This window comes from Archocentrus centrarchus, chromosome 6, assembly GCF_007364275.1.
Source record: "Archocentrus centrarchus isolate MPI-CPG fArcCen1 chromosome 6, fArcCen1, whole genome shotgun sequence".
NCBI lineage: Eukaryota > Metazoa > Chordata > Actinopteri > Cichliformes > Cichlidae > Archocentrus > Archocentrus centrarchus.
In genome coordinates, this window is record NC_044351.1 from 1,259,618 (window position 1) to 1,402,952 (window position 143,335).

Here is a 143,335-nt window from a genome sequence, read left to right on the forward strand (position 1 = left end):
AAAAACCAGCTGAGCCAACTGCAGCTTTGTTAGCAGTGATGTCTGCCAGGCTCAGGTGCTTCAAGGCCTTTATCCTCACATCATCGAGGCACTGCACTTAACTCCAAACTGCAAAATGTGTGTGTGGATGAGAAACGTAATGCTGCTTTGAGTGGTCAGTAAGACTTGAGAAGCACTGTATGAATACCATTATGTTTACCATTTACACCCTTGAGTCCCATCTTCTATCTAATATCTGTGAACTCCAACCACTAGTAAGGCCAACCACTGAACCGAAGTCCCACGAGACTTCTCGGTGGTTCTCTGAGTTTCCAGAAACTCAGACTCTCTGGTGCAAATAGACAGCTGTGCATAGATGAATACGCAGGTGAATAGGTCAGCCAGCACGTATCCCAAATGTGACAAATTCCTGATGAAGTTTGGTCAAAGTTGGAAAAGAATCCTTAAAATTATTCATATAAAAATGCTTCACTTGGAAAGCTGCAGGGAGCTTTTGGAAGTCACTGGAACATCTGTGATTTTGGGCAACTTTTCCTCTTTTCAGGACCAATTTTCTGTCTCCCAGGAGAGTTTCCACGATTTTTTCATTAGGGTGGCAAAGGACAAGATAGGGGGCCCACAGGGTCCCCTATTAGACAAATATCTTAGCATAAATTCAATTCAATTCAATTTCAATTCAATTTTATTTATATAGCGCCAAATCACAACAAACTGTCGCCTCAAGGCGCTTTGTATTGTGGGTAAAGACCCTACAATAATACAGAGAAAACCCAACAGTCAAAACGACCCCCTATGAGCAGCACTTGGCGACAGTGGAAAGGAAAAACTCCCTTTTAACAGGAAGAAACCTCCAGCAGAACCAGGCTCAGGGAGGGGGGGGTCATCTGCCACGACCGGTTGGGCTGAGGGGAGAGAAAGACATGCTGTGGAAGAGAGCCAGAGATTAATATCAATTAATGATTAAATGCAGAGTGGAGTATAAACAAAGTAAATAAGGTGAATGAAATGAAACAGTGCATTATGGGAACCCCCCAGCAGCCTAGGCCTATAGCAGCATAACTAAGGGAGGGTTCAGGGTCACCTGATCCAGCCCTAACTATAAGCTTTATCATAAAGGAAAGTTTTAAGCCTAATCTTAAAAATAGAGAGGGTGTCTGTCTCCCGAATCCAAGCTGGAAGCTGGTTCCACAGAAGAGGGGCCTGAAAGCTGAAGGCTCTGCCTCCCATTCTACTCTTAAGTATCCTAGGAACCACTAGTAAGCCAGCAGTCTGAGAGCAAAGTGCTCTGTTGGGGTGATATGGTACTATGAGGTCTTTGAGATAAGATGGGGCCTGATTATTCAAGTCCTTGTAGGTGAGGAGAAGGATTTTAAATTCTCTTCTAGATTTAACAGGGAGCCAATGAAGAGAAGCCAATATGGGAGAAATCTGCTCTCTCTTTCTAGTCCCTGTCAGTACTCTAGCTGCAGCATTTTGGATCAGCTGAAGGCTTTTCAGGGAGCTTTTAGGACAGCCTGATAATAATGAATTACAATAATCCAGCCTAGAAGTAATAAATGCATGAATGAGCTTTTCAGCATCACTCTGAGAAAGGATGTTTCTAATTTTAGAAATATTGCGCAAATGCAAAAAAAGCGGTCCTACATATTTGTTTAATATGTGCATTGAAGGACATATCCTGGTCAAAAATGACTCCAAGATTTCTCACAGTGTTACTGGAGGCCAAAGTAATGCCATCCAGAGTAAGTATCTGGTTAGACACCATGTTTCTAAGATTTGTGGGGCCGAGAACAAGAATTTCAGTTTGATCTGAATTCAGAAGCAGGAAATTAGAGGTCATCCAGGCCTTAATGTCTTTAAGACATTCCTGCAGTTTAACTAATTGATGTGTGTCATCTGGCTTCATTGATAGGTAAAGCTGAGTATCATCTGCATAACAATGAAAATTGATGCAGTGCTTTCTAATAATACTGCCTAAGGGAAGCATGTATAATGTAAATAAAATTGGTCCTAGCACAGAACCCTGTGGAACTCCATAATTAACCTTAGTGTGTGAAGAAGACTCCCCATTTACATGAACAAATTGGAGTCTATTAGATAAATATGATTCAAACCACTGCAGTGCAGTACCTTTAATACCTATAGTATGCTCTAATCTCTGTAATAAAATGTTATGGTCAACAGTATCAAAAGCTGCACTGAGGTCCAACAGGACAAGAACAGAGATGAGTCCACTGTCAGAGGCTGTAAGAAGATCATTTGTAACCTTCACTAATGCTGTTTCTGTACTGTGATGAATTCTGAAACCTGACTGAAACTCTTCAAATAAACCGTTCCTCTGCAGATGATCAGTTAGCTGTTTTACAACTACTCTTTCAAGAGTCTTTGAGAGAAAAGGAAGGTTGGAGATTGGCCTATAATTAGCTAAGACAGCTGGGTCAGTGATGGCTTTTTAAGTAGAGGTTTAATTACAGCCACCTTGAAGGTCTGTGGTACATAGCCAACTAATAAAGACTGATTGATCATTTTTAAGATTGAAGCATCAATAATTGGAAAGACTTCTTTGAACAGTCTAGTAGGAATGGGATCTAACAAACATGTTGCTGGTTTGGAGGAAGTAACTATTGAAGTTAACTCTGAAAGATCAACTGGAGCAAAAGAGTCTAAACAAATACCAGCAGTGCTGAAAGCAGCCGAACATGAAGATCAATCTTTGAGATGGTTATGAATCATTTTTTCTCTAATGTCTAAAATTTAATTTGTAAAGAAATCCATGAAGTCACTGCTAGTTAAAGTGAAAGGAATACTCGGCTCTACAGAGCTCTGACTCTTTGTCAGCCTGGCTACAGTGCTGAAAACAAACCTGGGGTTGTTCTTATTTTCTTCAATTAATGATGAATAGTAAGATGTCCTAGCTTTACGGAGGGCTTTTTTATAGAGCAACAAACTCTTTTTCCAGTCTAAATGAGCATCTTCTAATTTAGTGAGACGCCATTCCCTCTCCAGCTTTCGGGTTATCTGCTTTAAGCTGTGCGTTTGTGAATTATACCACGGAGTCAGGCACTTCTGATTTGAAGCTTTCCTTTTCAGAGGAGCCACAGTATCCAAAGTTATACGCAGTGAGGATGTAAAACTATTGACGAGATAATCGACCTCACTGGGAGCAGAGTTTAGGTAGCTGCTCTGCACTGTGTTGGCACTGAAGAGCATAACAATGAAGGAATTAGATCCTTAAACTTAGTTACAGCACTTTCAGAAAGACTTCTACTGTAATTAAACTTATTCCCCACTGCTGTGTAATCCATTAAAGTAAATGTAAATGTTACTAAGAAATGATCAGACAGGAGGGGGCTTTCAGGGAATACTGTTAAGTCTTCAGTTTCTATGCCATATGTTAGGACAAGATCCAGAGTATGATTAAAGTGGTGGGTGGGCTCCTTTACATTTTGAGAGAAGCCAATTGAATCTAACAATAGATTAAATGCAGTGTTGAGGCTGTCATTCTCAGCATCTACATGGATGTTAAAATCACCCACTATAATGATTTTATCTGAACTGAGCACTAAATCAGATAAAAAGTCTGAGAAATCAGACAGAAACTCTGAGTAGGGACCAGGTGGACGATAGATAATAACAAATAAAACAGGTTTTTGATTTTCCCAATTAGGATGGACAAGACTAAGAGTCAGGCTTTCAAAAGAATGAAAACTTTGTCTGGGTCTCTGATTAATTAATAAGCTGGAATTGAAGATTGCAGCTAATCCTCCTCCTCGACCTGTGCTTCGAGCATTCTGACAGTTACTGTGACTCGGGGGTGTTGATTCATTTAAACTAACATATTCATCCTGCTGTAACCAGGTTTCTGTAAGGCAGAATAAATCAATACGTTGATCAATTATTAAATCATTTACTAATAGGGACTTGGAAGAGAGAGACCTAATGTTTAACAATCCACATTTAATTGTTTTATTTTTTGGTGCAGTTGATGAAGCTTTATTATTTATTGTTTTTGAATTTTTATGCTTAAATAGCTTTTTGCTGATTTTAGCTTTGGTTTTTGGTGGTCTGGGAGCAGGCACCGACTCTATGGGGATGGGGTTTTGGGGGGATGGCAGGAGGAGAGAAGCTGCAGAGAGGCGTGTAAGACTGCAGCTCTGCTTCCTGGTCTCAACCCTGGGTAGTCAGGTTTTAAAGAAAGCTGGTGTAGAATATTAACACTGGGTCATGTGCAGATGTGTGACATAAAATGTCACACATCACACATTGGTAGATCTCTATTTTAAAATCTGCAAACAAACATAAAATGTGGCTGCTCCACAGTCAATATTAAAACTGTTTTCAAAGTGATAACAACAAAAAAAAAGCATGTAGGCTCCTTAAGTAAAAGTCATAATATTAGACATTATTAGGTATTAGCAACTTTAGCATCAAACAGATTATTGTTGCAGCTGGAGAGGATTTTAATAACTTAAATACTGATTGGCAGGATAAACGTTTGGTAGATCTCTATTTTAAAATCTGCAAACAAACTAACTGAAGCTTTAAAATAAATGTTATGGAGTTGAAAATACAATATTGTAATTTAAAATGTGGCAGAGCAGAAGTATCTCAACATGTAAATACTTCAATAAGGTACCTTAAAACTACACACCAGTAAGTAAATGCAGCTAAGTTACCTTCCACCTCAGGTCCTTTCCATGTTCCCATCCAAAGGTTCAATTCAGCTTTATTTATAAAACACCAAATCACAACAGACAGCTCAGTGTGTTTATACTGACAGGTAAAAACCAGCAATCACAAAGGTGCCGGCATCGCAAGATTGGACTGCAGCATGGATGTGGGATCATATTTAGAGGTGCTGGTGCTGTATTAATGCAGTATTATTGTAGGAGTATATACAATAAACTGCATACATAATAAATAATAACAGCAAATACAAAAAAAAATACCTGTAACATCCATTATTAATTTAAATTGTGATCAATCCTGACATGAAACAGCAATAAAACTGCTGCTAGGAGTTGATCATAATCTGGATCTGAAGCCCGTTCAGTCTCAGGCTTCAGCCCACAAACACAACAAACTCAACAACTGCAGAGCAGTAAATCTGCTGCTCTGACCTAATCCTGCTCAGTGTGTGTGTGTGTGTGTGTGTGTGTGTGTGTGTGTGTGTGTGTGTGTGTGTGTGTGTGTGTGTGTGTGTGTGTGTGTAAAGCAATCTGCCGACAGCGGGGGACAAAGCAGGAGTTGTAGTGTTGGTGGTTTACAGCAGGCAGCAGGTGTGAGTGCTGACACTTCTCCTGTCAGTCTGCAGGTTTGGGCTTTTTTTTACAATCAGACTCTTTTATGATGTTCATACAGTGTCTGACAAACAAAGCAGCTACAGAACAAACACACACTCATCTGCACAGTAAATACAAAAATGCACTACAAGGCATATACGAGGTGTGGTCGTGAGGTCATTTTTTGGTAACAAAAAGTGGTGCAATTGTGTGTGTGTGTGTGTGTGTGTGTGTGTGTGTGTGTGTGTGTGTGTGTGTGTGTGTGTGTGTGTGTGTGTGTGTGTGTGTGTGTGTGTGTGTGTAAGCTTGTGTTTAAGATTTTAAAATGCTGTGACTGTCCTCTCCTGACCCGGCCTCCTGCAGCGTCCCTGTTACAGTGAGGTCCGGCCCAGGTGATAAGTGATGTGCCTGAGGGTCAGGGGCAGCTCTGTCAGTGCTGTGGGTCCTGTTGACCTCAGCCCCAAACTGACAGTCAGCCTTTATTCCCTCCTGGAGACCAACCAGCCCCTCCTGTCACTCATCCTGCTGAGATGAAACCAGAGAGGAGGATGAACAGAGGGTGTCAGCTCTGAAGCAGAGAGAAGATGAAGAAGATGCAGAGCATTCAGCAGTGCGGCTGGAGCACCCACCTTCACTCTTACTTAGATATGCCAAAAATAAAAATACAGCACTGTGTAGAAGTCTTGAGCTGCCCATCGTTTCTTGATGTTTTGCTTCCAAGGACATTGGCTGCTGTTTCACTCATTTTCCATCCAGTGCTTGTAAACCACCTAACACTGACCTATCAGTCACTCAGGCACAAAAAGGCTCCTAACTCCTAACAAGGGATGACCCAGTGCTGCATCTACACACGATGACTCAGCAAAGTATGCTCTCTGATTCCTGCCACAGTCCAAAGACACGAGACACTTTCTGATTTAACAGATCAGCATTTTTCTGTCTGCCCAGGAACGCAAACAAACAGGATATTATCATATTATCAACATGATACAACAGTTATCATCAGTACCCCTGCTGTTACATTATTGCACTGTGTTTTAGGTGAGTGACGTGTTTTATTTCTTTCAGGGTCAGGACAGCTGTTTAATATTAAGTCAGCCTCATCGAGATGCATCGAAATAAACACATCAGTAAAATAATGTAGAAACACTTACAAAGTGTTTTTCTTGTGTCACTTTTTGCCTGCACAGTTAGACACTAGTGGACACTCCAGGCTCTGGTTGTGTAGATATATTTCCACACTGCTGTGTGTCAGTGAGCAGCATCTTCTGCTCCCAGCAGTAGCTTCATTACATTTAACTAACTCACTGTCTTATTTCATGTGTTGTTGCTACAAGCTGCTGAATTTAATGGATCCATGTGCTCTGGTTGCTGCGGCAGCCTCTGTGGATGCCTCTTCATGGCATTCCTTCCTCTGGAAGTTCACAAACACAAATATTTGGAATTTTATGTAGAAGCTTAGAGTCAGACCCGCTGAGCAGGATGGTCCATCTGCATCTATGATTTTACAACAACGCTTCATGCTGTATACCTCAGTTTTAACTTACAGTAGCTGGCAGCTAGCAGCTTCTTATGTTAACAAACACAGAGGTCATCAGGAGGTCAGGGTCAAGAGCATTTGTTGCCCAGAGACACCTCAGCAGGGTCGGGGTGGCGTGATGAGCCTCATGGGTCCCGATGGCCCTTTAAGTTATCCGGTATGAGGAGCTGATTGTGGCTCCATTTTGAAACCAAATTTATGATCTGAACTTTATCTGTGGGACAGAGACGCTTCAGTCTGCAACTGCCTTCTCGTTTTACTCCACCAGCAACTTCACGTTCCTCCAGAAGTGTCCCAGCACCAGGGTTCATCTTTCCGCGCTATCCGTCATTTTGTCACAGCAGGTGTTTCCATCTCCGTGTTTCCGATTTTTTCAAACAGCAGATATCTCATTTTGGAATGAAGCTCTTGCTTCGGGCAGGCCTTAGCGATCAGACAGGCTGAGGAGGTGGAGGAGAGGATGAGGGTCGGCTAAACCCCTGGAGACCTGCCCCTGACTCTGGCCATAAGCCAGTCAGGGTGTACATTTCCCCCCCTGAGTTCCGGAAAATTGGCGAGATTAATGCTGTGGCAGAGGGACGGTGGTGCTGATGGTGTTTCCAGATGGCCAGGGGATTCAGAGGTGGTGGCGTTGGCGCGTCGCAGCGTGGCCTCCGACCGCTGCCCCAGGTTTATGAGTCGTGTAAAATTGTTTCAGGCCGGAGGCCCGGGCAGCAGCCATTTGGGACACCTTGTTATCTGTCTCTCAAGTGCTGCATCCCGCCATCGGGGAGATTGATGTTTCATTTCATTCAGTAATTTTGCTTTAAAATCACATAAATAATATGTGGATACAGCAAATATATTTAAATAAGAGGAACATCACGGAGTTACAAACACTGCAACAAAAGAGGGTCAACTTAGCCGGAGCGTCGAGTGTAAAGAAGGTCTGCCGAACGTTTTCACTGAGACCAGTGAGTGAAAAACAAGGGTGCGAGTGCACCTGCCTCAGTTCTGTCATGCAAGAAGAGTGAAAACTGTAAAGATTATCATGAAGGTGGGTTAACAGGACCAAGGTTCAGCCTCTGGGGGCAGGATGAGCTGTTCCATGGAAATCTGCACATTAGACTCATAAACAGAAGTTAAAATTAGGTGTTGATGGAGGCACCAGAGGCAGTGCTGTGTTCATCCTCTGTTGTTCACCTATGGAGCAGTTTATCTAAAACTGGATGTAGTCACTGATGGCTTCCTTCCTTTTATGACCTGCTTTCTGCAGGGTACTCTCAGAAGCCTCGTGGGTAGGGTGACTGTGAGATCCGTGGGTCTGAGTCCCAGCAGGAGTCATATTTACCATGCACTGCATTTTCAACATCGTCTCCACACTGAATGCAAATAACTGTAAAACTGCAGTTTACGTATGATGACGTCATCAATTAAACCATTCAGCCTCAGAGTTTTATTTTTGTGTGTGTGTTTATCCATCACTGAAAACCTGTTTGATTGGATGAGGATTTGAAGAGTAGTGGAGACTGAACATAGGGTCCTGCGTCACATACAGTACCAGTCTGTGTGGTACTGTATGCTTTTTGTGTATCTGATTGTTAAAGATGGTCTCTTAGGGTGCAGGGCTGACCGCTCTGGAAATGCTGTGACTCCGGCTCAGAGTGAGCTACTTAAGAACCACTTCCTGTGGATACGTTGACCGGCTTTGACTGGTGGTTGACTTTTCCATGAGTGCCTGTGCGGGGGCTTGTACCAGCTACCACGTGGGGGGAGGCTAGGTTAGAGGAATGACTGGAAGCCAACGTTACTCTGACTTCATCTTAAAATGCATCATTTTAAGAAAAGAAAAAGGTCATTTTGAATTTGATGGCAGCAACACGTCTCATAAGTTGTTACAGGTCTGTGTTTCCAGCTGTACAGCATCCCTTCTTCCTTTAACATCAGTCTGTAAACATTTGCAACTGAGGAGAGCAGCTGCTGGACTTTGGGATTTGTGATTCCTGGTTCCTGAGCCCATGCAGTGATCTGCAGGCCTGCTTTTACTAAGGTGCTTCACACAGAGATTTCTGCAGATACTCTGAATCTTTTAATGATGTCAGGTACTACAGGTGATGAGATATTCAGATTTGCAGATACAGTTTTACACAGATTGGTGAACTTCTGCTCATCTTCACTCTGATAATCTCTAAGATGCTCCTTTTATACGATCATGTTGCTGACCTGCTGCCAACAAGCCTCATTATCTGTAAGATGTTTGTCCTGCTGTTTCTGTTTATTGTCACTACCTTAACTCCAGGCTGTATGATAGATAGACTCTGAGCTGTCCCTCTGATGGACTCATTTCTTATCCTGTCCATCCTGCTCACTCCCAGTGACGACCTGAGCATCTCCAGCTCGGCCTCCTGTCTTTGTGTCAGAGCCTCCGTCTCCAAACCATCCATCAGGTCTCACTGCCATCCCGGAAACCTTCCTTTTCACTCTGGCTGCTCTCCTTCTGTCACAGATCACCCCTGACACTCGTCTCCACCCGCTCCACCCTGCTGCACTCTCTTCTTCACCTGTCTTTGGATGGCTGACCCCATCCTCCACTCCTCCACCTTCACTCCGTCTGCTCCTGCATCTTCACTCTTACACCCGTCTCCCGCTCTTAAATGTATTCTTTCTTGCTTCTACTGACTTTCATTCTTCTCTTCAGTGCATACCTCCACCGAGCCTTAAACAAATCTGTGCAGTTTTTAGTTGAAGCTTTTGGGGACATGTGTGATTATGTGATTATTGTTATTAAAAAAAAAAACGCATGTCAGTAAAAGACCTGCACTGTACAATGAAAAGTACCATACTGCTGATTCACTGCTTCTTTTTCCAAACTTTCTCCATGACATATATAATGAAGATTTTGTGTTTTTTTTTTATTATTTAACATATATTTAATATTAATTCATACATGTGCATTTTTCATTGGTCAGACAGATATCTAACAGCACTGAGGTAGAATTATTCTGTAATTTTTGGCCATATAGATCATGTAATAATTAGAATATAGACTTCAAGCATCCTCAGCAAACTGCTTCTAACCATCTGACACCTCTGGATGAATTCACAGCCTGCAGGTTCAAAGAACAGGGCTGATATTCATCCTGCTTCTCCGGCGCCCTCCAGCTGCTGCAGCTGTGCACTGCAGCTGCACAGCTGCCTGCATGTTTTGTGAAAAGGACCATGCGCGTTTTGCAGTTTGTGGACGCAGCGGGTGCAGTGGTGACAGCTGAGAGGAGGTCAGTTCTGAGTGCAGTCACTCGGAGGGGAAACGCTGCATCGATCTAAAAATAAACGCAGTGACATTTAACGTGATTGCTCGGTTCACACTTTAACGCAGGATTCACGCTCCTTAAAAACTCTGCTGTGTTCAGCAAAGCTGCGCGGCTGCGTGGAGAAGTTGTCCGCTGTTTGAACGCAGAAGGGACGCATCACTTCCTTCCGCTCCATCCGATGGAGAAAATAAATCTTGATATGACGGCGACAAATACAGAAGAGGTCGGAGGTCACAACTGTATACAAATATTTCTACTAAACTAGCACAATGATGATGCAGTTTATTTTTAATGCAATAAAGAATAATTGATAAAAAAAAATCAATGTATTATTAATAGTATTATAATATTCTTGATGATTCCATCTATATAAATTATTATTATTATTATTATTATCATTATTATTATTATTATCATCATCATCATCATCATCATCATCATCATTATTATTATTATTACTATTATTATTATTAATAATAATAATAATAAAATGAATAAATAATCGAATAAACAAGATATAAATTATTATTAATAATAATAATAATAAACCAATAGGAAAAATAAATAAAATAATCAATATTTAATATCAATATTTAATATCAATAATAACTTTTTTCTAATATATCAGTTATATTTATCATTTAATTTGTGCCATTTTATCATCAGTTTTAACGTAATGTCACCAATTTTAATTCTTCATTTTAAATTAATTTTCGTATATTTGTCTAATTTGCTTTCTTTGTAATTTTTAAAACTCAGGAACCTGTTCACAGCCCTTCTGAAACATACAATAAATATAAACATTAATATATAATATTTTTACTTTATTTACATCAGCATTGAGAAGGCTTTTATATGTTTTATTATTAATTATTTCAAACAGGTCTTCAATCCATGTTGTAAAACAAATGCATGTAAACGTAAAATAAAAACATTTTATTCATACCTTTATAATACGAGCAAATATATCCATTCAAATAAAATGAATAAATAATCGAATAAACAAGATATAAACAAAATAGTCTTAACAAGTGTAAATAAATGAAGTGTAACAACAATAAAACATGAAATTATGTGATATTGAACAGCTGCATAGTTACTTTATGTTGTGCATTAATGCCCATTTTTAAACGTCTGTATTAAACTGTACATTTCCCACATGCCCCCCCCCCCCCCCCCGCTGTGTGCAGCGGTAACGCCGCTCTTACTGCCCTGTGAGGGGGTAATTGGACACTAATTACCGTGAAGTTGTAAACCCCTCCTGCCGGCAGCTGACTGGTCAAACCTCGGTGGACCCCATCATCCAAGCCCCGCCCTTTGCTGATCTCCCAGGTATAAGAGGATCCAGGTCAGGGCTGAGAGGGCAGATCAGTTTGTGACAGGACCCTACATTCCCCCGAAAACCCAGATCCTGCTTCACATCTCATTTCTCCCCTTCTTAGGTTGGTTTCCTGAAAAAAGAGAAAAAGTTTAGTCTGCGTCACTGGATTTTCTTCTTCTTGGTGTGTGCTGGACTGAACCATGGAGTTGTCGGATATCTCTTTCCCCATCCCCACCGCCGATGATTTCTATGACGACCCCTGCTTCAACACCAGCGACATGCACTTCTTCGAGGACCTTGACCCGCGGCTGGTCCATGTGGGCCTGCTGAAGCCGGACGACTCCTCCTCTTCATCCTCATGCTCCCCTTCCTCCTCTTCCTCCTCCCCGTCCTCCCTCCTGCATCTCAACCACCACGCCGAGGTGGAGGACGACGAGCACGTCCGTGCCCCCAGCGGGCACCACCAGGCGGGCCGCTGTCTTCTCTGGGCCTGCAAGGCCTGCAAGCGTAAGACCACCAACGCGGACCGGCGGAAGGCGGCCACGCTGAGGGAGCGCCGGCGGCTCAGCAAGGTCAACGACGCCTTTGAGACCTTGAAGCGCTGCACGACGGCCAACCCCAACCAGAGGCTGCCCAAAGTGGAGATCCTGCGCAACGCCATCAGCTACATCGAGTCCCTGCAGGCACTGCTGCGCGGCGGGCAGGAGGACGGCTTCTACCCGGTACTGGAGCACTACAGCGGGGACTCGGACGCATCCAGCCCCCGCTCCAACTGTTCCGACGGCATGGTGAGTTTAAGGAGCGACAGGTGTTGAAGCGGACGAGAGGGGTCTGCGCGCTTTGGTTGCAGCTCAGTGCGTTTTTACGCACGGAAATGTTCTCGTTTAGTTTAAGTCGATTTTGGACATTTTACTATTGGCTGTAATTTTTATTTACATTTATTAGATGTTTACTATTATTTTAAAGAGCCTCGATTCTTTTCTCTCTCTTTTTTAGCTCTTAAAATTCGACTTCGCTGATTTCTAAATATGTCTAAAATAAAATCCTCGTATTTTAAACATAAAAGAAAAACACAGAAAAACAATAATTTCCTGTGATTTCATGAATAATCTTCGCGCAAAGCTGCCTGTCTGTGCGGAAACCTCCCACAGTAAATATATCTCTTCATTTTTGGCCGTTTAGTGTCAGAACAGGAAAGAAGGAAAATTCTTTCACACCTTTTTTTTTTTTTGGATAATTAACGACATTTTCCTTCATCTCATCTCTCAGACACACTGTTTACAGGAAACCAGATATAATGGGACATGGATCGAAAAATTATCTGAGTGAATATTTAATTTCACCGTGCTATGACGCAGGCAGCTGTCTCCATGTGACTCAACTATTAAACTTGTTATTGTAAAAGTAATTATAAATTATAAATGCTTCTTCTTCTTATTTTTGCCGTGTTGTGGGCCCGTGTGCAGCGTCAGTATGGAAACATGCTCTTTAACCTTTGCGGGATTTACGGAGACTCGCGTTTCTAATCAGCGCCTCTTTTCTCTCCTCAGACGGACTTTAACGGCCCCACCTGTCAGACAACCAGAAGAGGAAGTTATGAAAGCAGCTCTTATTTCTCCGAGACTCCAAACGGTAAGAAAAGATTTTCATATGATCCGGTGACCGCTTAAAATAATAAACCACTTTATTCACTTAGAGCCGTAAAACAAAGACGCCATTAAAGCAGCAGGCCAATCAAACAGTAAAGTGAAATGTGCATGTATGCTTTCTTTGGCCAGAGTTCTCTCTATAATAAATATGAATTCATTCTAAAGATATTTTCTATTTTTTAATTTATTCGTTTTAATGTTAAGAGTAAAATATAATGATAATTAGGACATGAATTAAAAGCTGAACTCGTGTAAAAATAGAAGGTTTTTGTTTTTAACTTCTTTCGATAAGAAATACATGTAATTGATCCAAATATCAAACAATAAAATACTCAGATATTTTATTTGTATTTTATTTGTACTTCTCATGTTTCATGTTGGGAGACAACGTGTGACAAAACTGTCGTTGTGAAAACACACAAAAAAAAAACAAATTAAATCTTACAAATTGTGATTAATTAATTTTGGTTTGGTGCAGGCGGTCTGAAGAGTGAACGCACTTCGGTGGTCTCCAGTCTGGACTGCCTGTCCAGCATTGTGGAGCGGATCTCCACCGATAACGGCAGCCTGCTGCCGCCTGCTGACGGCCCGGGATCCCCGCCGACGACCACAGTCCCGCTGGGTGAAGCAGCGGCCGCCCCGGCGTCTGTTCAGGTCCCCTCTCCAACAGCCAGCCAGGACCCCAACCTCATCTACCAAGTTCTATAGACCCAAACACACACACACACACACACACACACACACACACACACACACACACACACACACACACACACACACACACACACACACACACACACACACACGCGGATGAACTGAGTCGTCACAGTTTGGATCAGCTGCAAACTTTCTGGTGTAGAAACCTGCTTCCACACCTCTATTTATTCTCTTTGATTAAGTATGGAAGCTCATTCCTGTCAGAAAAAAATAGCGAGCGCTAAAAATCATTTTATGTTGCCGAGCAAACTTCACGTAGTAACACAAGCTGTGAGGTTAAAGGTGCATGAAGATTTAGTTTTCATTGAATATACTTTTAAAAAAGGAATGATAAAAACTAGAATTATTGATTTTTAGCTTACATTTAATCAAAGATCCTAACTTTAAAACACTATAAGGAAATTTTAATGACTAAACATGAATAATGTTTCATGAAGAGTTTGCTGATCCCACACAGGGATGCTAAGAAAACCAAAAACCATAGTCACGAAGGAGCTGAAGTCTTAATTTTGACCTTTTATGTCACACAAATGAAAAGTTGCTTTTATCATTCCAAAGTTGCCTACATTACTTTATTTACTAGGCAGGAATGAGCTTCCATAGAAACCCTGATTCTGTTCCTGTTTCTGAAATGAGACCACCGAATGATGTGGTTCAGCTTTAAATAGAAACCAGTTCACTTCTTGCTGTATTTTAATTTAATTTTAAGTTATGAAAAATATTTTAAGCCTCGGCTGAGTCTTTCAGATGGATTCCCCTCCCCCACGCTCCCCTTCTGTGTGTAGTCTAGCTGATGAAGGACGGAGGCCAAAAACCGCCCATTAACATTCCTCCACTTTCGTCTAACTGGAGTCGGAGCGGCTCCAGCTGTTCGATTCCCTCCGGAGGAAAAAAGAACTTCGTTCAACATTTTAGAAACTTGATGTAAGAGCACAAATTTCTGCAGTGAAAACTTAACAGACTCCGACTCCAGCGGCGCTCTGAACTGCACGGATGGAGGTGTTGTAGTGATGGAGGCTCACACCTCCTTCCTGTCCAAAGCACATTTTTCTTTGCTCTCATTTGTCGTTTCACGCGTGCAGCGGAGGACCATTTTTCTGTAATTATTCTGTAAATAAGAGCTGATTTGTTCCAGTATTAATTATGTATTTAATGTTTCTGTCTCTATGTGCTTTTGTTTGTTGTGAAAAATGTTAAACTTTATATTTATACATCTGAAAATTGAGTGACAGTCTAATGACAAATAAATGCTTATTTATACAAAAACATGTAGATGACTCTGACTCATGATTTCTTGATGTTTTAAAATGATAAGATTGTGCAGAAAACTTAGTTTTAAGGCTTCAGAATGTTTATTTATTTATTTATTTTTTAATAATGTTTGGTAAAATCTTCAGTTGTTTTCCTGTTTTGCCTTTATTAATTTAAAATAAATAAATGAATAAATAAATATATAAAATCTGAAACTGTTTAAACAGTTTGAACATGTTTGTTGTTTTATATAAAAAAACTTTATTAGATTTATTGAATAACTTGTGCTACAGGCAGATTTAATTTTTCATTTTAAATCTAATGTTTTTTTGTTTTTTTTTTAATTCTGCGTTCAAATGTGTCATTAAAATGTTTTTAATATACTATAGTAAATATATTCCTGAGTACTAATTAATATCTGTGGTGGTCATCTCGGTAATTTTAGTAAAAAGAAACGATAAGCTTCAGATGATTTGAACGCTGTTTCTGCTTTCTGGCGCGCAGATCGGCAGCGCCACCGTGTGACTCTCCAAAGGAACTGCAGGAATTTCTGCAAAGCACTTTTTCTCCAACGGTCCTTTTGTTTCATGGCATTTCCTTCATAATTACACCGACAACATACAAACACGTTCATATAAAATTCCACATTGATAGAAATCATCACGTTCTGTTTTTGTTTTCAGTGTCATGTGATCGACATTAATCAGGACAGGAAACGTGTTTCCAGTCTTAGTCCAGCTTTGCTGAGCCTGTGTGAGCTGTGGCCTCAGCTGACTGGAGCGGCAGCGGTGTGCTCTTCTGCTGCTGCAGCAGCCGTCTGCTTCAAGATTCAGAGATGCTCTTCGGCACACCTCGGTTGTAACAAGTGTTTATTTGAGCAACTGCTGGCTTCCTATCAGCTTGAAGCTCATTCTCCTCTGACCTCTGTCGTTTTCTCCCACAGAGCTGCTGCTCACTGCACAGTTTCTGAAACACTCGGACCAACAACCACGCTGCATCCAAAGTCACTTAAACTACCTTTATTCCCCATTCTGATGCTCAGTTTGAACTTCAGCATGTCGTCTTGATCATTTCTACATGCCATATGGCATATAGCTGTACCAAATAAAGTGGCTGTGAGGGTGTGTTGAGATATTTATCTATACATACTTGTGTTATAGAGGATTTCAGCTGCACACTGTGGTTTGGATTATTCCTGCTGAAATAAGCAAAGCCTTTTCTCACCTGTATATCACATCCCCACTGATGCCCCCTCACACCATCACTGATACAGGTCCCTGCCCTCTTTAGCATGGAGAAGGTGGATCCATGATATCCAAACTCACTTCTGTTTGGCACTGGTCCTCAGTCCACCTTTACCTCTGACAGAGCCTTTCTCTCCGCAGTGCTCTTACTCGGTCATGTGACCTGCCTGTTACCAGTGTTTTTCTTGCCCCGCCCTGTTGCTCACATTAAGTTCAAACATTATTTTCCAAGCTTTATCATCTTCAGTCTTCCTGAGTTTCTATCGTAAACAGGTTTTATTCATTTTCAAATTTCAAACTGTATATATTAATTTCCCTCCCTCAAAAATGATGACGTCCATATTAATGAGCTGTAAAACGTAAATATTTTTAAAGGGCTCCTAAAACCTTTTTTTTTTAAATTTTATCCCAGCACCAAGTCATTAATTTATTGAATATCTTTTGCAGGTGAAGTTTGTGGTTCCTGCCGGGTGGTCTAACAGCGCGGAACAAACGACTTTAAAATTACACGTCTAAAAATCCTGAACTTTATTGATTTGTGAAGAACACCAGATCTTGAAGAGTCACACTTTATTTACAAAAATACTGAGAACCAAACAGCGGAGGGCGAGGAAGCATGACGGCGACAAACTTTAATGCTTTTATTGCTACTGCAGAGCAGGTTTCATGGTGTGGTTGGTGAGCCGCAGGGTAAACCTCAGCATTACTGGCTTCTTCTGACCTATGACCTTCGCCGCAGTGCGTGTTGCTTCATCAGGCGTGTGTCCGAGACGGTCGCAGTTTGGTTTCCGAGCAGTGGCGGGGCGGGCGGGTTTACTTTCTGCGGCGGGCGGCTCCCTTCTTGCTGCTGTAATAGGAAACATAAAAATTGGACATATTTCAGAACTCTGTTTAGCAATTTTCACATTTTGTGATGTTGTTGAGGCTGATTTTCAGACTTTAACACAAAGTCACACTTCAGAGAGCAGCAGTGACTCCTGCTGGGAGTCAAGCAGTCAGCGCGGCTGTTTGGCGTCATCATATAAGAAGCTGACAGCATTTCGCGAGCTGCAAGCATGGATGCTTTCTTTGGTCAAGTAAAGACCTTATGCTTCCATGAAAATCATCTTCACAAATACATCAGCATCTGTTTCATTGTACGGTACATTTGAGCAGGATTTTGGAAGAACATAAAACAGCAGCAAAAACAAAGAAATGTCAGAAAATCCAGCTTTCATGCAGAACTCAGTCACAAACTCATGCCGTACTCACCTGCAGCGGTCCAGTTATTCCAGAGGAAGGTTGAGGTTAGCATTAGGGTTAATGTTCAGGGTGGGGGGATGACAGAAAATGCATAGTGATGACACCTGGCTGCACCTTCCTGTTAAACACCTCAGCGCTGCAGCCTGTTAGCCCTGCTTGCTGGTCCTCCACCTGCATGTAGACTCCAGGAGGTTTGGCTTTGGCTCCAAACAGTCTGCGGTGGTATTACTGAGGTTTCGTTGTGTTTATGACATAATTATGAGCCGTTGAGGGATAAAACTTGCACTCTTCCATCTAATGTCATAGGCTCGGGTATAAAATGCATGCTTGGTCTTCTAGTAGCTGTTCACATTTTATGGTGCTGAATGATAAATGATATGTTAGGATAAAGGTTATGATCAAGGCCAGGGTCTAAAATGACACGTGAAAACACACTGTGAGAACTCCGCAATGTTATTCCTGCACTACACAACACCAGGCTGCGGTCTTAGATGCCAGAATCTGTAATCTCGAACTAACAGGCTTATATCTAGTGTTTTATCATACTGTCATCAGCTTGATGTACTTTATGCCTGTTAGCAGCAGTGTTCTGCCATAAGAAACGGTCTCAGTGTTATGACAGTTATGTTTCGCTGAGGGAAGGGTTATCACGTTCACAGCTGCAGTTAAATCAAATGATTCTTGGGGGTATTAATGGGTGTTGGTGGAGGCAGCGATGGATACTCACTGCTTCTGCAACTCATCAATGCGAATCCTGTGCGTGAGAACCTGAAAATGACACAGCAGCAGCTTTAACTTGCAGCAGGACACCTTCACCTCTGAGGAGACCGACTCCGTCCTCTGCACAGGCTCAGAGGGCTGCAGGGTGCTGAAGCATCATGGGAAACCAAGGCAGGGCCGTGCTCATGGTCATAGATTTTGTTACCCAGAGTTTCTTCTGCCCTGCTGTGGTTTCCCGTAAAGAACAGGAACATTTAACCCAGCTTCAGCTTGGCTCTGAAACCTCAAACACCCCGACTTACCTTCATGACGTCACTGAGGCTCTGTGATGTAAAACTGAGCTTTTTGAAACCTTTGCAGTGTGAACAGGCCTCACTTTTTAGAAACAAACTGTTTTTTTTTCTTCATTTTTAAATCTGGTGGTGTCAGCCAGCGGGGGGCGCTCTGCTTCTCTGACTCGCCTTCATGCTGACATGCAGAGAGCCGGCAGCACTGCAGCTCAGCGCTGCTACTTACAATTTACTGAGCTCCTCCACTCTCTTACGCAGGGTAGTAACCTGGAAATCAAGAGTACATCGAGGGTTCAAACCCGGAGGTGACGAGAGGCTCACCTGAGGATGCCAGCAACCAGCAACCAGCAACCAACAACCAGCAACCAGCAACAACAAAGCTGGAATGGCTGAGGAACCTCTTCATTTGGACTCAAGTTACCTTAGACTATTTATGCTCATGTACTCTAAATTATTAAATGATCAAATTAACTTTAATAAAGATCATTTCAGGGACATTAAAAGCCTGTAAATATGCAGTAATCCTTAACAACAATAAAACAGATAAAAGTTCAAGAAAGAAAAAACTGTTTCTTCCTATATTTGAATGTTTGACGTACAAAAATGATTAATTTGTTATATAAAGTAATTAAAAATCATGATACATTTTTGTTCCTTACATACAGATATGAATCTTTGATATCAGATTTCTTCAATCATAAAAAATAGTCAGTGTCCCACAATTCTTTGGGTTTAATGAACTACGAAGAAGCAACTGGATTGTTTTAAAAAAGAGAGGTAAATAAGTAAATAATAAATCAATAATTTTACTTTAAAGGAGATCCAACCCTTTGCCTTTCTTTGGCCTTGTAATAGGATATTTTCAAAGTAAAATGCCTTAAAAACCTAATGATGTTAAAGTAAACAGGACCATTTCATCGACTGCTCACAGCGATAAAAGCACAAACATACATATGATATAATGTCAAGGTCATAAAATATATCAAATATATCAAATCTGAACTCTGTCATAAAAAGCAAAAGAAATAATTTCAAGACGTGACTGAATATTAAAATAATTAAAATGAAAAGACGCACGTCTGTCAAACCTGCCACATTCTCATGTGTGAGGTCTTAATGCTGAGGCTGAGAAGCTCTCACTCGGGGATAACAGGCATCTCACCTCGTACTTCTGCTTCTTCAGTCTCTCCATGTGGTCGAACTTCTCAGACTCCAGCTGGGTCATCCAGTCGTGCAGCTCTTTGATCTTTTCCCTGCAGCACAAAAAAACATGAAAAATGCTTCAAACCTAAGGACAGGTGATTTTGGTCCACCTGGACACTCAGCTTTTTCTCATTTTCTAGAATAAAACATTAAATCTGTTTCATGCTGGAGTAAAAGGGTAATCTCATAGTTTATGGAGTGCACGGCTGAGTCGTACTTCAGCTTCTCCTCGTTCAGATGGTCGATGTTCAGCGCCTTGCGCCTGGCGGCCAGGATCTTCTTCTTTTTCTCCCTCTCAGTCTCTTTCTTTCCTCCTCTCTTCTGGTCAGCCTGTTTGGGACAGATGGAGCTTAACAGCTGATCCCATACAGACTGTGTGTGTGTGTGTGTGTGTGTGTGTGTGTGTGTGTGTGTGTACTGACTCTCTGCAGGTGACTGCTGTACTGCGAGCCCATGCTGGACAGAGCTGACTTCTTCTTGGCGTCCTCATCTGCCTTCTTCTTGGCGTCAGCCTCCTCCTTGATCCGCCTCTCCTCCTGGGTTCACAAAAAACACCTGAGAGTGAGACCTCTGAGTCAGATCCACCATCCAGCCTCTGGTTCCTCTGCTTTTGGCTTAAAAACACACAGTACAACATCAGATCACAGGACCAGCATTAACTGCACCTCTTCTTCATCCTGGACCTGGAACAAAAACCAGGTTTAAATAAGTTGCTCAATACAAAAAGAGGAGGTCTGCACACCAAAGAGCTCCTTGGAAAATTTTAATCCATCAACGTTAAACCGGTGACGTTTCGGGCCGGAGTGCACTTCTTCAGACTAGGGCACTCCGGCCCGAAACGTCACCGGAGCTCTTTGGTGTGCGGACCTCCTCTTTTTGTATTGAGTTTTGCTTGGATCCAGCACCCTGGTTCATGGATGTGCTGTTTCTCTTTATTTAAATACGTTGCTGCCTTCAAACGGAACGAGCTCTTATTTCAGTATGGTGGTTAACACTGCTGTCACAACCAGAGGGTCTTTCTGCGGTGTTTGTATGGTAAATGGTAAATGGTAAATGGACTAGTTCTTAAATAGCGCTTTTCTACTCAGATATGAGCACTCGAAGCGCTTACACAACACGTTCATATTTACCCCATGCACACGCATTCATACAAGCACTTCCATGATTAATTAATTAATTAAGCTAAGTGCTTTAATCGTCTAACATTCACTCACATTCATACTCCGACGGAACGGTCGGAGAGCAACTTGGGGTTAAGTATCTTGCCCAAGGATACATTGGCACGCAGCCTGCATAGGCTGCATAGGCTCGGGTATAAAAGTAGCCAGGAATTGAACCACTGACCTTCCAATCAGTAGGTGACCTACTCTACCTACTGAGCTACAGCCACCCCATGTTTGTTCTCCTCGTGTCTGCGTGGGTTCTCCGGGTACTCCGGTTTCCTCCCACATGCAGTCAGTGGGGTTAGGTTTATGTATCTGCACAGGCGTTTCTTTATGCATCTTAAGAATTTTTGTCTTTGCTCAACAATATTCAAACCTCATAGTTAAAAAAAACAAAAACTAAGGGGATACAACACAATGATTAGAAGAAAAAATGTACCTCACGTCTGGCCTGGCGCTCCTTGTCCTTCTCAGCACGGACCCTCTGCTGCTCGGCCCTCTCAGCACGACGCTTCTCCTGTGGGACAGGAGCAGACACCGGGTTAAACAATAAAGACCCCCCCGTCACTCACCACGCAGTGAGGGGGGGGGGGGGGGGGGGGGTACTGGAGACTTCCCTGTGAGCAGAACAGGCATGCTTTCTTTATTTCCTGTTCAGATTCACACTGCAGACAAATTCTTGAAGCAAAGATAAAACATGAGGAGAAGAAGGAATGATTCTCAGGAGAGAGAGAAGACTGTTTTATGAAGGCGGTGTCTTTTTCTTTTATAATATGCATGTGTAAGCACCAGTATTTTGTTGTTTTCATGCTTTTCCTCCATTATCAGCTCTTCTGTGACCCACTCTGAGTTACTGTAACCTGAACATGAGTAATACACAAATACGGCTGATTGATTGATTTTGATTCAATAAATTAGCCACACTGATGAACTAATCCATTGAGAGTCTAAAATGTCTGACTATTGTTGTTGTGCTGCAGTTTTAGAGGACTTTGTTAGTCTGGGACAGAGCCAGGCTTAAATAACTTTATTTAATAACTCACTGTTGTTGTGTAAGTTTGAAGGATGTGCAAAGATGCCAAAAGAATAATAATAAGCACTAAATAAATCCACTAAAATTATTTGTATTAATCTTGTGCCCCCAGATTCAGCTGAGGAGCCCTAAAAAGTCCTGCAGCCTGAGGTCTTTAAGAAGGTTAAATCCAGTGGATTTACCCTTTAAATACACCTGTAACTGTCTGTGGTCACTTTGATCAAACGTGTGAAAAGCTTAACGAATGAGATGTTCAGCTGATTCAATCCACAAGTCTAATCTAAGGTAATAAAAAAAGGCAGACAGCTCAGAGGAGGAGCAGAACTGATGAACTGATTTCATATTCAGCTGAAAACTTACAATCCTCTCTTTGAGGGCGATCAGCTCCTCCTCCTCCTTCTTCCTGCACTCAAAGTGAGCATCGATCAGGGCCTGCAGCTCCATCAGATCCTTGTTCTGACGTTTCTTCTGGATGTCCTGTGGGGCGGATCAGTGGAACTCAGCCGGGCACAGAAACACCCGCAAATCAACAAAATCTCGTCTTTACTTCAGGCCTACTTACATCAAAGTCCACTTTCTCCCCCTCTGGGATCTTTGGGGCGGTGGGCCTGCAGCAGAGCGTTGGGACACATCACTGATTAAAAGTTTCTTTGTCTTTCTGGCCAAATCACTCAGAGCTAAAGGTCTACAGAACTCATTTGAAGTCAGACTGCATTAGAAGGAACTTACTTGAACTTTGGCTTCTCCTCTGCAGGTTAAGAAATGAAGAGCAGATGAGTACATGTCACCAGGTTAGAAAGAAAACAGATTATTTGAGTCCACTCAGGCACTGAACAGTGTGGGTTTGGCTCTATGTGGCAGATTAGATTTTTTAAAGGGTGGTCTCATCAGTTCTTAGGTTAGGGTTAGAAAAACAACCAAATAAGACCAAACAGTTTATTACAGTTTAAACGGGTGAAGTTTGGGTGCAGTTTAAGTAACTGGTTAACATTTGTCTTCGGTTTCACACTGATACATGAATATGTTTTTCTTTTTTTGGCTTGACCCCAAGCAAAACATTTTCCCATTTCCTCGTTTTCTCTGAACCCAGATTCTGGCGGCTTCATGCCATGCAGATGACGAGTGGCGTAGCGAGAGAGTGGGGTCGCTGTGCAGTGAAGCACGTGTTAGCATTTCAGATTCAGTCACCCTTCCTTCTCCACTAGCGCTTTCAAATCTTTCACCTTCACATTTGGGTGCCGATTAGGGACAGCGCTCCCGGACTCACACAGACAGGTAAAATTTGGACAGACAGCAGGCCTTCCCTGAGTACAGACGTCAGACCTGGACACTGAAGTCCTTCCAAAACCAGAATGACAGATTTAAGAGTTTAAATCTACATACCTTCCTCTTCAGTGGCATCTGCATGCAGCAGGCACCCAAAACAAGAAGCAGAACAGACAACAGCATTAGCAGGAAGCCCGAGAGCTGCAAACTGTACACAGTCTAACTACGGCACACAGCTGATCTGCTCAAGCTCAGCATCTGTCATATCAGCAGCCCAATGCAGTAATCACAAAGAAGACATGGAATTACCTTCACTATCTAAGATGGTAAAATATACAGTAATTCCATCTGTGCAGCATCACAGTCATGTATAATGATATGATTTTTCATATTAGCTTTAAAATATGAAAAAGAGAAAAACAAAGAGGCTGCTTGAGTCAAAGAAGGGGGTCAAATTTATTTATTTATTATTTAAATCCTTAACCATAACCGTAAACAGTCATTTATTTATGATCGGCTCCTAAGTCTTTGTTTGCAGAGGTCCCTGCTCCACCTCATCTGCATCTGCTGCTTCCACTATGGAAGCTGGACGGAGGAGATACGGGAAGGTCTGGGCTGCTTTTAAATAAATTAGCACATTTCTATTTCATCACATTTTAGTTTCAGCATGTTTCATGTAACAGTTTCTGCTTTCTGAACTGAACTGTCTGAATTTGTCTGGAAGTAACAGAAAGGTGGTGTTGGCTTAACATTAGCAGACATGGAGAATGAGCAGCCCCATCTCACAGCAAAATGATGAGCGCTGAAGCACTTGTAGCTGGGTTCTAGGTGCAGCTGGGTTCTAGCTGCAGCTGGGTTCTAGGTGCAGCTAGGTTCTAGGTGCAGCTGGGTTCTAGGTGCAGCTGGGTTCTAGCTGCAGCTGGGTTCTAGGTGCAGCTAGGTTCTAGGTGCAGCTGGGTTCTAGGTGTAGCTGGGTTCTAGCTGCAGCTGGGTTCTAGGTGCAGCTGGGTTCTAGGTGCAGCTGGGTTCTAGGTGCAGCTGGGTTCTAGCTGCAGCTGGGTTCTAGGTGCAGCTGGGTTCTAGGTGTAGATGGGTTCTAGCTGCAGCTGGGTTCTAGCTGCAGCTGGGTTCTAGGTGTAGATGGGTTCTAGCTGCAGCTGGGTTCTAGCTGCAGCTGGGTTCTAGGTGTAGCTGGGTTCTAGCTGCAGCTGGGTTCTAGGTGTAGCTGGGTAAAATTATGGATGCCCATGTTTGGGACCTTTGAAGTGGTTCACATCTGGAAAAACATCTGAATCTGTTGCCTAAAACTAACCAGGTGCTCAAACATAAAGTAGAAATTACAGTGAAGCTAAAAGTACAGCAATAATGGCACAAACCCCAGACTCTTGTCTGCTTCCACTCAATGATATTCTGGGTTTTCCAACAACCATCGATAAGAAAGGATGATGGTGGTCATGTGTCATTGACATGTACATGAACACAATCCCAGTTTGAAACCCTTTATTGTGGCACAAACGTGCTGCTCTGGCACATTTTGCTGTGAGACCGAGATGCGTATCAGGATCAGTTAGGTCGGACTAACGGGCTGTAGCTGCTGGAACGCACGAGATGTCTAGGAAAGGATGATCCAGTACCCCCTTCTCCCCTTCATGCCACATACCTTCAGGCTCAGGTTCAGGTTCTGGTTGTGGTTCTGGTTCTGGTTCTGGTTCTACCACTGGTTCTGGTTCTGGTTCTGGCTCTGGCTGTGGTTCTGGCTCTGGCTCAGGGGCCGCCTCAGGGGCCACCTCAGGGGCCACCTCTACCTCCACTACTACCTCCTCTTCTACAGCTACACAACATGCAGCAAGTCACGAGGGGAGAGGAAGGGCGGTGACAGGGTTAATGGAAGCAGAAGAAATGGAAGAGGGAAGGAGGTCAGTAGATGAAAGGAGGAGATGAGAAATATGAGGAGGTTCGTGGTGAGGCAGTTCAGGCGAACTGCCACCAGATGGTGCTAAAGCAGGTGAGACAGCAAGCAGTTACAGGAAAGAAAAGGTCAGTGACTGATGGACGAAGTGTGGTCAACCTCTGGAAATACCTGCACTGCAACTGGATGCGGTCAAAGACAATAGAGACAGATTCTATTCTGTGCCATCTTAGTTTTTTACAACCTGTGTCTTCATTTAACTCCGATAACATTAGTGTTAACCAGCATGCCACAGAAACCTCTCCAGAAATGACTAACAAATTAGTATCAGTGACGTGAGACTTATCATCCGGAGTCTGGAGGCTGTGTCTTACCATCGTATTCTTCACGTCCGTCCGAGAAAGAAAGGAGCAGAAGAACATTATCAAAAGATCCCATTTGTACCCATTTTGACAGAATACAAAAGCAAAATGTGGGTACACTGGGGATCCATGCTAAGCATACACAAGACAGTGCTCATGAGCTGAGTGGAGCAGGACTTCCAAAGTGTTTTTAAGTGCATTCAGCTCAGGAGGACTGCACATTTGCAGATGGTCATGCAGAGCTGCAGGACTCTCTGCCAACAGGACCGCGCGGCTTTGTGCGATTCGTGTTTTTAAAGGTTTCGATTTTGATCTCACAAAGCATAAAAGACGCAGTCCTGTTGGCAGTGTGGGTGATGTCGTGTGCTTGGAGGAGAGAGAGCATTATTGCACAACTTGAATCTGGAGGAGTCAAGCCAAACCTGCAATTTGTCCAGTGCAAATATCTCTCTACAGGGGATGGAAAGTCAGTTAGATTCAGAAATGATCCTGGGATTTTAGCATGGAACTCCCGACTGTACCTGCACTAATTTGAAGGGGGGTGAAATATTTTTCTAAATCAGGGACGATGGTGCTACTTACCCTCAACCCCACTGCAAAATAGAAGACAAAGGAGTCCTTAGAAACGATGCAAATCATCAGAATGAAACGTGAAAACTTCTGGTCCACGGTGAAAACAGCAGTTTGAATAAACACTCTCAACTCAGGGTCTGATTTATTAAAACTGTCCTGAAATCTAAGATTCAAGCTCGCACGTGGACCTTAAGTCAAATCATTTTTGATCAATTAGTGAATTAGTGAATGTGGGCTGACTTACACTTCCTCTGTGTCAGACATGATGACAGTGGACTTTGCAACCTGAAATCAGACAGAAAACAGAAACTCTGAGTGTGAGAAGCGCCTGTGCAGCCTGCACGTATTTATAGCTCAGGATTAAGTTGCAGATGTCTTAAATATGTCTCGCTGGCCCCACCCGCACCAAACCTCATCCTGCTTGCTTCCACAGTTTCCTCCACAAAACAATCAAGAAATCTTTAAGTAGAATAATTTAGAAATTACTGCCAGTTAAATTTCTCTTACAGGTATGTTGCATTTAAGGCATTTCCAAAGTCTGTCACTTCCAACTCTTCTTCAGTTTATAATTAGACTGTGGGCTGAAACCTGAGCCTCAGCTTTGAATCTGCTTCTCCCCACGATAAGTGAGAAGGGCTCCAAACATAGATTTATGCTAATAGTCTGTTTTCCAGCTGCTCAGCGAGCAGATTAATGCTGCTGTTGGGTGAAAAAGAAACCCTGAGGAAACTTAAATCTTTTCCATCACTGAGCATCAAAGAATGAAAGACACTGCTTCCATCAGATTCTGCCACATCTAAAGTCAAGCTCAGTATCCTGATCCTGCTGGAAAGTTCCAGTCTGGAGGTAGGATATGATCCAAAGCCTGCAATGATAAACACACATGACCTGGATTTATGTGGCATTTAATCTCCCAGCGATTAGATTTTGGATTAGTTGCCTATTAGCCTCATTAGCATGAGACCACCATGAAGGCATCCCGACATCACAGCTATTTCCAAAAGACAGCTGCACAGGTCCCAGAGATCCGGTTTCAGTGCGCCCGACGGTGAAGATTGGGTTCCTTCTCCTGGACCACAACCCATCATTCCACCTTCATTTCCTTATCTGGCCTCCTTCTCTCACATGGTTCCTTCAATCATCCTTCCGAGGCCCCCCCCTGTCAGCTGGGGCCACAAGAATTAAAATAAACCCTGAGAGGCTGCCGGGAAGGTCTAATTCCTGATTCATGAATTCCAAACTCAGTGTAATGAGAAAATGATGATTCCTTTACATCCACTCGAGAGCCCCTTGGCTCCTGTTCAAGATGTTAAAGTGTTTATCCTCAAGCTATGTGAGGTTCAGCGTGCACACATGCCTCACCCTTTCACTGCGCCACCCAAATATAACCGCAAACAACAGAAAGCTGCAATCCAGGAAAGAGCTGAGGTCAAATACCAAAAGAATAACAGGATTAGTCGCCACTGTTCTCCTGGGGTTACACATCAGAGACACCTCCTGTCTCCTGAAGCGGAAAGCTGCTTCAAAGGCTTTAAGCCAGCTGTAAATCCCTCAGGTATGAACCTCCACTGGGTCACTGGACTTGACCCAAACCGCCACAGAAACAACAACAAAGTCCGGCTGCATGTCGGCCGAGAACCCCGAGAACCTTCAAACCTCTGAAACATCAGCTGAGTATTTCAAACAGGTTACAAACTGCCCAGAATAATCCAAAGACTGGGCTCGATTTGGACTGTCAGAGGCACAGAAAGGCGCACTCAGCTGCAGTCATTCACAGGCTCAAACACAGAGAGGGAGGCCTTTTTACTCGGTGATTCTCTATCAACTGTTTCCTTCTCACCTCTGACCTCAGCAGCAGCCTCTGCTGCTCATGGCAGTGATTTTTAGCACATGTGGACTCAACTGTCCTCAGGCTGGGTGATGTTTGGGGGACATTGCTCTCTACCATTCACGCTCTCATTCTCTCCTTTCCTCCTTACCTCAGAAAAGCTGAAAGAAGCGAGCTCCCGCTGGCCAAGACAGGCTGTAAGGTTCTGCAAACTTACCGCGCTGATTATGTCCTTCTGTTATAGTGACACTCGATCCGCTCGGCCTCCCTATTGGCCGAAGAATGGGCTCGGAGGCGAGGCTGTCCACCACGGCGGAGCAGGGTCCACGCCTTTGCTGCCCCCACCTCCCTCCTCTGGCACTCAATAAGGAGATGGAAGGGTTGAGGGCTAAGGAAGGAGGCTCAAGTTTGGAGAAGGGGACAACCAAAATGCCCCCAGGATGCTATTCTGGGGCTGCTGCATTAGGCAAGCAAATTTCATCTGCGAGCGAGAGAAGCTGGACGTCAGGGAGGTGAGGCAGGTGGTGTTTCTGATCCTCCCACATAAACATAATGTACAGCATGCTTGAAGCAGCTTGAAGGATTTGTCAGTTTAAGCTGTAAATCCAGCACTGAACCCCCTCTTGTTTGGGGGCTTTGATTCTCTGGTTTAAAAGAATCAATCAGAAGGACAAATATAGGCCTCCAAAAACAGGGATGACAGTTTTCTGACTGCACAGCCCAGCAATGCAAAGCAAATGTTAGATGATAAACATGTGCCATGACTAGTACAGAGTTAAATTCAAGGTTATAAACATTTAAATAAGTACACAATGTGACTAAACCTGTGCTTTATCTGCCGTGTGTCTCTTTGAGTTATGTGATTTGTTCAGGCTCAGGGGTTTGTGTTTCTGCAGGATCTTTGAGCCGAGCTGCATTAAATCATACACGAGTGAGTGTGACTGTAGAGCTGCATTCCTCAGAAATCCTCTGTAGGATCAGTCTGACCTGTGAGGTTCAGCTGGAAAGCCCTCTCTGTTATTTCTAGAAGGATTTTTCATATTGTCACACACACTGAGAGAGCCTGTCATTTCCTCCAGGGGGTGCTACAATGACAAAATTCACAACACAGAGAAGTGTTGCTTACGCACATGTGGGAGGGTGACGTCATCGGACAGATGAGACTCAGTCTGACGGTCTCCCATCTGATTTTGCTGATGGCGACTTATAGTTTACCTGTTATATTATTAATAACAATGACAGTAACAATACCACAAGGTGGTGCAAGGACTCAAAATAACCTTTAGAAGTACAAAAACAACAGCAGCACACGGCAGGAAATATTTTTGACACACCCATGTGGTAAAACAGCGCCCCTGCTGGTGAAAGGGTTCTAGTTATGTTTTGCAGCAGGTAATTACAATAAATACCTGTAATAAAGTGACGACCTGTTAAAGTGAGTTTAAATGAAAAGCTGACTCATCTGACCTGATTCCACTGCAGCCTCAACAACGTGGTTCCCTCAGGATTTAATCTGAGACCTGATGCTACAATCAGGTCAGCAAAGGCCTGGTCATTGCAGGGCTTTGTTAAAATAGATGTATGGGACATTCTGTAAATACAGCACAGTCAAAATAAACATGAAATAATTTCCTGTAAGTTTTCCAAGGAATCCTGCACAAAGATAACAATCTCTCCCGAGGACTGCTTCAAGTACAGGATCCTCGTTACGCACAGACGAGCCCGCTCTGACACCGTTTAAACCTCATTAAGAACCAATAGCTTAGACTGTTAGACAGCTGGAATTCACTCAGGGCTTCCCCTGAATCACATCAAACTATTCAGATGCTTAAATATGAAATATTTTAGTGTACTGACTACTGATCTTTGTGAGCCCAATAAGTACAAAATCATAATAATAAGAACTAAATGATTCGGTGGCCGTGCTAAAGTGAAAATCAGGATATTTTTTCTTAAGATAAGGTTTACATAAACCCAATGAAAGATTAGCTGGAACTCGAGGGACCTTCTGAAGGGAGAGCTCAGCACCACTGCTGTTTTTGGACTCTGTCTTTTGAAGCACCAACATTAGCGTTTTGGCTGCTGACACAGAAGTGACCGTATTTGCACAAGAGTGCCTCGTTTACACTATCCAGCTGTATCCATAAATGTGAGCATCAGGATGAGGCCCAGCAGTAAGCAGCATAAACACTTCATGAGCTCTTCAAGTGTGAACAAAATCCAAGGTGCTGTAAAAAACCTTACTGCTGTTATGAAGTGAGAAACTATCCACAGAGACCAAAATCATTTCTGTATCAGGCTGTAAACGTGTTTGTTTCTGCAGACCTTCTAACACTGCAGTCTGTGGGGACTGACTCTCTGCTGGAGACAGCCTCAAGCGGACATGAGAGGAACTGCAGCTTTGGTCTCTGCTTGGTTGCGATGAAGTTAAAATGCTGTTGATCCCAGTGAGCAATGAGGTGTCAACAGTAAATATGGAATTTTTGGTTCTGGATGAAACGGCACAAGATCTGAAACACAGGAAGGAACTGCAACAGCCTAAGAAAACAAATGAACACACAAAAAACCCACCAACTTCTTTGAGATGTATTCATAACGTTTATAACCTGAGATCTTATGAGACCTTTCACTTTAGCATTTAGCATCTTTAGCATTACATCATGCCTGACACTCCCTCTGCAACCTGAGAACAATGTTTAATGCTGCCAGTTCATTAAATGATCTCTGAGCAAACTGCACATACTAGTGAGTGCTTAGTTCTGACTGCTGATAAACAGACCATAACCCAGATTATAAAGGTGACCTCTTGTGGTCATGTCAATAGTTGCATGTAAAGTTTCCACAGCAGGTCGTGTCCTGTTTTACTTCACCTGAGAAAACAGGATTTACCTGACAAATTTAACCCAGAGTACAGGAAATAAAAAGAAAAGCGCACAAACCACTCTGTCCTGGGTAAAAGCAACCGAGAAAGAGCAAACACTTCATATACGTGCGATCACAGGCATGAACTCTGTTTAATGAAGCTCACTGAATCAAGAAAAATGCACTCGAGGAACCCACTGGCTTTTGTCTCGAGGGGCGTGCACACAGGAAGAGACAAGCTGCCATGTGGTGAACAGAGACAATAAAATCATGACCTAATTTTACAACGTCATAACTTTGAAATGAACAGTCATGAACAGTTACAGGGATATTCATGAGTGGGTTACTCAGGCCAGCGGGAGTCTGGAATGTTCTCCAATCATCTCTTGATGATCTGTTTGCTGTGTAGGGGAAACTGACCAGTGTTTCTGGGCTTCTGCTGCAGCCACACACAGTGGTGGTCATTGTTTTAAAAAAGAAATAAAGCCAATGGTTTCAAGATCTTTTTTCTACATTGACTGTGCTGGAAATCTTACCTCTTTCTTGTAAATTCTGCTGACTAATGCTTATAGTCATTAAAATGTCACGATGTAGGTGTGAAGAAGAGGTGAAGACTCAAATGCAGGATGTAGAAGGCACAGTATTCCAACAGGAGAACAACACCGGGAACACAAACACAATTCCAAGAGGCAGAAGAAAGCTGGGGATCACACTGCAAATATTAAATATTAGATAGATAGATAGATAGATAGATAGATAGATAGATAGATAGATAGATAGATAGATAGATAGATAGATAGATAGATAGATAGATAGATAGATAGATAGATAGATAGATAGATAGATAGATAGATAGATAATCAATCGTGACTGATGTTTAATAAAACTGCGTCTCCCTGTTTGAAGTCTCCTGCCATCAGGAGACTTTCAGACTCAAAATTAAAATGAGCTCTGATTATTTTTCAGATTCAGTCAAACCCTCCCTGCACCGTCCAAAGAAGTGCCAACATTCATGAATAGGACCTTTGCAGCAACAGGAATGCTAATAGACTGATGTGAAATGAACCCTTTGTTATTCTTAGGAGCACACTTCACAGCCCCCCCGTCCAATCCTTGTTCCATCCCTGTAGTTCCCCTGGGAGGCCCTCAGACCCCACATTTAGAGCCCTGAGGTGGTGAAACCTAAGGTGCTGTGGCCTGTCTGTGCTGCACCTCGCCCCGCTGTCACACCAATGCTGCTGTCACTGAGCAGCTCACAGACCTCAGGATTTATTTTTGGACTGTCATGGCGCCCGTTCCTTCCATTTGTAGAAGGGGGGTCGAGTTGGGCTCAACATGAACCTGCCGCGCCGACACTCCGGGCTGGGACAAGCAGGCAGCAGCCGGCCGGCCGCCCCCCAAGCAGCAGTCGCACAGGTAAACACACCATAATTGCACCTTTTGTTCTCCAGATTGAGCACAGGGACACTGTTAGCAGGGTTAGGGAGGCAGGACCCCCCACCCACCCACCCCACCTCCACAGCAAGGGGTCTGATGTGCTTGGGGAGCTCGGGGAGCTTTTTCTTGTCCTCACTGCAACATTAAAGCACCAGCAGGGCTGAGCTATGTGTTAACCTTGCACTGTTTCAAAAACACTCTGCCCTGTCAGTTATCCGCCCTCTTCTGCAGTCATGTAGCTTTGACTCTTCTTCTGAGTGCTTCTCAAAGCTGTCGTTGCTGACTTTGCTGTTTTACAATGAATGTGAACCCGTGCTCTCTCCTGTTCTGTCAAGGGGAACCCGCCTGGAGTGCTTTGAACATCAGCAACAAGTTTTTACCTGGTAAGTTCCTCCATTTCTCACCCAAACCCACTGTTTGCTGTGTATGTGCACTGGAGCTAAATGGATTCATTTGCTTAAGCAGGCCATTGTGGAGCAGCTTGGCTTTTATTACACAGCTATTATTACTCTTTCCTCTTTTGAACTCGCATCCTGAAGGCACTCCAAATACCAAAACTACCAGAGCCTTAAAAGGAGGAGCGAGCATCTCATGTGTCATGCAGGCAGCAGATTCAGACAGGGAGGGGTGTGTGTGTGTGTGTGTGTGTGTGTGTGTGGCCTACATTTCACTGAGGTGACACACATAGTAAACTGAGGCTATCAAACCCTTGTTTTTGCAGACTTTATGATGTCAGGGTTCCTTTATGTGTAGCTCAAACCTTCTTCTTACTTCTTATCAAAAACGTTTCTGCTTCTTATTTTAAGCTCGGCTACATTAACATTTGCACAGCTTGTGCAAACTCAGTTTTCATAAATTAACAAAGAACTACAGACCAGTCCCATAAAAAAAAAAATCTCCAAGTCTCAATTTCATAATCCACTTCTGTGAAACTGTGCTGTCATGTGATTGGACATTCTCAGTGACAACATATTTCTCAGGCCCTGTCCGCTGGCCGGGAGATGTGATGTCATAAGGTCACATGCTCTGCATTCACTTTAACCCTTCTGCACATGCCTGTGTATGTGGTGCATTTATTTATGTGGGAAGAGACATGAGAGGATGCTGATATGATGGAGCTGCACTCTGATATTCAATACCAGGCAGTATAACCTCCTTTCAAACAAATACCACTGACACGGGTAAATATGTCTCAATCTCACAAAAAGCAGACATCCATAAAATCAACCCCATATATTTAATAATTTGACAGGTTTTGACCTTTAAAGTTTCTGGACAGAGTTTCATGAAATTGCTTTGGACACAAAATTATTTTGACCCTCGAACCTGTTCTCTTGCTAATTGTAGAAACCATACCACCCAGCTGTCTCTATGAAGCCAGATGACACAATCAATTAGTTAAACTAACCGATTCACTCTCAGACTGCAGATCCCGTAATCTTTTTCTCCTATATTCACATAAAACTGAAGTTCTTGTACTCGGCCCCACAAATCTTAGAAACATGGTGTCTAACCAGATACTTACTCTGGATGGCATTACTTTGGCCTCCAGTAACACTGTGAGAAATCTTGGAGTCATTTTTGACCAGGATATGTCCTTCAATGCACATATTAAACAAATATGTAGGACCGCTTTTTTGCATTTGCGCAATATTTCTAAAATTAGAAACATCCTTTCTCAGACTGATGCTGAAAAGCTAATTCATGCATTTATTACTTCTAGGGTGGACTATTGTAATTCATTATTATTAGGCTGTCCTCAAAGCTCCCTGAAAAGCCTTCAGCTGATCCAAAATGCTGCAGCTAGAGTACTGACAGGGACTAGAAAGAGAGAGCAGATTTCTCCCATATTGGCTTCTCTTCATTGGCTCCCTGTTAAATCTAGAATAGAATTTAAAATCCTTCTCCTCACATACAAGGTCTTGAATAATCAGGCACCATCTTATCTCAAAGACCTCATAGTACCATATCACCCCAACAGAGCACTTCACTCTCAGACTGCTGGCTTACTTGTGGTTCCTCGGATACTTAAGAGTAGAATGGGAGGCAGAGCCTTCAGCTTTCAGGCCCCTCTTCTGTGGAACCAGCTCCCAGCTTGGATTCAGGAGACAGACACCCTCTCTATTTTTAAGATTAGGCTTAAAACTTTCCTTTTTGATCGAGCTTATTCAATTCAATTCAATTCAATTTATATAGCACCAAGTGGCAACAAACTGCCACCTCAAGGCGCTTTGTGTTGTGAGTAAAGACCCTACAATAATACAGAGAAAACCCAACAGTCAAAACGACCCCCTATGAGCAGCACTTGGCGACAGTAGGAAGGAAAAACTTCCTTTTAACAGGAAGAAACCTCCAGCAGAACCAGGCTCAGGGAGGGTCTGATTGTTGGGGTTCTCTCCCTTTACTGTAGGGTCTTTATTTTACAGTATAAAACACCTTGACATGGTTGTTGCTGTGAGTTGGTGCTATATAAATAAACCTGAAATGAATTAAATTTGAACTATTAAGACAACTCCTTGAGACATGAAAATACTTCCAGAATTACTGTCCTGCGCAGAAAGGTTAAATTAATAAGAGTACACTTTATGTGGATGTGGTCAATGTTAAAATATAACTGACATTATATTGGCTGTGGCTCAGATCACCTGCAGAGCAGATCATCTACTAATCTGAAGGTTTATGGTTCAATCCCTGGCCGCTCCAGTCTGCATGCCAAAGTATCCTTGTGCAAGATACTGAACTCCAAGTTGTTCATGGCAGTGTGACTGTGTGAATGAGACATGTTGCCCTTTGAGTACTTGTGTAGAAAAGCACTGTATAAGAACCAGTCCATTTACATGTGTATTACACAGTTCTGCTGTTACACAGAGTTTGTTTCTGATGGCTTTGAGGCAGCTGGCCCTGCAGAGCCTCCGTCTGAATGGCATCACAGTGCTCTGATTTATTGTTTTCAGGAAAGTGATGCAGCCTGTAAAAAGCCAGGAGTCTTAAAAAAGGGAAGCAGGTGATTGGCCAGCCTTTGCTTTGCTTTCAGACTAAAATTAGGCTATGAAACGGGCTTCCAGCATCAGCTGTGAAGGGGTAACATCATCCAGCAGTTCAGCTCATTTCTTTGGGTTGGCTATTTCAGCCTGAGTTGCTAGTATCCGTCCTTCATAAGCACTCACTGATGAGGCACCATCAGCGTGTGAGACACAGAACAAAAATCTCAAGAGCAGTTGACTTATTTTAATCCTTCAATTAAAGGACTAATTAAATAATTAAAGGACTTTATAAGCTGTGAACAGCTGGTGGACACGCTTTCCATCAGCCTCCAATGGAATACCTTTGTACCCTTGAAATTAGGGGTGAAATATTTCTGAAACTTAATCTTATACTGTATCTTAATTCAATTTTCCCAGACTATGTATGTATGTATGGGTGCCTGGTTAATGGCAGGTAAACCCACATTTAGTCTGGTGAAAGCTGGAATATCTGAAGATTGCAGATTACTTCTGTGAACAAACATCATCATAATAATGGAGCTCATTTTGTGTTCATGATCTAGTCATGATCAAATGATCAGGCCTGTGGGTACAAAGATTTTTGGGGTTTTTTTTGGTTATACTCTAATGAAAAACTGAGGTAATATAGCCAATATATTTGACAGTATTCTGCTGACAGTCCAATTGGTTCCTCAACCCATGGATTCCAGTTCCACCTGTTACTGCAGACAGAAATACTAGTCCCTGGTCTGCTCTGCAGCCTTGCTGAGCTTGGCATAGTGGGACAAAAACTAGTTCTACCCAAGCAGCAGGTTCTGGTCAGCGTAACCCTCCAGTTCCTGAGCAGAACACGAGCCACCATCACCAGCTGCAGTCCACGAAGACTGAGCTGGAGTCCACGGACCTCTTTTAAAATGGTGTTACTTATTACTGATTATCAGAGGTGGCAAAAGTACTGACATTCTGTACTTAAGTAGAAGTAAAAGTACTTGTGTTAAAAAATACTTTGGTAAAAGTCGAAGTACTGGTTCAACTTCTTTACTTAAGTAAAAGTAAAAAAGTACAGGCTCTGAAATGTACTCAAAGTAAGAGAGTAAAAGTAGTTCTTTGGAGGACGTTTCTACCTGCTATTTTTCTGTAAAGCTAAACAAACCTCATTATATATTATTGTAATAATATAAAATAATATTACATGAGAATACAAATGTTATTCCAATCTAAATTTTAATCCTAATGGATGCTCTCTGCTTGAATCTGTTCTGTAGCACACAAACTTTTAGAGGGAATTTAAACACAGCTCTGTTCTCTGTGTCCTCCATAGTAGAGGGTGACTGTGCCTCCACCTAAACACCAACATGAGGATACTCAGGGGTTACAGTGGGATTCAGAAGGTGGAGGAACCCTAAGATCAGCTGTAGTGGCTCTGCATGGGGAGAAGAATCACAGCTTTCTATTGTAGCTGCAGTAAATGATGTTGGTGTGCAGGCTGTGATCAGCTGACCTGCTGCTGCTGCTCTGAGGTTTACTGCTCTGTGTGGATGAAGTGAACTCACAAAGATGTAACCCAGTATTTCACAGCTATCTGAGCTGATCTCCATCCCCTACACTGACAGCATACAGGCTGTAGAAATGTTGGATTCAGTGAATGAATCTCAGCATCAGCAGCTTTGATTCAAACTCATCTCTGCTGCACTGATGTAACCTGTAACTCTGACCATGAACACAGCCTCTGTGCACCAACACAGATCTTTACTGTAAATACAGTACAACAAGCTGACCTGTTTATTACACACTAAACTGCAGTATTTTCATACAATCTTTGAGTAACACAAAGTCAGCATACTTCAGTTTTTCAGTCCTTACCTTTAATTCTAACCTCTCTTCTTCCTCTCCTGTCCTCTTTCTCCATCTCTGAGTGAACTTCTCTCTCTTTGCTCTCCCTGAAATACAGCAGCTCTTCTTTTAGCTCGCAGACACACTGTGTGACAAACTGCACACACTTTGTGTGTTTGCTATTTGTTGAGCATTCAGAAACGTTGCATTTACCTGCTACACGTTACTGCCTTCATGCTCGCTCCTCTTCAGTAGCGCTAGCTAAGCTGTTTATGTCCCGCGAGCACAGCTTTTGGACTCGGTCCGGCCCGCTGTGACCCCTGATTATAGCGCTATAAATGATACATTAATTATATGGGTTTGCATATTTAATCCCTTTGTACCCGATAAGTCCCAGTGATGGAGGATACGCCAGTACGATTGTCTCTTGTATGTTATTATTCCTCCATTTAGGTTCAGATCGTTTGACGGCGCACTGACCGGAAACGCAAACTTCTCTCTGACGTGTTAAAAAGTAACGAGTCTGTTTGAAAATTGAAAGTACAGATACTTGTGTAAAAATGTAGGGAGTAAAAGTAAGAAGTACTCAGAAAAATAAATACTCAAGTACAGATACCTGAAAAATCTAAAGTACAGTAACGAAGTACTAACCCTAACTAACCCTACGAAGTACTTGTACTTTGTTACTTCCCATCTCTGCTAATTATAGACTTTATAGAGGAAAGATGGAGCAGCTTCCATTGGAAAGGTTAACAGGAGGTGCAAAATAAATCACATTTGTATAGAAGTCCACTTTTCTAATTGCAATGAATAATAAATTAAGATCAAATGAATACACACCTCAAGTTTTTAAAAAAGATTTTAATTTATTCAAGAAAAAGTTATAAACACATACAGGCAAGCATTGCAGTGAATGGACAATAAAGGTGAAAAATGTCACGTGGTTGGATGTTATCAGCCCACTGAATGGTGTTATCAGTGCCACACACATCACTTTACCTTCCAGCAGGTTCAGTCGGCTGTTATAATCGGAATCAGGGATAAACAGTGGAACAGATTATGTGTTTGTGTGAAGAAGTGCATGGAAACCCTCAGGTGGTAAATGTCACTATCAAAAATCACTGTGCAACACGTACTTTCCACCATAAAAATGTGTATTTTAACCCAAACGATGGTTTCTTCCCGACTTTAACCAAGTACTTTTCGTGTTTCCACCTAACCGAGTACCTTTGGTGAGAGAGAAAGAAACATAACCAAGATTAAAGGTGACTGAAGCTAAACTAAAGGCACCAGCTGGTAAAACTAAAACAGGTTCAGGTGTGTGAAACAGATTCCAAATTTCAGGTTGATAGCTGGAAAAATTTGGAAAAATTTGTCCTAAACACGATATGGTTTAGGATACACTCATTACCAGAATATTTACAGTTTTGTGGTCACTTCTCACCCCAGCCTAACTTAAAGATTGTTCTTTAGCAAAAGTCTAAGTGCAGAACAAGTAACATGTGAAAGTGTGATCCAATGTGTCTACATTTCTTAAATGGAGATGATTTCTATTAGAAAAAATGAATCATTTACAAATCATTGTCATACAGGGATCAACTAGACTTGAAGACTGATTTCACAGTCAGATTTATACATAATTCTAGGAATGCGATACAAGAAAACCCAGAAACAAAGAAAACTGGTCAAATACAGTATAAGCATTAAATGATCGAATGTTTTGGACCGGAGCCGTTGCTTTCTTGTATAATTGTACAACCTCCACAATCTTGAGCAACCTTTACAAAGTAATTTCCCTGCAGGGATTCGTGGAGTTTTTCTGGTTCTGGCTACTTGTTTAGGTTCTTTATTGTCAGCACGTTGTTGTGAGATCAAGATGGAAACCATCTGAAGAGCAACATCACCTCAGTAATCACTGTGACATAGACCTGTAAAAGAAACAAAAAGAAAATATTAGATACTGCAAAGCTGTCCATCTTCCATTTGAATAACTTTCAGAGAGTTTTAGGACCAAATTCTTGAAGGAGTTCTCAAAAGTTAGACTAAAATGCTGTGAGACTGATTACATTTTTCAAAGAGGAAAGCTCAATGACCTGCCAAAAACAAAGTTTGAATTATTAACCTACAGTCAAAACTAAAGATGAAGAACCAACCAGACTGTAAACTTATACGAAGCATATTGATTGTTATTCAGACTATTGTACAGCTCCAGCATTGTGATCTTTGTTAGTTTTGACAGCTTGTGTCTTTTTTTTTCTCCTCAGGGTGCTGAAGCACTCATGGCTGTCGCTTATGGTACTGTCACCCAGCCAGGCCTGCTTTCCCAGCAGTACCCCCCACCCCTGCTGCCCAAGCCTGGAAAGGACAACATTCGACTTCAGAAGCTCCTCAAAAGGACCGCCAAGAAAAAAGCCTCCACTCAGGCATCGCAGTCTGCCACACCTTTCCGTTCCAGCCTCTCCCCTGTAAATGAAGCAAGCCCCGACCTCGAGCACAGTGACCACTTCACCCCGCCTCGCACTCCAGATACACCACAGAGCTTCTACGGCAATCAACCGCCGCGGTTCACCGTCAGGCTGCCGTATCAGCATGTGGCATCTCCTTACCCACAACGTGCAGCTTATGGCAGAGGAGCTAGGATGTCACCTCAAACAGTGGTGATGCCTTCATACTCTTACTCTCAGCATGTCACCACAGTTTCCTACCCTTCAGGAGTGTCAACAGCTTTGGGGCAAGTCCCTCAGCCAGGGGTCCCCAAAGTATTGGTGCTGGCTTCCTCTGTGTCAGAGGTGACAGTATCTGCTGCTGAATTGAAAAAGTCAGCTTTTAACACATTAGCTCAAACTCATGCTAGTGTAATAGGTCCAACTCCATATCCAACATCAGGGCGTCAACCTATGATTCAGCCCCTCACCGTGTTGACCACGCTGGTCAAACCCAGAAGTCCACGTCCAACATTTAAAGCAACTGAGCCCTCGAGATCACCCAAACCCATGTTTGATGTCCCTCAAATTAGGATGTACACAGCAAGCACATCATTTTATGAGACATCCAGGATGCCACCAGTGTATGACACAGCTGGATTAACTGCTATTGGAAGCACGGTACCTCACAGCAAGATGCCAGCAGAGACAAATGATCCTCAGAGAACAACACCAACTTCAGATATTAAAAGAACCACCCCAACAGCCGAAGTCAGAGGAGCCACCCCAACAGCCGAAGTCAGGGGAGCCACCCCAACCGCCGAACTCAGGAGAGCCCCCCCAACAGCCGAAGTCAGGAGAGCCCCCCCAACCGCCGAAGTCAGGAGAGCCACCCCAACAGCCGAAGTCAAGAGAGCCACCCCAACAGCCGAAGTCAAGAGAGCCACCCCAACAGCCGAAATCAGGGAAGCCACCCCAACCGCCGAACTCAAGAGAGCCACCCCAACCGCCGAAATCAGGGGAGCCACCCCAACCGCCGAAGTCAAGAGAGCCCCCCCAACAGCCGAAGTCAGGAGAGCCCCCCCAACCGCCGAAGTCAGGAGAGCCCCCCCAACCGCCGAAGTCAAGAGAGCCACCCCAACAGCCGAAATCAGGGTAGCCACCCCAACCGCCGAAGTCAAGAGAGCCACCCCAACAGCCGAAATCAGGGGAGCCACCCCAACCGCCGAAGTCAAGAGAGCCACCCCAACCGCCGAAATCAGGGGAGCCCCCCCAACAGCCGAAGTCAAGAGAGCCCCCCCAACCGCCGAAGTCAAGAGAGCCCCCCCAACCGCCGAAGTCAGGAGAGCCCCCCCAACCGCCGAAATCAGGGGAGCCACCCCAACCACTGAAGTCAAGAGAGCCACCCCAACAGCCGAAATCAGGGGAGCCCCCCCAACCACTGAAGTCAAGAGAGCCACCCCAACAGCTGAAATCAGAGCTAAAACACCAACTTATGAGTTCCAAACATCAAGGACTGCAGCAGGAAGGCCTAAAACACCAGCGTACCATGTGACTCGAGCTGCAACACCTGTCTTTGAGATCTCAAGACCCAATCCTCTCCTGTTTGCAGTGTCGCCAGTTACAGTAGAGCCAGAGAGGTCGAGAATGCCTCAAACAGTTTTGTTAGAAAGCAGTTCATCAGCTTCCCAAAGTGTGAAGACTACAGCGCCTCCTGAACGAACACTAAATGGGGGCATCCAGTCAGACATGATATCTTCAGAAAAACCAGTACAACCAAGTATTACAAAGTCAAAGTCGGAACCAGATCTGTCAAGTAGAAAGAGCTCAGTTGCTCCAGTTGGCTCTGAGGAACCTAAAGCACCAATAACACCAGCTTTTTCTGGCCAGCAGAGGGCTAAGACACCAACATATGAGGCATCCCGGCTTATGACCACATCGCCTGGCTATAAAAGACCAAAGACACCCACATATGGGACATTGGCTTCAGATCTGTCACCTGTAGGCTTTCAGAGACCTACAACCGCAATTCAAGTGTCTCAAAAGTCAAAGTCTTCTTATCGTGGACTCACGCCGGCTGAATACACGGCTTATGGTGGAATCAAAACTTACTCTCCAGCATTTGGCATCTCAGGTTTAATGACGTCAAATAAAGAAGAGGTTAAAGATAAAAAAGAGATCTCAGAAGAATCAAAAGGACCTAACCAGGAACCCTCTGTGAAGAGACAATCTGCATTTGAGACTTCTACAATCAAAAAAACCCCAAAAGATGTTGCTCAGTCCCACCAGAGAGATGAGAAGGTTGCTGCCACCCCTTCAATCCCTTTTATTGTTGTTACACAAGCATCTGACTCCCCAGGAGCAATGTTAACACAAGAGACGAGCATGGGATCTGGTCAGGTTGCAGCAAAACGTGAAACAGTAATTCAAGAAACTCCAAAGGCTAAACTTTCAGCAGCAGAGAAACAGAAAGGGGAAACACCTATTCAAGAAACCAAGCCAAAGACTCCTGAAGCCAAACGTCCTGTGCCTAAAGGTGGAGACCAAGATCCCCTGAAGGCAGTAAAGAAACTTCTAGGCAAAAATAAAGTCCCGACTGCTAAGCAGAAATCAATAACCGAGACAAATGCTGATGTTGCAGAACAAAAGGAACCAGCAAAACCTGTAGATGTCAATAAGATCACATCTGAAAGCTCAAAGCCAAGCACTGCAGCATTTCCTCTGCCTGTCAAGGTTCCTGCTGCTGTAGAAGACAATGAACAAGACAGGAAAACAGAATCACCTTCAGGAGTTCATTCTGTAGCTGAGAAAAAGGAAGGTGACCAGAGCCTCCCAAAAGCAGAACCCATTCTTAAAGCCATATTGAAGCCAAAGGGAGTCAAATCTAAAGCGAGTGGCTGGTCGCGGCTCAAGAAGCACATGGTGGTGGAGCAGGAGGAGCCCAAATTTCCACAGACAGGCTCTGAGAAAGAGGTCACGGGCAAGGACCAGAAGGAGATAAAAACGGTGGATGAGAAGGCTGGAGACAAGCCCAGTGTCCAGAAAGAAAACCAAACCAAAGACACTCCCAAGGCAGCACAAATGTGGGACGCTGTCCTCTTCCAAATGTTCTCCTCCAAGGAGAACATCATGCACCAGATTGAGTTAAACAAAAGTGAGACAGAGAAGAAAGAAGAGGGAAAAGATGAGCTGAAAGAAATCCCTTCATTTGCGTACCGATTGCCTGTGCTGCTTTTCAGTCCAAAGTTTGATGCTAAAAAGCTCAAGGAGGCAGCATCGAGGCCCGTCACGAAAATTTCCACTGTGTTTGAAATGGGTTTGATTGGGCGAAAAGGTAAAGACGAGGAACCAAAAGACTTTAATAGAACAGCACGGGGGTTCACTGCTTCTTAAGATACATCTAATGTGAAGTGCCAAGACAAAAGTGTAAAAAAAAGAAAAAGAGTTAGGATTCTATGTTTAATGTACAGATGCAGAAAAATCTTAGCAACAGAAATAATGTAAAAGTCTGGAGTCTTAGTCTGTGTGTTTGTGCTGAAGAGAGCTTCGGTCTGAACTTTATACTTGACAAATGCTTCGTGTGACTGGCTGTCTGGGTGTTCACGCACATGTTGGTATTTGTGGATTAGCTCCATTTGTCTTAAAGTCATTCAGATTAAAGTGTTGTGATGTCAGAGCTTCTCATTTGCTCTTTTCATCAACATGTTCACGATAAATAGACAATGTTAGATTATGGATTAGCATTGTTCTCTGAGGATTTTAAAGGTGCCCTGTGGAGTTTTGTTGTGCAGAATTTTAGGTGTTTATAGTAATGATACTCAGCATCCTCGTTTCTGCCTTGTTGGTGCATTGCTCCACATTCTGGCTCAGCTGAGGCTGAAACTGAGCTATCATAAATGCATGAAACAGACCTGCTATGTTTAAAAACCACTACATAGTGTTAAAATCTCCACAGGGTATCTTTATTGCAGAAACATTATTAGTAAAATAAATTACATTTTGGTGAATAAAATTATATTTTTATGTATAATAAATAAAAATGTAACTGATTTTAAGACAAATAATTTGTGTAATCATTTAAATATGTCGTTTTTTCAAAATGGTGCTACTTGCCTCAGGGTAAGACCTCTCACTAACACACGTGTACGTAGAGAAATATGATTTTTTGTTTTTAGGCTGTAGATGGCTGTGTTTGTGAATAAACCTCTTAAAGCTGAAACGACATTTTTAAAAGCATTTAAATTACAATGATCTGACAAAAAAGGCACAGAGTTCATTTAAATCCGTGACTATTGTTATAATTTAATATTTACACATTAGACATTGAGTCTTAGTTATTTTTACAATCTCATTTATCAAATAGCTTCACGCTGTAGGATGAAAAATCACAGCTGAGTACTCCATACTCAGTAACCTCAGTAAAGCTGCACAATAACGAATGTTACATAAACTAGAGCTTTACTATAAAAATATATAATTATCACACAATGTTAAAAATAGTGTAAAATTAAATATTTTGCAGCTCAACATGTTAAATTTGACTGTGACTTAAAGACGGTCGATGAGGTAAAAGCTTGTGAAAGTTGTAGAGTGATGATGAGCAGCCTCCACTGTGATGGAGATGAGTAGGATAGTGATCTGTGAGGTCAAAGGTAAAGATGCACAGTAGGGATTTATTTGACTGTAATGCATGGTAGGCAGTCCAACATTAATTTTTCTAGCTCTTTTTTGACCTGCTGGGATTCAGCAGGTATTTTATTGATGGTCTTTCTAACGTGTGTTGGAGCCGCTGATTGTTGCAGGTTCAGCTTCAGAGCTGCTGTCAAAGCAGTCTGAAGCTGAGTGACCTTCACACAAACCGATGCTACACAGCAAGACCACAAATAAAAACTGCTCTGAGCCCCCCCCCCAAAAAAAAAACTTTCTAAACTGAATTCAGTCCTTTTATTGTCACATCTCCATCTGGGTAACTGAGCGTAGCTTACTGTTTCATAATCAAACCAAACTGTGACGTGTGTGTCTATATTACTGTGTTTTTGTTATCACTGATCTTTTATTTAAAGTGCAGCACTTTTAACTGTTTTTTCCTTCTTACATGAAGCTTGCTGTATTGCCACCCTGCAAGGTGCTAAAAAATAAACTTAATCTGAATTAATGTTTCTCAACATGTAATTTTTCCTGGCCCACAGATTTGTTTCAGCCTGGGACATCACTGAGTCTCAGAGGCATTTGTTATCATGGTAAACGGACTAGTTCTTATATAGCACTTTTCTACTCTGAGCACTCAAAGCGCTTATACAACACGTTTGCATTCACCCATTCATACAAGCACTTCCATGTGTGTCTAGGCTAAGTGCTTCCTGTCTGCCATTCATACACATTCACACTCCAACGCTTGCGTCGGAGAGCAACTTGGGGTTCAGTATCTTGCCCAAGGATACTTTGGCATGCAGCCCGGAGCAGCCAGGAATAAAACCACCAACCTTCCGATTAGTAGGTGACGTGCTCTACCTCCTGAGCCACAGCCACCATGCAATGAAGTGAATGAAGAAAGAGACACGCCTGCATACCATAACGGATCAGCGGTGATATTCAGGCTCATAATGACAGAGGAATTTAATACAGAGATGAAATGTATGAACTGATTTAAACTTAAGTCAATCAGACCTCTCTAAAGGACGAGCTCACAATAACAGCTCCATCTTAAATCACGTGGACACAGTTTCTGCCTCCTGCGATTCCTCCCTTTACACACATTAACACACTTACATACTTCAGTTTGTAAGATGGCTCAGTTCCATTTTATTAATATAGCGCCTAATCATAACAAACAGTTGACTCAAGGTGCTTTATATTTTAAGGTAAAGACCCTACAATAATATAGAGAAAACCCAACAGTGAAAACGACCCCCTATGAGCAGCACTTGGTGACAGCGGGAAGGAAAAACTCCCTTTAACAGGAAGAAACCTCCAGCCTGATGCACTGAGTGTTTCTATTCATTCACCTCTTTCACTCTGTTCATACCCCACTCTGCATTTAATTATTAGTTATTATTAATCTCTGGCTCTCTTCCACAGTCTGTCTTTTGTCCTTTCTCCCCCCCCCGAGCCTGGTTCAGCTGGAGGTTTCTTCCTGTTAAAAGGGAGTTTTTCCTTCCCACTGTCACCAAGTGCTGCTCATAGGGGGTCGTTTTGACTGTTGGGTTTTCTCTGTATTATTGGAGGGTCTTTATCCACAATACAAAGCGCCTTGAGGTGACTGTTGTTTTGAACAGGTGCTATATAAATGAAATTGAATTGAGAGACAGCTTGTTCTCAGTGGTCCACTTCCTGTCTCAGGTCTTACCAGACTTTCCGTTGGTGAACTCTTCATTCTCGTCATCCACAGAAATCTTCTCATATTTTCCGTGTCCAGTGACAACAAATTTGTACTTTTTATTAGCTGCTGAGCTCTGAGGAGATAAAACAAGTCATTTTGAAATCTTCTGTGAGTACCTTTCTAATGCCACAGAGTATAATTTATCCCATTAGATAGCAATGAAAATTAAGGGAAAGAATTTCATATGATCACTGATGACATATTTGTGAAGTGATTCCTCCCCCAGGTGAGAGTGGTGGAGGCCTCAAAAGTGCCCTTATCACAAACATTTGATGGCTTGTGCTATTCTCTAAGATTAGAAAACAAAGTTGACTTTTTTGACTGAACCAACATCAGATAACTTTTATATCCTTTTATATTTACTCAGTGAGTAAATGCAAACAAATATTTCTTAATTGTGCTTTGCTTTATATTTAAGACTGTCCTGCATTTGCTTTGTGTGTTTGTACCTTCACTTGTAGCCCTGGCCTCCCTGACGAGTCTCCAATGATCTCCCACATGTTCTTCTTCTGCATCACATCTCCGGGCCTCACGTCCTGACAGATTCATCAATAACCAAAGATGAATGGTTTCTATCTAAGCTCAACAAACAGATTTTGAGAGGTTCTGCACACAGAGGTACCAGGTGCATCGATACACCTTTGTTTTGTTTAAAAAATGCTGAGAAATATGAAATCAGCTGTGTGGATGAACTCAAGCTGCTCTTCAGTATTCCACTCACATAAACAAAGAAATAAAAGCATGCTTTTGCCTCCGTAGTTTTATTTAGTTCCTAAATATTTAATCGTTCATGTGGATTGTTTTCTGATAAAATAGATGAAGAGTAATACTGTTTAAAGCTGTATCCAACTTTGCCACCAGAGGGAAACCTGACAGCACACTGCACCTGAACACATCACTGTGAGGTCAGTTAATACACACACACACACGGTGAGGTGGAGCTGCCCGTCACAGCTCAGAGTTCATAGAAACTTTCTGCTGTGATATTTTGAATAAATGAGGCCACAGTGAGAACATGCTGCAGTGTACATGACTTACAGCCGGTCTGTTGCTCAGCTGTCTGCTGCCGTCTGTCGGGCCTTTCACCCACTGATTGATCAGATTGGCCACGCCCACCTTCAGACCCTCAGTGTCCTGATTGTTGAAAGACAGAGAGGAGGAGATGGTTCAGCATCAGCCTGCCACATTTTCACTGAACTGTGGGGGTCAGTTTTTATGTTTTCTGTTTCATTACTGCAAAATAATTATAACCGTTACATGAAACATTCATTGGTCAGGTGGTGGTTTAGAGAGCTGTATGTCTGCTTCATGTCCTGCTCTGTGAGGGCCTAAATATGCCTCAAAGAAATAAAGATATGAATATGACATTAAACACATTAAATCATATACAGTAATATATTAAACACATTTAATAAGGTGGAGGAGGTAATTAAAAGGGGAAATAAAAACAAACAAAAAAAAATCTACATTTTAGATTAGATTTTAAAAAATCCATCCATCCATCCATCCAAAAAATATCTTGTTTTTAAGTTCCTTATACTGATTAATTAAATAAAAAGATATGGCTCTTTCATTTTTCTCAGCAGGCCATGAAGAGAACAGCAAAGCTTGGACAAGTTATTTGGAGGGCACAGCCAGCGCTCGCCGTTTCACTGCACAGGCGCCTGTTTGACTGCTCACGTCAGAGAGCTCCAATAAACCAGAACATATGAAACAGGTGAGCATCAGATCTGCTGCCAGGACTGAAAATACAGCCGCCAGGTTTGAGCTGTGAGGTCAGACAAACAGGATCATCACAGAGGCTTTAAACGGTTAAAATCGGAATATGATCTGCCACAAGATGAAGCGCATGGAAAACCAAAAAACATGATCAGGTAATAAGAAATACATTCGGTTCTAACGTGCAGTGTTTTAATGTGATGCTAGAACTTCATCTGTAAACCTCCTCCTGATAACCCATTAAAACTACTGAAGCTACATTTTAGCCCAAAGTGGCTGTTTTTCAACTACTGCTGAGAACTTTAAACTCTTTAATGCACATAATTATAGGACAGTAGTTTTGCATTCATTTGCATGCCTGTAGCATGAAGCATGTACCTAAAAGGTACCCTGTGTTCCTGACTGTTTCCTCTCACCTTGCAGGTGGCTCCCTTGCTGGGACTCTGGCTCCAGGCCTCTCCAGCCTCAAACAGGTTCTTCTTGGAGGCGACGACCTCAGGTGAGTGGGGCAGGTCACTCACTGCTGCCTTCGCTGCCCGAGCCTCCTGAGAGTTCTGCACAGAGACAATCCTCAGGGTTAGCAGCAAGTGGCAGCATCCAGGGCTGAGAAGTGCCAAAAACTGATAATGTCCCCATACGTAAAACCTTAAAATTTAAAGAGGGTGTGCTTTCTTTTAACCCTCACTGTGTGCTGTGTTAATACAGTCCATCGATTGTTAACCAAGTTTTCCTAGCATTAGCTGATAGCTTATCTAATCTTATCTAAATCCCACAACTTCTGGTTCCAAACACTAACACGCTGGTGGCCAAAATGCTAATATGGAAACCAGTGGGTGGTGGCTGTGTATGCTAATGATGCCAAATATCAAAACTCAACCTCAGACTGATTCTGATGATTTGCACATCAACAAAAATCTCTTAATCTGCAGTGGGTAGGTGCTCGCCTTGCAGCCGGAGGGTTGCCGGTTCGAGCCCCTGTTCCTGCACTGTGTCCTTGGGCAAGACACTTAAACCACATTGCCTAACGGTAGCGCCGGTCTCTGGCTGCACGACCGCAGATGCTCGTGTCTGGATGAGTGATCTGGAACGATCATTTCGTTGTGTGCCTCGTGTACACAATGAGTTGAAGCTAATCTAATTCCTGTCTCCAGAAATACTGCACTCACATACAACTTTAACTTTCTTCACCAAGCAGAAAAATAAGAGATTCAAAAATGAAAACACTAAAATATTTTAGATATTTTAACTCAGTTCCTGCTTTATAAATGGAAAATGAAAGAGCTACTAGAACACCATCTATGCTCCTTTGCTATTGTACTGAAAGCACAATATCAGCATACTGACAGATAAACAGCTGTAAACAGCTTTTGAATTCAAATCTTCGTGTTTTCACTTTTATTAAACTGAAACTCTTAAATAGTAACTATAGATCTGCAGAAAGAATAAATATGCAAAATAATAATTATGACAAAGTTCAGTAAAGTAAAACTTCAGTAAAGACACTTTACACTTTACAAGAATAAAGATAAAAAAAAATAGCAAAAACGAAGTTTTAAAATGTTGAACCAACAAAATTAGTTGAATATTGGCATAGATTGTCTCCCATACATTCAATATTTAAATTGTGGTTCATATAAACACCACAATTCAGGCTGATTTATGGGAACCACAGATGTCATCTCTACCTAAAAGACTGATGGTGAGAATATTCTCTCTCCTTCACACCTTTAATTTATGTTCTTTATTTTGTTTAAACCTGTTTTTGTGCTCCATAAATAAAAGTGTCTTGAGTTAACCTCAGGTTATGCAGCAGACTATAAATCACCATGGGAGCCGCCTGAGGTGAAAAGGAAAACATGGAGTGGAAAGATAAAAATAAAGAGCTGTGAACGCCGGGTTTTCCTGTCATATATCCGCCTTACGAGCAGAGCCGAAAAGATGTGGCGGTGATGTAATTGCCCAGGTGCAGCAGTGGACTGTGACCACAGCACAAAATGGGTCAGAGCAGCTGCTGCTGCCCCCAGCTGGGTCCAAACAATGCTAGTGCAAAGGTCCAAACCTGCAGCAGAGCAAACGTCAGGCACTTCTCACTGCGGAAAACACCCGAGGGTCTGCAGAAAATTTATATCAAAGGAAGGAACCAACTGCTGCACAAAAATCCAACAGATATCCAGTTTTCCAGATCATATACTGAAATTATTTCAGTGACTTCATGACCTTTTCTTTTACTGCCAGCCTCAAGACTATCGTTACAATTTAAACTTGACCAACAGAACGAATAATGTGTCTGCTGTTGGTCGTTGAGCGTAATGAACACTGCAGTGAGGCAGTCTGCCAGCAGATATGAGACCAGCAGGATGTGATAGTGATCTGCGGGCAGGAGGAGGGGGGCGTGATGAACGCATCCATCAATGCTCCCTCTGTGTCTGTGTGTCACTGTGACGAGTCACAAGTGGATGTGGTTACATCACGTCTCCCAGAAACGTGAGTGTGGGCTTCCTGTGAACACTGGGTGGACAAACTGGGAGTCTTAACAAGCAAGCAAGAAGATCCACAACTTAACCAACATTAACCTGTCAGTGAATATGGGCATTAGTCTACTTTCACAAGTGACTGCTCGAGTGGCAGCTCCCAGTGACTCTGTGTGTGTGTGTGTGTGTGTGTGTGTGTGTGTGTGTCTGACCTCCACAGCGTGGGCGTACTGCTCCAGCTTGTCATCAATCTTGGATGTCAGGACGAGAGGCTGCGTCTTCTTGAAGCTGTTACTGAGTCACACAAAGCAGCAAGAAATTGAACCCAGTTAAAAGCAGTTAGAGAGGCAGAGGCCACGTCACAGTAATCTAAGACATTCCTCACTACCATAAAGACACGATAATTCAGCTCTAAACTGAATCTTTGAGATCCATCCAGGTCACAGGGGCAGCAATCTAAGCAGAGATGCCGAGACCTCCCTCTCCCCGGCCAACTCTTCCAGCTCTAGAGAGATATGACCTCCCCAGTGTGTCTGGTGACTTCCCTGGGGTCTCCTCCCATTTGGACATACCTGAAACCCCTCACCTACAGTAGGAGGTGTTAGGGTTAGGGTTAGACTGTAAAAAACTCCTTCTTAATCCAGAGTGAGCACTCCACCCTTTTCCAACTGAGATCCATGCTCTAACACATGGAGGTGCTCGTTCTCGATGCTGTAACTGTGCCTGACAGTAACGTTTCTCTTTGCTTTCTTTATGCTCCCAGATTCTCAGCACCTCCATGCACCTGTATTTTGATCTGAATCTTAGTGCAACCTGAGACTTTATGGCAGCTGTGAAATATGAAACGTAAATGTGACTAATTAAAACATAATTAGATTTTTTTTGTAGCATCAGTTCAGATCTGTTAGCTCTCAGGTTTGTGCTCATGGTCCACCTGATTATTTTAGAGCAGCACAAAGTTTCTCTGTGTCTGTTTTCCGTGTTCACACCACAGTCAGACCAGCCGGGCTCCAGGAGCTGACTCACACCTGGGTTTGTGGTTGATTAAATTAAAGATTCAAAGGTCTTGTGGTCCCAAAAAAACTCCCACCACATCCTCCTCCCTCCATTTTTGGTTTTCCAGCTTCAGAAAAAAGCTCTGATGTCATTCCCTCATGCAGGGAGAGGAAACCTCGTTAATCATCTGAATCCTTCACTTTGACATGTCTTAGGTGGCGCCGTGGAGCCACGCCTGCTTTTAAAAGGAGGTTTCATCTGATGATGTCATGCCTGAAGGAGGGAAAATGCAGCTGAGATAACCTCAGAGCGGAGGAAGACGTCAGTGTTACCTGCAGCTTTAAGAGTTCAAAGAGGGAAAGTTTTCAGGAAGTCCAGTCATGTCTCAGTTATGCATAGAAGGAAAAAATGCTACGCAAGTAAAAAAGTTACATTTACTTGAGATTTGTTGCAGATCTGTTCAGAAAAGCACAGGTTTGTTTCAACTTTTTCCATTTCTTCATAAAAAGTTATATAAATATGGTGATTGGTATAATTAGGGTGAAACATATAAAGAGTGAACTTTTACAAAGCAAAGAAACAAATTAAAATGAGCTGATTAATAATGAAAATCATTGTTAGTTGTAATCCTATGAAAACTAAACCTCAACCTGCTGCAGCATTATTCTGCTGCTCAAACATCAATAATAATTTAATGATATTAAATACAGAGACTGCCCAGGAAACAACCTGAGAGCTAAATGACCTCAGTCTGTTCTGTCTGCACCCTGGAAACTGAGAAACCGGCTCTTTTTGAACCCTAACCTCTGCACTGTGCATCTCAAAGGTAGCACTGTGATTACTGTGCAGGCATCAACACTGCAGGAGTCAAAGGTTCAGCTGCCCGATGCCATCACGCCTCCTCTGAACATGCTCCTGAGGCAGCTGTCTCAAAATAAAAGCATCCTCACAGAAACGTTCCTCCTGCTCACAGCTGATAATTTCCTGCTGCAGACTGCCCGGAGCCGCCATACCTCACTAACCACCAGAGACAACACAGCCGCCTGCATCTGGACAGAGTTAAGCAGAGCCATAAATCAGGTCTGAGGACGGCGATGCACTGAGAGAGGTGGAGAGGTCACCTCTAACACTCTACATCAGTGTTCCTTCAGACACAGGAGCATTAACCGGCAGCAAGAAAAGGAGGAGGTGAGAGTTCACTGAAGTCAAAAGGATTAGCTGCTCCTTTAAGGTTCCCTCTCGTGTCTTCTTCTAGTTCAGATCAGTGCAAACTGATTAGCTTTAGCACAGCAGGCCAGAAAAATGATTCAGTTCAAAATGTATTTTTTAGATTTCTTTTTGCCTGATTAAACACATGTTCACCTTCCAGTGAAACATCATTCCAGACGCCTCTCAGATACGATATGGATTCCTCCCTGTGTGGATAAAATCTGGAAATGAGCTGCTGCTCGACGGTTCACATGCTGGGATACAGATCTGCTGATGTCTTTGGGTCTGGGAGATTCTGGACAGAAATCAAAGGGAGGCTAAATTCAGGATGAACTCCGGCGTTCAGATGACACTCAGGTGGATTTAATCCACTCAGCAGAAGCTTCTAATCCACCTGCAGCTGTGGTCCACCTGTCAGAAATGTGTCCTCAGGCTTCCAGCAGAACATTTTGGCTGGACTGAAGGTTTCTCAGAGGGGAGTGCAGCGGAACACCAAAATAGTGGAAACTCGTGCAGTTGTATCTAAAGATGGCACGTCTTCATCACTAATGCTAAACGAACTTCACTCAAAGAACACAAAACTCCAATCAGCAAAAGGCGGCGGCTGTGCAACAGAAGTCTAAACCACTCAGCAGTTGAAGGAAGCCTTCTAATGATGCTCAGACAGGAAGTTCTCCGGGTGGCCGCTTACAGCATTGAGAAGTGTGTTTACAGCCCTGTGCAAAGTGAGGTTTTGGCATTACTGAATAGATTCATAAAAACTGTAAGGAGGGGATTTTTTTTAATAACTTGGTGTGTTTTTCTTCTCAACATCCACAAGGTCAAAGCTGAACCACTCAGGGGTCGGGTTAGGCTGCAGCTGCATTTTAGCCACAAGCTAAACAAGCACAGTTTCAGAAACCAGAAGACATCACACTGAATACTTCCATCTTTTATATACAGATTTATAGAAGAATCAGGAAGCAAAGACAAAGAAAAAGTGGGCTCGCCACAGTGGATCAACCCCCACAGTGGGGTTTGTGGGGGAATATTCAAATCTGGTGGCAGGTTCTGCACTGAGTCAGCTCCACCCTGACGGAGGAGAAGCAGCACTCCCTTCTTCAGGCGTGCTTCACGCGCTGGTTTTCAGATTTGTGGAGAAGGATTCCTGCAGCATCAGGACAATGACCCAAACACACCTCAGACTAAAAGGTGTTTTATTATTTCTGCACTTGCAAAGCTTACATCAGTTTTAAAGTTTACTTTTTATATTTTGTGCTTTATTAGCAATTTTGTGTTTGTGTAAATATTAATTTCATGCTGAGTTTCATATGCCAACTTGTTTAGATGAAAGGTTAAGCCAGTACTAGGCAAGATTTTTAACTAATTAGAACCTTTGCTCCTCATCAGTCTGCAGCTTTGCATCAGACAGCAGTCATCCTCGGTGCTCACATCTCATTTCCTCTGCCTGAATGTTGTGAATCTGATCAGCGTATGGATGAAGATACTAACCTTTTCTTCAGCGAGCGGTTCAGGGACTCGGTTCTCTCTGTGATCTGAAACAGAAGAAGTAGTGTGAGGTCTTTTGTCGGATGAACACATGAAGTTTTCCTCCATGTCACTGGCACAGTTCAAAAGTCTAAAGTTTGGCCTTAGACCTCCATGACTCTGTTCAAGACAAACAGGGCTGAGCCTGCTGGTCTTCATCAAACCACACTCAGTAGCAAAGGATGATGGAAACGTTTGGCTCTGGTTTCTGAAGGTGACAGATGTTTGTTGGACTTTAACCCCGCTGTTATGCACTGTGTTGTGAGACCCTCAGGACACAGACCTCAAATAAAACTGACACAGTTTCACTGGGTTAAAGAGGAGAACTGTGTTTGGAAGATTACTGTCAGCAAACCTTTAAAGCCTCTGGATCTTTAAACTGAGGCACAGCTCTGTGCTCATCTGCAGCCACTGCTCTTCAGAGTAAAAGATCCCCTCACTGTACGGGTCAAGTGTTCCTTTAATTTGTTGCTTGTATGTTGATATTTAATGCATGTGTCAGTACCAGAGAAAGCCCGGGCGGCCATGCTGTCACATGTCTGTGAAGCTTCGGTTCACTGCTTTCTGATCTTCACTCAGGGGCTGATCTTAAGGACAGGAGCAGCATTTTCTCTGACCTCAGGGGTCAAACATCAAAACACACACACACACACACAGCTGAACGCTTGAAACTCAGAGCCGAGCCTTTTCAGCCTCCAGGAGTGTACCAGACCTCTACAGATCACACAATCAAATCAGAGAACATATGGGAAACATTTCATAACTGTTTCATATACAGTTACAATGACCTCTGTGAAAGCTTGTTGTTCATAATTAAACAGAATGACATCACAGTTTCTTCTGGTAAAAAGCCACCAAATGTGTTTGCAACATGCAGCAAAATGCAGCAAATAAAGGAGCTGAATGAACTGAAGAGACCTCCACAGTCAGAGCCCTGCAGGGAATGCCACTTCTTTCTATTTTCTCAAACATGGCTGGATTTAACTGTTAAGGGGCCTGTGGACAAAACTCAACAAGATTAATTTTTGCGACCAGCAGAGTCGCCCCCTGCTGGCTACTGGGAAAAAAGCAGGTCGCAGGATTGACAGCTATGGCCATCTTTTATATACAGCATGCTGAGAGATGCTGGAGAATAGCTAAACTGATCACTTCATTCTGACCTGCAGTGGGTCCTCACTGCATGTTTTCATTTGGGAACTGAAGGAGCAGTTGGACCTGGAAATGGCTAATGACAGACTGGATCAATACAGGCTATCACTCTTAGTATTGCACTTAACTAATAATAATTTGAATCTGTTTATGTTCACTTGAACTGAGGAAAAGAAAAAGTGCCAAAAGAAGACATGCTGACATGCATGCAGTGTCATGCAGATGGATGAGCCGTCCCACGTTTCTGTTTCCATCAAACATCCAAATACAGAGCCCCGAAGTCCCCAAAATTATTATTATTTTGAATGTTTACACATCAGATTAAAAAAAAAAAGTCTTCCTGGACTGAAGGGGCTCCATAGGAGATCATAACGTGGCCCAACAAACAGCCATTTATGGTTTCCACAGTTTATCGAGCTCACAATGAAACACTTGGAGTGGCAGTGAAATCTGGGACAAAAAAAAAACGTGCTTTTCCTGGTACAGCTGGGACAAAGTGGCTTTTCAAACTCACACAGGTACACACACATGCAACTTACAAGCCGAGACTGAACCCATCTGCTGAGAAGACAACACACAGTAATTGGTCACTGAGTTACATGTTTGCCATCATCCTGCACGAGTCAGTCAGTTAAGCTGCATCTGGTTAAATTCAGCTAACAATAATTCATCACCAAATGGAAGGACGATCGCCTGAAACAATCAGACTTTCCCAAATTCCTCTTTCTGTTCACAGTTGTTGAAATGCAGCTGAAACCTTTGATCACCCCAACAGAAAATTTAATTCCCAAAGCTGTCATAGTTTCATAGTTTATATAAATGGTGGATTCTTATATTAAACATGGCCATTGTTTCCAAAAAAACCCCCAAAAAACAAAACAAATGAAGAAAGCATGTGCACGTGTAATCCCTGTGAGCCAAAGCTCAGAATGATCTAAATGTCCAGTTTGCAGTGTTTGCCTGCTGGATCAGAGGGTCATTAGTCGGGGCTTATAGTGCTAATATGATGATCTCAGACACAGAGCCCTGCCAGTGACCACGTAAGCCCCACCCACCCCGGTTCAAGACTTTAGTTTGAACTTGTGTTTGCAAAGAATTTCTTTATAAGTGAATGCAATCAGCGTTTGATACTTTAGGATATAATGACCGATAACAGCGATTTGCCCCTAACCCTCTGGCAGTCTCTGGTCACTAGGGAAAAACGTGTATGACCCAACCCAGCGATGAACAGTTGCTGGATGTTGTTGTGTTATTGGTTGCTAGCTGATTGCCAGTATTACCTGTAATTTGCATGAAAATCTTGCCTGTAAAAATTTGACTTTTACTCTGAGTCACAGTGAAACTTGCAAACCAGCAACAGAGGACCCTTCAGGGCTTCAAGGTAAAACTGCACCTCACTGCTTTGGCCAACTTTTACTTTGAAGGTGAACTGTCCACTTCCTTCACAGTTTCACTGCAAGTAGTTTGAGAGCATCTGCAGACAAGTTAGCATCTTCAATGCAAACTATGGGCAACCAAAGCAACAAAAATAGGCCTTCGGTGCAACACCGTACACCACCGTGTGACCATTTTCAAGCTGCCAACTGCCAGCAGCTACTTGCCGACCAGGTGGGAGATACACATTTTTCCCTAGCAACTGATGGTAGCCAGATGGGTGCTGACCAGTCTCTAGGCCTGTGTGACTGGGGCCTTAGGCCATGCCTAAAATCAGATTATAATAGACTCAGCAATACTGGAACAGTCAAGCAAAAAAAGCAGATTACACTCTATCACAAACAGTCATCAGGTAGCAGCTGGTACTCTCTTTACCTTCTGTGTGGAAACCTTTGGGCTGAAGGGACTGAACAGCTCGTCTTCATCAACACTGGATGTACTCAGGCTCTTCATCCTCTCAGCGGCCTCCATCCTCCTCCTCTCGATTTCTTCCTTCATGCGTCTCCTCTCCTCCTGGGAGTCACATCAAAAACACTTCAGCTCCACAGATGAAAAACTTACTCAGCGATATAAAAATATGGACTGGACGTTCCTTATAGTATAATAATGGCTCCTATTATAGCCACCTTAAAGAAAAGCTATGAGTTCACGGTTTAGTTCAGGGTCAAAGCATTGGAGTTGATTTTGGGGATTTGAATGAACGGCTGAGTGCATCTTCATCAGGCCAGTGTGGCTCAGACATTTTACCGCTGCTTTTTAAAAACACAAGACAATATGATACAAGACAATATGACACAAGACAATATGACACTTCTGTTCCATTTCACCCCAAAATAAACTTGAAGCTGAGCATCACTGTCTGAATTCCTAACCCCCCTCCTGCAGTTGTGTAACTATGTGCTTCTATTTTTCAGCTTTTGTTGAGGTGCGGTCACCTCTTCTTTGGCCAGCCGCTGCTGCTCTTCCTCCTCCCTCCGACGCTCCTCTTCCTGTCGGACCTGTCGTCTTTCCTCCCTCCTCCTCTTCAGCTCCTCCAGCTCTTGCTCAGCCTCGGCCTGTCGTTGTCTCAGTTGCTCCATCTCTTGGCTCTCCTTCTCCTGGAGGCTCCGCCGGATCTTCTCCAGACGTTGCTCCGTCTCCAGGATGGCCTCCGCCTCCTCTGGTTCCACAGCTCTTCTACACACAACACTAAGGTGTTATATATAAAACACTGATTTAGGCCCTGGCTGTGGACCCAAAAGAGATCCAAAAACATTTGGAAAACAAACTAAATATTTGTCGTTTTTGTCTCATTTTGTCACATAAATGATCGACCACTGTTTTAGCTTTAAAGTCAATTTAACAAAAGGTACATATTCAAGTAGGAAGAAAGGCACATTTTAAAACAGCAAATGAAATGCATTACACACCCAGTGGATCTCTTTGTCTTGGTAATAAATGATGTCACTTCCTCATTGGCTGCATTGCCGTTTGAGTTGCTGTGTTTTGGCTCTTGGTGAAGAAAAACCTTCGATGTGTAGGAGACTTTGACTTCCTTTCGTTTCTCCACCTGTTTATGAAAAGTTGAATAAAACTGATTTTTTAAATAAACCTAATATAATTTTTTTTCTCAACTATCTAAGAAACCTCCATCCATTCACTTCTGCTTATCCTGTTCAGGGTCACGGGGCGGGGGGGGGGGGGGGGGGGGGGGGGGGGGGGCTATCCCAGCTGACACAGGGCGAGAGAGAGGGTGCACCTCATACAGGTCACCAGCCTGTCGCAGGACCAACACAAAGAGACAGACAACACTTACACTAACACTCACACCTATGGGCAATTTAGAGTTTCCAATTAACCTAACCCCAGTAACTGCATGTCTTTGGACTGAGGGAGGAAACCGGAGTACCTGGAGGAAACCCACGCAGATACGGGGAGAACATGCAAACTCCACACAGAGAGAGAGGGAGGGGCCCGGGCCAAGCTGGAATCAAACCCAGGCCTCTAACTATTCGAACTTTGGAGCTAGCCCTGGGGAGAAGTCCATCAGTAAGCATCTGGTGGCCATGCCTTATTCCATGGGCCGGGCCAGGCCCAAATGAGCCACAAAGGAGGGGCCATGGAGGTCTGGGGTTTTCTGGATCGGGAAGTAGTCTAAGGTGGAGGCCTTGGCAGCTGCCCAAGCAGTCGATCTACATTCCCACCCTCACCTATGTATGGCCATGAGCCATGGGTACTGACTGAAAGGATGTGACCGTGGATACAAGTGGTAGAAATGAGCTTCCCCTGGAAGGTGTGAGTCTTAAAGATAGCGTGACAATCTCAGTCATTCAGGAGGGGCTCAAAGTAGAACCACTGCTCCTCAGCACCAGAAGGAAGCCGGTTCAGGTGATTCAAACATCTATGTAGGATACCTCCTTGGATACCTCCTAGGTGAGGTGATTTGGGGATGTTGAAAACACACTGGAGGAGACCCCGGGGCGGACCCAGGACACGCTGGAGAGATTACGTCTCTCGGCTAGCTTGGTAATATATCTAGATGTGCCAGAAGAGCTGGCAGATGGGGAGAGGGACGTCTGGGCATCCCTGCTCAGACCGTTAAACCTGCAACTCTGGTTCGTACGCAGTAGAAAATGGATGAGTGGATGGATATTTGTACTTAATCTGAATCAAATCTAAATCCTTGAGATTTATAAGATTTGATGTGACCCAACTTTATTGTAAAGGACTAAGGACTCGTCTTACTAACAGACTTATTTGTTCTCAATGACTTGAGACTTGGCCTGGACTTGTGTTGAATAACTTAAATCTTTATTTGGACTAATATCTTTAATTATAATTATAGTAATTATAGTAACAGTCTCCACAGACAGCTCAGTCGTTCAGGGAGGAAGTCTTACCTCTGTATTTGGCCTTTGAATCTCTTCACTCCTCTTTGAGATCAGTTCCTCCCTCTGTCTTTGTTCCTCCTCCCTCTGTTTCTCCCTCTTTGCTCTCTCAGCTCGGATCATTTCCTCCTCACGTTCCTTCCTCCTCTCCATCTCCACCCTGTCTCTCTCTTCCTGCTCCTGCCTCTGAAGCTGGAGAGATGTGACGGAGGCGTTGGTGCTCTTCATGGGTACAGCTTTGTCCTCCTCTTCGTACTCGTCTTCGTATGCTCCTCGGCTGAGCTCCTGCAGGCGCTGCTGCCTCCGTTTCTCTCTGCGTTGAGTCCAGTCACTGAAGCCTTCGTCCTCCTCCAGAGACTGAGAAGCATTTGGCTTCAGGCTGCTGTCGTACCTGCGGAAGAAAGCGATGGGAAAACAGTCAGGACAGCCAAGGCCATCTGGTCCCAAGCATGTTTAACAAAAATCCAACACTGGATCATATACTGTACCATTTGCATCCTAGCACTCAGTCTTTCAGTGCGATGTAATAAAATATGATGCAGCATCAGACAAATCTGGTTAGATTCTGCTTGAATCGGGCATCAAGCATCCACCAAGCGGGTTCTGTTTTTCCAAATGTGTTTTTCCTGATGGAGGTGTAACTTTTAAAAAAGGGGTCGTCATACTGCATTCAATGGGAACTCCATGAAGAACCTAAGAAAGTGCCACCAGAATTGCTAACAGACTTCCTACTCTGTAATCACTCTTTACAGCTCCGATTTTCCATCGCTCCAGCAGCCAAGTCATCAGAGGAGCCGTTGGGCCCTCAGACTGGTACCCTGGGTGATGGTCCCTCAAGCTGGACTTCCACAATTTATGTCAAAGCTCAAAATGGGGAATACAACTCTGATAGTCTGATAGCTCAGTGATTGCTGTGTACGACTCTCTAAGCATATGAAAATAAGTTTGAAAGAAAAGTAATGACATGCGGAAAATCTTCAAACATCTGCAGAGATCCAGGAAAAAGTGCAGGATGGAATTTAGACCAAAATGTGTGACTGAAAAACATTTGGAATATTCCCTCACTCCTCTGGGGAGCACCAGTGTAAACAAGACATTTGGACACATCATGAAACACGAGGCTGAGGTCATCTAATTCCATAAAAAAGTCAGCTTGAGCGCACTTTGATGCTGAGGTCATTCACACTGACTCATTTCCAGTCTAGAATATTTGTCAAATCTGCAGCTGCTCAGGTGAGTCACTGAGGCCCCCCCCCCCCCCCCCCAGCTCCTCCTGCTTCCCTCTGCACACATCAGCCACAGGAGGAAATCCCAGCAGAATGCAGCACACACTAATTCACTGCTATTGAATCTTTGATCTTCAATTTTGGTGTTAATTATTGCCAATTATGTGTAGTTTAAGTGTGTTACTGCTGATTCAACAGAACAGCATCTGCAGCTCAATCCTGCTGATTAAAGTAATGTGTGTTTTGTGTCTTCAGGAGCTGGCAGAAAGGAATTCACTCAGCATTCTCCAGATGATTAAGACACTCGGGCAGCCAGTGGAGCCCCAGCTGTACGGTGGGAGCCTCTGCCTGAGCTCTCAGAAACTAATCTGTCCTAACGAGCAGCAGTGTTTCTGTTTCCGAACGGAGACTGCTGCCACGAAGTCAGCACCTGCACCGATTCCTGATCGGAAGGAGTCAGTCGAGGTTCTGATGCATTTTTGACAACCTCTCGGCTTTATTTTATTAATTATGGGATTAAAGTATATATTTTGAGTTGTTGTCTTTAGTAGGAACCAGTGGGCTTGTCAGGTAAATGTTAGAAGAAAGCATTAACTGTCAGCACTTCTGAACTCTGCAGCAGGAAATCATGCTGCAAACTGAGCAAAAGGGGATTTCAAGCCAGCATTACATCACCTGCATCTCACACAGAACACCTTTCAATTACAGGCTGCGGCAGTGGAGCTACCTCATACTGAGTCACCGCAGCTGCAGCTGAGCCTGTGATGTGACGCGGGAAAAGGTGTTGGAGGTGCAAGCTATAATTAAGAGCTGAAATTAAAAGTCAGCTGAGACGCCACAAGCTTTGACATGGATGCTTTGTAGTAGAAATTCTTTGGCGGTTGTGTAATGAGAAGGCAGCTGCGTGTTTGTCTTCATGTCCATACGACAGGATGGAGGAGGTTGTTTGCGGCACTTCCCAGTGGAAACATATGCTTTATGTAACCAGACGTCGGTGAAAGGCCGTAAAGCAGCGAGGCAGAGGACTGGAGGGAAACCACTGCAGAAGCAGGCTGAGCTTTGAGGTTCATAACTGGGAAACGTGACGACAAAAATCTATAAACTGCATTATCACCAGGAAATTAAAAACAAACAAAAAAAACATGCAGGCACATTTAGCAGCTTGTACAGGAAGTCATTGGACACGAGACGAGTGAATGAATAATGTTTGCACTTAATAGCTTCCTGGGTTCTCATGACTGCACGGAGAAGGAATTCCACCATATTTAGATTTGTCATGATTTAGAGTGAGAACGTAGCCACACTGAGCTAATTCTGCACTCTCAGGTTTGCAGACTTTTACATTTTATTGGTCAGTTTGTGTGACTCATGTTGCCACAAAAGCAATACGTTTGAATAATAACTGAATTCATATCAATCCTGATAGCAGGAATTCTGTATCGCCAAAAGGTTTTATGAAGCATCTCCCACCCACAGAAAGGCTGACTGTCTGCTTTATAACAGCCGAAAATATCCAGCCAGTCGTGCTGCTGTAATGATGAAAGCTCAGTTTGCAGCTCCATGATGCAGACCCACTCGTGTCATTAACTCATTTAATGTGGGCTTTCATAATGATTAACAAGTGGTGATATAATGTGCTGTCTCAGACTGTCACTCATTACGTCTGGCTTCAGTACACCCAGGCAGTCATGGGGAAAAAGGCTCAGCTCGAGACTTCATAACGAGACTCCACTAACAAATGGGTGATGTCACAGAGGCCTTTTTTTTAAACACATACTGTGCATCATGTGCTTCTACAGGAGCTGCCTGGGAGTGAGAGGTCGTGTGCTGCAGACTGCAGCTGTTTAAAAACACAGAAGATGCACATATTCCAAACCAGCAGGTTCCACATGTCCTGATGCTGCATTCAGTACAAACAGCATAAACAGATTCTTTATATTCTAACCATGCATGAGGTTTTCTGCTCTGTCTGTACTCACACGTCCTCTGGCAGCATCTCGCCCTCTGGTGAGGACTCTCCCGGAGCCGAGCCGCTGTTCCTCCAACGTAAAGACTCCCGAGCTCTCCGACGGCGCTCCCTCTCCACCTCCTCAGCATCCTCGATGCTCCTCTGGGCTGTCAGCCTGGTAAGAAGCGATGACTCAGTTTAAAGCCTGTAAGTAGCTTTGCACATGTAGCGTAGCCAGCTACGTTAGCTTCTTTATGACTTTTATAATATTCTCATTATTTTATTCATCCACAACAGCAACTACATTTGGGTGCACACGAGCGAAAACAGACACACACCTCATGCGTGTTTCAAAAGACAGTGTTACATTTTTTGTGTAACATTTATACATCTTTATACTCATCTATACTCATGTTTTTTTTTAGTCTTATTCCACATGAAAGATCAAAAGACATGAAGTTTTCCAACAATATTTACTGCAATAAACTTGTAAATGCCCTCCATTTTTCATGATTTTTTTTCCTGAGTAGTTAGTACTTTGCCATGTAGTATTGCTCCACATAGCGTACTTCTTCCATCAGAGGTGGTTGGGAAACATTAAAACTTTGTCATGTATCTCAGCTGACCCAGATTCCTGACTCATGGCTGTCTCCCGGGTCTCCTGCTCCTGAACAGCGCGTCTCTGAGGCGGGAGGAGGCCAGAGGAGCCTCTGCCGGGCCTCGGATGAGGAACGCCGCCGCCCGTGTATGTGCCAGACAAACATGTCAGCGCGCGTGCTCTGCCTCACGTCAGCGTGGCATCACAATATTTATGACAAACACTGAATCTTTCACAATGCCTTGATTTATACTGACACCAGAAGATTCAAAGGTCTTACATGGAACTGGTAAAAAAAGGAAAAAAAGTTGCACATTTTCTTTGTTTGGTAGTAAAAACAATAGATTGGTTACAAAATACACACACAGATAAAAATCCAGGCAAAGAAGACTACATACGTAGGTATGAATGTACCACAAAAATGTAACTTTCAGATAGCTTGAAATCAGAACAATCAGTAGTTATACACTAGAGATGAAGGAACAACAAAGTATGATTTAAGTAATATGAATTCACTCCTGATGTATTGGAGCTAAAATCACAGGAGCAGCAAGTCTAATCTTTCTGGATCATTCAAACCCGTTTGGATAACCAGCCACGGTGCTGCAGAACAGCAGGTCATCGTTCCTGGGAGTGAAATGATGTCGTGTTTTCATGCCTGCTTGGTGTGCATTAGTTTCTCTCAAAGGCTTGATGGACAGATGTGAGTGAGACAGGGATGCTGCTGCAAACTGAGCAGTTTTCATGAATCAGACCTAACCCTAACCAGGGAGTTCATAGTGAACCAGTGTGTGAAAGCAAAAGTAAAAAGTGTCTGAAGGCAAAAAGAATGAGTGACTGGGAGAGATAAAAAATATTTAACCATCTGCCTCATAACCAAGCTGCTGTTTCTGGGAACAGATGCAGCGTGTTCGCCTTCATTGCTGTTGCATCAGATTTGGTAGAACTGCAGCTATGAAGTTTTGACTTGGTGTAAGTAAAAATATATATAATTAATTAAGGCGTCTTTTTTGCTCTTGGCCAGATTTATAGCTGAAGGCATTATAAAGAAATAATTTTGGAGTATTTATTATATACTGGTCAGAACTTTGTGTATGTGTTTATTCAGCTTCTCCCCAGAAGGGCATCTGGAGGATCAACAGGTCAACGAGCTCCACTCAGGTGTCGAGTTACTAAGCTCACATTGGCTTCTGTGTCACTGATCGATCGCTAATGGCTCCCAGGCTTCATCTGCTCCTCCACCCTCTTTTTTTAAATGGATCTCTGACCCTTACAGACTTATTTTTGTAACTTCTCTCACTTGCAGCTATTGAAGTAGTAGGCTGTCAGTGACAAGACAAAGAACCAGTGCTGGTAGGAACCACATGATCTCAGGTTGGGTGGAAACTGGAAAGAAGCATCAGCTAAATCTGCAGACGTCACTTGAATAAGGAGACACTGGAAAGCGTGGATACAGACGTGGCTGGAAACTGGACGGTCAACCTTTTGACAGTTTCCTCAGGAGTGGGCGGAGACCAAGTGATCATGTCACTCTCTGAGGTGGTATGTGGTCACACTGGTGGCCCTGAACAGCTTAGTATTCCACATCAGTGGATCTTAGATCACCTCTAAAGTCAGCTGTTAATACATCTGCTGTCCTGACATCCAATAAACTGTCCTCACACGCTGACCGCTGCTCCTCTCATTTCCTCCACTTCAACATGCAGACTATTAGTTTTCTGGGCCATGTCAGCAAACACCCCCCCCCCCCCCCCCCCGCGCTGATCCACATCCATCTGTATACTGGCCCCTCCACCCCGTCCCTCCTTTCATTTCCTTTGCTCTTTCCTGCCTACAGGAAGGGTGAAAAACTGACCGGAGGAAGAACAGAGCTCATCACTGCCCTGGTTCAGAACCTCTGAAACTCAGGAAGGCTTGCTGTGGAGGGGAGGAGCTTAAACAGCTCATTTCAGACAGGTCTGAGACAAATACAGATTATTCTGACCTGTGAATCATACAAAGCTACTCTAGAAAAGTCAAAGAATTACAAAAAAGTAAAGATTTGGAAATGATCATCGGTGATGAAAAATACCAAGTCAGGATAATTAAGCGCAGAATTTGATTAACCTGGCCGTACAGCTCCAAGAGGTGGAAGGTTTTTGAGTAAACTTAGGAAACAGAAAATTGTTGGCACAGTATCTGCAGTTATCATCGCATTAACCAATTTTAAACCAAAATGACCTCCAAAACGGAGAAGAACTAGTTAATAATCCTACGTGAGCCTTAAAGTGGAGCGCAGCTGCTGATGAAACCTGGCTCTGGGTGCTCTGTTGTCGGCAGTTTGGGTGTTGAAATGTGCCAAGCTTCGACCGAGCAGAGCGCCTGAGTGAAACTCTCACCACTCTGCCCTCTCATTGTGTTTGCCTTCTGCAATCAGCACTGTGGGATTCTGTCATGCTTGGCAGCTGCTCAAACAACTGATTCAGGCTAAACGATTAATCTCCATCAGAGTGTTTTTAAAGTACCGGGATTACCGTCAGCTTTGCTTCCTCCTCATCATCTGGTTTTTCAAAACCAAATCATTTGTTCATGTTTAATCAGCGCTGGGACCAGAGATCTCTCCCCAGACCTGGCTCACGGCTGGGAGCCTGTCTCTACTCTGTCGGGGTAGTTTTGCCTCTGCAGACAATTAAAACAAGTCCAGAGCGCTCGCTCTACCTCAGCAGGCATCAGACAGGTTTTTCTACCAGTCCTGGTTGTTTTTCTGTAAACTGACACCACAGGCATGACTGAGCACGCCGCTTCCCTGAACCTGGCCTCAGATAACGGCCGACGGAGTGCCCTTGAGCCCCGGAGGTCAGCGTGATTGACAGATTACACAACTGAGATGACAAATCAACAAGAGGGAACTGAAGAGGACAGGTTCAACCGAGGAAAGTGCTTACAGTAAACACAGCAGCAGATGTGGTTCATTAAGCTTCTGAAGAACGATTTTAAAACGGTTTCTTCAAAGATGGCTTTGTTTTTAATCGTACAGTAACTATCGTTTCATCCTTCTTGGTGTCACATTTCTGGACTCTGCATGTTCAAACCTCAGCATTAGCATTTTGGTGCCACCTCGTTGTTGTTTTGGAGCCAAAGGTTCCAATATAAAGACAGGAGGGTTCATTAGTAAGCTGCATTCACAAACTGTACAGGTGCAGGAGAAGATAACTTAATGTTTAATCATATACAAATAAAATACTAAAAATCTTCACACAGCAAACCACATCATTTTTCAGATAATTCCATTACAAATAAATAAAAATGCTCCAAAAGGCGCCAACAGCACAAACATGGTGAAGAGGAGCAGTTCAGTGCTTCTGATTAACAGACCAGGCAGCGGCTGCACCTTAATGAAATCTAAATGTGTTACAGTCACTATTTATTTTTGTGGCAGTGGATTGATTAGCGATTATTTCTGCTGTTTGACATTTTGACATACGAGTTGACGGGGACTCGTTCACTTTTAACCCTGAAAGGTTGCAGTCTGGATGAAACAAATATCCCCCGTCTGATGCAGGGTTATTATAGTTAACGAAAACGAACGAAATAACGAAAACTGAAATTGAAAAAACATTGTCGTTAACTGAAATAAATAAAAACTATAATTAAAAGGAAAAAACGATAACTAATTAAAACTGAATTGTGAGTTTACAAAACTAACTAAAACTAACTGAAATTATCGATAAACTGACTTTCATTTTAAGCCTTGTGGATTGATATGAAATCATTGTTTCCGCTCTCCGAGTTTAAGCTGGGAGCGCCACAGGACAACTGTGTGAGTGCGCATGTGCGTGCGCTCACCGCGCTGGTCCGCAAAGTAATGGCTGCGGTCTGCCTAGTCCCGTATGGAGGTTCTTTGAGTACAAACACCTGCACACGACCACAAGGTAATTAACACACACAATCCAGCTACACAAGCATAAATGCGGACATGAGGTCGGCAACTTCTGTAGGTTGTGTACAGAGGCCGCAAAGACCCTGCAGGTTTAATTAGCGAGCATCTAACCAAGCTAGCTCCAAAACAGAAGCAGCTTCAGGTGGTGAGAACATCAGGATGCAGCTGGATTTGAGCTTTGACTCCTTCAAAGAGTTTGTTTTGTTTAACACCACATGTAGGCGTTATTAATCTGCTGCACTGATGCTGAAGTTTATTGTGGAGTTTATTGTAGAATTTATTGAGTTTGGGAGTTCATGTTTTTCTTTGTTTCTCCCTGGTTATGCTCATGTGTGTCCTTAATATTACACAAATTTAGCATGTCTTGTGAACAGTTGGTTGTTGACTATATTTCTTTAAACTGTATCTTTTGTCAAGTTTTCATTACACAATAGTCACTTTTGCGCCTTGAATCTTGCACCTGATTAGGTATGAAAATACTAAAACTAATACTGAAACTAACTGAAACTAACTAAAACTAAGCATGAAACCAAAAATAAAAACTAATAAAAACGAGCAAAACCACTCTGAAAACTAATTAAAACTAACTGAATTAGAGAAAAAAAGTAAAAACTAACTAAAACTAAACTATAATGTAAAATCCAAAACTATTATAACCCTGGTCTGATGTGACTCTGGAGGAAAAGTAAAATGACGTCCCAAAAAGCTGCACTGTTCCTTTAAGAAATCAACTGCTCCTCGTGTTTTGGAGACACGGCCGGTTGCTAACGGATTTAATAAAAGAAAAAGAAACCCTAAGCTTTGTAATCACCAGCATTTGTAGCAACCAGTAGAAACAACACGACACACACACACACACACACACACACACACACACACACACACACACACACACACACAGAGCCACAAACCAGATAAAAGCTTTGCCACCTGCCAACAGAGCCACTAAACCACACACTACCCTCTCCCTGTCTGCACTTGTCCAGGCTTTAACTTCATTGTGCGACCATGTTTCACCGGAAAAAGAACAAAGGAGGGTTTCATTTCAGGAGAAGTGAGGTTAATGTACTCAAACCTCAGCTGCTCTTTTGTAAGCACACATGCTGTCATTGGAGGGATGACCGGCTTGAATGACATAATAACACGGTTTGCTTTCAGCCTGAAAGAGCGCCAGGCTCCGTGGCACAGGCGAGGATGGTGGGAAGACGTTTGCAAGATGAGGTCACCGCTGTGCTGAAACAAGTCAGAACAGCGGAGGGCACTGAATCACTCAGTGAAAAAGATGCCATGTTCCCAATAAAAAAGTCAGACGAGCTGTGAGGAGGCAGCCAGGGATCAGAGCTATTACAGGTCTGCCGAGTCAAAGTTCATCTTCACATTGTAAAGTTGCAATAAAGTTAAAGGATGCTGACAGCCGTATTGTACCAAACATCTTAGAGCTCCAAACTATATTTGTCTTAAAGTGCAAGCTTTGGCTTTAATTTGAGGGCTTCAACAAAAGTGTGACGCTGTTCCTGCTGGACTTGTTTTATCTGTGCAGCCCACAGATCATCTGATCCACCTGCACTCTTCTTTAACTGCATTTCACACAGTAACACATCAACTGTTCTTAAAGAGGCTTTGGAACACTTATAAAAATACCAAAAACTGTGTCGCTGTCCAAAATAATAACTGCATGTCTCAGAGACATCTCACTTAATGTTTATATCTACTGCACAGTTCATCTGAGTCAGCTCCTGATTGATTGACATAATGTGTCTTAAAAATTATTGCTGAAAATGAATCTTTGCAGCGGGTTGAATACCAGCACTCAAACACTAACTTTGGGGTACAGCTCATTTAAGCCAGCAAGGCCTGCAGGTAGAGAGCACGCCACAAACTGCTGGAGATTTAGTGGCCAGTTGATTGAAATCTTAGCAACTCTTCAACCAATCAACTAAGATTTCCTTGAGTTGAACCCCACAGGAGTCACATAAAGCCCATGATCTGAGAATATGGACCACTAAAATAAAAATATTAGCAGTTTTTCTAGAGTCACGTTACAGATGACCAGCCAATGATGTCAAATGCTGTACTTAAGATGTATTTTAGAGGAGTTGCACAGCCATATAAACCATCATAATCATGTGCTTTACCCTTCAAAGACAAATTGATAGTGGTCCCAGCACTGAGCCTTGGGGCACTCCATTAACAACAGTAATCCAGTCTCAGCCACACCATTAACTTTCACACAGTGAGTTCCTGCTTGATGGATGGTTTTTAAAGAAACTCATTAATTATTTCAGTAAAGCCTTTAAACATTATTACAGCCAGGCATTTAAAACAGGCTTTTAGCTCTGTTAAACAATCCATTGCTCAAGGACAACACTGAAATAACTCAAACAGGAATTTAATAATGATGTGATGAGTCTAGCCCCTTTTTCCTGTAGTGGCATCAGGTCAGAATTGCCACATATTTTGGAAAGTCCTTTTATAAGCCTTGGCACTGACTTCTGTACAGACATTAAAGCCTCTCAAAGAATGAATTACAGTTGCTGGTTTGCCCAGAAACAGTTATACATTCAAATTCCCCTTTGGATGAACTGTAATCACTCTGGTGATCCTCTTATTTTTATTTCATCAAATTCTTAATTTTACCATTAAATCAGTACTTATAGGATAAGTGGAAGAGAGTGGATGGATGGATGGAAATCAGTACTTAATTCTGGACCTAATGTCTTCAAACCATAAGCCTCAGCTGGGCCATATTTATGGCATGCAAACACTAAACAGCTCCCCTGTTAAACAGCATGTTACCCTTACATTTTAGTGTGCTCAGATCACTGCTGTGCCTGACTACAGAGGCACTAACATATCTGCAGACTCTTGATATGTTATTTGTATTAATTATCTTCCAAAACTACCCATGAAACAAGGCTGTGCTGAATTTATTTCTAGAACTGGGTCTGTAGGAAGTAGGAAAACCAAACTAAGCCACTTTATGCTTCTTGTGCTTTAAACTGAGTATTCCAGTGCACAGGTGCCTATATTTGCTCACCCTGATAACAGCTCAAACATTTCGGACATGGAAAATGTGCTTAAATATTTCTGCCTCCGAATCAGTAAACCAAGGACACTGTGCCCGGTAAACAGACTGAAACTGCTGCATTTCTTTGGAACAGGAAACAAAGGTTTTATGTCCTGATTCAAGTGATTCAACCATCCTCAGTTCTGTTCTATCTTTACATTTAGAAAGGTGAAATCAAAGACACCTGGACCTGCAGAGGTCTTTAAGAAACAGCTTCTTTGGTTCAAAATGATTGATTTTTTCAAAGGGTTTTCAAGCAGCCTACAGAAAGAGCCGAAGCTTTGAAAGCACTTCAAGATAACAGATTCTTCACAGTGGCCTGTTTCGGTGGGTTAGTGCCCACTGAAAAGCAAAGAAAAAGGAACAGAGAAGCTAGATTCCCATATTGCAGTAAAACAGCTGAACACATCAGATCCAGCATCAGTCACCCTCAGTCAGACACAAATAGTCTTGACTAGAACTCCAGCAGCATCCCAGAGGCAGTAATCACCATGTTATGGCTGGATGTCTGGATGGCTGGGTGTCCAACCCCCCCCCAAACAGACTGCAAACAGACCACTTATCCCTGAAGTCTGGGAATCCTGCAGGATTGACTGCACACAGGCTTTAATGGAGAGGACGAGTGAGAAACCTGCCGTCAGAAAAACACCACAAAAAAGGAACTGCAAGCAAAAGTTTGTCTCTGCGGACTTCAAATATTCAGTAAACATGGATCAACGGAAAGTTATGGAACAGAGTAAAGAGAATCTTCTGTGATCGCTCCATGAGAATCCAAACAAACCAAAATCCCCCAAATGCAGCGAGGGCATCCTTCCCCAGACAAACAAACTGTCCTTCTCACATCTGAAGCTTTATTTTATATTAAAGAGGCAGAAAACGAGCAGGCACAGATGGGAGGGGAGCGGCCTGAAAGTTTTCCCGAGAACAGAGAATCTGGGAAAGTGTGAAACTGTCAGGATGGACTAACAGGTTACTGCAGTGATTCATGATTCATGTAAATTAAAAGGTTCCCTGATGCTCTCTCCCATCTCTGAATGTCTACCTTAAAATGGAAACCAATGCAAACCACAGTGAAATGGTGCCAGTACTCAAGTTATTTCTATGCGGTTTTGAGTATCATTAATTGCTTATGATGGTCTAATAGGTCTATTAGTCCACTGTGAGTGCGCTCAGTTTGAGGGTATTTTCATCGTCCATATACTGAATATCAAAAAGGGAAAAACTAAAACCAAACAGGGAATCTCATCCAAGAGATGGTGCCAACTGCTCAAACCTAAATTTATAATACTGGGTGCAACTTATAAGCTGAAAAAAAACAGATGTGCTGTGTGTGAGCGCCGAAAACAGGAAGAGAGAGATGTTTTTGGTGCCTGGGTTTTTAGGCCATCACGTAATGTTTACTGAAGTGAGATAGATAAAAAGCTGTCATCTGTTCTCAGAGATACGACCCCTCGAAACAGGAAGCCCCGCTGTGTTTACTTTCCCTCCATCCCTTTAATGAGGACAACCTGCAGAGGGGAGGGAGGGTTCAGGGCCCCCATCACTCAGCAGCTCCCTCCACCCCACCTCCCCCCAAACACATTCCTCGCTCGCTTGTCTCCCTGTATCGTAAACACCCAGGAAACCTACCCATGTGTTGGGGATTCGAAGGTCAGAGGTCGCTCGGGCTGTTTTGAAGCAGGTATGCCTCCTGGATGACATCACCGCTGCGGGCTGAGCCAGGCATCACCAGGCTGGCGGGGGTGGGGGGGTGTTTTGTCTCCCACGGAGAGCTGATTAAAAGCAGATCACCTCTCCTACACGGTTGCCTGCCTTGACCTGCTGCAATGATCTGAGCTCACTCTGATAATAGTCTCTGAGTTTGTCTTTATGCCCAAGTCTGCCTCAGTATGAAACCAGCCTCTGAAATCATATCTGCAGTAAACTGCTCCACCCTGCTGAAAACATCCGCCCAGGTGGCGGACAGACCCCAAATATTCCCCTCCCCTCGATGACAGAGGGGTTTGTCAGTGTGGCATCAAGCTGCATTTTCCCCTCACTTCACTCTTCATGCAGAGTATGCATCAGACCCACTGTCCCCTTAAAACACTGCAGGTGCTTTCTGGCCCACACACACACAGGTATGTTTAAGATGAAGGTTTTTCTGAGAGTTGTGACCTTTGAACACACAAAATGAGTTGTGACCTTTGAACACACAAAATGAGTTGTGACCTTTGAACACACAAAATGAGTTGTATTCCGCTGAAAAGGATCCGTCAGAATGGAGACATTAAGGAAATGCAGCATTCAAAGCTTTGAGCTTGTAACTCTGATCGGCCAGCATGGGTTCAGGGTGATGTCACTGCCTGTTGGTTTGACATGCTGTTCACTGTCCTTCAGTTGTGTTTGTGTTTTCACCCATGCAAAGATTTGATCCTAAAACACTGCTTATCTTTACATAGCAAATAAGGAAAAGACAGCATTAATTATTGGAATCAGTTTGCAAACTGCAGGTCAGACTTTGAGGAGGTTTTTCCTGAAGTTTTGAAATTCTTCTGTTTAGGAGGAAACATTTTAAGAGGCACTTTGGTGTTGGGCAAACAAGCTCTGCACCACCGTGCTCACTGAAATGAGCACACAGACAGCTTTCAGTTTGAACCCAGTGCCTTAAACCTGATTTCATCCTCGGGATGTAAACACTTCCAGCTCCACTTCACATCTAATAAAGCAAAAAGTTTGTTTTGAAATTTAAGGTCATTATCAGGGTCAGAAAGAAAGATCATCCAGGGTGTGGTGATTGGCTGGAGACTTGTCAGTCATGAGTCATCAGCCAATGAGTGTGAGGTGTGCTCAGTTTCTCTGTCACCTCCACCCTTCACACGTTCATCGTATTTCAAAATCTCCAAGATGCAGTGATGTCACAACAGGCCGTCACTAACCAGCGGGTGATGTCATGCTCTACGTCTGTCTTTTACATACAGTCACTGTGTAAACTACCAGTGAGCAGTTTGTTACAGGCCTACAAATCCAAGATTAATCCTCCTCCACTGCAGCTACCATTTTCAAGGTCAATAATGAACTTATATGAAGTTTTATGACAAGGAAACTATCAGTGAATGTGATCACAGTTATCGATTGATAAACTGTTTCTTTATCCTGAACACAAAGAGGTTCAGTGTAAGATCGCACACAGGAGGGTAAAGAATTCAGTGATTGTTGAAACTGTTGCCAAATAACGCTCAGCTGATCTAAACTAAATGATGAACTTTTCCATGAATATCGACTTGAGCTCATTTGAATATTCAGGAATTCCTGAAAATGATGTGATAACCTTTTAAATGATTATAAACCAAACAAAAGGAGGAGAAATTGGGAAGACAATAAGTTTAAAATTGCCTAAAGTGAATGTCTAAGCAGTCTGGATGAAAGTAGCCTCTTTAATAACTACACAAACATGTACTGTGAATCTGAGTGCCTTCCGTGTTTGAGCCGCAGTCTTTCTGCTGTTACGTCATTGCTACTGTCAGCTCCTCCAGACTGAACACATCTGCTGAGTGGACTGAATCACAGTGAGACGCTGCCTCCTCCAGCTGTTATCTGTGCATAAACATACGCCCGAGAGCCGTTCTCACCGTGACTCACAGGGTTACGCCGAGCCCCCTGATTACGACACCTCCAGAGTCACCGAGACGCCACGAACGCTCGCGGGCCAATCACTCAGTACTGTGGGGACAGTCGATGACAAATGCATGCACCAATTTTCTGTGGAGAAATTTTGAGTCATGGGAAAGTCTCCGATTGGAAGGGAGTGTTCACACATTGATCAGGATATATCCCTGATCACAACAGACCCAAACAGATACAACAAACTGGCACAATCTCCAGGAAGAGCTGAGGCTGCTGAGGAACTCATTCAGGCAACACTGGCTTTCCAGAGGGTTCCACTGTAGATACACCACACCAAGAGCCACACACTGGATAAATGAATCATGATTACAGGTTACAATGAAAATATCACTAACATAAATGTGATATAAACATTTAAATTAGGCTCCATGTTACCAATTATCAGATATGAACTGCAGGATGAAAGACCTTGCTTTCAGATGTGCTTGTGCTTCTCAGCATGCTCTCACTGAGACCGGTTTTGCTTTCAGGAGGCTGTGAGCTGGACTGAGATGGTCCACAGGCTCATTCTGGCCCTCACATTTTGCCCACGTGTGATCTAACAACTACCCTGTTATGATGTGTGGGATTTGACCCACTCATGGCATTAAATCATAAATCAGTGGTCTCAAAATCTGTGGCATTCAAGCTGTGGTGAACAGGAAGTGATGAAGAAGAGAACGAGACTTTGCCAACAGAGCGCCAAATGAAACAGGACACGTAAGCTACGGTTTCTGTTTCCCCTCACCAACCAGCACATGGTTGCCCCTCCCTGAGCCTGGCTCTGTCAGGAGGGCTTTTTCTGTGAAGAGTTTCTCTCTCTGACAAAACAAAAACGCCTAAAGTCGGCTGCTGCTGTGAACAAATGGAATTAATCACAGCTGCCAACGAACCAATCAAATCAAACCCAATGGCCGACAGTATTCAGTCGTGTTTTGTCTGAACTAATTAGTGGTGGAAGTTTGGAAAATCCTGAAATCTTTAACTGAAAAGTGACAGTCTGGGAACAGGACTGAGCTGAGCCGTGGGGCCCTGGAAACAAACAGGAATATGGGTCACACACGAGACCGTGTTACATGAAGGTGATGAGGCTCGGATATGAAATGATGTTTTTTGGTTTCCCTCACACCCTCTGAAGGACGGTACCTCTTACTTAATCAGGACCGTCTGCTCCAAAACTCGTCTGACCAGATGTGGCAACACTGAAAGCCACGAATTTATTTCTGAGTGTCCAACAGATAAAACATCCTCCACCGCTGCACGACGGCCTCAGCTGACTGTTTATCTCTGTTAAAAACCACTGAGGAGTCACACAGGATGAAAAACAAAATCCTTCCCACAAGACAGGACGTGCAAAACAAAAGATTGACTCAGGTGACCTTTGAACTCTGACACCGGTACTGACACCACTTCCCTTCTCCATGAAACAGAAGCCCCAGGCGTGGAGCTCGCCTCATACCTCCACCCTTAAAAGTCGTACATTTCCTTTAATAGTGTTTTAAATGGAAAATAATAATAGAGCACAAAGCAGATTTGAATATGATTCCTTTGTTCTTTTTAGGTCCGGTGAAAGGAGGCGATTCAAAATCCCCCAAATCCTCCCAAAACCCTGCATGACCCAAAACTCTCCCAGTAATCCCACTGTTCCCATTCAGACATGTTTACAGTGCGTGCGCACACACACACACACACACACACACACACACACACACACACACACACACACACACACACACACTTTATCCTGATGTGCAGATGTGAAACACTGAGGTTTCCCCTTCAGTCATGCTCCAAAACTTTAGGGGAAAACCTCACATGTCCCATTTATTGACTGAAACAGAAAAAGAAAGAAGAACTAACTGCAGTGTGAGTGTGTGTGAGTGTGTGTGTGTGGTGTTTAAATATTAACCTGATTCTGTGTGAGAAACAAACAGAAAGCAGCCAGAGGAACAGAAAGAGACCACATACCTCATCAGGTTCTGTAAACCCTGTTTGCTGGAGTTTCTCCTCAGCAGAGCGTTGGACATGTTTCTTCTCTTCTCCCTCTGGCAGAAATAAACAGACCACACCGGCCGCTCAGATTAGCTTTCTTCTTTTTCCAGATCGACAGCGAAGGCAGCCGTCTGTCCTGCAGCCGTACCGAAGCCCGGAGCTCAGAATGAGTGTGTGAGATACACTGTTAGAGTCCTCACACACACACACACACACAGTCTTATTGTTGTATGTCACACGCACAGTTCTCTCCCCTGCAGTGCTGGTTGGGAATGTCAGCAGAGCTCAGAGGGACTCCCTCCTCTCTCTCAGAGGCTGGGTTTTTAGTCATTACACTCCCCCCTCCCCACACACACACCTCACCCCTCCCTCTGTCCTACATGTGGTTTTCATTGAAGCGCTAAGAGCAGCGGGGCCCAACATTTCTCCCTTTCTTCACTGCCTTTCCCTGTTATTCTGGGTCATGTGGTCTCCCCTGAGGGGGTATGAAAGATGATACCCCCTCCCCAAAAAAAAAAAAAAAAAAAAAAAAAAAAAAAAATCACTACTGAACCATCCTCAACTCCTCCCCAACATTTCAACCCCCCCCCTCCAAATACCAAAGCAGCACACGAGCAGAGAAGAAAACAAGGGCTAATAATAAAGAGTGTACAAAGAGCTCTGATATTGGAGACAAACAGTTTTACTTATGGATGATTTTCCCCCACACCCACCCTCCACCCCCACCTAGAAATCCCATCTGTAACAATAACAGTGTGCTTACATGTAAATGTTCAAGTGCCACCGGCAACAAAAGGAAGCAGAGTCTGCAGAGAGGAGGCAAGGGTGGATGTGTGGGTCAACCCGGTGTTATTACAAGGCAACCTTCAGTGCTGCAGTTCCATGAGTGGCCACTTGAGGCCAGCTCCAAAAGTGAGTCGACCTCCACAGACTCCAGTCTGAACAACCTTACAGCAAAAACTCTTTCCCTTTGTGGGCTGTAGGCATGTTTCTACTGTAAGGTTGTTCAGACAGACACAGTTCAGACTCTGGTGTGATTGGGATGCCCCACTGAGAATGCTGCCACTGCTGCCTGACTGCACATAAACAGAAAATAATGCATGGATGCTGATTAGCGCACTTAACACCAATTAGCAGGAATCCATAGAGTATAGCAGTTTAGCTTGCTAGCATTGGCCAATCACTTAGCATGCTACTCTCTTGCTTGAATATGACTGGAGTCAGACTCCAGTCTGAACAACCTTACAGTAGAAACATGCCTACAGCCCACAAAGGGAAAGAGTTTTTGCTGCAGTCGACTGTCAGATCTTGGATTCAGAGGCATGAGTGTGGGTCTCCTCCCTGCTGTGGGAGACTGGACCTCTTCTTCACAGTCTTCTGGAGGGTTTGACAATGTCTACATGCATTTTACAGTATTGGAGTGTGACTTTGAGACATCAGCATTACACCTGTGCCATAAGTTGTCCATGACAACACTGGTATAAACTTTTACATGATACAAAAGTTTCATCTCACAGTATCACTGATATAGCAACATCATGCACTTACATTCCCAGTGTGTACACGTCAGCCTCTGATGATTTAGTAAAAAGGAAGCTCCCTCAACAACCTCCAACAAAGCACAGTGCTTTACACCCCCCGAAGGTGGAAACAACAAACTTGTTTCACCACTTTAAGCAAAAACACACAGTTGTGTCATCCTGCAGGCCTTCATAGGCTGGTTGTACTCAGCAGCAGCTGGTGATTCTGAAGTACTCTAAAAGACCCCAGAGACAGAAGAGCTCCACTACATTGGATGTCTGAGTTCCTCACCCTGAGGGATCTCAAAGTAGAGCAGCAACTTCTCCTTACTAAAAGGAGCCGCTTGAGTGGTTCAGGCATCTGAATAAGATTCCCAGTGGGTGCCTCACTTTCCCAAGTGGAAGGACACTCAGAACCCACCTGAGAGATTATATAACTGATCTGGTGTGATTGGGATGCCCCACTGAGAATGCTGCCACTGCTGCCTGACTGCACATAGACAGAAAATAATGCATGGATGCTGATTAGCGCACTTAACACTAATTAGCAGGAATCCATAGAGTATAGCAGTTTAGCTTGCTAGCATTAGCCAATCACTTAGCATGCTACTCTCTTGCTTGAATATGTTTGCAGCCAAGACACCAATGCTGAGGAACAGGTAATGTCCACCTTTTATATAACGTGTGTTTTATGGCCAACTAGTTGAAATCTGCATTAACAGTCACCAATTGTTTCTTTTAACCACGACTGTGATGGTCACCTACACTATACAGCCCCCCTGGTCTCACAGGGTGTCTCACACCCAAGTTTTGATGGCCCTTTCACATAGGAAGTGCCATGCACTGCAGTGACTGTTTAGCAAATGGTTCAAAATGTGTGTTGTGCTGGCCGCTGCATTCTCCCAGTATTGGGCTCACAGTTGGGAGGTTGTGGGTGCACGAGGCACTGAGCTGCAGACGGCTATATGAGGCTTGTGATGGAGCTGTTTTCGGGTTCCGAGTGTACTTTCAACTCAACAATAATTTTTTTGACAGTCTGCTGGCGAGAGTCAGACCCAGGATCTGTCGGATGAGGACAATTTCTCCAGAGGAACATTTGGCAATTTGTGAGGTGGGTAATTTACATGAAAATACAAGCAGGCATTCCTGTTAAGTCTGCTGAACTTAGAGCAATGCATTTAACATTAGCTGACTGAAAGCAGGAGTTAAAATGGTCTGGCTGAGACTTTACTGCTCAGTATTAATAACAGATACATCTGTGATTGTAAATTGACTGAAAATCACCCAGGCTATATAAAAACAGTATTAACCTACCTTGGTTAAAGGTTATGCAGTCAGTTTCAGTGGTGACATGAAGATAGTAGATTGCACATATGACAAAGTATGAATCTGGCAACTGGCGAGCAGGTGGGCCCCTCCACCATGGCAGACATTGTCATTTAGGACAGCCTGATGGACGAATTTCTTCAGGTGCCAAAGGCTGCTGATTGGAAGAAGACTGCTCAGGGCTTGGTGGGGGGCTATGGATGGGAAGCATGTGATGATTCAAGTTCCTAGTGTTTTAATTACAAGGGAATGTACTCTGTGTGGAGGATATTGGTACCTTTGGGCAAAACAGCTTCCGATTTTGGAAAAGCCCTACGAGAAGATAAGCTGGATCTCCCTGAGGGTGCTCCTCCCCCTGAGCAGCTGGGGCCTATGCCACATGTCTTTGTGGGAGATGAGGCTTTTTCCCTCAAGTACATGTTAGAATCCTCAGAACAGGAATACTCTATTTTATTAATCTTATCCTGGTTAAGACAGCAGTAGCTCTTCCCAACTTTCAGATGGAGCTCTGCAGTAGCACCTCCTGGCCCAGCGGAGGACGTCCCTGCACTTCAGCATGCACATGGCGGGGGCACCAACAGCTCCACCCAAGAGGCCGTTGCTGTGCAGGAGGCCTTCAACAACTACTTGTCCTCTGCTGCTGCTGGATTGCCCTGGCCTGGATGTGCTCACCTGCTGCTGCACTTCATCAGAATTAAAAAAGTTATTTTAAAAGTCTGATTCTTATTCTTGAAGTGGCTCCAAATCCAAACATAACGAGTGTGTGGAGTTTCAAGTTATTGCATGCAAAGATTTGTTTCCTGCATCACCTGTTAGAGTAATCATTAATCTTTTTGTGTATAAACTAGGGGTGGGACTTGATTAAAAAAATTAATCGAATTAATTACAAGCTTTGTAATTAATTAATCGAAATTAATCGCATTTTAATCGCATTTCAATATTTGACATGAGAAATATTAATTTAAGTTTAGTTGATGAATAAATCAATATACATAAGCTTAAACTTCAAAATCTTGTTTATTTTCCCACCAGTCTACTACACAGACCAATGAAGGGTGGAAGTGCTCCTGTGATAAGCAAACACCTGAAATTAAAGTTAAGCATCATAACTGGATAGTTTTATTCAACATTAATGTCTCACTTGTTATAGTTGGAAATTAATCATTCTCTCAGCTGTATTCCTTGATGTTGAAATGTGTTCTGCTTGTTTTAACAGCTTATTTTGAATTAAAGACTTAAAATTAAACCACAAAAAGGAGAAAAAGTTCGTTCTCCGTTTAACAGCTGCTTTTACACAGCTGTGCTTCACACTCACGGTTGCTAGGCGACATGAGCTACGCAGAGGTGACGGCAGCTGATATGAAGGCTAGCTGCTCACTTCCGGCCTTTGTGGTGTTGGTGGGCTGCGAAAGACGTGGGCCGGGTCCTTCGCAGGATGCGGCCCCTAATTTGGACATTGTGCGTCGATATAATCTGTATGCCGGGAACTCGCGCACTGAGAAACGTTCCACGGTGCAAAGTGCGATTAATATGCGTTAAAATTTTTAACGCGTTAATTTCCCCGTAATTAATTAATCGAAATTAACGCGTTAAAGTCCCAGCCCTAGTATAAACTACTCACTTAACAATGTTTCAGCATCTGAACCAAGACAAAGTAAAGTAGCCAGGAAGACATTAATAGCTGTATTTTCATTGGCTCAAATGAATATTTGTAATTTTCTGTGATGTTTCTCTTAGGAAAACTCAGCCCTGCTGAAGCACAGTCAACACCTTTCCCAACCTCATCCCTCTGTCTCCGACTTTTTTGTTTCTCGATGAGCCCTGTGAAGCCTGCGGTGCTGCAGGGGTCGCCCTGCTAGCCCAGGATACAACAGGGTAGATGGGAGACAAAGGAGATGGGAGCTCCTGGGACATATCAGGGTCTCGAAAGGCTCATCAGTGGCCAGAGGTGCCAGATGTGCACAGGGAGCTTAAACAAACCTCAGTCAGAGTGTCAGACAGGCTAGAAGCCTCTGCTGTGCCCTGCAGCGAGTCTGCTCCATTTCTGGTTTGCACTACACTTTTTCAAGATTCCCTGCCTCTCGATGGTTAGCTAACCAGTGTTTGCTGAGAAATCGGCCTCTCCCAGATAGCAAAGACCAGCTTCACGAGAGCAGTTTATAACTAGGAGCTCCAAAGTAACAGACCACAGACTGAGGTGAACTCCCAGCATGTTTATAGGAGAGGAGAAGACAGAAATACAAACTCAAATTTCAGGACACATTGATTTTGTCTCCAGATCCCTGAAATAAAAATAAATAGAATAATAAATAACTATCTGTCCCTATCCAGTTATAAAATACACAACCTAAAACCCATTTACTGGGTCTTATTAGTTAATTCAGCTGCAGTTAATTAAGAAAGGAGGAAAGTGCATGCTAACAGACACACACACACACACACACACACACACACACACACACACACACACACACAGTTTCAACTCACCAAATCATCTTTCAAGCTTGACCAAAACAAATTGCAGCCACAAGGACTGAAGATGAACACAAACGCTGAGACTGGAAAAATAAAACAGCATCTGTTTCCAACGTGCTTCCTGTGTTCTCCTCCCCTCACTGCTGCAGCCTCCTGCTCAGCTGGGTCTTCCTTCGCTAAAGGAATAATACACAAAATAAAAAGGTACAAAACTTTTATTAATTTATGAGCAACTTTCAAATGTTCAACCTATAATTTGCATTGGATCGTATTAACCTGGATCACACATGCAAACTGCAGGTGATTACAGCAATCTGCTGTTAGCAACCAATTTCACCCAGCAACAGTCTCCAGCAACCACTCAGCCAGGCAGGAAATACACAGACAACCAGACTCCAGGCCTGTGTGACTGAGCTCCAAGTTAATATAATAATTTAAGGCCAAACAATTAAAAGGCTTCCATGAAACAAGTAATTCTCTTAGACATACTGACTGCTTGTAGTGATTTCTTTAGAAATACAATGTAGAAAATAAATACAAAGGCTTTGCAGTTGTGGGAAGGTAGTTCCCATTTAACACCATTTAACTTGGGTTTTAATCACATCCTCTCAGTACTGTCTAAAGGTATTTGAATATTGGCTCTAATGCGCCACGAGATTCTGACAGACATGCAATGATAAAAAATAATGATACAAGGAAAATATGGCCTTTCAGTTCACGTATTAATGAGGAAAGCTACAGTCAACGCATCTGATCTGATGCTTTCATCTCTTTAAGATGTTCATAATCACTGTGTGCGTGTGTCTTGATTTATTTGCTGTTGTGTTTTGTTTTTAGTGACAGACCCACGTTGCCCCCCCCCAGTCAGCCTTGGAGGTGTGACTTTTTCTTGAATGGGAAAATGAATTCCTTTGTGGAAGCAGTGATTCCAGGAGCAGCTCAAATCCTGCAGTGATGTCCACTTTGGCTGAACTGTGCGTCATCACGAAATCTTCCCTCTCTGCCCTTCACCATCAATCAAACTGTTCTCTTCTTCACGCGCTCCTTCAAAACACGCGCACATTCAACGTGCTGCTGTTGCTACGGTTACCTATTGAGCACATCTTAGTGGCACGTCAGACAAAAGGGCCTTCTGGGAAGTGAACGCACGGTGCGGTGGCCCCCTTTGTGCTCGAGCTCATAAAAGTGAGCAGAGTGGCTGAGCTCGACACACACACACACACACACACACACACTGTAAAACACACAATACAGGCAGGACAGCTTTGACTGCTGAGGTACCCGAAGGAAAAGCCTCTCCACTGAGCCGGAACAAAGATGCAGGATCAAACATGAACAGCACCAGTTATGTGAATATTTATGAAAGCATCTGTCCCTTCATAAACAAGCTTCGGCAGAGTGAAGCAAAGTGTGTATAAAAGGTGTCATCGTTTCCAGGTCTGAAAAATGAAGCTGTTTTAAAGCTCACAGCAGGGGGCAACTCTCTGGTTTCCACGTGAAGTCCAGGAGAAAATGGCCCTTCATTTCTGACCTCAGTAAACACTTTGCTGATGAGTTTCTGGCTGGCAGCAACCTCTAAGTGCCAAAAACTGCACTTCCTGTAATGGCCGCTAGAGCTGGCTCAAAAAGTGCCCCCCCCCCCAGCCCCCCCAAAAATATGTTTTTAGGCTGATATTTATTTAAAATAAATGATTTATGTTTGAGGTATGACGTGTGACGATAGCCGGCTGGTAGGCTTCACCTCTCCAATAAGGTCACTTCCTAAAAGTGAACATGGGTGCAGCCAAAATGCTAATGTTAAGGTTACACATAGATTTTATATCCAGTATATGGATTATTGTCTCAGTGGTTAGTTTGAAGGTTTACTGAAACCAACACGATTGGTTGATAAAGTCGATCCTCTCAGGTTCCTAACAACATTACAATGGCTACATTCATCTTTTCTATCTCATTTTTATAACAACTCTGAGGCCATAACTCACATTAAAAGAATGTATTCGTCCATGTTGTCCAGCTGTTGCTGCTGAACTAATTCAACACAAGAGCTTACTGGAAGAAGCAGAGCCATTAATAAACTGTGGTGAGGCGTTCAAGTGTTTCCCAGCATGACACAGTGGATTTCCCCATCAGTCTGATCAGAATTCGTGTTCTCTCTGCGAGCATGTTAGGGTTGGACCCTGGGGTGCTGCTCTGGGGTAAGAGCTGCAGATTAACTCTCTGTGGTGGAGAAATGTGTTGGTAGATTTCAAATCTTTCCAGTTTCATGGCCAGAGAAAAAAAAAAGATCATTTGCATGGGGCTCAGAGTGTTCCACAGCAGGATGCCTGGGCTGAACTTTTGTGGTTTCTGTAGAAGTAAATGATGCTCGTGTGGATGATTTACACAAGTGGGGACAACCAACTGTGAGTCACACATTTGTTCTCCACAGCAAAACAGACTTTCTCCAACAAAAATATATATAAGTAGCACTCATGGCTGGAAATGTTCAGCTGACTGCCACATTTATCACATCCAGCGTCTCCTTGCATTTTCACTTATCCAGTGTCTTAGTCGTGCTTTAACACTAATGTGATGTGAAAGTGTATAAATACACTCACCAGCCAAAACACAAATATCTAATCAGCCAATAACATGGCAGCAACTCAACACCTACAGTTCACCTGTACTGGATTCCATCACCCTCTGCATGGACTGAGGGACCACACAGACACTCCCCAGCCATAAGCTGGATGAATGGTGCTGTTATCAGTCTGCTGAGGGGCCAAAATGCTGCTTTCCGCTCAGGTGACTCCAAACCTGCCCACGAGACCATCACATCATGAAGTTTGAAGATGACCCCATCGTGGTAGACAGGATTACATCCAGCAGAACGGAGGTCGAGAACCAGAAGAACTGGAGTCGAGAGAACAACCTGATCCTCAACGCAGCAAAGACAAAGGAGCTGATCCTGGACTTCAGGAGACTGAGGCCCCTCATCCATCGCCCCATCTCCATCAACAGTGAGAGAGTGGAGGTCGTGCAGGAGCATCAAGTACCTCGGGGTTACCCGAAGCCACGACATGACCTGGACCATCAACACCACAGCGAAGGTCAACAAAGGTCTCCAGAGGCTTCACTTCCTGAGGTGTTTGAAGGGAGCACGACTCCCACACAGCCATAATCAGGGACAGCACACACCCAGGACACTGCCTCTGCACCCCCCTGCCTTCTGGAAGGTGCTACAGGACACTGTAACTCTCCACTGACTGCACGAGTGTGTTCACACTTTCATGTAATCAAGCACAGCCACATGAAATACTCTGAGTACTTGGATAGCATCCTCATAACATCCCCACTGTCCCCAATTATAAGACCATCTCCATCTACTTCCCCCTGAAAATCTCCAGGAATATTCATCCCTCTCAAAGTTTATGAATAACTAAAACATGTAAGTTTTGCGTGTTTGTCTAATGTTCCTCAAGTTTGCAGACAGTCTATGAAACAAAATCAATAGAAGTAATGCAGCCAGTACATGAAATCTGAACAGTCAGTGCAACCTGGCAGCAGGCAGCGCTGTGCACCTTCACTGACCTCTTTAACATGAACCTGATTCAAAGCAGAAATTCTTATTTTCAGGTGTCTCAGTTGTTTTGTTTTAACATAAGCTGATGAGAGCCATATTACTAACAAGAAGGAAGGACTAATAATACAGGTTGTGGGGCCACAGTGTGTTCTTTTTTGAGCATATAATAACCCCGCAGGCTCAGGTCTTCCTCTGAAAGTTTTCTAGGTTATAAAAAAAGAAATTAATCTCCAGCTCCTCTGGAATAAAAGACCGGCTTGCAACTCCAGATCTGCTTTCTCACAGTACTGAAGAGATGTGGTGTTGATCCATTAGTTGCAGGGATCCAGCCAGCTCAGGGAGTGTTGACCTGCGACCCAGAATGTGTTCCTACCTCTCTGCTATCCGGTGCCAGAGCTGCTCTCATCACCTCCCACTCAGAGCGGCTCCTCTCAGGGCCCGGCAGCGAACCTGAGATCTCCTCGCCTGACACAGAAAAACCTACCAACCCCACGCTGTCCGTGACAGATGAGTTTAACACTGGAATTCAGTCATAAGTAATCTGAGAACAGGAATCATAAGGAGCCCTGGATTTGATGCAAGAAAGATTTCATATTCTTCAGGCTGTAACTTCAATATGTGAGGCCTTTTTTTGTTGGAGTGGAAGATTTTCCAAACAAAACAACCCTCAGCAGAAAAATGTGCTGGCAGGTTTGAGCATATATGTTTGGGATGTTGTAGCCATCCATCCATTTTAACTGCTCGTTCAGTTTGGGGTTTTAGGGGAGCCTATCCCAGCTGTCACGTCCCATACCGTGGACAGGTCGCCGGCCCGTCACAGGACTAAGAGAGAAACAATCATTCACACCTGTGGCAAATTTAGACTCATCAATGAATCTAACAAGCATGTCGTTGAAGGTGGGATGAAGTCCAAGGTCCTGGATACAACCCACGCAGGCACAGGGAGAACAACTCCACACAGAAAGGCCACAGGTTTGAACCCACAGCCTTCTTGCTGTGACAGTACCAACCAGTGCTTCCACTGGGTGGAGCTGAAGAGGAAGCTGCCTCACCTGAGCTTAATGTCTGAGGTATTTTTGCTCCGCTTCCCAGCATTGGGTGTTTGATGGGAGAGCCACTGCACAGCGCAGACAGATGATTGACAGGTGCTCTCCCTCACCTACAAACACTAAGTAGCACCTGATTGGACGAACTCCTGCTCTGCAGGGGAACATGCTCCTGAAAATATCTGTGATGAGAAACAACAGTGTGCACGAACAAAGCTTTATGTTCACTTCCAGAACATCACGCCTCATAACTAGGCGGCCATCTTGAAATGACTGCCTGCAGATAGAGTCGGCAGTCAAATCTAACAAACACTGCTTCAAAAGTTTGGCAGCACCAACCCCGAAATAAAGTTTTACAAACTTTTTCTTTGGATCACTCGGCTAGCTTACTGCAAACTTATTACTCCACTTACAACCCTGGTAATCCTCTTTGTCATGGATGCCTGGACCCTGAGCTTGATTATAACACCTGCTTGAACCATTATACTAATTACTTTACTAGAGCTGAAAGAATCTGACCGTGTCTAACCCTCAGTGTTTGTTAGCTTTTACAGGTAAACTGTTATAAGCTGAGGGAATGTTTGAACCTGGAAATATGAATAAACGTGGATTGAAATGGACGGAGACCTTTGACCTCTCCTCATCCGTTCTAACAGGTAAAACTGAGCTGACTGCTCCAAAAGCTTATGTGAACAGACTATTGGACACTCCTGAATAACTACATTTCTCACACTCAAAATTTACATCACACAGGCCCACATGAATGCTGGCACAAGCTGCAGAAATAATGATGAAGCCTCAGAGCCACAGCAAGTCATTGTACGGCTGTGAATGTGTGCAGGCGTCGGGTTTCAGATTCTTCGTGATTAAACCGTGGAAACACATCAGAGGAGAGCTGACGAGGGCAAAGAGGATCTGAGGCTGAAGATGACAGAGTGAACGTCTGCTGCTGGATCACAGCAACATTTTAAACCCTTCGGGTGTTTTTACTTGAGTACGATCGCTTTGTTTTCTGCCTGTGGTGGTAAATAAAGACAGGTTCCCATGCCAGCAGAGATCTGCTGACACCCGGCTCATAATGAAACCTCTCTCAGTCTGACAGGATGAACTGTAGAGACTGTTTCAGCATGGTGGCAAAGCTCCAAGGGGAATTGAAGAGATATCCTGAGCACTCGGCTTTGGACACCACAGGGCTCTCGTGGATGGAGGTCAGGGACAGTGCCACCACCAGACTAGGGTGGAGGACCCAAAATTTAAAAAGAAGGAACAAAACAGTTTGTATTTTTTTACCGGTACTATATTTTCAACTATTTTACTGGTAGTTGAAACAAAATGTAGAGTCCATCATACTCGTGGAGAAGTAGCTCAGCTCTTTACCCTTGTTGGAATTGCTGTGGGAATTTGATTATCCAGGTTATATGTTTTGTAGTGCCACAGGAACACGTGGGTCTGGACCACTGTGACATATGAAGCGAGAGCGGGCCGTCTGTACAACAGTCTCACAGCAGAAATATTTATCTATTATTCCTTCTTTGTATGGAGGTGGTCTTTTTCTCGTGCCTATTGATCCATGTCCCTGTCAATGTTGGGGTCATCACTCATTAAAAGTAACACAATGCTTTTGCTTGTCTGAAGTAACACATGATGCAGCTTCTTCTGATCTCTATAGCAAGGACTGGATCTTATCCAGTTCAGGGAGAGTCTGGAGTCTATCAGCTATCAGAGGGCGACTGTCATTGGACTCATTATGTTACTTTGGCATGACTCTGTAAAATGGTTAGAGATTCAGTGTCACAGGTGAAAGACTAACAACTGCCTGGAGGTGTCTGCAGAATATCACCAGCTACAAAAGGCCATCTACACAGACAAGGGGAGATCGTCAACTGGCCGATGACCTTAACGGATTCTACTGCAGGTTTGAACAGCCCAGCAACGAGCTCCCATCCAACACCACCTCACACCCACCTGACTATCAGCCACCCATCCAGCCTGCTCTGAAGATCTGCGAGGAAGACGTGCTGAGACTTTTTAAAAAACAGAAAGTCAAGAAGGCCCCAGGTCCTGATGGAATCTCTCCCTCCTGCCTGAGGACCTGTGCAGACCAGCTTGCACCTGTCTTTACTAAGATCTTCAACAGATCACTGGAGCTGTGTGTTGTTCCGTCTTGTTTTAAAAGCTCCACAATAATACCCATTCCTAAAAAGACAACTACCACAGGACTAAATGACTACAGGCCTGTTGCCCTGACCTCTGTGGTCATGAAGTCCTTTGAACGACTGGTTCTCAACCACATTAAGGAAATCACAGACCCCCTGCTAGACCCCCTGCAATTTGCCTATCGGGCCAACCGGTCGGTGGACGACGCAGTGAACATGGGTCTCCACTTCATCCTCCAACACCTTGATCACCCAGGAACTTATGCAAGAATTCTGTTCCTGGACTTTAGTTCAGCCTTCAACACAATTATTCCAGGACAATTACACAACAAACTGACTGAACTCAGCGTACCAGCCTCCAGCTGCCAGTGGATAACTGACTTTCTTACTGGCAGAAAACAGCAGGTGAGGCTGGGAAAGTGTACTTCAGGGACCCGAACCATCAGCACGGGTGCCCCACAGGGTTGTGTACTCTCCCCACTGCTCTTCTCGCTGTACACAAATGACTGTACCTCCATGGACTCCATTAAAATCCTGAAGTTTGCAGATGACACAACAGTCATTGGTCTCATCAGTGACAGTGATGAGTCTGCTTACAGACGGGCGGTTGATCAGGTTGTCCTCTGGAGCAGTCAGAACAATCTGGAGCTGAACACAGCAAAAACAGTGGAGATGACCGTGGACTTCAGGAGGAGCCCCCCACCCCTGCCAGCACTCACCATTCTAGACAGGACTGTGATGGCTGTGGAGTCCTACAAGTTCCTGGGCTCAATAATCTCCAAGGACCTGAAGTGGGACAGCAACATCAACTCCATCATCAAGAGGGCACAACAGAGGATGTACTTTCTGTACCAGCTGAGGAAGTTCAACCTACCCAAAGAGCTGATGGTGCAGTTCTACACAGCCATCATAGAGTCCATGATCACCACATCCATCACAGTGTGGGGCAGCTATCACAAAACATGACACCAAGAGACTGCAGCGCATTATCAAGTCTGCAGAGAGGACCATCGGTGTAAAGCTGCCCACACTGCTGGACCTGCATGCCTCCAGAATCAGGAAGCGTGCAGAGAAAATCATCACTGACCCGTTTCACCCTGGACATCACCTGTTTCGGTGCCTTCCATCAGGCCGACGTTTCAGCCACATGAAGACCCGAATGACCAGGCTACAGAGAAGCTTTTTTCCAACTTCCATTATTCTCATGAACAATTGAACACTACTGAACTGTTAATACTTGGGACGCTTGCATGTCAAAAATTACCTATTTAATTTATGTAAGGGCATACACAGGATTCTCACCTTTACTTCAATTTTTTATTTATATATTTTATATTTTCTATAGTTTTTATACTGCACAAACTGCACCTTTTTAAAATTACAAGGTAAATTGCACATGCTAAATATTTTAAATGTTTTCTAGATTTACGGGTATGAATGTGTGTGTAAGGAGAGAGTGAGCTGTGTGAATAAGACTGTTTTTACTGTATTTTTCATGCACTGCGAGCATAACCAAAAACAAATTCCTTGTTTGTGTGAGCGATACTTGGTCAATAAAGCCTGATTCTGATTCTAACACTGTGTGTAGGGAGGCCACTGTGAAGAGTGGAGAAGAAGCAGGTGAGCCATTTTACACATAAAACTGGAAATGTACCAATCTAAATGTTTTTCATTTCTGATATGATGCCTTGGTAAGAAACAGCATGAGTCCCTGTAAAACAGCACTGCACTGAGGAGTGCTGCCAACTACTCACCTGAGCTCCTATACTGCAACAAACTGGTGCAAGCTGCACTCTGGCCCCAGAGCCTTTACGAGTGTGGGAGACCTCAGCAAGGATGCCTAGCTTCCATCTCACTGGAAATCCAACACAATGCTGCACACAGGCTCACAGGACTTAACCACACTGGGATTCCACCTACAGTCTGTTCATCAAAGCTGAAGCAAAAGGCTATCAAATAAATCTGGATAATAACAGGCTGACTCAGGCATGGTAAATGATTTCTTTGAACTACATACCTTTGAAAAAAACACTAGAAATAAAGATGACAGGTGTCAGACAGAGAGTGAAGACACAGAGGTCACAGGTGCCTCACATTATCAGGCCCTGATTTGGGAAGGCGTTAGCACTGAGGCTGCGTTCACCAAAGCGAGCTCACCTACATGAGGCAGCGTTCCCCACCACAAACACCAAATCAACAAGCCAGTGCATTTGTCTGTGTGGTTGTTCTTTCTTGGTTTTCCAAGTTTGCATTTTCAGCTCTCAGCGGAGCTCAGATCCCACACAACTCAAACCCAGGAAAAATACTTTTTATTGTGTTTAAAGAATAAAATCTGAAGCAGCTCATTTCAGTGAAATGAACCTGGCTCATTTGCCCTTTAGGTCCTCTCGTGTTGAGAACTGATTCAGTGAAACGTACAAATCCACAGAAAGCTGGAGGTCATAAATTCAAATTGTTTGCATGTTGTTTTTCTCTTTTTGTTCACTCATGCAAGCTTCAGGCTTTTATGAGTGTTAGTCAGGGCGGCTTTTACTGCACTGCGGTTATTTTGCAGACCCCATGTATGAGAGTGGTGAGAGAGCATTCAGGTAGAGGAATGCAGCCTCATTAAAGTGGTGGAATGATGCATTCCTGCTGAGTGAGGTAAAGATACACCGAGGGAGTTAATGTCAAGACTGGGGGGGCGCACATATATAAACAGTACATACCAAACCTTTGCTAAATGTAACTGCTCAGGTGACAGGCCAAACATAAAGCTTGCAGTAGCACAGGTGCTCTTATTCCAAGTTGTAATCATGCTGTGGCTACATCAGTAGCTTACCCCCACCAAGTATGACTGAGGTGTGAATGAATAGTGCATGAAATTGTAAAGCGTCTTTGGGTGTCTAGAAAAGCGCTATATAAGACTAATGCTTATTATGTCATGCTGCAACTTTTGTTTTGTTTTTGTTCATGTTCCTTTCCTTTTTTTAAAATGTGCATGTTTGCTTCATTTTCCTTGTCTTTATGTTTTTCACTGGCTGGTTAGCTGTAGGAAAATGTTGCAGTTTGGGGTAAAAAGGCCACAGGTGACCTTGTGCAGGACTGAGCCAGGATGGTGCCAGCTTGAGCAAAACAGCATTAATTAGATGCTCCGGGAGAGAGAACAGGCTGGGATATTCAAAAGATGTCTCTTGGATTAATGATACTGGTTATTTTCAGTCTTGTTTTTATTTCATATTTAATTGACGACCACACGGCAAACAGAAAACAATACTCTGCAGATTCATTTATCAGTTAAGCTGTTAAAAAACAAAAACCATTCAAAGGTTCAGTCGTCAAAGCGAGCACGAACACCTTCTGCTCTTCTGAGGAGCCTTACTGACTGCTTGGTTGGTGCCACCTCTAAATTTAACCTTTAAGGTCCTTTGGAGTAGTGTCAGTGTGTCCTACAGAAGCACGCTGGAGACAGCGATAAAGTCCCACAGCAGACCCCATCTCTTGCATTCAGTACATTTATAAACTCCTGCTGTTTCCATGTAAGTTTGGGACATCAGGAGGTTTGATTCAGATCTTTGTTTTCTGTTAGGGTCAGATGGTCACTTCATTCACAGACTCAAAGCACCAGCCCAGAGAGCAGGAAATACTTTGACCAAACCGAGTTTTCTTTGGGACACGCTTCGATCGGCAGCGTTGGCTCAGGGTGAGGGTGGCTGCCTCCAGGTTCACCTCGTATGGGTGCTAGGGGTGGAGTCACAGTTGGGCCAAGTCCAGCTCTCATCACACTTGTGTAGCTTGTTTTAAGTCCATGACTTTTGGCACACTTCAGGCCCACACAACATTTGAAAGTGTTACTGAGCCAGAGTAGAGAAATTAGGCCCAGATGTGTCTGATATCTGGGAAATGTCACAGAGGCACTGAGCTGCTATTCTGGCAGAAGCAGCACAGACACAAGATAAGATCAGTGTAATGACGGGTCCTTCCTTGCAGCTCCATGAGTGTCAGCTGCATCACTAATTCCTTATACAAACCACCCAAAAGGTCTTTATGAGCTTCAACAAGCCAGACCACAAATTTCATGCTGCTTGCTGTGGTCTGGAGGCCCAGCAGGTATTTAGTTGTATTAGGGGTGTAATTAGTGGTGAAGACTAAACTTATTCTGCAGGTAACTGGATCAGTGTTTAACAACCCAAAGATTAGTGGCATCTCTGCTGATGGTGCGTATTTTGTTCCAGATGTAAGTCCCACTGCAGAACATTGCTTATTGAATATTAGCTCTCAGACTGTGTTCTCAACTGCAACCATTCACTGCAAAAAGCAAAAGAAACACTTTTTAATGACACAGATCATCGGCATCATGTTTGATATTAGGAAATGTTCCTCCATCCATCCATTACGGTGGCCCTGAGAGGCCAAATCCAACTTAAGAAAGCACCAGCAAACATAAACATGTTGCAAAAACACACAAAACACAGTGGAAGCTGAATAAAACACAAAGGAAATAGAAAAAAATACAGTAAAAGCTCAGAAAAGAAGTTCCTGGGGAGACAATAACCTGACAGAACAGCTGTGGAAGTAAACAGTAAACAGCTAATAGCAAACATGTATCTACAGTATTACATGAATCATGTGATTAAAACACGCAGTAGCAGCATCTTTTCCTTCCTCACAACACTGAAGAATCCTTCGCGTCTCTGAGGCATGTTTCAGTGTGATGTCTCCCCAGAAACATTTCCATTGTGTTTCCATTGTTTCTACTTCTGTTGTGTTTTATTCAACATCCAATCCTCACCCCCCACCCCCATTTCACCACATCTCCCCAGTCCTACAGCAACTCCGCTGGCATTGAGGCCATCCACAGCCTCTTCTTATCTGTCCGATCTCCTTCACATCACCTCACCTTGCCTTCTGTCCCTCAGCACCATGAGGAGCAGAGCTCTCTGCTGCTCTGCTCCCCATCTATGGAACTGTCTCCCTCCAGACATCCACAACTTTCACTCTCTTCCTGCCTTCAAATCCTGACTCAAGGCTGTAGGCCACACCCTACACAAGTCAGCCAACAGTGTCACACGACGAGCCCTTGACTGAAATCCAGAGGGAAAGTGCAGAGTGAGGAGTTCAGCTGGCAAGAAGAAGCTGAATTAGGACACACAGAGCAGAGTCCTCATGAGGAGTGTGGCTGTGGCCCTGCGCTCCACTGGGAGCCCACAGGAACAAAGGGAAAGACTTGTTGATGCTACCAAAGGCATCTGGTCGAGGTGCAACCTGTTAAAGGACGTTTAACCAAATATCAGTATGTATATATTTGAGCCTGTGTGGATCAGAGAAAATCCCAAATAAATTCAAACATGTGCCCCCAGTTCTTGATTTTCATCAGAGATGTCTGCTGTACACTGACTCCAGCCTGGTCAAAGGAGGTTACACAGGAGGCTCTGCTTGTTAGGATTACTGAAAAAGCTTTACCAAAGGTGGGGCCTCATCCCTGCTGGCCTGCATCTACTCAGCACCTAACAATCCAAGTACACTTTCACGCTCTCCCGCTCCTTCACAGAGCACAGGTTTGATGGTTTTATGTATTTTGAGGCTGGAAGCAGTGGCACACTGTCCCTTTGCATATTCATTAATAACCTGATAAAGCCATTTTTACTGAGCCCTGCTGGGGACCATGCATGTAACATGCTGAGTCCAGTGGAACCACGGCCATCTTTTCTGATGGGTCAGGGTCCAGATTGCTCATCCTCGAGTGATCAAATCAGCCCAACAAACTGAACTTCAGAGTTCAGACACAGTGCAGATCACCAGTCACCCTAAAAGGAGGGACCATGGTGACATGGGGCACAACTGATTCCTTTCATATCTTGACACATACTGTACATATCAAACTCAAAAAGGAAAAACTGGGAGACATCAACTTGATGCTCTCATTAAATGTCACAAACTAATCTGGATCTAATCGTTGTTCTGGATTCAGGGATGGATTTCATGTATGCTGCAGGAATCTTGAGCCTCGGTGGTCTAAGACTGCTCTCGTGTTTTAATCCAATCAGCAACCAGCAAACTTTGGGCCCAGATAGTACCAGTAATAATAAAAGTGAACTTAATGGAGGACTATGATTCACATCAGGCATTTCAATTTGGCCCACAGGCTTCCTTATAACCTAATCTGGTGATGTAATTAGTCTCTCTTTCCTCAGTTTAAATACCCGTGGTATCTGCAGCTGGCATCTCTGAAAGGCCGCAGTACCGTGTGAACCCACATGAAGTTTGTGCTGTCTGCTCTCGGACTGATTTACACCCCACAGGAGCCACGTGGATGGCAGGCTGGGCTCAGTTCAACAGTCTGTCACAGTCACAGTATAAAAACCTTCACTTTGTAGAAGACAGCAGTAACTACAACAACTATTGTGCAGAGAGGCCATGGGAGGAAAATCTGAAAGTGAAGCCACGTGGGATTCAGGGCGAATGGGAGAAAGCTAATGAGAGTTTAAGCAGGCGCCAAACGCAGCGGTGCTCCCTGAACTTTTACGATGACCTCCGGCAGGCTGGACATAATAAACCCAAATGACTTTACAGCCCGGGTCAGATGTTAGGATCTGCTTGGGTTACAGTCACGAGGCCGAGACGACCTGATGGACTGCTGAGCGACATCTGATTCAGCAGAGAGGAGATGGAAAATCACCTCAGTGGTTTCTTAATATGCAGGACAGACTGACTGCTGCTGCAGGAAATCCAAGTGAACTGAATTTATATATATATATATATATATATATATATATATATATACATCTTTTTAAAAGAAATTTTTAAAATAGAAAATTTGACTTTTTTTATGCAACAGGAGGTTTTCCAAGAATGAAACTTTAAATGTGAGGACTGAAAGAATAAGGCACAGGAGCATATTTTAACCCAGTGATTTTGAATCTTTTGTTGTATTCCTTGGATGGGTGTTCTGTGAACTGCAATTTCCCCATTGTGGGAATAATAAAGTATTCATTCATTCATTCATTCAAAGGACACCAAAGGGTGAGCCAAAATTTCAGTGCACCTGTATTCATACAGTGCATCATCTGATGCTGGGTTGTACTGTCAGAAGGAGCCACTGTTTACAACACAGTGTTTGTAACTTTTATCAGATGACACTTTTTTAAATAAGAGGGGATATTTGGTGCTTCTCCAGCTTGCCTGGCAGAATGGTGACATGAGGCAGCTGCCTCCCACAGATGATGGGCTCAAGCTGAGAGAGTCCAGCCAGTGCCTCAGGTGAGGCAGTGATTGTTTTTTTTTCCTTTCCACTCAACAAAGTGATCCATTTCCCCCGTATGGGGCTCCACGCTGTCAAACTGGAGCTCACAAAGTCGTGATACTGCATCACCCTTTAAACCTTATCAAATCGATTTGGTGCTTAAATCTCATCAGAAAGTGAGTGAAAACAAAGAAGACACAAATCAGAGTCTCCTGCCTCCACCTGTCCCACCTCGTTATGCCCGGTATCTCCACACCTGGTGTGTCACAGCACCAACAGTGAAGGACACTTTGTTTGAACCAGCAGCCTCATTTCTTTAACCTTTTGGCCCCATTTACCCGATCTGAGTCTGCAGAGTAACTCACCAGTATCTGACTAATGTAATGGAGTAAAACTTGGTATAAAATACAAACTGGAAAGACTCGAGAAAGAACCACAAAACTGCAAGTTGGGGATGTGAGTAGAGTTTCCACCAGTAAACATAAAAATAAAAGAAGAATAGAAAAAAGGAAACCACACACACAGCCTGTTTGCATCGAGCTAACATTGATCTAAACTGCTGCAGAGCCCTCAGACCGCTGAGCTGCCATTCAAATGATCAACACAGAGCAAACACGCCCCCTGCTGACCGCAAGCCTCCATCAGCACCTCAGAGCTGAGCTCAGCGCAGGAACAGCAGGAACATGATGGAGGTCCTCCCCTAGAAGACACCGGTGAGACGTCACACTTAGAGTCTCTGGGATTTATGATTGTTGGAGTGGGACCTGTGTGTGTGTGTGTGTGTGTGTGTGTGTGTGTGTGTGTGTGTGTGTGTGTACACACCAGCCACAAGAACAAAATCTCATCTTTCAGCTGCTTCAGTATAAAAATACTGAACTGATAAAATACTAATACAGAGAGGACCCCTGTCTGAATCCTGAAGGCATCTTTGACTCCAGGCCACACATTCAGCTCATCGATGGCAGTATGATGGCAGCATTGTATTATAGTGTTTATCTGTGTGGGACGTCTTCTGCTTTGGCCTTCTTCACACATCCACCTGAGGTGATTCTGTTGACCTTCATGTCCTCTGCAGCATTTCTGATCAACTGCCTTTCCTTCAAGACCTCACTGACAGCACGCATCATAACTGACCCATCCACTTGTACAATGTGCCCCAGAAACGGTGGTTCAGCCTACCCCACTTTTCATGCAGCACCATACATATGCACGCACACAGATACATACACTCTTGGGCAGTTATTCATGCCTACTTTCTGCCTTAATCAGCAAATTAAGTGGATGTTAATGTGCTTTGTATGGACAATTCTCACTTTTGACACTGAGAAACAGAAACTGTTGTAGCTCTGTTGCTGATGCTGGAAAAGCACGTGTACTTTATGCCTGGGTACCCATAGAGGTCTCTGCAGTCTAAAGCAGACTGGTTCAGCTGCAGTGATGGAGGAGAAATCCAGGGTGGTTCAGTGTGATCAATGTGCCCTGGTCTCCCCTACTTTCTGGAGCTTGAAAAAAGGATAGTGCTTACAGTGCTGTCCTGAGCTCCCTTCCCAGACGTCTCAACCCCCATTCACACCTTTGTTCCAGTGACCTCAATAGGCCACATGAAACAATAGAGTCCTAAATTGGTTACAACTGAAACCACTGATTGAAATGACCCATGCCTCCTTCACACCTTGGCACATGTGTTTACACACATGAACAATAGAGGGTCATAACCACCTCCAAGGGACTACGCCCACAGGGGTTCAAATACCTGGGTCTCTCCACCATTTGGTTGAGAACCGAAGAAGCCTTTCGGATGAGAGGTGAAACGTCTTCAAGAAACAAAAAGAAGTCCAGTCGCCTTTTTTCAAGCTCCAGAGACTACTATGACCTGGATGACTGAGAATCTACACAGACATATCTCCCCTACTTTGGAAGTTTGAACTTTGCAAGGAGACCAAACTCCTGCTCTGACCTTAATTGAGGCTACGGTGCATGTGCAGGGTCAGGCTGGGGGTACATGTGGGGAAATGGGAAGAAAATAGCTGTAACACAGGTAGCAACACCAACAATGTGACAGGGGACAGGTGGAGATACAGCAGCTCAGGTGAGGAGGAAAGTGTGAGGACATCTGGTGGGCAGATGCAGAATGGCAGTAACTGCAAGGCTTCAGAGAAATGCTGGAAAGCTGGAATGTGGGAGAAAACAGGACTGAGCCCCACTGAGCAACACTGCTGTGAACACCGTTTTACAGCTTTAAATGCTGAGATGAGGAGCTGGAGACCTGTGTCACTCTTGTTTATGATGCTTTTTAATTCCCTGTCTGTGCGTTACGCAGTAAAACACCACAACAATTACAGCTGCATAATGGCAGAATGATGCTGTCAGGGGTCAAAGGGCTCTGACTAAGTTTAAAAGCAGGTGTCAGTCTCAGCCCAGCAGGCTGGTGACGAAGGGAAGACGCTGCAATTTAATGTAATTTTTTTTTCTAAAGGGAGTCTTGATGAAGTCACATGATTCAAATATAACTCGCAGGCATCTCCTTCACATTCCCCAGGAGCCTCAGAGGATAAAGTTAGCCCCTCAGGAAACCAAAGCCTTGAGGGCCCCCGGCAGGCTGGAGGCAGAGGTCAGAGCACCTTACAAGGAGTGTGAGGGCATCTGATGGAGGGTGGGGCATATTTGCAACCAGCACTCAGTTAAATCATTAAGGACCACATGGAGAGTTTAGCTTATTAATGACATAGACTCATGTTAGAACGGGCAACTTTACAGCAGAAATAAAAATATGAGTCCAGAATTCCCACCATCCTGACAGCTGTGCAGGGGTGGGGTTTCTCTCATACCTCAGCACCAGCAAGGCTTTAAATTAGAGGTTTGGCTGCTTTGATAGGCTGCCTGCTGGACTCTGCATGCTACCTTCTCATAAAAAAATCCCTTCTTTATATTTTTGGTTTATGGATTCAGGTTGTAATAAGCCAATAAAACATTACTAGAAACAAACAGAGTTGGGAAATATTGATAACTAGGCTCAAAGAAGGCCCACACACACTGATCACTTGGTTTGTAGAGGCTGCCTGCTGGGCCTTCATGTAATGACACACAGATGGACTGTTGTTACTTATAGTTGGTGCTATGATATGTGTTTTACAGGGTGAATGTGAACCAGCACTTCCTCCTCTGAAATCCTGAAAAAGCTCACCTATTGACTGGAAATAATTCCAGGTGAAAATGATCCCTCGTGCATCTGGTCGAGATGGTGTTTACAGTGTTTCATGCTCTAGTAATAACCAATACAATAAAGCTCATAGCAGCTAATAGATTTATTCAGAAAATGTGTCATATATGTTGATCTGATTGTTGCAGCTCCTCCAGCTCTGAATTAGCAGTGCAATGATTTCTTTTATGCAGCAGGATTATTTCAATGACTCCTTTAAATTTGATTCGGGCTGGAAAAAAAGACGAGACATGAACGTCGGATTCAGAGTTTCTTCTGAGTGTTTCAATACAAGCTTTGAAACACGATTTAGACAAAAATGTAATAAAACCTTTGCACACTTCAGTCGTTACTGAATGACAGGGATGTAAGGTGGGAAAAAACACAACAGCAGCATCATTTCGTCCGACACTTGATTTTATTGTGTATATTGAACATTGTGTGTGACTGTTTCCCAGACTGTGTGGAGTTGGTGTGTGAACCTGCAGAGAACATCCACCCTCCTCCCCCCTCCCTGCGGACTACGACAAAGTGCAAAATAAATACCCTCAGACACCTTCACCCCCCGCCCACTGACTCCTCTCAGATTTGCTGCCTGCTCTTCAGACCTGTGTGACATAAAGCGACCGTCTCTTGGCACATATAAGACACATGGAGTTCATGTAAACAGAAAAACAACGAGCAGCGACACATTTAGGCGGCCTCGAACATCTTCTTCCTGTCAGCTTTGTCCTCAATGTTCTTACGCCAGTCACCCACTGCTTCTGTAGGCTGCGGGGACAGGAAGCAGACAGTTATTTCAAAATAAAACACACGTGAGTGAGTACATACAGGGGGAAATGAGGGATAGTTGAAATTAATTCACTGATTCCTGTATTTTTAGTCAGTTTTGTGTCAAAATGAATAAAGCTCTAAACTGAAACCTTACATGAATGGTGCTGGCAGCTTTTACCCCCAATGAACTAAAATGTTCAAGACTTTAAAGTCGTGCTGTCAAAGTCAGCAGGATTTCTCTGCACAGCAACTTTAATAAATTGCAAATGTTTAAAGATAATAAATATGAAAAACTAAAAGAATTAAAGGACACAAAGATACCCCAAAAGAAAAAGAGGTTTGTGAGCTTTGGGAAAAGCTCCTCTGCTGCAGTGAACTGCCAGCAGGCGCGTGGCACACACACCCTCGGGCTCTCAGTTTCTCCTTTTTTTATCTGAGGTCAGAAAATTTTCTGTTAAAGGCTCATCAGAGGCGCACTGGCTTCATACAACGCTGCTCACTAATGTAGGAATTAAACAGGACCGATTAACAAAAAGCACCAAAGCAGCGTGATTTTCACACAGAGGCGCTTCCACCTCGTACGAAAGGAAAACCTTTACGTCCAGTTCCACAATGTTTAACTTGTCTTCAAGTTTCTCTGAGTGGGCATCTTATTTTTGGCTCTCATAAAAATGGATTCATGTTTGAAATCTGCCATTTAATCTCAGACTGCACTGAAAAGGCCTCAGAGATCTTCTAACTAGTCAAAGCTGTGAGGCCCAACTCATCAACGGTTTTTGATGCGTGTCAGAGGGATTGTTTTTTTTGGTCCCCTCATTGCCAAGACTCTGGAGAACAATTATAATCGAAGAAAAATGACATATTCAGATAGTGGAGGTAAGGACTGGGGTCCTCACACTGATGACAGAACTGATCTAAAGTTTTCAGACACCAGCGGGTTTGAGGGCTTCATATCAGTGAACTCTGATCAATATGAGCACCATCTCTTTGTGTCTGCGATGCTGACACATCTCCACAAATGGAAGGGTGTGAACTCACCTCCTCCTTGACCTCTTTCTTGACCTGCTTCAGGTTGGCCCTCAGGTCCATGGTCACCTTGTGTTTGGAGCCCAGCAGAGCCTGCAGCATGGTGTCAGCAGACATACGCACTTTCTTCAGGGCGGGCTTCTTCACTCCTATCAGGTCCACAACTTTGATCTTCAGATCTTCAATCTGTGCACAGATGCAAAGGTTTAGGTTTGCTCTTCTTTACTGTTTAGAGGTCATTCTGATCCTGTTTACCTCTTTGTCGGCCTTTTGCACTTTGGCCTCAGCGTCATACCTCTCCTCATCGATCTTGTCGATGATGGCGTGAAGCTTCTTGCAGGCTTCCTGTCCACACACAGAGAAACCCCGCAAAGTGATATCTGGCAGCCTTCCCTTTTTATTTCACAGTGCTGTAAACTAACAAACTGGTGATGAAATTATTTTCAGTGGATTTTGCGTCTAAAATGAGGCGTGAGGGGTGCAGATCCATGCAAGCTGCAGTGCTGCTGATCACAGCAGCTGAAGGATGCACGTTCCTCTGGATCGCTAACGTTAACAAGTCGCTCAGTGCTTCATTTACATCTACGAAGAATTACAGCAGCAGCAGCAGCATTATCCAAAGTTGATTTCATTAGCATTCAACAATGTGGTGCTTAAATGCCACAATAATCACACCTGACTTGTTTCTACTAAAAATAAAAAAAATAGGACAAACGCTGCTGCCGCTCTCACCATCAGGGCAGCCTGGTCTCCGCTCATGTCTGGAGCGGGACAGTGCTCTGCCATGTAGGCCGTCTTCGTCACTTCCGCTTCCTTTTTCTCCTGCTCGAGCCAGTTCATGGCAATCTGCAGGATCAAGCTCTGCAGGACAGAAAACATGGAAACGTCATAAACGTTTAGCTCTGCAGTGTCCTCAGCAGCATCACTAACAAAGGACAGTCAGTGCTGTTTGAGCATGTTTTATAAAAACCTTTTTGAACTGTGTAACATTAAACTCGTCTCAGTTTAAGAGCTGTGAAGAAAAAAAGGTGCTGAGTCTGCACGGGCTTCAGGACAAGATATGAAAGCAAATACGGTAAAACTGGGTTTCACAGTAAACTCGGTGAATAATTCCCAGCAGAAGAATTCGTGTTGTTGCATTTGTGTTCAGTTTGTTTACCTTGAGGTGATGCCTGCGGCTGGAGGTCATCTTTTTCCTGTTTGAGAGGAAGTGGTAATCATCACTGATGAGAATTTCCATATGGATGAAGAATAATTTAACATTTTTCTAAAGCAGATGTTTTTGCATCTAAATAATAATGAGAATAAAAGGAAGCGTGCGTGCATCATTCAGACTTACTCAGACATCTTGGCGGTTTTTGAGGTTCACAATCTGCATGAAAACACACAGAAGTTTGAGTGATTGGAGAAAGTCTTTGTGACCCGTGCTGAACTCCATAGAAGCTCAGATCAGGTGTTCAGTGACAGGTTCTCTGAGATCAGCATGTCCTGCTGCTCTGATGGATAGACGGGAATATTTGTGCCGTAACGCGATCCGAGGCCACAGCTGAAGAGCAGCGATGTCAACTGAACTAAACTGGGAAGGCCGGGATCGTGTGTCAGATCGTGTGAGTGAGATTCATTTGAAAAAGTCCACAGTGGAATATTATTAACTGCAGTTCATCATTGATACCTCTGACTGGTAAAGTGGTAGGAACAAATAAGGGACGCGAGGTCTTCATGATCAGTTAAGGTCACTTTTTGATTCTCTAATCATCTTTAAAACATTTATACTCACACATCTCCTAAATCAGGATGAATTAATCCAGTAAAGTGTTCAGCTTTTGTCTTTACACAGAAATATTTTTACATCCACTTCAGGAAACTTTGTATCCAGAAGGAAGCTTTCTAAATGTTTGTCCAACCCAGAATCATATTCTGTAACCTCAGGCCTTCAAATCATCTCATATTTCTGTTGTACTCATGATGTTTGTTTAAAAAAGTTACCCTGAGGCACAGCAGAAAACTTTGCTACAATCAGGTCATGAAGACATTAAAGCAGAGCAGCTGAACATATAAATTTTGGTTTCTCAGAAAAAGGTCAAACGTAAAGAAATCACGTTGTGTCAGGATGGGTCGGAGGTGGAGAACCGGATGGTTGTAATCCTGCTAAAATCATGTAGTTTTTAAACAGAGTCTGACTGAGAAGCAGCATCTTTTAATTTTGTCTGATAAAATAAAAGATGCTGCTCTCAGAGAAGCTCGCAGAGGCTGCAGAGAGAAGAAGAAAAAAGACAAATTAAGGAAGATTTCTCACCTACTGAGAGGAGGAAGAAGAGGACAAGACACACTTGGTGGAAGAAAAGGAGACACTGCCAAAGCCACAGACAGTGAAAAATGAAATAGGTATATATGGTGGATTGCGATGCCTCAGCAAAATGCTCAGATCCTCTTTATGGAAATGGATTCCCAGTCAGACCAATAGGCCTGCAAGCTCCTGAAATACACCCGGCCCAGCCCCGCTCTGCAAACCCCCCCGCCCCCCTGTGAGGACATGTCAGGCCTCCATGCTGTGTTGGTGGATGTGGACAAACTTATAGGAGCATGAACAGGACGCTTTTTATGTCTTCAGAGTTCAGAAGCTTGATTTAAAATCTGCGTTGATCATAATTTCAATAAAATTTCACTCACAGGTAACATTTCAAGCCCTGCATGGTCACAAACCTTAAACCCAAGCTGGACCTAATATGCTTTCCTCATTATCGTCCTGTTTTAATGTGTATGAACACACAATCCCTGTGAGCCAAACACTTAGGCTGACACAAAGTTTCACAAAGTATTTTCTACTCTTGGCTCTGTGTGATGTCATGAAGACTGGATGTGCCTAATATGGTCATCCCAAAGCTCTGGCTCTGAGCACAGAAACCACACACACCTGCTGATGTTCTACCTGCATTTTTATGGAACGTGAGCTTCCTTTAATAGAATCATTAATGTTCTCTTATGGAACCGTTTGGAATCAGGTGTTTCTGTTTGGTTCACAGAGAACGATGTTCTTCCATGATCGCTCCAAGAAAACCTGATGTTTTGGGTTCACGAGCAGAAACCTCATGATAAAATGGAACATTTATGAATGCTGATATGTCGACACTGTTAAACGTCTTTAAAAAGTTATTAATAGAGCAGCATCACAAACAGCTCCAACAGTTTCCTCTCTAAAGAATTTGTGAAAAATCAAATTTCTTTCACTGTGAAAAAGTTTGACAACAGTTTGAAGGAAGTTAAAGTGTTACCAAGTGGATAAAAGTAGCAACAAATTAGTCCTCGTTTCAAAACCTTTATTGCTAACGATTCCATGAACAGCTGTACATATGAATGTTTCTCTGTCAGATGTGTTGACTGCTGTGTTTCGATTCAGTCTCTGTCTCTTTGTCGGCCATAGCTGGGGGGGGTCTCTGAGAGCCCCAGAGACACCTTCGGTCACTCAGACCTCAGACGCAGTGAACGCCCTCCTCACCGCCGTCCTCGCCCCTCTGGGACGGTCTTAGGAGCCCTCAAACATCTTATCCTCGACGTGTTTACACCAACATCTGCAGGCTGCAAAGAGTGATGGAAACTCATCAACACCCCAAATATTTTATATTTTTATGTGAGGGTGAAGAAGGTGCTCCCGCGGCTTTCCGTCCAGACGTCAGTAACTGTGAGGACCCTCCTCCTCGGGCTCTTACTCAGTCCTCTGAGTCGATTCAAATATTTCATCTTCAGCTGAATTTCGTTTTAAATCGTTTGTTTTTCTCCTCCTGCAGCACGATGGACATTTTTGTGCTTTTATGACTGATGCATAACTGTTTACACGCGTGCCTGCAGTCTCCTCCTGAATCACAGCTGTGGATTCATCAAAGTTTGCAGTAATAAGACTCAAATCTGCTTCTACTAAACATACTGCCAGTTTTTCCTCGTTCTCTGTCTGCTGCTAACTCGTGCAACATTCCAGTGTTCAGATAACTTTTATATTCATATGTACAGTAGTTCATGTTAATGACCTTCATTGCTTCACCTTCATCATTATTTTATATATATATGTTGAGTATTTATGTGTTATTTGTTTATGTCATCCCAGCCTGACTGACAATAAAGTTCATTTTGACCTTGAAATTTGAGATAAAAATCTCATTGATTGTTAAAAAATGCTCGTTTCTGCAGCTCGCTCCTTCACAGGCAGTCACCACAGTTTGTCGCTCTGCATGCAAAACCAAACAGATTTTATCCTCTGGGAAAAAATGTACCAAAAGTTTCTTTCCAAATTAATTTTTTGATTATTTCTTATATTTTTATTTTGATTCAGTTAATTACTTTGAATTTATCTAAGCAGATTTCAGCTTAAACCTTTTCACCTAGCGTGAAGCCCTTTGTATATGTGCTCTATATATAACTCTATGAATACTCTATGAACTCTATGAAGCTCTATAAATAACTAATCTTGTTATTGCAAAATATTGATCATTTTATTTTTCTCTGAATCTCCTTTTTTTGGCAGGAATGATCTTCCACAGATCTGAAGAGGGACGGGATGAGTGTAAGACCTGCACAGGGGTCATTAAGGCGGAGCTCCTGGGCCAAATGAGACAAATGAAGTCAGCAGTGGACTCAGTGCAGCTTCGAACACATTTTGGATGAACACAGTCTAATTAGCTAAAGTGAATCCTGGAGTTGTTTAAGCAGCTACAACAGCTTCTCTCTTCATTGTGAAAACCTCCTTCCTCACCTCCTCCTTCACCTCCTTCTTGACCTGCTTCAGGTTGGCCCTCAGGTCCATGGTTGCCTTGTGTTTGGAGCCCAGCAGAGCCTGCAGCATGGCATCTGCAGATATATGCACTTTCTTCAGGAAGGGCTTCTTCACTCCGGCCAGCTCGATCAGATCCTCAATCTGGAGGCCGACAATCGTTCGCAAAAACAACCGCTCAGAGCTCCAGGTGCTCCGGCTCCCTCCCACACTCCAAAGACAGGTGATGGACAGGTCACCTGTCCTGGATGTACCTGCCTCTCATCCCATGATAACTCGTATGGAATCCGTCCCCCTGCACTGATAATCACATGAAACCTGAGCCAGTAACCCACAACTGACACTTCCAGTTTCTTATCAGACCACTTCCTCCTCCTTCCTCCTTCTGGCTTTTTCATAGTCATTAAGCTGCTTCTCAACCTGCATAATTAAAAAGCTCCAATTCATCTATTTTGAGTAAAAAAGCGACTGCAGAAACGAGGCGTGGCGTCATCACTGAGTGATGTCAGAGCCTCTGGCTCTTCCAACAAATGCAGGAATTCTGAATGTGTGTCTGAAATCGTCTCCTGCCCGGTCGAGAGTGTTCAGAGGGATTTTATCTTGAAATAAAAATTTAGATTAAAACACTAGTAAAGTTTCCATAAACTCACCTCTTTGTCGGCCTTCTGCACTTTGATCTCGGTGTCGAACCTCGACTCGTCGATCTTGTCAGTGACAGCGTGGAGCTTCCTGCAGACTTCCTGTTAATGTGCACAATCAACACATTTCTTTAGCAGGAAAACCCCTGAAATAACTTATTTTTTTTAATGTGGGTGTAACAAAGTGTAAGCCTAAAACACAGTTTTGGTCTCACTGTGAGGGCAGCCTGATCTCTGCTGAGGTCAGGGGGTGGGCAGCCAAGCAGGCCTCCTTCGCTTCTGCAGTGCCTTTCTTCTGACACGAGAGCAGCACCTGTCCCTCCATCTCCTCCTCTCTCCAACTAAAACATCACGAGAACTTCCTCCAGAATGATGATTTTCACAGTTTTCATTTTGATACATATACGGTGAGTTTGACATACATGTAACAGGACATTTCAAATAATACATATAATACTGTAAATATAAAAAAAGTAGACGGGACATTTTCGCTTTGAGGAAGTTTCTCCAGAAACCAACAGCTGATTATTAAATCAGCAAAAAGGAAAGGAGATGATTTCCAAAGAGCAGAATGACATCAGTGAAGGGGTGAAATCAAAACTGGATATGTAGATGATCGATTTCACAGAAAAGAGCTACACAAAGTGTTTCGACCCACACTGAGTGGAGATGATCGTCAGCTGGCCTGTCAGAGTCAGCTGCATACCTGCCCCTGCTCTTACACCTGCCCCAAACCTGCCACCTCACCAGGAACCCAGAAACCAGTGAAAGTCCACAGAGTCTGAAATGTCTCCTCCCAGGTTCTCATTCAAAGGTTCATCTCAAAGGAGGAGAAGAAGAAAAATTTAGGAGGAGGAGGAAGAGGAGGAGAGAAACGCAGAAGAAAGAGAAGGCTGAGAAAACAACGAAGGAAGACAAGTGGAACAAAAAGAAAATGAATGAGAAAAAAAATAAAGAACAGAATAAGCAGGTGAATGGGCAGCACAGTGGTCAGCACTGCTGCCTCACAGCTAGGAGGTCCTGGGTTCGATTCCACGTTGGCCTCTCTGTGTGGAGTTTGCACGTTCTCCCCGTGTCTGTGTGGGTTTCCTCCCACAGTCCAAAGACATACACCTACTGGGGTTAGGTTAACTGGTCACTCTAAATTGTTTGTCTCTCTGTGACAGGCCTGTACAGGTGTACCCTGCCTCTCGCCCTATGACAGCTGGGATAGGCTCCAGACACCCTGCAGGGACAGAAGATAGTCCTCGGTTAAACGTGAGCAGCTCAGAGAAGCAGCACCCTGACTCTGCCTGTCTGTTATTGATCAGCTGCCCTTTGACCTCCAGCAGGAAACATGATGTGCTTTACTATTATGGAAAATCTGGCTGCCACAAACCAGCTAATTTTGGGCTGGTGGGGTCAGGGGCCGGGAGCGCGGCCCCCTCTGAAGACACTCCTGCCTGGACTCTAAGTTGTTAGCGTGAGCCGAAGATCTGAGCCCTGAGTGTCAGCAGCAGATCAACTGGGAGCCCTTAACAGACTCCCACATCCTGCAGGCGTGCAGAGCTGTGCCCGGGTCACAATCTGGAGAATGAGACTGTGTTATGATAAATAATATCTGTCATCAAATTACAGATCCTCACTTTCAAAGCCCGAAAGACACACATTACACTGTCAATCATTTACCTGAGAGATGCTTCAGAAACAAGTGAGAGAAAAACACTGAATTTAATGCTTTGACCTCCATTCAAGACTTTCCAAATAATTCCTTAATCTTTAATCTGGCCCAGCAGGGAAACAACTCATCTTCACCTCGAACCTTTAGATCAAGGACACTCTTCATTAGCACCAGATTATATGATGTATTAATGATTTGGGTCTGCAATATCCAAAATCTGCCACTGAATCTGTGTGCAGATTTGAGCCAAGATGGAAAACAAATGTTTTCATTGTTTTAAACATCAAATCCAAAGGACTGTCGATAAAAGCTCTGCAGCACCAAAATCCACATTCTAACCCCCCAACTGCCTCAGCTAACTGCTCCTTCTCTGTCTCTGACACAGCATCAGAGGTCAGAGGTCACACCTGCAGCAACATCTTCAGTCCTTCATGCTTAAACGGCCCTCCAGAGCAAACTGAAGCCCTCCTCTCTGTATTGTTCCCTGACTGAATGAAGCTGCAGAGCCTCACCTGCAGAGCAAGGTGAGGAAGATGAACAGGGAGGGAGGCTGCTGAGTCTCTCACAGTGAGGATTAAACAGGGTGTACAGGCTGTCAGCCCTCTTTATGGTAGCAGAGCTACTTCAGGCTCCAGAAATACCACAGCAACCAGAGAACCTCGCAAATTTCTGCCGGAAGAAGTCGGGTCCCCGGACCGGACGCTATCAGGTCCGTCCATCCGCCCCCCCACCGTGGAGGCCAGTGAAGGGAAGAAGCTATTGTCACACAGCTGAGAACAGCCTGAAGCTGTTAGTCACAAAGTGCAGCTCCAGTTAGAAGGAGGCTTCAGCAGCAGGTCACTGATGAGGGGTCAAGGTCAGGGGCAGGAGGACGTTACAGTTGGCCCTTCTTAAAATGCTGAACTCTTTATGTGAAAGGTCGTTTCTGAAAATCTGCATATAAAGTGGATGAAAGGAAGCCAAACCTCCCCCTCGATGGGTCGCCGCTGACTCTGTAAACATTAAGAGGCCGAACGAATCAAATCCTCCGATTTTATGACCGCTCAGTTTAAAAGCTGCTCTTTGTGCTGAGGAGAGGACGGTGAGGACGACACAGTCAGCACGCAAATACACAACAAACTACTCACAACAATTTATTTATTTCTTCTCTATGTGGCCCTAATACTCCTTCATACAACACAGAATTTCCCCCATAATGTTAAAAAATGAACAAAACAACTTTTGGCTTAAAAGTAAGTTTGAGGAATAAATATAAACACATGAAATAAATGAAGTCTGATTTTAAAGCTGATGGGAGTTACACAGGAAATCAGTGGAAAATGTAATTCCTTCAGGTTTTCACAGATTACTAATAATGAAAAAATCTCTATAAGCCAAACAAAGAAGAAATATTTAAAGGTCAGAAGATTTTAATGTAATAAAAGTGTCTTAATATGAATCCTATAGGTCAATGGAATATTAATGTACTAACAGACACTGCGGTACTTACATTAAGTACATTAATAAGTCCTGATATAAATATTAATTTGGTAACAGCAAAGGGTGGGCCCACATCATATTAAAACCTCTGGATTAATGATGAATGTTACTCAGGTTCATATGAATCAGATGAGTGAATACTGTTGGCGGTGTGGTGAATGTTGGGAAATGTCACCGATCAAAACATTAAACTCTACTTTTAATTATGCTGCTTAAACTGACTCCCTATTTAGCTTATGTGAAATACTCGTCACACAGCATGTGTTATTTAACAAACAATTGTAAAGATTTTAACAAATGAAGACAAACTTTATGCAGTGATTAAATAAGGACTCGTGCAGGTCGGAACTAGAAAACTGTAACTTACCATTTGCAGAACTTCGTGTGGCTGCAGGTTCATCTGTGATCATCACCAAACGTGATGGAAAAGTGTGACATGATGGAGATATCTGGCATCTTTTAGGACTCGCACTAAAAGAGGACCAAAAACCAGCCAGCAAATAAAGTAGAAATGCTCTCTGCTGACATCTGCTGGTTCAACATCAGCACGACACATCTCGGTTTTCCAACTCGCTCTTTGGAAGCCTGAGTTGTTAAAGTCGTCTTGCATCCAGGAAAAGCTCCTTCTGCTTTGAATTTCTGTGCAATAATTTATGTCTTGGACCAAAAACCTTAGATTCAGATTGAACTCAGGAGTAAGTGAATGTACAATGGCCTCTATAAATGACCCCAATTTCAAAATTCCCAAATGCTGTGTTGAAAGAAGAGCAGCTTCACAGCTTTGCCTCATTCCAAAAAGAAAATTTAATTGCATGACTTTTTCCAATTCTATGTACAAGGTCAGAGGTAACAGTGAATAAGAGGTGTAACATCCCACAGTGATGGAAACAGAAAGTTGGTGAGAAAGTCTTTAAGAACTCTCGAACATCTTCTTCCTGTCAGCCTTGTCCTCAATGTTCTTGCGCCAGTCGCCCACCGCCTCCGCAGGCTGCAGGACACAAACAGGGACAGTCAGTGACAGGCAGCGCTTCCTAACCCTGCCCGACCCTCCTCCTGCAAACACTCACCTCCTCCTTCACCTCCTTCTTGACCTGCTTCAGGTTGGCCCTGAGGTCCATGTTGACGGTGTGTTTGGAGCCCAGCAGAGCCTTCAGCATGGCGTCGGCAGACATGCGCACTTTCTTCAGAGCGGGCTTCTTCACGCCGGCCAGCTCGATGACCTTCATCTTCAGCTCGTTGATCTGAAACCAAAGAGAGGCTCAAAGGCTGAACAGAGCCGATAAATACAGTTACATGAAGACTGGGATCAATCGGTGTTTGCTCAGTGCTGTCTGATTATACTGCAGAAGGATTCTGCTAAAAGCAGGATGGACACACATGAAGCCCGGTCACAGCTCAGAGACGTCCGTACCTCTTTGTCGGTCTTTTCCACCTTGACCTGGGTGTCGTACCTCTCCTCATCAATCTTATCAATGGCCTGATGCAGCTTTTTGCAGACCTCCTGTTGAGATGGAGACAGAAATGTTCTTCTCACAGAACCAGCCCATCGTGGAAGAATAAAGTTTGATTCATGTGCTGCTGGTTTTACCATCAGAGCGGCCTGGTCTCCGCTCAGGTTGAGGGCGGCACATTTCTCTGCAATGTAAGCTTCTTTGGCGGCTATGATGTCATCAGCTTCCTGCTCCAGCAGGTTAGCAGCGATCTGCAGCATTAAACTCTGAGCGAGGATGACACACAGAGTCCACATTACTACTGCTGTATGCTAACAGGCTTTAGGTGCAGGCCGCTGAGAAATGAATCTTACCTTGAGGTGATGCCTGCGGCTTGATGTCATCCTCTTTCCCCTTTAATTCATGAAAATATCATATAAACAACACAAATCAACATCTGATGGAAATGTTTCAGAAAAGGCTGAATGTGATGTTCTCTTTCACAGCCTCCTCTCTGTTACAGCACATCAGCAGATACTTACTCAGACATGTCGGCTTCCTGATGGTTTCCAACTCTGAGATCTGAGACAACTGCAGCTGTTAAAGCACGAAAAAATACATTCAATAAATTACATTCATTTATTTTTAATCTTTTTAACAAAACATGTGAAGTTTTCCCCAAAGAGCTTTAAAAGAACTTAAATAAATTAAATTCAATATATTATATTAAAAACAATGATTTAAATTATGCAAAATTGAAAGCATCTATTCAAAGAAGATTAAACTTCTCACTGATTTGTTAGTATTTCTGTTTCTCCGTTAACATTTATTACTTATTTATTACTTAATGTATTACTAAAGACCAAAAAGAGTGAACAAGAAAGCATTTTATTCCTTCCTGTGAAAAACGTCCACCCTTCCTGCTTCAACAGGAATTCAGAGGGAAATTAGCAGCCAGGTGCTGCAGGTGTGAGCTCCTCTATGGAAGCTGAGGCAGTCTGGAGCATTCGGGTGTGTGTTAACACAGTACCAAGAAGGAGAGACATCAGCAATGATCTGAGAGGGGCAGTTGCTGCTGCCCATCAATCTGGCACAATGACCTTCCTTCATGGAGGTTCTACAGCTGCTGGATCATGGCAAATGGACTAGCTCTTATATAGCACTTTTCTACTCAGTCAGAGCACTCAAAGCACTTATACAACACATTTTACATTTACCCATGCACACCCATTAATTATTAATTAATTAATTTAATTATCTAACATTCACACACATTCATACTCCGGTTGCGTCGGAGAGCAACTTGGGGTTAAGTATCTTGCCCAAGGATACATTGGCATGTAGCCTGGAGTAGCCAGGAATCGAACCCCTGACCTTCCGATCAGTAGGTGACTGCTCTACCTACTGAGCTACGGCCACCACATGTGGCCCGTGGCTTTTAAAATTTAGCTTTGGTACTAAAATGCAGCTTGCATGCTGGTACTAGATGTGATTAAAAATACAATAAGTGCATCTCAAATCCTCTTCAAACTGATCCAGTAGTTCAGTTCTGCATTTCTGTGACGTCTTCCTCTGGAAACTTCCCTCTGCAGCTTCCAGGGCTTTTGTGCATCTTTGGTCAATTAAGAATAGAAACTTGAGGGTGAATGTTGTAGCAGCCGGGTCACTGCTAATCCTGGCTCAGTGTCAAAGGTCAGCCCTGACATGTCTGAGAAAGGGCAACGTTCAGATGTGAAATGATCAAAATATAATGAACCAAGCACTGTTCATATTTTCTGTCATCACAGCTCATTAACACCTGAATCAGGTTCTCACATGAGTGGGTCATTTTTGAAATCATACTCATGTTCATCTCAAAATATCTTTTTAAAGACCTTAATGAAGTTTTTGTAGATTTTTGGACAACATGATGCAAGGGAGGAAAACATCTACACAATGTAAAAACTTTACTCACTGCTTTAATTATTATTAAATACTCCAGTAAGTATTTATATACTTTGTTATTAAATACATCCACTGATCCAACAGCTACAGCTGGTCTTTGTCCATTTTTGCAGGCTGAAATGATCCTGTGATAAAAGTCATCATCAGCTCCAGACTCACTGGACTCTATCTCCTCTGAGGAGCAGCTTCACTTTAAAAGTTAAAGAGTTTCTCACCTACAGAGTGATGATGAGGCAGGCTGCAGGACTGGGGCACGGCGAGGGAGTCACTGACTACAAAGTCAACTCGATGGGGTATATATGGGCTTGGACGGGGTTTGGCTCTCCTTCTTTTATGGCCATGAGGAACCCTGAGACTGACCAGGCCAATCAGCTCCTGAAATGCCGTCATCCTTTGACCGCTCACCTCGTAAATCTGAGTCAGTCCGAGAGGTCGGCAGTCCTCCTTGGGACAGGTCAGCCTGACAGCTGGACACGAGGCACTCTGCAAAGGGGGACAAGGAAATGTTGACACTTAAAATCATTATTAATAAAAGAGATTTAAAAACTTTAAATATATATTTTGGGCCTCACATTAAAGCATTAAATAGCTGAAATGGAGCCGGTCCACACAGTCATCAAACTGCATCATGTTTGAGCAGTTGTGTGATGTATATGTCAGATATATTTGGATCAACAAAATGACAGAATGCACTCAAACTGTACGTGCACAGCACTTTATCATTCAATCAAAGCTGCTGTTTCTCTGATCCTCAGGATCTGTTTCCCATGCAGACGTCATAAAGACATACCTTTTTTTTTTTGAAGTCATTAAAGTGGGTTTGGCTCATGTTTGAATGGCAGCAGCTGAAAACAACACAGCACACACAACATTACGTGAAAGGCGCAGAGCGATGTACTGTCATTAATATGAGATACAAACTGCTGTGACTCACCGACTGTGGCTGAAAACATCCGTGTGAATGTGTTTTTGTAATCAGCAGAAATCCAAAGAAAAGGAATCACATAAATAATGTATATAAACAAATAATGCCTTTAAAAACAGCAGGAAGTCAGCAGATGTCATTAACATGTAACATCCTGTTCACATCATTTAGCATCATAATCACAGACCACAGAAAAGTCACAGATCACTTCTGTCTAACCTGCGCGGACTGAAACTTTTTACTTTTATTTAAAACCTGGATGAGTGTTTGTAAAGTCAGCGGGGGGGGGGGATTGCAGCTGAGCGCTTCAGGAAGAACCAAGTTCAGTGCAGGAAGTCCTCTGCTGCCCCCGTGTGGTCATCGATGTGAATTACCTCCTTTGTACTAATTTAAAGTCTCACTCATACAGGTACTTTGGAGACTGAGAAAGGGCTCAGGTGGGGTTTAAACTTAAGTGGTTACATATAGAGCCATATTCAATATTTATAACTAATATATACACTTTTATCAAATGGATTACACACATGTAGCTGTAGCAGCACATGCTGAAGCAACAAGTACTCCACATGAATAAGCCTTTAAAAATGCTATACACAAATACATTTTACTGGTTATGTGCAAAAAGGGGGACGTGGAAGTATTCCTGCATCAACATTATTTTGATCCAAATGTGCAGGTAGGTCTGTGAAGGTTGAAGGAGAGATTTGGTAAATGAAACACACCTGTGCAAATATGTAACTATAAAACCAATCTAGGAATTTTAATCCTGAAAAGGTTTATTAATATTATATCAATAATAAACCTTAATTTCAGGGGGGTTTTTTGTTAATTTTATGCAGACAGTTTGACAGTCGCTCAGTCAGGAGTTTTTGCTCTGCGGCACTTCAGTTTTAATATAATTATCTGTAGACTGTATCCAAAGATGGTCAGCCAGAGGTTTTATCGGATGAATAATAAATGTACAGCAAGTTTCCAAAATAGTCCAGACTGTGATGGATGGATCACATCAATTTTAAGGGGTGTGTTCTGACATTTAGCTGCTTCCTGGACTCTAAATGATGTCACCAGACAAAAATCTAAATATTTGTGCATCATTTTTGGTACAGTGGGAGGAAGTGATGAAGGTGTGTCAGGCCACTGTTGTAATATTCTGGACAATGATTTTCATTCAAAGATTACCTTTTTAAAAACTTCTCTGAGCAAAATGTTTAAAAAAAACTTTACAAAAAAAAAACATTTTAAGTTACAAATGTGCGAGAAGATGCAGTAAAAACATGGGTGATGTTTTAGCCCAGATTCATTATAGAGTCATAAGCATGTGGACTTAATTCTTCAGCATAAAGTTTAGCTAACATTAACCAGAAGAACGTCACATTTACCGCCTGAAGGCTGAAGACAACATCGGGGCGTTTGATTTGCTTCTCAATCCTGGAGATTAAACCCAGCCCCGAACCTAGAGTGGTCTTAATGCACCATCACAGGAAGTGACAACACACTGTCCATCTTTATATACAGTCTATAAAAGTGAGAATGACAGGACGGGGTAACATTCACTTTTCACAGCTCCCTGAACACGACAGACCCGTTCATAGAGCGATTAACGTTCATCAGCACTGTGCAAAGTGCAGCTCCTGGCCGGTGCTGTTTTAAGGCATCTATAGAAAACACGGATATTGTGTCTTGTCCCTCACTGACATGCACAGCACTACAAAGAGCACAACGCAACCTCGTTAAAGCACGAACCTGCCCCCTCAAACAGAACTCGTTAACAATCAGCTGAGTTTTTGCTGTTTAGGTCAAACTTCGCCCAAACACGTCGTTGTTACAGGAAACGTTAACTCTGAAAAACGAGCTCAACGCTGTGAACTGTGAGTGTACTCAGCGCTCAGTCTGCAGTGTTGTGCATCACTGAGTCAAAGACAAAATATCCTGACAGCAGGGGAGGGAAATTAAATACATTTATTACAAAAAGTCTAGGAGCAGGAAGTTGTCAAAAGTGAACATCAGCACCATCGGAAACAGGAAGTTACACTGCAGAACAACAGCTTCAGCAGCCTTTAACCATCTAAATTTAGAGTTATAAAAATGTACAATAACAAAGCAGGCTGAAACTTACAAATTTAATGAGACAAAGGGTATTTCAATTCAATGAAAAATGCCAGAAATTCCATAAAAAGTGCTAACATCCCAGAACAGAGCAGAGTGGAGCTCTTTAGGCCGCCTCGAACATCTTCTTCCTGTCAGCCTTGTCCTCAATGTTCTTGCGCCAGTCGCCCACCGCCTCCGCAGGCTGCAGGACACAAACAGGGACAGTCAGTGACAGGCAGCGCTTCCTAACCCTGCCCGACCCTCCTCCTGCAAACACTCACCTCCTCCTTCACCTCCTTCTTGACCTGCTTCAGGTTGGCCCTGAGGTCCAGGTTGACCGTGTGTTTGGAGCCCAGCAGAGCCTTCAGCATGGCGTCGGCGGACATGCGCACTTTCTTCAGAGCGGGCTTCTTCACTCCGGCCAGGTCAACCACTTTGATTTTCAGGTCATCGATCTAAGAGCGACCAAACAGTTTAAAGGTGAAGTCGAGCCGAAAGCAGAGCAGTGGTAACGTTTAAAGTGGCCATGGGAAGCACTCAGGACCAGCAGCAGTACTGGGAAAGAAGCTTACATTTCCTCCTCACACGATGAGCCGCAAACTCAGCACCCATCTGTTTTATGGCTCTGTCTAATGTGGAGCTCAGGAGCAGCACAGCGGAGCCTCTGGTTATGAAAACCTCATAGCTATTACTATGGATGGTCAGTATTAACATGAATGAATGACATGGACACCTCATGTGACATCATTATGAGAAATATGTAAGAATAAAGCATCACGTACAGGTGAAATGAAAGGTGGTGTAAGTACTTCTGACAAAAAGGAATGACATGCAAAATCTGTGCTATGAAGCAGAATTTGGGCTCATCTCAGTACCTTCAGGGTTTTCAGTATTACTTTCACTTCTTACATCACCGCAGTGACTAATGCTGCAGATCTAACCTGCTCCGGAGCAGGACATGTTCTAGATTTGAGATCAGCAGATATGAAATCACCACGTATGGATCAGTTTTCTGTAAAATCACCATTCCTGGAGGATCCCTCGGAGTGCAGACAGCAGGAGGATCTGAAGTTTTATTAGTGTTTGACCATCTTTGTCTCTCCTTTATGAGCATCAGTAAGATGCTTGATTTTATTTTAATGTATAATCCTAAAACTGGACTCCTGTTTGTACTTGTGGATGTTAAATCTAATTTACATGTAGGCCAAACCTACAGCTGATTATATTTAATCTGCACTGGCTCACAGAGCATTAATACATTTCTTCTCAAACACAGCCACTCTGCTGTGTTACCTTCACTCTGTACTGTGTGGTTAACACTTCGTGTTTCTTTAGGTTCTGTTTTCATTTGTGATTCCTCTGTTTCTGTGTTCATGGTTTGGGTTCTTGGTTCATTTTAGGTTATGGGTCTTCTTAGTTCCTGGCATATTTTGAACCTGTGCTCTCTGTTTTGTCTCCCCCATGTTTCTGTGTTCATGTGTTTGTTTATCTCTTTGTCTCTTGTGTATCCTGTTCCTCGTGTCTGCTTGTGCGTCATGGTTGGTCACTTCCTGTTTTATTTTGACAGTCCCGTGTTCCCTGTGCTTTGTGCTTGTTTTTGCTTCCTGTGGTTCCCTGCTGTTTCCACTCTCCCTGATTTACTTGTGTGTATTTAAGTCCTCAGTTTTTCTCTGTTCTTTGTTGTGTTGTTGTCTGAGTCTCACTCCTAGCTGTGTATTCCTCAGTTTAGCATTTTTCCCAGATTTGTTGTTAAGTCTTTGTACAGTCTTGGTTAAGTTTTGGATTTTATGAGACGTCATCAGCAATAAAGCTGCCTCAGACTCTAATTTTGTCTCTCACGTCCTGTATTTGGGTCTTCCTCTGCCAGCTGCACAGCTAAACAGTGACACAATTATCCTTCTGGTTGTTGCTGCAAATCTTGTGCAAATTGCGTGTTTGCAATGACTTAAAAAACTCAAAGTGAAACTATTTGGTTTAACGTCTGTAAGAGAACAACACTGCCTTCCTGTTTAGTTTCCATCCATATGAACCTAGGTGACTTTCAGTCTGCTCTGCAGAGCAGGAGGACGTGTACCTCTTTATCGGCCTTGCCCACTTTGATCTCCAGGTCGTACCTCTCTTCATCAATTTTATCGATGAGGGCGTGCAACTTTTTGCAGGTTTCCTAAACAAAGAGACACATGTAATATTTTGTTAATGAGGACTCACCTTTAAGTGAAGATATTAGTTATAAAAAGCTGAGAGGATGATGTCATCCTCTGTGTTTTAACATTCAGATAAAAAGAAGCATCATCTGCATACGATGACGTAATGATAAAAGGAACATAAAGGAAGATTATGAGAATGATTTCTACAGCTTTGACTCTCACCATGAGAGCAGCCTGGTCTCCAAACAGGTCAGGAGCGGCGCAGTTTTCTGCCAAGTAGGTCTGCTTAGAATCTGCGATTTCCTTTTTCTCCTTTTCAATCCAGTTCGCCGCGATCTGCAGCATCAAACTCTGCAGGAAAAAAAAAGGTCAGGAGTTTTCTCTCTACACAGTTCTGTGATTTTTACACCAGATATTAATTATAGTTTTTTAAATAAATCTGTGATCTGTATAATTAGAAACTGGTAAAGATGTACAATTACAGCTGTGTTGCAAACAGTAAACCTCACTCACAGCAGACATGTTAGCTTGTTAATAGCAGTAAAAACACAGGTCAGGGTCCTGATGCTGTGTTTGATGATACTGGGACAGTAACAAACTAGAGAGTGTAAATAGAAGATGGACAGAACTCCCAGGCCTGAAACATGCCTTAAACCTGCACGTCATAACCAAAGGAGGGGGCAGCTCGTCTGGTTACAAAAAGACTTCCAGTTGTATAGAAGTCTATGAGAAGCTAGTCTTTGACTGATTATTGACCTGTGACCCCAGGAAACACTTTCCTGTTGAGTTTATGGTTTCAGCTGCTAATTTTAAGTCTTATGGAATATAAACATGAAGTTCAGTTTGTAAATTAAGATTTCTATTAATGTGCAGAAAGATAATAAAACAGGGTTCTGCTTGTGACTCCAGCCTGACTGATATGATATATTGGCCGATATTAGATATTTGCCTGAGTCTGAGTGGGACTACCTGTACAAATAAGAGTATCAAAGGAAAAGGAGAAACACCCTTCAAAAATGTTATGAGTGTTGCTGTTGCATAGTTTGCAAGTTCACTGTTAGCAATATATATAACTGCACTGTCATATTATCTTAGTAAGGACTCATAAATAACCACACATGAGAAGTATTAAAAACTCTGTTTGCTTCATGTATCCAAACAGCTTAGAACCTTATATCTGTCAGGCTCAACACGTGACATCCGGTCTTATAAAGCCCGGATGGAGACAGCTCGAGCTTCAGAAACATGACTTTGCAAACCAGGAGGTGACGTTACAGTGGCTACAGCCATCTTTCATATACAGTCTATGCACAGAATTAACTTTTTTCTGGTATTGAAAGTATTTAAACTTCACAGAATCACAGAATTTGACCAGCAGCAGCTTCGTTGTTAAAGTTAAAGCTGTCAGTTTCAGACAGACCTTCAGATGATGCCTGCGGCTCGAAGTCATCTTTTTCCTGTGAGGAGTGAAAACAGCAGGAATTAAACAGCTGTTCAAACACAGACACAAAGAAACTCACTTCAGCTCAAACAAGCCACAGAAAAAATGTCTATTTTCATTCCTTTACATTTATCAGTCCTTTCCTCCTTTCTTTCATTGTTTCCTTGCTTTGTCCCTTCCCCCTTTTTGGTGTTTCCTTTCCCCATTCCCTTATTCCTGGTTTAGTTTTTGCTCACTTTCCTCCTTTTCTCATTTCCTTCTTTCCTCCTTTGCCTTTCCTCTTTTTTCCTTTACTTCTCATTTTGTCCTCTTTTCTGCTTTTATTATTTCTTCCTTCTTTCCTCATTTCACCATCTCTCTCATTTCATCCTTTCCTCCCTCCTTTTCTTTGTCCACTTTTCCTTTTTCTGATTCTTGCCCTCTTATTTCTTTTGTTATTCCTTCCTTCTTCCCTCTTTTATCTTTCTTTCCTCCTTTCTTACTGACTCTCCCTCTTTTGTCCATCTTTACCGTCTTTCCTGCTTTTGCCCATTTCCTTCTCTCTTTCCCGCTATTATCCTTTACCTCATTTCTTCCCTTCCCTGTTATCTTTCTTCCTTCTGTCCTTCCTCATCTCTGTCCTATTCTCAATCCCCACAATGAGAACTTTAATATTTGAGTAATTTCACTGTTGATATTTCTGATTTTGAGCCCTGATCAGTAAAATACTTGATGTACGATGAAGAGGCAGCACTTACTCAGACATGCTGGCGGTTTCTTTTCTTCACAATCTGTTTGGAAAAAGAAACAGAAGAAAAACTCATCAGGAAGGACTCATATGAGCCTCCTTCCTTTGTATGAAATGTGATCTATTCAACCACTTGCTGAGCAGCTGAGTGGTGACAGAGCTAACTTTGGGGTTGGGGTCAAATGTGGCCGCTGACGCCTGCGATAAGCTCCTTTACAGGTGTTCATGACTAAATCCTCGGGGAGTTAACACTTCAATTCCTTTAGCAGAGAGGAATCTTTCCAGCAGAATGTGCTGCGGCAGCAGCTCCGCAGCCAACACCAGCGAGTAAACACCCCCCAAGACAAACCCGTCTCAACAAGGCAGCCGGTTCCAGAGTCATGTTTCAGTTATTTTTAATGAAAATAACTCACAGGTTTGATTCTCCAGCTGAAACACGACACAGAGCAGCTCATTTCAGATTGTTTTAAGTGGAAACACACTCAACAAAAAGAGTATCTATTATTTTTGTCCAAACTGAAACATTTAGACTCAGCTCCATGTTTTACCAATCACAGCACAATCAATCCAGGTGTTCCTGCAGCTCCACAGCTGCACAAAGGTTTAACTGTGGATTCCCAGTGCTTTCATATCATAAGACACTATAAAAATAATAGCTGTCATTTCTTTCAGTGTTTATTTTTCAGAGCAAACATCTAAGAACAGACACAGAGATCAGGTTTAGAAGTAAAAAAAGAAAAACCATCATAACTGCATCAATATTCGAGTTTTTGTCCCACACAAAGCTCCAGAAACATCCACATGCACAGATCCTAAACTGTAAAGGCCAGTCACACATTAAAAACAGCATCATATTCCCAGACCAAACCTCCAGAAAAATCCAGTTCAGGACCCAGACATAAATCTGTAAAATGCATCATAACAGCAACAGTTCCCTTTGTGTATCAAACCCAAATTTATGATTGTTTTAAGGATTAAAGTGGACCTCAAACTCATTTCCAGCAGTTCCAGCAACAGCTCTCAAACTAACCTGGAAACAGCAGCTTTGTTCCTGCTCTCTGAAAAAGAGTCTAATGTCTAATGAAAATCAATCTAATGGTGCAAAATTTTAGAAATGATTTTAAAAATACATAAAACAAAGCTGAAGCCAAAGAGCCAAATGCTCCCAGCTGCAGAAAAGTCTGAATCCAGAAAGAGCATCATTCAGACTCAGGTCATAGAAATCTCTGCAGCACTGCTCACACACACAACCCTCAGACCTCATCCTGCAGCCTCTCCCTCTCCCTGGATCACGTTTCCCTTCAGTTATTAACAAACTCCGGAGGTCAGGACTTTCATCACTTTAGCACTTTACCAACAGGTTTCCCCCAAAAGCATCCACGCAGCAGCAGCCGTTTCATATCCTTTAAGCAGCTCTGTACAGCCATGCAGAGAGAGGAGGAGGAGGAGGAGGAGGAGGAAGGAAGGGAAACTGGGCTCACCTACGACGAGACAGAAAGTCCAGGAGGAGGGCAGCAGTGGCAGTGGGAAGAAATCATCCTGGGGGTGTATATATACGGGGCATCAGATATGGATATGGTGCCCCTGTTTATGGAAATGCAGGATCCTCAGACCAATCGGCCAGCAAGCTCCTGAAATATCATCAACCCCCACCAACTTCGCCCCATAAATCAGGCTTTATCAAGGAGGAGCTTCATTTCATTTTAGGACTTTACTGGGTGCCACCGGGATGCTATAAAAGGGAGGAAGAGAAGGATGATGATGATGATTCACATCTGATATGAAACCATCAGAGTCCCAACATTTAATTAGATGAACATGGGAGTGCTGGAAATAGAGGGACAGACATGTTCGGGTCATTGTCGTCTTGAAGACGTTCAAATCCAAAAGTTGGTAATGAGCTTCTCAGGCTGGTCTTCACTTTGAAATTAAAGGGTGATTCTCCGTAGTTTTTACACATACAGTCTCAGGGAGTTAATATTTACACCCCTCTGTTCACTTAAAGACTTCATGTGAGTGACCCTCACCAAGAACACATAGAAACGGAGATATGCAGGTCCGACTGAAGCATGACGGGTTAAACCAACCAAACTCTGAGTTTCAGGAGAAACGCCTAAAACTGACCTCAGAGCTGAAGCAGCTCCTTCAGCTCCGGTCAAAGACACAGATCTTCACTCTATGAGCGTCACACGAGCCACGCTGCGTTTGTCCTCAGGAGTCCTGATGTGTCAGACCTCTGTGGAAACGTGAGCGTTTTATCACTAATTAGCAGCACATTTCTCACACAGTGCACGTCCTTTAAAGCTGGCGCGAGACCCAGCGCCTCCCTGCTGTCACCTCCACAGCTGCCCCACACCTCTGAACACAGGCCGAGGCCAAAGGCTGTTTCTCACGCTGGTGCAGAGCACAGCTTTAACATACAACTCAGTGAGTGTGTGTGTGCGTGTGTGTGTGTGGGGGTGTGTGTGTCCTTTCATCCTCAGTGGACCAAAACAAAGTCGTGAACATTGCTATTGCAGGATGATGTCATTGACTTTACCTGAATTCTGAAGGCAGACCCCACAAAACCATCCACTCAGGTCTGAATGTCTGAACTGTATTAAAGCTTTTTAATCAATAACTTCACATAACTTGAGAAGTTGTGAAAATCGATCAGAGATTTTCTCGATGATCAAAGTCGACACTGCGATGAATGAAGAGCGTCTGGACTCTCTGAGCTCAGGAGGAGGCTTAAAAATAAAATACAGCCACCGCCTGCAAAACTTTGATATAACTTTTAATCATTGCTCCAAATAAAGTGCTTAACAAGCTCACATTTCTGTAGTCTATAAATACCTGGCTGGCCTGCTCACTGTTTCATATTGGACAGCCTAGCTGAGATGTGGCTCTGCCTTCAGAAAGGCTTCCAGACCTTTCTCTGGCTTCAGGGGGCCCTCTCATATTCACACTTGTGCTACATGTGTGGGCATGATTTCAGGTAGGTTGAAGCCAGATTTTCCATGTGGATAAAGTTACCTGCTGCCTCCCAATAATTTTTCTGGAATGCATAAAAGTACAACAAAGCATTTTAGGATTGGGTGTGTTTAAAGGTGCCATCTTTAACTCTTCTCACAGACCGTGTATGAAACATTGTTACCAGGATGTCTCCTGCTGTTGGAGGGAAACCTCAAGCTGAGCACTTTCACCATCACCACAGAGATTGTAAGAGATGCTTGCAGGACTTAGTCTGCACGCTTTTAATGAGACTTGTGTGGTGATTCTACACATGCAGTTTTGAATTCCCAGTGACTGCTGAAATGAAATGAACTTAGATCATTCTTCAATATAAGTGACAGAAGCATTTCAAGATGGCACTCTGAGACTTTCATCATCTTCCTGTTTTGAAACTGGGGAGTATCTGACTGATGAACCGAGGAGCAGTGCATCTCACGGGGTGGCACTACCCTGAAGCAACCGCTCGTTTCAGAAACATAAACATAATTTATGAAGCAAGCATCATGTTGTAGTCAATATAACTTGAAACTAGAAACAGAGACCATCAAATCATGAAGAAAGAATTTACTGAGGTCATGTGTTAAAAGGGAGCCAGGGGTCATTCTCCCAAAGACTTCTATACAACACTGAGTGTTTCTTCTTCATTCACCACTTTCACTCTGTTTATACCCCACTCTGCATTTAATCATTAGTTATTATTAATCTCTGGCATGTCTTTTGTCCTGTCTCTCTCTCCCCCCTCAGCAGATGACCCCCCCTCCCTGAGCCTGGTTCTGATGCAGGTTTCTTCCTGTTAAAGGGAGTTTTTCCTTCCCACTGTCACCAAGTGCTGCTCATAGGGGGTCGTTTGACTGTTGGGTTTTCTCTGTATTATTGTAGGGTCTTTATCTTACAATATAAAGCACCTTGAGGCGACTGTTGTGATTTGGTGCTATTTAAATAAAATTGAACTGAATTGGTGTCATTTTCCTTCAGCTCACTCACCTCCAGCCCTCCTTTTTTACCTCCTTTCTCTCCCTTCACATTGGCCACATTGATCAGTGCTGGATAAAGGATTGGACAGTATGAATACTGCCTCACCAGCACAGCTCATTTAATAACTCTCCTTCACAGATAAAGGGCGCTGAAGACTGTCCTACAGGTTTCCAGCAGAAAGGAATTAAAGTGCTTGTGGCTTGTGGTCTTTGCAACAAAAGGAGTCACCCCCTGCTGGCCATTAGAAAGAATGCAGTTTTAAGGCGCTTCCACACTAGATTCACTTTTTAGACCCAGAAGCCAGAATCTTAGACAGTTTCTGCTTTTAAGCAAGATGATCAGGTTGACTGAATATACTGTATATCAGCTCCTGGCCATTGGCTAAGGCCATCCTTTGCATGATGATTAACTTACAAAGAGCCGTTACTAAAAAGCACCACAGTGTTTTAGCTCGAGTGGAGCGTACACATATCCATATGACAGTGAATGCAGATATCTGAACTGGTTACGTACTGTGTGGAAGCTCCAAGTCTCATACATGGAAATACAGCATAAAAGGGAAAACAAAGAATCTACAGTTCTAACGAGCTTGAAGGACATTCAGAGCTCTTCTTTGGATGTTTCTGCCTTTGGTTCTCTGTCAGGATGATCCCACACTGCTTCAGTGCTGCTGAGGCCGATCCATGACTGATGGTGTTTCTATCCAGATGCTTCTACTGTGATCTGATGAGGCTCCAGATGCATCTCTCAGGTCTTTGCTGGCTGTTTCTTAAGAACATGATTTTCATACTGTTATAATCAATAATAACAGTAATCTATTTGTAGATGTATATTTTTAACGAGTGTAAATGTGTGCAGAGCTGAAAGCGTTCAGCAGATCAGACTAGAAGAGTGAGGGCCGAGGTGCTGACAGGTCTGAGCGATACGCAGGCAGCCGGGAGTCACGCTGGGAATGCAGCATTAAAGGGCAGCGTTTGGGATCAGGTTTACGGTCCCGGCACAGCGACCAGGTGCTGTTTCCTATGAAAACACCCGACCTACAACTCGATCTTCAGGAACGCTCCATACCTCCGGTGTGACTCTGGAAATGCGAGTGAAGCGTGCAGCCTTTCCTCACTATGTGAAAGTATTAATAACTATATGTTTATGTTTACATGCAGGTTGATGCATACTCCTAATGCTTGTAGTAGTTTGCTCGGATTCATCCACCATCTGGTTGTGTTTGCAGTGTGGACAGGGTGCTCATGAGGTCTCCCGCGGGGATGGTTTGCAGTCAGATTTATTGCCTGTCATTAAGGCTTTAAGGTGTTAAAATATCATTCATTCAAATTTCCTGTAAATATGTGTCAACCAGACAAAACTGCAGACATGAATAACACTGTAAGTGTCTGAATGCAGTCAGCTTTAAAGAGTTTGCTGCATTTTGTTTGTCTCTACTCCAATTTTCCATTTTGGGTTTATTATTTCACTGATTTGGGTTTAAACACAAAAACTCCAAGGACAACAAATCAAAACTGACGTGACAGTTTTTGTGACATACACATAAAATATTGTAACATTTCTCTATTAACACTATTACCTAAAATCAGAGGGACCTGGAGGGCACATCATGCTCCTAAAACCTGATTTGAACTTACAGGAGGAGAAATGATCCCTGTGTGCAGGGAAACCCTGTCATCCTCTTCAGTACATAACTGCAGGGTGTTGGCTCCATGGGAAAAGTGTTGGCATTCCCAAAGGAAGAATCACCAGGATGGTCATAAAAATGTTTTTCTAAAGAGTTTCTTTCTTTAGAATAACTCGAGACTTTCAGGCTGTCGGGCGGTGCTTTGTTGATACTTCTTCAGTTCTGACAGTCGGATCCACCAAATGAGAGAAAATCGAAGCTTGTGGAGGTGAACAGAGCATTTAATGATGCCGGTGTTCTGCTGACACTGGAAAACTCACTTAGCAGGTATGTTGTTTCTCTTCCACAGTGTGTCTTCTGTCCTGTCTGTCTCCCCCCTCTCAGCAGATGACCCCCCCCTCCCTGAGCCTGGTTCTGATGGAGGTTTCTTCCTGTTAAAGGGAGTTTTTCCTTCCCACTGTCACCAAGTGCTGCTCATAGGGGGTCGTCTGGTTGTTGGGTTTTCTGTGTAATCACTGTATGGTCTCTATCTTACAATATAAAGCACCTTGAGAGAACTGTTTGTTGTGATTTGGTGCTATTTAAATAAAATTGAATTGAATTGGTGTCATTTTCCTTCAGCTCACTCACCTCCAGACCTCCTTTTTTACCTCCTTTCTCTCCCCTCAGATTGGCCACATTGATCAGTTCTGGATAAAGGATAAAGGATTGGACAGTATGAATACTGCCTCACCAGCACAGCTCATTTAATAACTCTCCTTCACAGATAAAGGGCGCTGAAAACTGTCCTACAGGTTTCCAGCACCATGGAATTAAAGTGCTTGTAGTCACACTCTGAGCAGTGTGCAAGATGTTTTGGTGACACAATGCACCATGGAGTATTTCTCACATTTGACTGTAATTAAAATTGCCACCCAGTAAGTGTAATGTAACGCTTTAACACCGAGGCTCGCTGCGGTGTTTCTCAGAGGAGCTGAAGTATGTGACATTGAGAGCAGCCGATTTCACTGATTAACAGGCTTCATTCAGAGAGGAAGAACTAACGAGCGGGATCAGCTGCTGCTGTGGAGCGCAGGCCTGCAGGCTGGACTGCATTGCCCACCACAGATGTGACACTGAGCTGATGAACTCAAAGAGTATTTTTTAAGAGAAGAAACTGGGAAATAAGGAAGTAAAAGTGCTGATAAATGCACATTGACATGAAGCGTTGCTTGTGCGCAGCTTTTCATGGGAGAGTCTCATTTCAGCACATGGTCAGTGGGATTTATTTATCTGCCACCTAGTGGATTTTTAATCTTTACACCACACACAAAGTAGGCCAGTGCAACAAAAAGTCTTTCTGATCAATGATAACATGGTGGGTCCTTCAGTGAAACAGCAAATACTGACACGTTTCCAGCTGTTCACCAAAAACTCCTCATTATTGTCAGTTGACTCTCATCCTCATGCCAGTAACTGCTACAATGACATATATGAATGCTCTCAATTTTGCAATTTAAAGGTGGAAGAAACTTACATCCAGATGTGCAGGGGCAATTGTGACATGAATCATCAACCAGGGTTAGACCTATCATTTGTTATGATACTGACAATTAACAACTGGGAAAAAGCGATGAACCCCACATGCAGTGAAGATTTATTCCTCTGTTGTTATAAGCTGACATCCACACAGACATGGATGGCAGTCTTTAGTAAAGACAGAGTCAGACTCTCATCCATGTCTTACCTGTAGATCCTGAAGACAGGTATTCATGTTCAAGCCTCTGAGTGTGACAGAGATAATGGTTTCCTTCCTGAAGGTGAGAAGAAGGATTTACTGTGAGCAGCACTTTTCCACAGCATGGAGGAGACTGTAAAATGCAACTCTCCTCCCTCCAGATGGTTCTCCTTCTCTGTTCTCATTTCTAATTCTGGCTGGTGTGAATCTAAGTGAAGAGGCAGCTGTTATCTGAGGATACGCTGCAGCCGTCAGCAGAGGTCAAATATAACCTGCGGTAACACTGAGGAATGAGAGCCCAAATACACAAGACATTGTTGACGTGTCAAGTGCTGGTTTAAAGTGAAGTGACAAAATGAAATCACCAAGTGCACCCATGAAACAAAGCACTGTTCTAGCATATTTAACATACAGTCATGTGAAATAGAAATTTCTCATAGAGCTCTGTGCAGTCCTGTGAAAAACTAAATCCACCCTAACTTACTGCTTCAACAGGAATTAAGAGGGTAAGTAGCAGCCAGGTGCTGCTAATCAAATACACTGATACTAACTGACTGTCAGCAGGTACGAGCACCTCTGTGAAAGCAGAGGTTTGGGCAGTTTGGTGCGCCATGAATTAAACACCACATTCATCTCAGGAGAGGGCGTCCCAGCAAATCCATCCTGAGCTCAGACTGTGCGACGCTCAGAGAGACTGCAAAAACCCCAGAGCTCCATCTCAGACTCTACAGGCCTCAGTTAGCATGTTAAAGGTTAAAGGTCATGACAGCCAATTAGAAACAGACTGAACAAGCATGGCTGTTTGGAAGAGCTGCCAGGAGAAAGCCTCATTTCTCTAGGTCTGCAAAGCTGCATCTGAACAAACACAAAGACTTCTGGAACAAACAGACCAAAGTGCAGATGTTTGTCCAGAATGCACAGCAGCACGTTTGGAGGAAACATCAGCACCAACACCTCAGAGCAGCTGTCAGCACGGTGGAGGAGGATCTGGGCTTGTTTTGCAGTTACATCAAATCTATAACAGAACGTTAATAAAGAAAAGAATCAAGACGCTGCAATGATCCAGCCAAAGTCCAGACCTCAGCCTGACTGATGCTGTGGTGGGACCTTAAAGGAGCTGTGCATAAATGAATGCAAAGCTCAATGAACGGAAGCAAAGCTGTGAAGAAGATGAAGTCACACAGAACAGAACTACTTAAAGTTATTTCTGCTAAAGGAGGTTCTGCCAGCTGCTGCATCATCAGGTGCACTTGGTTTTTCCACAGGACTGCAGAGTCTGTGAAATCCTTCCACATGACCGTATGTCTCTGCAGACCAGCAGCTGCTGTGATGAACACGAGTTCTTCACTGTATCACAGCTGAAGTAACTGTAAAGTAACTGTGCATTTTCAATTTCAATATCTCATGTGAAATTACACAATGTGCAATGTAATATGCTTACACTGTACTTTGGCTTTGTATTTCTTATATTTATTGTATTTTTATATATAGTTTGTATACTGTGTATATAATGCTAGAATATAGTGTATCCATTCGACTCTTGGGTCTCTATTTTTATTTTCTATAGTTTATTTATTGAGTGTTTGAAAGCAGCTGTGATGACACAAACGTCCCTGCGGATTAATAAAGTATTTCTGATATCGTCGTGCTCCTTTATGGAAACTCAAAAGTCTGATTCTTGATTCATGTGTTCTATCAAACACTGATGATAACATGACTGTCACAGCAAACGACTGCACAGCACAGACTAACAAAAACTCCACGGATGACAAATTAAAACTGATGCAACAAAGTTGGTGAGTCAGCAAGCTAAGGTTAACAATCAAGCAGGTATCCTTTGTTAGCATGTATGCTAACATTAGCCATCTGGATCAGGGAGAGGTTATTAGTTTGGTCATTTGTTAACTTAGCTGCTCATTTTAAAATGACTTCATCAGCTAACATTATAAACTAAGCAGGTTTGTGCAGAATACAGCAGTTATGCTGAAATGATGGATTTAAGGCGATCTATTCATATGATTCAATAAAATGCCACCTTTGTCTTTATAGGATTGTGCTTCCAGGTTTCAGGTGAACGTTGATTATTTTTATTTTACTACCTGAAACTACAGGAAAGCTTTTACATTTATGGATGTTTTGGACTTGAGCGTACCTTTGCAGCAAAGCCTGCTGAGTCACAACTGAGTGATCGGATCTGCAAAGAAAGGAAATCAAATGATTTGAGTAAAATAAACAATAAAATCTAAAAAATATAAGATCTCACATAATGGCTCACCTTTTCTGCTCCATGGTGGAAAAAGCCCAACTTCTTAATTTATAACAAAAACTTATGTGGAAAGATTAAAAAGTGTATTAAAAGCATGGAGGGTTCGGGTTTAGACGTCTGCTGAGTAATTATATGCAGTTATTACGACAGATCAACTGGAAATATTTCAGTCTTTTCTCATCAATGCTCTGATATATCTGAAATTAGTGTTGGTTCATCCGTCCTAAAAAAGTAACTCAAGCTTTACAATAAAGCATCAACTTTAAAGTATACGGGTGAAAAATATTCACCACAATATGCACTACTTTCACTCACTTTCAGCTGGAGGTCTGCCTCTGCGCTCAGTGTTTTACCAACTCAAGAAATCTACAAACAAGATGAACGTGAAGCTTTTGTGTTTAATGTGACAGCAAAATTATGATAAAAGTACATGACATTTTGTTTTAGAAACATGGTAATGAATGAACATGAAGTAATTTGGTACTCAGAGTATAGGCTGAGTTACATTTCTGCAATAAAGGAGGCACACTGTTCTGTTCTACACTGGCCTTGTGCTTTATTTGATCCACTATTGGCTTATCAGGCTTATGCAAGACTTCTCAGATTGAGTATTTCCCACAGGCTGTAGAAGCAGTATGGACAAAGCCACCATGATGTTACACACTGGTTTGCACAGTCCTGTTTCTGTTTCGTACTCTCTTAGCTTTTTAAACCAAGCATCACGTGTGAGGGGCTCTGCAGGAGGGATGCTGCCTGCTCAGCAAAGCAAACCCTGCTTTTCTGTCCTCCTGGACACTGACAGGGTCTGTAACTTTCAAAAAGAACATGTTGTGTTAAATATGACTTGAAACTTGTCACTGAGTTAATAATCTTGTCAAGAAAGTAGTGGGTTTTTGCAATCAGGAGTAGCCTCCTGCTGGTCATTAGAGGGAAGGCAGATTAAGAAGCTACACCCATCATTTATATTCAGTCTATGGGATTTGCATACTTAAACTATTTTAAGTGAACAAGTGCACACACTAAAAAAAATAATTGCAGTCATAGCATTTCAGGAGCACTTGGCATGTTTTTTTGAAACAGCGATACACTGTTAAAGTTCACAAATCAGTTAGCTACACAGTAACCCAGGAAATAAAAGTGCTCTACAGGAAATGTCCACACACACTGTCTCCTTTCCTCCTCACACTGGGACCTGGGTTACCACAGAAGGAGGCAGCATCATGCTGGTAACAGGCATAGACAGTATAAAAGACGAGTATAACTTCAGGGCCTGTCTTAAAGGTGACGGCTGTGGTTGCACAGTTGTATTGAACTCTATGGGACCCTCACTCTGTGAAGTCATTTAACACCATCCTGATGATTTCACGCAGAATTATCCAATTATCTCATTAAACATAATACTGAGTTACAAAACTGAGTGAGTGAGTGTGCAGAGTCCACTGGTTTCTCAGTCAGGTCCACCACAAACCTAAGATAGTGGAAACGCTCAGCCTGAAGCTTCACAACACAACTTCACAAACCACCAGGTGATGTAATGTTGTCTGTGTGTCTCTAATTTCCCTGACTGAACCCTCCCAAAGGGATTAATAAAGTTTAATCTAATCTAATCTTTTTCCTTTACAGTTTATGGCAGCAGATCAGACACGGCACGGTTTGTTTGGACCATGAGAGATCTAATGGTAAGTGGCATCAAACAGACTATTTTCTGAATATTGCACAGAGCTAACATAATCTACAACAAATAAGCACAAAATAAGGGCTGACTAAATGTGTGTGTGTAAATTCACTCATGTTGGGCCAGTTAGAACATGGGTCATGATTTATTTGCTAAATGTGACTCCATTGCACATACATCAAAGGCATATTATTGTTTTAAAGCAAAGCATTGATCGGCCTTTACAGACAAAAGGTGGGATTGATTCATCTGACACGAGTACACACAGTACAAATATATCACAGTACAGTTTCAACACAGGCTGAAGCATGAAGGAAGCTTAGATTCAAGTGAAGAGTATAATCCAAAGAGAGATATCCAAAAACTACAACACTGCCCCAGCCGTGCTTCTCTGGCATCAGCGCACTTCACAGATTTCCTGCATTTCAGTGACAAGCTTTGAATTAAAGGCCATTTATCACTTACTGTAACACTTAGAAAGCACCATAACCTTTAGGTGATATTTAGTAAGATAAAGATTCTACAAATTAAAGTGGATATGCAGCTCTGTGGATTAAAGCCCTTCATTAGACCTGATTTCTGCCCTGAAGGTCACCCTCACATTTAGCTATCAAACATCTTCTTCCTGTCAGACTTGTCTTCAATGTTCTTACGCCAGTCTCCCACATCACGCAGCTGCTTGTCCTGCAAACACAAACAATGCTCTGTTAGTCCAGAGGCTGATCACTAACATCATACAGGCAGCGAAAGGCTGCTGATCAAATCAATCAAAAATCTGCAGTGAGGTGTTTTTAAGGTTTGTCTGCCTCCTAGTGGCCAAAAATGAATTGTTGCTGTTTCTGAGGTCTATGTCCCATCGATGACTCAATTCAGCTTTATTTATATATCATCAAATCACAACAAGCAGTCGCCTCAAGATGGTGAAAAGAAACCCTAAACCAGGGGTCTCAAACCCGCAGCTCTCGAGCCTCTTTTCCCATCTCCATATTGCGCAACAACAACTGCAGTGCCAGCGTGGATGTGTTGGTACCTTTCAGAGTATTGTTAATGAAATGATATGACAAATGATAAAATCTGCTATATGGTACATCTCACCAAAGGAACAGGTGCTCCAGTTTCAGTGAGTGAAATTCTAGTTTAGTCTATTTATTAGTCTGTTACAGGCGGTCATAGAGCTAGCTTTAGCACACCACCCTTTGGTCACGTCTGGCTCCAAAACAACCCGACATGAAGATGGCCAAAATAGTAACGCTGTAGCTTCAAAATCTAGAAACCAGTGGGTGAAGTCACAGTAGCCACGCCCCTCAGTCTATGATTACATCACATCACTGATGAGGACTTAGACCCCACAGGTTCGACATCACAGAGACAAACAATGACAAACTTTTTGTGTTTCTGATTGGTTGAGTGAGGACCAGATGAAGCAGGCAGCTGCTCACCTCCTCTTTCACCTCCTTCTTGACCTGCTTCAGGTTGGCCCTCAGGTCCATGTTGACGGTGTGTTTGGAGCCCAGCAGAGCCTTCAGCATGGCGTCAGCAGACATGCGCACTTTCTTCAGCCGGGGTCTCTTGAACTTTCCCCTCAGATCCACAATCTTGATGTTGAGGTCCCTGACCTTAAGGAGGATTACAGACAGAAGGAACAATCAGTGACCTCAAAGATTGACTGTGAAACATTGTTGCCATATATCAACTTTGGAACTTCAGCTGCTGGCTACAACCCTGCTGATGTAATGAACAGGCTTTAAAAAGTGTCTCACCTCATCGAGCACCATGTTCAGTTTGAACTCTATGCAGTATCTCTCATCTTCACTGATGGTCACCTGCTCATGAAGCTTCTTGCACAGTTCCTAAAGATGACAGTGATAAAAGCTTTTTGGAGACACTTCTAACTATAAACCCACAAAAGAAATGAAAACACAACAAAAATGTGTTTAAAAAAAACTGGCTGTGAGAACTCAACACACTGAGCTGTGCTGCCTTTGGTTGTGTTTCCTGCACCGTTTCCTCTGCTGCTCTGAATTTGAAGGTGTTTTGTGTGCTTGTTTTTTGCATGCAGTGTGCTGAGCTCTCAGAGCCAGCGTGGACATCTACAGAAGGTTTGTCACAAACAGTCTCTCCATTTGTTCTCACCACGAGCTCGTCCCTGGAGTACGGCAGCTCAATAGGAGGACATTTCTCTGCCAAAAACGTCTCCCTGTCTTTGGCCTTCACTGTCGCTTCAGCGTCCAGCAAATTAGTCGCCACCACAAGCATGCAGCTCTGAGGAGTTTGCATCATCACACCGTGTCAGGTAAGAGGAAGCACAGGTAAGTGGATGGAGGAAATATGAGCTTTTGTTCTGTTCTGCTTATCTTTAAACAGTCTTACCTTAAGGGTGTGCTTACGCCTCGCAGAAAGTCTTTTCCTGCAGAGAGAAACAAATTATACTGGGTGGACATAAAGTATGTTTGGGACGTTATGACTTAGGCAAATGCATATTTATTGAGTTTTAACACAATCATGCAGTGATGACAAATGATGGCTCTGATTCTTTAAATGTTACTGTGTGGTGTTCCAGACACAGAAGCATTGAACCCATAGAGTAAAGAGGGTTTTGAGTTAATGTTGTAGTGACGGTGCTCCTGTGTGGTGGAGGTTGGTTGTATTGTTAAGTTGTAGTTGGAAGAAAATAACGAGTCGCCACGGGAGGGCGCTTTGGGTAGAGAACCGCCTGTGTGAAAAAAACAATAAATCAGTGTTGCTGTGTGAAACTTCCAGTTGTCTGCTTGAAAAGTGTTTATGGGATCCAATATCATACACAACAGACTTTTGGCGACGAGGATGGGATTTTCAAGTTGGAAGACACAGAGTCCGCGGACGGAGCGACTCCATCGAGGCAACCCAGGACTGTAAAACGAAAAGCCGAGCTTTGGTGAGTGAAAGGACCGCCGAACCGGAGCTAAGAAAATGGCGTTTGGAAAGCCAGAAGACTTTCACTTCGAGGAAAGTGAGGAAAGTTTTGACAACTACCGTGCACGTCTCGAGCAGTATTTTGCAGCAAACGGCTTGGACACTAAAGAGGTGAAAACTAAGTCGGTGTTTCTCACAGTGGTAGGGAAACGAGCACATAGCTTGTTGATGGATTTATGTGCACCAAATAAACCGTCGGAAAAAACCTACGAGGAGTTGGTGAATTTGCTTCAGCGGCACTACGTACCGAAGACCAATTTCATTGCAGAAAGGTGCAAGTTTCACGGGAGAAACCAAAAAGACAACGAGACGATCAGTGAGTATGTGGCCAGCTTAAGAAAGTTAGCGGCTACATGTAAGTTTGGGACCTTCTTAGATGAAGCACTGCGTGATAGATTTGTCTGTGGGGTCAAGAGCAGTGAGCTGAGAGATCGGCTGCTCAGCACCGCGCACACCAAAGACTTGACACTCCCGCTTGCTGTAGAAATGGCGCTCTCTTTTGAGGTAACCAAGGACAGTGCACAGCAGTTTGCACAGAAAGCTTTCAAGGCTCACATAGTGGACAAGAAAGCTAAGGCAAGGTACCGTGAAGCTACGGAGAAATGTGCAGCTGTCGGGAAGCCCTGTTATCGTTGCGGTGGAAAGAGTCACAGCCCGAACGACTGCAGATTTAAGGCAAGCGAGTGTCATGAGTGTAAAAAGAAAGGACACATAGCCAAAGCCTGTCGCTCACGCAAGGAAGGAGGCTATTCCACGACGACCAAGGGAGCCATGCATCTGGATATGGAGAAAAGGCGTCCCAGCGTTTTCACGCACCAGTCCTGCCTTGGTGTCAGTGATCTTAAGCCGCCCCAGAGTGCAGATCGAGGCAGCGCTCACAAGTTTCAGGGAGATCGAGATGGCATGCAACTCCTGTCACACCACAACAGAGAAGACAGAGTGGCCAGCGATGTTTTGGTGCAGGATAAAATGGAGGCTGCACCGAACTCTGACAATGATCCAGTTGTGACATTAGACAGTCCCGATTTTGGTCTGTTTGAAATTAACACAGGTAATGGTGATGTTGTAAAACCTTATTACGTGTATGTCAGTATAAATGGTTCAAGAGTGAAAATGGAACTAGACACTGGTGCAGCAGTGTCAGTGATATCCGAAAAGCTGTACAAGCGCAGATTTAAGTCAGTTAAACTTAGTGCAGCAAATTGTGTACTTAAAACGTACAGCCAAGAATCATTGCAACTGATGGGTAAATTTATGGCAAAAGTAAAATGTCAAGAGACCACTAAAAAACTAGAACTGCTAGTTGTAAAAGGAAGCGGCCCCACTTTGATGGGTAGAGACTGGATTAGCCAGTTGCAGCTGGACTGGTCACAAGTGAATAGAGTGGCTCCAGAAACAGTGGAAGACGTATGCACCAAGTATGCATCAGTGTTCAAACCTGAGCTTGGCAAGTTGAATGGTATTAAAGCCAAGTTGTATGTAGCACCCGAAGCAGTACCAAAGTTCCACAAGCCCAGAAATGTGCCTTATGCACTGAGAGAAGCTGTGGAAAGGGAACTGACTAAATTGGAGGCGGAAGGGGTTATTTCACCTACTAATTACAGTGAGTGGGCCGCTCCAATAGTGTGTATACCTAAAAAGGATGACAGTGCAAGATTATGTGGAGACTACAAGGTCACCATAAATCCCTGGTTAAAAGTGGATCAGTATCCACTCCCAAGAACTCAAGATCTGTTTGCAAAATTAGCAGGAGGTCAGAAATTCACCAAACTAGACTTATCCCAGGCCTACCAGCAAGTCGAGTTGGAGGAAAGCTCTAGGCATTACCTGACAATAAACACTCACAAGGGGTTGTATCGATACAACAGGTTGCCCTATGGTGTTGCAAGTGCCCCTGCAATTTTCCAGAAAATAATGGATCAGGTGCTTCAGGGCATGGATGGAGTTATCTGCTATCTTGATGATATTTTGATAACTGGTAAAGATGCAGAAAGCCACCTGGCTAACTTAAAGGAAGATCTTAAGAGGCTAGAAGGCTACAATCTCAGAGTAAAGCAAGAAAAATGTGAGTTCATGCAAGACAGTGTATCCTACTTAGGACATGTCATTGATGCCACAGGTATTCATCCTATGAAGGAAAAGACAACTGCCATTCAGAAGGCCCCAGTCCCAAGAAATGTAACTGAACTTAGGTCGTTCTTGGCTCTGTTAAACTATTATGGGAAGTTTATTCCAAACTTATCCACCCTGATCCAGCCGATGTCAGCATTGCTGCACAAAGATGCAGACTGGATTTGGTCAGAAAACTGTCAAGATGCATTTGAGAATGCAAAGAAGGCACTGCAATCTGACAAAGTTTTGGTGCATTTTGACTCAGAGTTGCCAATTATCTTAGCATGTGATGCATCTCCTTATGGAGTTGGTGCTGTAATCAGTCACCAAATGAAAGATGGAAGTGAAAGACCGATTGCATTTGCATCAAGAATGTTAACCAAGACTGAACAGAACTACTCTCAGATTGAAAAAGAAGCACTTGGGTTGGTGTTTGGTGTTATGAAGTTCCATGACTACCTTTTTGGAAGGAAATTCACTTTGGTGACAGACCACAAACCATTACTGAAAATTTTAGGACCAAAAACAGGTGTACCTACACTAGCTGCTGCTAGGTTGCAAAGGTGGGCTCTAATCCTGGCTGCATACAAGTACGAGATTCAGTACAAGAGATCTGAACAGCATAGTAATGCAGATGCCTTATCAAGGCTACCAATGAAACTGAATGTAGATGTGGTGTCAAACCCCATTTACAAAGTATCTTACCTTGAAGAGTTACCTCTCACTGAAAGGGAGATAGCGAAAGAAACAGACAGAGATTCTGTATTGAAAGTGGTGAAACAGTTGGTGTTGACTGGCTGGCCTAAACATGTACAGGATGATTTGCTGAAGCCTTATTTTCAGAGAAGATTTGAGCTTACAGTTGAGGATGATTGTCTGCTGTGGGGGCTACGTGTCGTAGTTCCTGAAAGATTCAGAAACCAGTTGCTCGCTGAACTGCATGAACACCACTGGGGAATAGTTAAGATGAAATCCCTTGCCAGAAGTTTGTTTTGGTGGCCAGCAGTAGATGAGTGCATTGAAAGGGAAGTCAGTGAGTGTGCCATTTGCCAAAAGCAACGTAGTGTGCCTTGTACTGCACCAGTACATTCATGGAAATGGGCTTCCAGTCCGTGGGAAAGGATACATCTTGATTTTGCAGAGGACCGCAAGCAGATGTTCCTGGTACTGATAGATGCCTATGCTAGATGGCCAGAGGTTATTCCTATGCATACTACTACATCTGCTAAAACCATTGAAACATTGAGAACGTTGTTTGCAGCTTACGGGTTACCAAAAGAAGTTGTAACAGATAACGGGCCTCAGTTTGTGTCGCAAGAGTTTGAGTCATTTCTAAAAAAAAATGGAGTGCAGCACATTAAATCGCCTGCATACCACCCTGCCAGTAATGGATTAGCTGAGCGATTAGTCCAAAATCTTAAGAAGTCACTGGCAAAGAATCGAGCTGTTGGTGGCATGACACTGGAGCACTGTGTTGCAAATTTTCTCTTAGGGTACAGAAACATGCCCCACACAACAACAGGAAAAACTCCAGCGGAGTTGTTTCTGAAAAGACAAGTTCGAACGCGACTGTCACTAATAAGACCTCAGTTTTCCCAGAGAATGCAAAACAAAACAGACCCACTTTTGCCCCGTGTCAGGGTCTTCGCTGTAGGTCAACCTGTCTTGGTAAAGAATTACAGGGGAGGGGAGAAGTGGTTGAATGGAGTTGTACAAGAAATTCTGGGTCCTGTAACTTACAGTGTTGAACTGAATGGGAAATGTGTAAAAAAGCATGTAAATCAGATGTTGGGGGTAAATGGAAACGCAGCTCAGCTGACCAAAACAGACTCTTGTGGTGGAACTTTTTGGGATTGTGATGATCTCGATACAAACGAAGATGTGGATCAACAAAGGGAAGAAAGCACTGTGGGAACACAGCCAACTGAGTTGCCATCACCTACAGTCGAAGGGAACACTCGCCCAGTGAGAAACCGGCGGCCTCCTGAAAGACTGAACTTGGAATTGAGATTGTAAATGTGAGAAAAGAAAGGAAGAGTAAAAATAAGTTTTTTTTCCTGTTTGTGTTAAAAAAAAAACAAAAGAAAAGACAAAAAAAAAAAATCAATAACTGAAAATGTTCAATGGATGGAGAAGTATTGATTTTACAGGGGAAGAGCTGTGGTGTTCCAGACACAGAAGCATTGAACCCATAGAGTAAAGAGGGTTTTGAGTTAATGTTGTAGTGACGGTGCTCCTGTGTGGTGGAGGTTGGTTGTATTGTTAAGTTGTAGTTGGAAGAAAATAACGAGTCGCCACGGGAGGGCGCTTTGGGTAGAGAACCGCCTGTGTGAAAAAAACAATAAATCAGTGTTGCTGTGTGAAACTTCCAGTTGTCTGCTTGAAAAGTGTTTATGGGATCCAATATCATACACAACATACTGCAACCATAAATATCGGGGAATTAATAATGTATGTGGATCACTGATGAGACATGAATATTTGTGTGTGAGTGCATCATTTCTGTTTAAATCTGTTTCATGCCTGGTAGGAGTTTATTCTATAAAACCGTTTTAGTCTGAATACATTTTCGGTGCAGTAATATATACTCTTATATTTTGGTGTCTAATCAGGAAACTAGACACAGGAGGATAATGAGATACAGGTGAAGATGATCAGTGACAAAAGGATGGGAGGTGGAAATAAAACTGAAAACAAAACACAGGGGAATAATGACTACCAAAGTAAAACAGGAAATGATATCATACTGAAAGGAGAGGACAGACAGAGCGTAGGTGAACTTAGAGGATGTACACTGGAGGATGAGTCTCAGGAAAAAGCAGGTGGGACTAATTAAGCTCTAGAAATATGAGCAGTAAATAGAATTAAACTATGGCAGGAGTGCGTGGAATAAAGAATAAATGAAAATCAATTCTGAAAAAAGCAAAAGTAAGAACTTCTAATCATAAACAAGATTTCAAACCCCTGGGACCACCCAGGGATGATGACAAATCTGTCAATGTCACATCAGTGAGCCATAAATAATTCAATAATAATCAGTTAAGTTAGGAGCACTGCAAGCTAAATGTCACGTAGTAAATACAAATAAACAGCAAAGATTTATTGTGAAGGGAACTGCTGGTTCCTTTGCAGAGTGTCTGTTCACACAAACACAAACATAATCCTAACATGAATTATAAAAATTTAAACGTGTACTCACTCAGAGGCCATGTTAGCGGGAGGATCCTGAGGTTACCTGGCAAACACAAAAAAAGACTGAATTAATTTTACAGTTTTTTTTTAGCTTTTTGCGGTGATTTTGATGCAAATATACATTATGTGTACATTTGAATGTCCTTTCACATGTATGGTGACAAGGACATCAGCACAAAGCCAAACTAGAGAAGAATCAGTCAGGAAGGATCAGCAGTGGTCTGAACCATTGTTACCTTCATCACTTTGATTAGCACCAACACCGCTGAAATATGCTCATGATGGTTATACTTCCTAAAAGACTGATATCCCTGACGTTTATCTGACTTTGTGTTATGCTGTGAGTGTTCTCTTAATTTTTTTAAGTAGTGTATTATCAACACTGTCGCTCCATTTGCTCCAATTTAACACGGTCCCCTGCTCCACCTTTGGCTGAACTGCAGCCAGTTTCTTTACTATGAGATTGACAGGAAGTGAAATGGTTCTCCTACATTAGCTCTGTGTCCACTTTCTAATGTGGCACCATGTAAAAGGGTTTATAAGCTAGAAGCCATATCGGCTCGGATGTTGCCCGAATTAACGCTACTGGAACAAGGATACAGCATAAGTGGACCCGAGATGAAAATAGGAAACTGTTGGAGTGCTACTAAACATATGACCCCAGTAAAAGGGATTGCATGAAGAGCATGTGGGACCCATGTATTAAAACACCCAACATCTAGACTAACACTAAAACAACCAGTAGCTCAGTGTTCCAACATCTGCAAGAAGCAACTGCTGTCACAACTAGAAATTGATGAGGTACAACACAAATGCTACAGCAAGGGGGAGCCGGGATGTCAGGTTAGGGGGGAGATGTCATCATCCCCAAACTCCAAGTTTGGGTACCAAGTCCCAAGAATAACTGGTATGTCAAAGCAGCTGGCCTGAAAGAGAAGATCCTGGCTAAGCTGGAAACCTGGACCCTCTGTGGCCAATTACCAAGTACCGTCTCAACATTGCAGGCACTGAGGAGAGCTACAAGTACATTGGAATCCTAAATGCAAATGGAAACCGTGAAGTGGCTGCTAGGAAAGCTGCAACTGCCAAATACCTGCAGAGAGTAAGGCAAGTCCTGAGATGAATAAGAACCAAGATCCAGGCAATCAACACCTAGGCCATGCTGGTCATCAGATACCCTGCTGAAAAGATGAGCTGGCCAAAAGAGAAGATAGAAGCCACTGACATCAAAGCAATAAAGCACCTCACCATACATGGAGGGTTTCACCACAAATCCAGTACCATGAAATGGTAGACTAAGCGAAAGGAAGGACTAGTGAGTGTCAGAACCACTATCCAGGATGAAACAACAAAAATCCACGATTACATCAGGAAAATGGTCACAAAGGATCTGGTGCTTATTGAGTACCTCAGGCAGCAGAAACCCGAGGAAGAAGAGGAGGAAGAACAGGAACTATCATGGACCTCTGCACGGCATGTACCACCAGCAGATAGAAGAAGTGGATGACATAGAGAAACAAAGCTGGACTGACACACAGCATAGAGGCACTAATCATGGCAGACAAGACCCCAGGTGCAGGCTGTGCAGAGATGCCCCTGAGACAATCTCTGCATTTAACCCATCACACATGCAGTATGTAACACACACAGCACAACATGTGGAGCAGGGGGCAGCTAGAAACCTGGGGCAGGGTTAAGGGCCTTGCTCAAGGAGCCACAGTAATGCCAGTCCAAGGATTCGAACCAGTGCCCTCTCAGTGACAAACCCTCTTCTTCTCCTCCAGGCCATCACCCCTCCAGGGTGCAAGATGCTCGCAGGCAGGGCATGCATGGAACGCCATAACCAAGTGGCTGGCATAGTAGACAGGACTAAGCCAAGTACAGCCTAGAAGACCTGAGGTCAAAATGGGATACACCCCCACCAATGGTTGAGAATGACAGAGCTAAGATCCTGTGGGACTTCCAGATACAGACGGACAAACTGGTGATGGCAAACCAACCGGATACAGTAGTGGTGGACAAGCAGAGGAAAAGCAGAGGAAGAAAGCTGTAGTGATAGCCTTTACAATACCAAGTGACAGGAACATCAAGAAGAAGGAACAAGAAGCTCGATAAATACCAAGGGCTCAGAGAGGAGCTGGAGAGGATGTGGAAGATGAAGGTAACAGTGGTCCCTGTGGTAATAGGAACACTTGGGGCAGTGACCCCCAAACTGGGAGAGTGGCTCCAGCAGATTCCTGGAACAACATTTGAGATCTCTGTCCAGAAGAACCCAATACTGGGAACAGCTAAGATACCGAGCAGGACCCTCAAGCTCCCAGGCCTCTGGTAGAGGACTCGAGCTTAGAGGGCAAAGACCGCTCACAGGGTGAGCTGGGAATTGTTTCTATATGAATGGTAAATAACTGGTAAATGGTACACACCTGGAAACCCCTTCCATGGACTTTTGTACTACTTGGTACACACAGTTACAACAGTTAGAACTGAAGACTTTATTCTACAACCATTTGAACAGCTGTTCTAAGTAAAACTGTAAGAGCAGTTTTTGATGCCATTAATATGTTCGCTTCTGTGTCCATTTTAAATCAAACATGAACGTGACAGTGTTTCCATTCTTTTCTAAATGTTGGTAAGGTTTCTAAAAAGTTGTCAGTTATAAACAGCAGAGACTTTTCTGGTATTTCCTAAGACCAGGCTCAGGACTAAAGGTGACCTGATAAAGGCAACCTGATAATCTGACACCTGGGGAGCTGTGGATCAGGTGGTACAGACAGTTTTCCAGTAATTCCAAGATCCTCAATGTGCCAAACTGTAAAATGCTAAACCTCAATTTACCCATGATTCCAAACACTCTGTAGAACCACTGATGTCAAAAGGCACTATATAAGTGCAGTATATTTATTTACATTCTTCCCTTATTATAATATAAAAATTAAGTTTAAATAAAATTTAAAGGCCAGTTTGTAAAGGCCCTACAGGTCTTTAAATAGGCCTAGTGGAGTCTCATTGGCTTCTTTTTATATCACACTCAGTATAAATAACCTTTTGGCACCCCAAAAATAACAGAGTCATGTTAAAAAAAAGAGTTTTCTCATAGCTAAGTGCACCCTCACTGCTTCCATAGGTGCTGCTAATCAAATGCACTTCATTAACTAATCAGCAAATGTGATCATCTCTATAAAAGCAGTTTCTTTAGCATTCAGGTGTCTTAACACAATAACACAGTCTACCCAGGAGTGGACGTCCCAGCAAATTCACCCCAAACCCAGACTGTGCAACGCTCACCAAAACTGCAAAACCCCCAGAGCTCCATCTCAGACTCTACAGGCCTCAGTCAGCATGTTAAGGGTTAAAGGGGCTTCAGAGAGCTGAGCAGGAATGAATGCTGCAAACCTCAATGAAATGATGCAATATTGTAATGAAAGAATGGGCCAAAAGTTATTCCTGATAAAGGTGTCAAAGGACTGCAGAGAGTCTGTGAAAACATTTTCACATGACTGTAAATAAAGACATAACGCCCATCTTTCTTTGGCATATTAACAGCACTGGCAACAGTGGCAAAGATCTAAGAATAGCACGGTTGTGTTATATTTCTGTGGATCACTGCCGAGGCAGATTTTCATTATGCACTTATTATTATAATTAAATGGACACCAAATAAATCTTTGGGACACTTTCAAATGTGGCCTGAAACATTTTGTGTGCTTTTCTCAAAATATCTTGGAATGCTTCTTATACTCAGGCTGCTCACAGATGTTCATGCTTGTGCTTTAAATCACAGATTCATACAATATCAGAACTAACTCACATTTGCTTCATTAAAAACTAAACTCCTCATTTTTATTTAAATGTCACATCATGTCTAAAGTCTTATCTCCTGTCTCCAAGGCTGTCTGACTCCCACACACACCTGTCTCACATTTCCTGTTTGGACCAAGCAAATTCTATCTTAAGACATCATGTTAATTAAAGGAAATTTCGTGGAACGGCTCTTTGTAACCCAGGACGTGTTAATGCTTTAAAGGGACCATACCACTATTTTTAGCAGCACGGCTCAGGAGACGCAGGTCCAACACTGTCCAGGGAAACATTTCAACAACTGTGGATTGCCATGAAATTTGGTTTGTTGATCTTGTGACTGTGCCTTTAGCACCACACACAGGTCAGATTTTTATTTCAGGGTAGAAAGCAATTGAAAATGTATTTAGAAAGGACTACTACTATGGTAAACCAAAGTATGTTAACTAACTAAAAGCCAGTGTAACAGGTAAACAATGCCAACGTAACAGGTTTGATTTATTCCACCCCGCTAAAGCAGCCTGAACTTTTGGTGTCACGCTAACATCAGCATGATGATAAGTAAATATTCACATTCTGTCCGTGCCCAAATCTCCATTTCATATTATACTAAACAACTGACACAATGACACAGAAACACTCATCAGTTCATATACACAGTACAATATGCAGAATGAGCTTTACAGTACAATGTCCAGCACTGGTATAAGGAGCACAGTGATCTGAGGTGTTCATCAGAAACACAACCAAGTGGTCTGAAGCTAAACCATCCACTTCAGCAGCCTCTCTATAAATACGACCTTTGCTTGTATAGATTATCCCTACCAGAAGTGTATCATGGAGCATGTTTAACATGCACCCACCCACGTCATCTTCTGCTTGTCCAAAGTTGGGTATCAGATCTTAAGCAGG

At 43.2% G+C, this 143,335-nt stretch overlaps 7 protein-coding genes across 14 annotated transcripts in view; 2 read left to right on the forward strand and 5 right to left on the reverse strand.

Moving 5' to 3' along the window:
* Window positions 1-11,495: 11,495 nt before the first annotated feature.
* On the forward strand, window positions 11,496-15,010 carry myod1 (myogenic differentiation 1). Its single transcript, XM_030730946.1, has 3 exons — window positions 11,496-12,221; window positions 12,984-13,065; window positions 13,561-15,010. The coding sequence occupies exons 1-3, from the start codon at window positions 11,634-11,636 to the stop codon at window positions 13,788-13,790; spliced, it is 900 nt and encodes a 299-aa protein (XP_030586806.1). The 5' UTR covers window positions 11,496-11,633; the 3' UTR covers window positions 13,791-15,010.
* Window positions 15,011-16,920: 1,910 nt separating this feature from the next.
* Window positions 16,921-28,113, reverse strand: tnnt3a (troponin T type 3a (skeletal, fast)). Of its 7 annotated transcripts, none has more exons than XM_030730947.1 (15): window positions 28,035-28,089; window positions 26,300-26,340; window positions 26,065-26,075; window positions 25,495-25,503; window positions 24,872-25,042; window positions 23,329-23,346; window positions 22,675-22,693; window positions 22,508-22,553; window positions 22,306-22,422; window positions 21,352-21,429; window positions 20,172-20,285; window positions 19,967-20,079; window positions 19,709-19,799; window positions 18,773-18,813; window positions 16,921-17,141 (listed from the first exon to the last, which is right to left on the reverse strand). In XM_030730947.1, exons 2-15 carry the CDS (start codon window positions 26,317-26,319, stop codon window positions 17,108-17,110), a joined length of 882 nt encoding a protein of 293 aa, XP_030586807.1. In that variant the 5' UTR covers window positions 26,320-26,340; window positions 28,035-28,089; the 3' UTR covers window positions 16,921-17,107. The 7 variants fall into 7 exon arrangements, with proteins under 7 accessions (XP_030586807.1, XP_030586808.1, XP_030586811.1 ...); XM_030730948.1 differs by lacking the exon at window positions 18,773-18,813 and adding an exon at window positions 18,264-18,304 and having other exon boundaries at window positions 28,035-28,080; XM_030730951.1 differs by lacking the exons at window positions 18,773-18,813; window positions 23,329-23,346 and adding an exon at window positions 18,264-18,304 and having other exon boundaries at window positions 28,035-28,093.
* A 3,919-nt stretch (window positions 28,114-32,032) lies between these two features.
* prr33 (proline rich 33) lies at window positions 32,033-44,483 on the forward strand. The gene is made up of 3 exons (XM_030731545.1): window positions 32,033-32,161; window positions 32,518-32,565; window positions 39,264-44,483. The coding sequence occupies exon 3, from the start codon at window positions 39,279-39,281 to the stop codon at window positions 42,813-42,815; it is 3,537 nt and encodes a 1,178-aa protein (XP_030587405.1). The 5' UTR covers window positions 32,033-32,161; window positions 32,518-32,565; window positions 39,264-39,278; the 3' UTR covers window positions 42,816-44,483.
* Window positions 37,846-75,859, reverse strand: lsp1a (lymphocyte specific protein 1 a). 2 transcript variants are annotated; one of them, XM_030731547.1, is made up of 13 exons: window positions 75,545-75,859; window positions 62,379-62,522; window positions 59,186-59,564; window positions 57,716-57,855; window positions 57,242-57,482; window positions 56,682-56,819; window positions 53,688-53,731; window positions 50,204-50,285; window positions 47,937-48,074; window positions 46,840-46,935; window positions 46,251-46,337; window positions 45,769-45,874; window positions 37,846-38,927 (listed from the first exon to the last, which is right to left on the reverse strand). In XM_030731547.1, the coding sequence occupies exons 1-13, from the start codon at window positions 75,601-75,603 to the stop codon at window positions 38,905-38,907; spliced, it is 1,677 nt and encodes a 558-aa protein (XP_030587407.1). In that variant the 5' UTR covers window positions 75,604-75,859; the 3' UTR covers window positions 37,846-38,904. The 2 variants fall into 2 exon arrangements, with proteins under 2 accessions (XP_030587407.1, XP_030587406.1); XM_030731546.1 differs by having other exon boundaries at window positions 57,242-57,494.
* A 22,690-nt stretch (window positions 75,860-98,549) lies between these two features.
* Window positions 98,550-102,256, reverse strand: LOC115782110 (troponin I, fast skeletal muscle-like). Its single transcript, XM_030732130.1, has 7 exons — window positions 102,171-102,256; window positions 101,214-101,246; window positions 101,034-101,070; window positions 100,607-100,735; window positions 100,130-100,219; window positions 99,887-100,060; window positions 98,550-98,845 (listed from the first exon to the last, which is right to left on the reverse strand). Exons 2-7 carry the CDS (start codon window positions 101,219-101,221, stop codon window positions 98,768-98,770), a joined length of 516 nt encoding a protein of 171 aa, XP_030587990.1. The 5' UTR covers window positions 101,222-101,246; window positions 102,171-102,256; the 3' UTR covers window positions 98,550-98,767.
* Window positions 102,257-109,258: 7,002 nt separating this feature from the next.
* LOC115781316 (uncharacterized) lies at window positions 109,259-120,640 on the reverse strand. Its single transcript, XM_030730933.1, has 14 exons — window positions 120,597-120,640; window positions 119,126-119,158; window positions 118,368-118,404; window positions 117,170-117,298; window positions 116,875-116,964; window positions 115,082-115,255; window positions 114,934-115,002; window positions 112,003-112,270; window positions 110,386-110,440; window positions 110,218-110,257; window positions 110,002-110,130; window positions 109,825-109,914; window positions 109,481-109,654; window positions 109,259-109,401 (listed from the first exon to the last, which is right to left on the reverse strand). Exons 2-14 carry the CDS (start codon window positions 119,131-119,133, stop codon window positions 109,324-109,326), a joined length of 1,341 nt encoding a protein of 446 aa, XP_030586793.1. The 5' UTR covers window positions 119,134-119,158; window positions 120,597-120,640; the 3' UTR covers window positions 109,259-109,323.
* Window positions 120,641-130,495: 9,855 nt separating this feature from the next.
* Window positions 130,496-143,335, reverse strand: part of LOC115782109 (troponin I, fast skeletal muscle-like) — a 15,903-nt gene continuing 3,063 nt past the window's right edge. The window contains exons 2-7 of the mRNA XM_030732129.1: window positions 138,633-138,668; window positions 132,740-132,776; window positions 132,503-132,631; window positions 132,130-132,219; window positions 131,809-131,985; window positions 130,496-131,053 (exon numbers count right to left, since the gene is read on the reverse strand). Coding sequence (XP_030587989.1) covers window positions 130,973-131,053; window positions 131,809-131,985; window positions 132,130-132,219; window positions 132,503-132,631; window positions 132,740-132,776; window positions 138,633-138,643 — 525 coding nt within the window. The 5' untranslated portion in view covers window positions 138,644-138,668 and the 3' untranslated portion in view covers window positions 130,496-130,972. The remainder of the gene's footprint in view (window positions 131,054-131,808; window positions 131,986-132,129; window positions 132,220-132,502; window positions 132,632-132,739; window positions 132,777-138,632; window positions 138,669-143,335) is intronic.

Bases quoted from the DNA above. Each gene is read 5' to 3' on its own strand.
- LOC115782110 (XM_030732130.1), bottom strand. The intron at 100,736-101,033 runs GTAAACAAACTG...TCTGTCCTGCAG, and splicing joins GCCGCAGGCATCACCTCAAG to AGCTTGATCCTGCAGATTGC. The intron at 100,220-100,606 runs GTGAGAGCGGCA...GTGTGTGGACAG, and splicing joins GAGACCAGGCTGCCCTGATG to GAAGCCTGCAAGAAGCTTCA.
- tnnt3a (XM_030730947.1), bottom strand. From the start codon at position 26,319: ATGTCTGACACAGAGGAAGT. The intron at 19,800-19,966 runs GTACGACTCAGC...TTTGTGCTGCAG, and splicing joins CTGAACGAGGAGAAGCTGAA to GGAAAAGATCAAAGAGCTGC. The intron at 17,142-18,772 runs GTAAGTAGCAGC...TTCCTATTACAG, and splicing joins GTGGAGGAGCTCAGTAAATT to CAGCAAGAAGGGAGCCGCCC.
- myod1 (XM_030730946.1), top strand. From the start codon at position 11,634: ATGGAGTTGTCGGATATCTCTTTCCCCATCCCCACCGCCGATGATTTC. The intron at 12,222-12,983 runs GTGAGTTTAAGG...TTCTCTCCTCAG, and splicing joins CCAACTGTTCCGACGGCATG to ACGGACTTTAACGGCCCCAC. The intron at 13,066-13,560 runs GTAAGAAAAGAT...GGTTTGGTGCAG, and splicing joins TTTCTCCGAGACTCCAAACG to GCGGTCTGAAGAGTGAACGC.
- prr33 (XM_030731545.1), top strand. From the start codon at position 39,279: ATGGCTGTCGCTTATGGTACTGTCACCCAGCCAGGCCTGCTTTCCCAG.
- LOC115781316 (XM_030730933.1), bottom strand. The intron at 110,258-110,385 runs GTAAGTATCTGC...CATGAATTAAAG, and splicing joins CAGGAAGCCGACATGTCTGA to GGGAAAGAGGATGACATCAA. The intron at 109,915-110,001 runs GTAAAACCAGCA...CCATCTCAACAG, and splicing joins GAGACCAGGCCGCTCTGATG to GAGGTCTGCAAAAAGCTGCA.
- lsp1a (XM_030731546.1), bottom strand. From the start codon at position 75,603: ATGTCCAACGCTCTGCTGAGGAGAAACTCCAGCAAACAGGGTTTACAG. The intron at 57,856-59,185 runs GTAAGACTTCCT...TTTCATAAACAG, and splicing joins TTCAAAGGCCAAATACAGAG to GTGGAGAAACGAAAGGAAGT. The intron at 48,075-50,203 runs GTCAGACACACA...GTCTCTGTGCAG, and splicing joins AGTACGCCCACGCTGTGGAG to AACTCTCAGGAGGCTCGGGC.